The sequence below is a fragment of the Pyrus communis genome, chromosome 14, assembly GCF_963583255.1.
Source record: "Pyrus communis chromosome 14, drPyrComm1.1, whole genome shotgun sequence".
In the NCBI taxonomy this organism is placed as follows: domain Eukaryota; kingdom Viridiplantae; phylum Streptophyta; class Magnoliopsida; order Rosales; family Rosaceae; genus Pyrus; species Pyrus communis.
The window spans coordinates 3,289,179-3,429,801 of NC_084816.1; the positions used below are offsets into that span (position 1 = coordinate 3,289,179).

The 140,623-nt window shown below is 37.2% G+C and overlaps 12 protein-coding genes, 3 long non-coding RNA genes, 2 other non-coding genes and 1 pseudogene across 52 annotated transcripts; 14 read left to right on the forward strand and 4 right to left on the reverse strand.

Annotated features, from left to right (window-relative positions):
* The first annotated feature begins 8,523 nt into the window (after positions 1-8,523).
* LOC137714854 (uncharacterized) lies at positions 8,524-11,734 on the forward strand. 4 transcript variants are annotated; one of them, XR_011065474.1, is made up of 8 exons: positions 8,916-9,030; positions 9,264-9,537; positions 9,641-9,788; positions 9,894-9,945; positions 10,605-10,684; positions 10,907-10,999; positions 11,100-11,206; positions 11,335-11,728. It is a non-coding gene; the product is annotated as an uncharacterized lncRNA (long non-coding RNA). The 4 variants fall into 4 exon arrangements; XR_011065473.1 differs by lacking the exon at positions 8,916-9,030 and adding an exon at positions 8,524-8,790 and having other exon boundaries at positions 10,605-10,999; positions 11,335-11,731; XR_011065475.1 differs by having other exon boundaries at positions 10,602-10,999; positions 11,335-11,734.
* Positions 11,735-13,349: 1,615 nt separating this feature from the next.
* Positions 13,350-24,240, forward strand: LOC137714853 (putative disease resistance protein RGA3). Of its 7 annotated transcripts, XM_068453987.1 has the most exons (14): positions 13,350-13,568; positions 13,655-13,746; positions 14,125-14,311; positions 14,399-15,363; positions 16,587-19,539; positions 19,687-19,812; positions 19,901-19,942; positions 22,267-22,359; positions 22,459-22,604; positions 22,731-22,852; positions 23,125-23,329; positions 23,432-23,488; positions 23,568-23,643; positions 23,842-24,240. In XM_068453987.1, exons 3-6 carry the CDS (start codon positions 14,137-14,139, stop codon positions 19,692-19,694), a joined length of 4,101 nt encoding a protein of 1,366 aa, XP_068310088.1. In that variant the 5' UTR covers positions 13,350-13,568; positions 13,655-13,746; positions 14,125-14,136; the 3' UTR covers positions 19,695-19,812; positions 19,901-19,942; positions 22,267-22,359; positions 22,459-22,604; positions 22,731-22,852; positions 23,125-23,329; positions 23,432-23,488; positions 23,568-23,643; positions 23,842-24,240. The 7 variants fall into 7 exon arrangements, with proteins under 7 accessions (XP_068310088.1, XP_068310081.1, XP_068310085.1 ...); XM_068453980.1 differs by lacking the exon at positions 13,655-13,746 and having other exon boundaries at positions 13,452-13,568; XM_068453984.1 differs by lacking the exons at positions 13,350-13,568; positions 13,655-13,746 and adding an exon at positions 23,006-23,062 and having other exon boundaries at positions 13,782-14,311; positions 23,218-23,329.
* Positions 24,241-28,565: 4,325 nt separating this feature from the next.
* On the forward strand, positions 28,566-30,403 carry LOC137714222 (uncharacterized). Its single transcript, XR_011065417.1, has 6 exons — positions 28,566-28,845; positions 28,951-29,002; positions 29,253-29,332; positions 29,555-29,647; positions 29,748-29,849; positions 29,978-30,403. It is a non-coding gene; the product is annotated as an uncharacterized lncRNA (long non-coding RNA).
* A 3,262-nt stretch (positions 30,404-33,665) lies between these two features.
* LOC137714855 (putative disease resistance protein RGA4) lies at positions 33,666-43,126 on the forward strand. 21 transcript variants are annotated; one of them, XM_068454004.1, is made up of 15 exons: positions 33,666-33,858; positions 33,945-34,045; positions 34,415-34,601; positions 34,689-35,653; positions 36,887-39,653; positions 39,801-39,969; positions 40,222-40,322; positions 40,420-41,045; positions 41,148-41,447; positions 41,592-41,724; positions 41,812-41,968; positions 42,125-42,235; positions 42,335-42,391; positions 42,467-42,542; positions 42,733-43,126. In XM_068454004.1, the coding sequence occupies exons 3-6, from the start codon at positions 34,427-34,429 to the stop codon at positions 39,818-39,820; spliced, it is 3,927 nt and encodes a 1,308-aa protein (XP_068310105.1). In that variant the 5' UTR covers positions 33,666-33,858; positions 33,945-34,045; positions 34,415-34,426; the 3' UTR covers positions 39,821-39,969; positions 40,222-40,322; positions 40,420-41,045; positions 41,148-41,447; positions 41,592-41,724; positions 41,812-41,968; positions 42,125-42,235; positions 42,335-42,391; positions 42,467-42,542; positions 42,733-43,126. The 21 variants fall into 21 exon arrangements, with proteins under 21 accessions (XP_068310105.1, XP_068310096.1, XP_068310090.1 ...); XM_068453995.1 differs by having other exon boundaries at positions 42,467-42,538; XM_068453989.1 differs by having other exon boundaries at positions 40,420-40,777; positions 40,934-41,045; positions 42,335-42,538.
* Positions 43,127-49,327: 6,201 nt separating this feature from the next.
* Positions 49,328-53,400, forward strand: LOC137715759 (probable inactive receptor kinase At5g58300; annotated as a pseudogene).
* Positions 53,401-54,060: 660 nt separating this feature from the next.
* On the forward strand, positions 54,061-54,795 carry LOC137715659 (uncharacterized). The gene has a single exon (XM_068454996.1). The coding sequence runs from the start codon at positions 54,061-54,063 to the stop codon at positions 54,793-54,795; it is 735 nt and encodes a 244-aa protein (XP_068311097.1).
* A 1,260-nt stretch (positions 54,796-56,055) lies between these two features.
* On the forward strand, positions 56,056-59,772 carry LOC137715090 (ubiquitin-conjugating enzyme E2-17 kDa-like). The gene is made up of 5 exons (XM_068454315.1): positions 56,056-56,202; positions 56,419-56,507; positions 57,502-57,629; positions 58,722-58,826; positions 59,318-59,772. The coding sequence occupies exons 2-5, from the start codon at positions 56,438-56,440 to the stop codon at positions 59,459-59,461; spliced, it is 447 nt and encodes a 148-aa protein (XP_068310416.1). The 5' UTR covers positions 56,056-56,202; positions 56,419-56,437; the 3' UTR covers positions 59,462-59,772.
* Positions 59,773-64,272: 4,500 nt separating this feature from the next.
* On the forward strand, positions 64,273-65,801 carry LOC137715962 (pathogenesis-related genes transcriptional activator PTI6-like). The gene has a single exon (XM_068455331.1). It carries the CDS (start codon positions 64,610-64,612, stop codon positions 65,429-65,431), a length of 822 nt encoding a protein of 273 aa, XP_068311432.1. The 5' UTR covers positions 64,273-64,609; the 3' UTR covers positions 65,432-65,801.
* An 11,775-nt stretch (positions 65,802-77,576) lies between these two features.
* LOC137715204 (eukaryotic translation initiation factor 2 subunit beta) lies at positions 77,577-81,453 on the forward strand. Of its 2 annotated transcripts, none has more exons than XM_068454447.1 (10): positions 77,577-77,710; positions 77,916-77,971; positions 78,768-78,876; positions 78,963-79,018; positions 79,100-79,154; positions 79,271-79,365; positions 79,473-79,618; positions 80,153-80,295; positions 80,494-80,579; positions 81,099-81,453. In XM_068454447.1, exons 2-10 carry the CDS (start codon positions 77,924-77,926, stop codon positions 81,174-81,176), a joined length of 816 nt encoding a protein of 271 aa, XP_068310548.1. In that variant the 5' UTR covers positions 77,577-77,710; positions 77,916-77,923; the 3' UTR covers positions 81,177-81,453. The 2 variants fall into 2 exon arrangements, with proteins under 2 accessions (XP_068310548.1, XP_068310549.1); XM_068454448.1 differs by having other exon boundaries at positions 77,583-77,710; positions 77,919-77,971.
* Positions 80,763-80,847, forward strand: LOC137716654 (small nucleolar RNA SNORD34). The gene has a single exon (XR_011065719.1). It is a non-coding gene; the product is annotated as a small nucleolar RNA SNORD34 (small nucleolar RNA).
* Positions 81,454-86,740: 5,287 nt separating the features above from the next.
* Positions 86,741-89,438, reverse strand: LOC137714922 (methylesterase 17-like). The gene is made up of 4 exons (XM_068454083.1): positions 89,151-89,438; positions 88,764-88,904; positions 87,698-87,832; positions 86,741-87,022 (listed from the first exon to the last, which is right to left on the reverse strand). Exons 1-4 carry the CDS (start codon positions 89,436-89,438, stop codon positions 86,741-86,743), a joined length of 846 nt encoding a protein of 281 aa, XP_068310184.1.
* Positions 89,439-92,283: 2,845 nt separating this feature from the next.
* LOC137715367 (protein NETWORKED 4A-like) lies at positions 92,284-97,648 on the forward strand. 5 transcript variants are annotated; one of them, XM_068454668.1, is made up of 5 exons: positions 92,284-92,628; positions 93,531-93,597; positions 94,183-94,328; positions 94,676-94,787; positions 95,532-97,648. In XM_068454668.1, exons 4-5 carry the CDS (start codon positions 94,694-94,696, stop codon positions 97,388-97,390), a joined length of 1,953 nt encoding a protein of 650 aa, XP_068310769.1. In that variant the 5' UTR covers positions 92,284-92,628; positions 93,531-93,597; positions 94,183-94,328; positions 94,676-94,693; the 3' UTR covers positions 97,391-97,648. The 5 variants fall into 5 exon arrangements, with proteins under 5 accessions (XP_068310769.1, XP_068310766.1, XP_068310767.1 ...); XM_068454665.1 differs by having other exon boundaries at positions 94,191-94,328; XM_068454666.1 differs by lacking the exon at positions 94,183-94,328.
* A 508-nt stretch (positions 97,649-98,156) lies between these two features.
* Positions 98,157-98,229, reverse strand: TRNAR-CCU (transfer RNA arginine (anticodon CCU)). The gene has a single exon. It is a non-coding gene; the product is annotated as a tRNA-Arg (tRNA).
* Positions 98,230-99,376: 1,147 nt separating this feature from the next.
* LOC137716480 (uncharacterized) lies at positions 99,377-100,039 on the reverse strand. The gene is made up of 2 exons (XR_011065679.1): positions 99,868-100,039; positions 99,377-99,677 (listed from the first exon to the last, which is right to left on the reverse strand). It is a non-coding gene; the product is annotated as an uncharacterized lncRNA (long non-coding RNA).
* A 1,036-nt stretch (positions 100,040-101,075) lies between these two features.
* On the reverse strand, positions 101,076-106,581 carry LOC137715413 (DEAD-box ATP-dependent RNA helicase 20-like). 2 transcript variants are annotated; one of them, XM_068454740.1, is made up of 14 exons: positions 106,176-106,580; positions 105,899-105,991; positions 105,639-105,803; positions 105,437-105,532; positions 105,257-105,331; positions 104,774-104,935; positions 104,016-104,096; positions 103,445-103,543; positions 103,018-103,113; positions 102,604-102,735; positions 102,394-102,468; positions 102,051-102,140; positions 101,900-101,974; positions 101,076-101,744 (listed from the first exon to the last, which is right to left on the reverse strand). In XM_068454740.1, exons 1-14 carry the CDS (start codon positions 106,482-106,484, stop codon positions 101,568-101,570), a joined length of 1,725 nt encoding a protein of 574 aa, XP_068310841.1. In that variant the 5' UTR covers positions 106,485-106,580; the 3' UTR covers positions 101,076-101,567. The 2 variants fall into 2 exon arrangements, 1 of the variants encoding a protein (XP_068310841.1); XR_011065566.1 differs by lacking the exon at positions 101,076-101,744 and having other exon boundaries at positions 101,916-101,974; positions 102,051-102,177; positions 106,176-106,581.
* Positions 106,582-117,054: 10,473 nt separating this feature from the next.
* On the forward strand, positions 117,055-121,761 carry LOC137715067 (trans-cinnamate 4-monooxygenase). Its single transcript, XM_068454288.1, has 3 exons — positions 117,055-117,929; positions 119,098-119,231; positions 121,007-121,761. Exons 1-3 carry the CDS (start codon positions 117,145-117,147, stop codon positions 121,600-121,602), a joined length of 1,515 nt encoding a protein of 504 aa, XP_068310389.1. The 5' UTR covers positions 117,055-117,144; the 3' UTR covers positions 121,603-121,761.
* A 3,293-nt stretch (positions 121,762-125,054) lies between these two features.
* LOC137716552 (trans-cinnamate 4-monooxygenase-like) lies at positions 125,055-134,159 on the forward strand. Its single transcript, XM_068456007.1, has 4 exons — positions 125,055-125,809; positions 130,773-131,212; positions 132,626-132,759; positions 133,258-134,159. The coding sequence occupies exons 1-4, from the start codon at positions 125,447-125,449 to the stop codon at positions 133,851-133,853; spliced, it is 1,533 nt and encodes a 510-aa protein (XP_068312108.1). The 5' UTR covers positions 125,055-125,446; the 3' UTR covers positions 133,854-134,159.
* A 1,793-nt stretch (positions 134,160-135,952) lies between these two features.
* LOC137715713 (trans-cinnamate 4-monooxygenase-like) lies at positions 135,953-140,174 on the forward strand. Its single transcript, XM_068455054.1, has 3 exons — positions 135,953-137,031; positions 138,866-138,999; positions 139,337-140,174. Exons 1-3 carry the CDS (start codon positions 136,247-136,249, stop codon positions 139,930-139,932), a joined length of 1,515 nt encoding a protein of 504 aa, XP_068311155.1. The 5' UTR covers positions 135,953-136,246; the 3' UTR covers positions 139,933-140,174.
* The last annotated feature ends 449 nt before the right edge of the window (positions 140,175-140,623 follow it).

Sequence of the window (140,623 nt, forward strand, 5' to 3'; positions counted from 1 at the left end):
TCGTGGTTGCTCCCAACTCTCCACAGCTGCAACCTTCTGAGGGTCAACCAAAATACCCTGAGCAGAAATGATGTGCCCCAAAAACGCGACTTGATCTAACCAGAACTGGCACTTGCTAAACTTAGCATACAATTGGTGTTCCCTTAACCTTTTCAACACCAAAGTAAGATGTCGAACATGCTCCGCTTTTGACTTAGAATACACCAGAATATCGTCAATGAAGACAATAACAAATCTATCCAAGTAAGGCTGGAACACCCGGTTCATTAAATCCATAAAAGCTGCTGGTGCATTCGTCAACCCAAACGGCATAACCAGAAACTCGTAATGACCGTAACGAGTCATGAACGCCGTCTTAGGAACATCATCCCTACTAATCTTCAGCTGATAGTACCCAGACCTCAAGTCTATCTTAGAGAATACACAAGCACCTCTCAGCTGATCAAATAAATCATCAATACGAGGCAATGGATAACGGTTTTTAATCGTCACCCGATTCAATTGCCTGTAATCAATACACAGCCTCAAAGTTCCGTCTTTCTTCTTCACAAACAACACTGGAGCGTCCCAAGGCGAAGTACTAGGCTGAATAAACCCCTTATCCACTAATTCCTGCAACTGAACTTTCAATTCCCTTAACTCAACGGGAGTCATACGATAAGGAGTCAAAGAAATAGGATTAGTACCTGGAAGCAACTCAATAGTGAAATCCACGTCTCGATCTGGGGGTAAACCAGGCAAATCCTCGGGAAAAACATCAGGGAAGTGTCTGACCACTCTCACATCCTCAACTCTGCTAGGAACGGCCTCATCTAACACCACATGAGCTAGATACCCCTGACAACCTTTCGACAACAACTTTTTCGCTCGCAAAGCCGAAATAACGCCGTTTCTCACCCCACTCTGCTCACCCACAAAAGTAACCTCAGGTAGTCCAGGACGGTGAAACGTAACTACTTTCCCGTAACAATCGATGTTGGCACGATAGAAATGCAACCAATCCGTGCCCAAAATCACATCAAAATCAACAATATCTAACGGGATAAGGTCAGCTGGCATAACAACACCCTCTACTATCATTGGGCATCCTGGGTACATACAATCTACCACACATCTCTCTCCTCTAGGCATAGCGAACTCTAAATCGTACCCTAGAGGTGTGGGGCGAGGTTGCGTCATTTGAGCAAATGTATGAGAAATAACGGAATGTGTAGCTCCACAATCAATTAAGACTCTAGCAAAATAACCAAGAATGTTTAACGTACCCATAATTAGATCCGGGTTGTTCTGAGCATCCTGCAGGGAAATATTGTGAATACGCCCCTGGCCCTGCTGTCGTCCGCCACGACCTCTGCTCGCCTGAACACCGCGACCTTGAGCTCCACGTCCCTGACCGGGCTGACCCATCTGTCTCGAAGACCCTGCACTACTAGTAGCAATCTCACCATGTTGATACTGTCCTCCTTGGTACCACTGAGAACCACCCGCTGGAGCTGGAGGATACGGCATGTAGCTGCTGGGATACGGGGGATAACTACCCTGTGAATACGGGTCCTGGGGTACTGATACTGTCCCAGAGCATAGGGAACAGCATCACCCTGGTAGTGGTAGGCACCACATCTACCTGCCTGACCATAACTACTCGGACCTTGAATTTGCAGAATCGGTGCAGGTGGTGGCATAAAGGTCTGCTGCGGCTTCTGCTGTTGACCCTGGGGACAATTCACAGCTCTATGTCCCATCTGCCCACATGTATAACAACCACCGCCGCCACGCCTACACTCGCCGAAATGTCGGTTATTACACCTACGGCAAACTGGGGGTCGGCTCCGGCCACCATTACCTTGTCTCTGGCCTCGAGCGCCTCCAGTAAACCTATTTCCTCGTCCTTGTCTAGAGGCACTGAAACCACCACTAGACAAACTCGAACTAGTACCACCCCTTTTAAAGTTCTGAGTCTGGCGAGGCCCAAGCGACGTTTGACCTTTTCCTTTGTCATCTTTCTTTTCATCACTGTCGCTCGACATATTCTCTGAGTCCTCAATCCTCAATAGTATCTCGTAGAAATCCTGGTAGGACTCACAATGAGTAGTAGTCGCCATAGAACGCCATCTCTTCCTAGTGCCTAAGCGGAAACGACGAAGCATCTCCGCCGGATTACTTGCGACGTCCGGATGGTAACGAGACAGATCAGTGAACTTACGATAATACTCGTTAGCCGTCATCTTTCGCTGTTTCAACTCGGTGAATTCCTGTTTCTTACGATCAATATACTCAGCGGGCACAAACCTCCTCTTAAACACATCCTTGAAAACATTCCAATCAGTCCTCTGAGCTGGAGTCAACCTACGAAGTTCCTGCTCCCACCAGGCTGCAGACTCCATCTCCAGAAACCATGAGGTTGTCTCGACCCACCTTTCCATAGGAAGGTTCCCCTGATTATGCAACACACGGAAAGTCTTCTCAATGTGTTCTAGCCACCGTTCTGCGCCTTCATGACCCTCACTACCATTGAACTTATCCAATTTCAGGTTATACATAGTCTCCAGATGAGTCCTCTGGGGAGGGCGCATCACTGACTGAAGGGCTGTAGCAATAACTTCCCCCAACTGAGCAACATCGGGGAAGCTAGACTCAGAAGAACGACGTGGTTCCCGACGAGGTGGCATAATTCTGACAGAAGACATCAACCATTAGAATACTCACAAGGACACAAGACTGCCAAACCTAAGCTCTGATACCAAACTGACACACCCCGACCGAGATCAGGGCGTGCTGGCCGTCACACGAAGGTGACGTAGCCATGTGCACGTGCGGAAGCTAATGAGATTGTAATATAAAAGTACGAATAATTAAAAACTAGCATACAAAGTACTAAAACAAATGCTAGCGTATGTGAGACACAAATCAGAGCAAGTCTACAGCAGTCCAAAAGAAAAGATGCGACAAAAATACACTCGAAGGTGACCCTACAATGGTGAGTGTCTGTCAGAAATGCCGGGACGCCCTCTGGGAAAAACCACCGAACCTGCTAGACCACTAGAACCTGGAGGGGCGCAAAAACAAAAACGTGAGTGGGCAAAAACAAAGCTCTTTGAAAACTCTTTAGCAAAATACATTCTAACCTCTCGCCGTAAAACCTGTATACTTCCCAGAAAATGAACATATATACGTATGTATAGATATGTCAATCATGCTCCAAAAATATGCCACATCGGAATCTCATAATAAAATGTAAGTGCTCAAGCATAACTCATATCAATAACATATAATCTGGCAGCCGGGAGTCACCTAACGTGACCTGTACGGCTGCATATAGAGCTCCATCTCAAACTCAATAACTGAATCTGCACACGAGTCAGAACCACCTAACGTGGTCTGTACGACAGGACTGGGTGTAATATATACGCTCTAGTGCTACGATCACGTGAAGACTGTGCCAATAATCGCGGGTCACCTACGAGTCGGAACCACCTAATGTGGTCTGTACGACAAGACAGTGCACCTACTTGGATCCAAGCTGAGCGTGTGGTGCGGGTGAACATCACGTGAAGGACTCTGCCCTACTCTGGGCGGGAGCACTAACATCGGGGGTGCAGATTATGAGCTCTCTAAGCATCTCAAGCTACTACTGAAATACAAACATGAATACCACTTACCTGGCACTTACCTGTGCGTCCACAGCACCAATTACACATATATAAATGTATGCCGCTACTAATGCATATGATAATGCATAAACGATAATAATAAAGTGCATGGCATAAATCAATTAACCCTTTTTAATCTATTTTCTGGGAATATAGTTGTATATAGGTATATACGGAAAACAAAAGCCCACTCACTGATAAGTGGAAAGGTCGTAGCCCCCCTGCCTCGAGTGTGCACGCTCGTCCTCGGGATACGTATCACCTATATGTGAAATAACTACGAAAACGTTAATTTAAACGCACATAACCAACTTCTCGTAATAACTTCTCATACATTGCTCAAAATGGACAATTGAATATACCAACGTGCTCTACACAACCTCAGGATCACAACCATATTTTTAAAATAATTTTTGGACCTCTCACGCGCCCCCACGCGCCAGAATAGGCACGGACCTACGCGCCCCCACGCGCAGCCACGTGCCATGCACACTGACGCCGTTAGGAATATTCCGTCAGTTTTGACAAATTCCGTTAACGGCGTCAGGAATATTCCGTCAGATTTGACGGAATATTCCGTCACCTTCTCCGGCGAGACTCCGGCGCCGTCGCCGGCGTCGGAAAATTGGGAAATTTTCAAACTTAGTTTTCTCACTCGTTTCTCAACCAATTTTCATGATTCAAACGCCAAAATGAAGCTTAGGACTAGTAGAATCACGATAGACTAGTTTTAAAGCCTAAAAACTACTAGATTATACCTGTCCACAACTTCAAAAACCGGCCAACTTTGAACAGGACGATCCCGACGTCCAAACTCGTCTAACGAAGTGCTCCGAGGCTCCTTGGGACCTCACTAAGACATCTACAAGCTTCAAAATCCTAAAAACACACTAGTTTAAGGTTTGCATGAATAGTGCTTAAATCGGCCATTGTCGAATCGACGTGAAAACGTTAGAATTCTTACCTGAAAATGGTATGGTTGCACTTGTACGAGCTTCACGAGTTCGATGGTGTCCTTAGTTTCTTGATTTGTGAAGGTTTGAGTATACTTGTGTGTGTGTCCATGCGTTGAAGGAAGAAGAAGAAATGGTAGAGGACTCGGGGAGAGAGAGAGAGAAGAGACAGAGGGTGAGGGAATCCCGGGAGAGTGAGATAGGGTGTATGAGTGTGTGTGTGGTCCTACAACACCACACAACACAACACTAAACGTACACGAACGAACTAGGGGTAAAATGGTAATTTCACACATACGTTCTAATAATCCCGGGACGGGATGTCACATCTGGCACAACTCGCTCAATAGTTAATAAGACCATTTCTAACCAAGGGCTGGTCAGATAGCTCGTTTTAGCCATCTGACCCTCTAAGATATTAATATTTTAATGAACAATATAGGGTCATATTTGCCTCCGTCTCCAACCGAGGGCCATAGGGTTCGTTTTAGCCCTGTCACAAAAAAAAACCGTCTCTAATCGAGGGTCATAGGGCCAAACATAATTTATTATTTAAATTTAAAAAATACAACAACTTAAATTCAAATCTAACAACTTAAATTTAAAAACTACAACGGTAACCAGCCCAAAAAACCAAAAAAAAATAGAATTTTTAAGAATTAAAAAAAAAATTAAAAAAAAAAAAAAAAAACCAAAAGGGCCCAAAAAACCAAAAAGAAAAAAATGAATACAACGGCTAGTCAGCTAGCCGTTAGATTCAAATTTTTGTTTAAGCATTCTTGTCGGTTATAACCAACATGATTGCTCTATTTTCTGGCCAGCCCTTTGGCCCTTTCAGATTCCGTGAGGTCCACGAGCCCTCTAGTCTAGCCCTCGGTTAAAGACGGTTTTCAGGCTATATTTGACTCTCTGGCCCTCTAAACCATTCGGTTGGAGATGGCCTAAGCTCTCGCTCTCACTCTCAGTCATGGGCCTTCTGGGACACATAGTTTTGGCATTGCAAAGCAATTACCAGCCAGTGTGTGGCATCTTTGAGAACTGAGCTTGTACATTGATTGCATGCATTCAACTCTCTTCTCTCCCTCTTTGCCTCTCCATCAACACTTTCCATGCTCCATTGTGAGCACTTACCTTCCTTGGATCGAGAAAGTTATAAATCTACATTGTTGTTCAAGTATAGTTGATTTGAAACCTAAATTGATACTTAATTTTTTTTTTTTTTAAAGTGTTAGTAAACGTTTGAAAATTCAAGAATTGAAATGATATCAATTTCTTTAATACTTGCTAATAGTAAGTCAACATGTTATAAAGTAAAAGAAAATTTTACTAGGAGAAGTCATGAATCAAGATAATACATTGTTGTTTTTGTATACTTAATCACAAACCCAAACTGAATTTAACGGGTGTACTCTACCTAATTTTTTTATTATTTCACCATGACCTATATTAAAAATAAAATCTTGTCTGTAACCGGATATGCATCTTCCTTTCTCTATCATTCTCATGACGAGAGAGACACCAAAGAGTGAAATATATCCCGGCCGCGGTTGTATGACATAATTTCTCCTCTATAAATGTTCGTAAGTTTTAAATCACAAATTCTTGCCTAGTCTGATTTAATTAGTAAGAAGGTAAAGCATCTTGTTTCATGTGATGGGCTAAGAATTTATTTTTGGAATTTTTGCACTTGGCATGGGGAGCTGATGGGAGGTGGATTGTCCGCGCTTCCATTTCCATACTCTTCTTATGTCCTCCTGTGATGTGTGGTCGCGGTTAAGCTACATCAATATTTTATATTAATTTTTTATAGAAATAATAAAACAAAAAGTAATAGGAATATAAAATATTGACGTGGCTTAACCGTGACCATACAAACAAAAGGGTATAGGAAGAGTATGAAAATGGGAGGGCAGACAATCCACCTCCATGCTGATGAGCATGCAAATCTAAATGTAATAATGGTAGGCTGAGGGTGGTTGGCAGTAAAATAAAAAAGGTAGAGGTAGTGGTTGGACATGGTTTCCCTCCCTCCAGTCCACAACTCTTCCATCAAAGATTGTACAGTCTGCCTAGCACCCACAGTTCATAAGTTATATTATTCAAGATCCCATGTCTCATTAGCTTCAACTTTCAATTAAATTGGTCACTTCTTGTCTCAGTTTAAGTCATATCATCACCATCAGAATAAGATTAACTGATAATGGCGATTTCACAAAGACGAGAAAACCAAATTACTTCTAATGGGAGAAGGGCACAAAAAAAGCCTAGATTACTAGTTAGGTATTGAGTTTTTACCCCTCAATTTAAGGTCTTGAAGTGTTGTTGTATAAAACTTATAACCGATGTGCTTTTTATCATATACTAACCTTTATGAGGATTCAAGAGAAATTTATAAAGCATTTTCGATTCCTTAATTTTTATGCATAACCAATGAATGAGAACTACATAATAATAACATGGTAGAATAGAAAGAAAAAAACATACTAGTGTAGCTGGAGCCACCTATTCAATTAAAACATATGCAGACGACTACCTACTATTTTTGTGCTCTCGAATTTTTAGGCCCCTGAGGATCGCTTGGCTCACCCTGAATCAAGGTCGGCCTTGGTTTTAAATGAAGGCAAGCAAAGGGTAAGTGGTATAGCGTATTGCCTCCGTGGTTGGATTGTAAAAACACTCACTCCACCTGGTATCAAAACTCTCCCTCCCTATATTTCTATTGTAAAAAAAGAAAAAGAAAAAACAATGAAATAATGAGTCTACATTTGCTACATGCATCATCATTTAACGATAAAATAAAATACATGAATCAATAGTCTAAAATTATAACAAATTCTAATATCAGATTTTCTCCCTCGTTATGCTCATCTTGCTGCTTTTCGCGTAAAAGTGTTAGATGGAGGGTGAATCTTTGGATGGAGGTTCTACAACTAGGATTGAAGATGTTTGGATGCGGATTTTGCCCTTTTGGGCCGGGTCATAGGGTAATCCAACAACTATTTGGACTCGTTTAAGAGCCCCGAGCTAACCGCATTCAGCACAGATTAACGACGTCGTCCTCTACACTGCCAGCTATGCTATAAGAGTCGGAAGTCGGAACTGTACTTTCGTAAGGCTCACTCCATCCCTCTCTCGCCCTTCGCTTCTCTTCTCCCAAGAGCGAACCAGAAGAATCGAAGCACCAAACCTAAACCCTCCCAGAGCGCAACAATGGCAGGCTCAGCCATGTTGTTGGATCCGAAGCCCTTGCCGGAGCCACCGGCATCGATCCCCTCCATAATATCCGACCTCCAGGGCTACACCGAGCAGAGCCAGGCCTCCGACGAGGACGATCTCTACAGCCGCCTCAAGTCCTACCAGCGGGAACTCGAGTTCATCGACATCCAGGAGGAGTACGTCAAGGACGAGCTGAAAAATCTGAAGCGCGAGAAATTTGGGAAGCGGTGGAACCGCCACTTACTCACCACGAGTTATACAAACAGATTGGAATAGATCCCCCACTTGGTGTATTACTCTATGGTCCACCTGGAACCGGTAAAACTATGTTAGTATATAAGTAGTGAAAATTTTTTTTTTTTTAAGTTATTAATTTTTCAACACACATCTCACTATTTATATAGTGACACGTAATGTACCATCTCATGTATTAGTCATTGAGCGTTACTAAACATTAAACTGCCGCCTTCATCAGAGTTGTTGGTTCAGAAGTATGTGGGAGATGTAAGATTTTGATATGTTTTGTGTGTGATCCTACTTCTTACATTCCACAAATACCCTTATCATTTTTGGAATAGCAAATGTCGTGGGTGAATGTAGCAAGGGCACTGTGATATTTTCATGTTTCCTCCCTGTCTGCGGATTTATATTTATTGACTAAATTAGAAACATTGTGAGCACTTATTGTTTATTTATTTGTCAAGGGTTCGCGAATGGTTCGGGATGTTTTCCGTCTTGCCAAGGAGAATGCTCCTGCCATCATCTTTATTGATGAGGTGGATGCTATTGCTACTGCCAGGCTTGATGCTCAAACTGGAGCTGACAGAGAAGTTCAGCGAATCCTGATGGAGCTCCTTAATCAGGTAGGTCTTGAGTTTTGATTTGAAAAAATAAGTAATCCTAATGAACTACTACCTTATATCAACCAGAGCTTGGATGTCTCTTGGCCAGACAAAATCAGTGCTGCTGAGGTGAGATTAATTTCTTTTAGGAGAGAATATGCATATTGTTTTAGTTCTTCTACCAGCGTTAAGTCCTACTGCTATGTTATATGTGTGTTTTTTCTTCTCTGTTTTAACTTAATTTCGGGTTTTGGTTGTTGGGTTTTTGTTGTCAGGCATGTGCTATGTTCTTGAAATACTAAGAATATTTGCTTCAAGCTCTTGGTTAGAACAATTGTGGCGATTGACATATACGTATTCTTTTTAACGGTCAGTATGAGACGCTTTGTGGGGTCAGATTTAGCCGTTTAATGATTGATAACGAGAACCTCAATATGAATAGCTACAAAGTTGAATATGAGTTCTCTTACTGGACTTCACCTGTAGTATTCTGAGTGTAAAGATGTTGAAGCTTTGTGGCGGTCTCAGATCTTCAATCATTTTTTTTTTTTTATAAAAAATTGAGTCTATAGTAACTGTTATAAATGGTTGGGTTTGTACAGATTTCTGCTATATGTCAAGAAGCAGGAATGCATGCAGTTAGGAAGAATCGGTATGTCATACTGCCAAACGACTTTGAGAAGGGTTACCAAACCAATGTGAAGAAGCCTGACACTGACTTTGAATTCTACAAATGATCGGTGCTGGAATCCCATATTATAAATCTGTTGCTCGGGTTGATAAAAGATGCTCTCTTATGTTTAATTTGGTCACAATCACGACGCAAGCCACACCACATCCGGAGATATTGGTTCCTTTGAACAATTGTAGCTCAATGTAGGGATGCCTTTAACAACATTCTGAGTTATTGCGGTGATGATGTGTAATATCGAGCTATGGAATGGTTTTCTTTATTCTTCTCCCTCTTCTTTTGAATCAGTTTGACTCCATCCTACAGTAGTTGGATGGAAGGTAGGCAGCACCTTACCAAACTGCGGCAAATTTGAAAAATCAAATTTCATGGTGTGCAAGGCCACAAGATTATTTGTATTCCAGTTTCATGTTCAAACAACTCCAAATTAAGTCATGTAAGCCTTTCAAAGTTTCAAACCCACACCCCCCATTCTCTTCTAATTGATCAATGTACTGTACTGTTGACTTCTGACTTACTATATATATTGTGTGTTTTCCAGTGGCCTGCAGTGGCGTTTTTCAGGATGCTCAATGGGTGCAAACTGAGTAAAGGTATTGATGCACAAGATATTAATTTTCTCGCTCAACCTTCATTTCTCATGACGTTGTTGTTCGGAAATACCTTTTCAAGCTAGCATGTAATTCATGAATTGGCTTACAACGTTGTTGTTGAGAAATACATTGAAATCGAAGCGAATTTCGTTGCTCAACCATCAGTCGATCACTTTGAGTTACACGTGCCAGATTAGTTCTCATTTTGATTCACATTGTTTTGTTCCAAAACTTTTTAAGTGAAATTTTCTTCTGGCCAGATTGTTGTTTTAAAATTATCGGTTAATGACTTTTTATCCTGTCACAATGGTAGTTGTAGATTTAACACATTTGTTGCTTCAATCTCTTGCAGTTTGCTTATTCCATTGGTTCCTGCACAACGAGGAAATTTGTTTGTTTATATTATCCTAAGACCTGTTTTCAGAATAACGACGTTGATATAATATATAGAACTGTTGTAATTGCTTTCTTATGAAGATTTAGGACTGAGTTTTGAGGCTCCTTGTAATATCTGAATTGTATGCACATTGATTCGAATACTATTGATTTTGTGTCTGTAGTTGATATCGCTCTAGTAACTTGATGAACTATTGAGTACACATATTATTGCTGAAATTACCGAGTGATATTATTGTTCATTTTTGTGTCTTTCCTAGCAGAACATTCAAGATCTTGGGACTTTTTGGGATTCAGTGAGAAAGTAGTTGAAATGCAATCATCGAGAGTGGGATTGTTGTTGGTATGTTCGAATGAGATTTTCATCCCGATGAAAATTGTGGAAGTTTCCTTATCCCTTTGATTCTTGCATAATGAGGAAAGTGGGCAAATGTTATTCCAAGACTTGTTATCTGCTAAAACCATATTCATATAATATGCAAAAAAGTTCTTATTCTTATGAAGATTTTGGACTGACTTTTATGATTACTTGTAATTTTTCAACAGAGATTTAAATTGTATGCAGAGGGATTTGAATTCAGTTGACTTTTGTCTCTGTCATAGATAATCCTCGAATAACTTGATGAACAGAGTGTACCCGCACTAGTGCAGAAATTAGGTAAATGAATCTTCAGTTACAAGCTTTTTACTATCAGTTGAAAAGTTGAAATCTGTTCTATATGTTTTTCTTAAGTTGTTTTGGTGTTATCTTTGTACAGGCAGAATTGGGATTCCGATCAAAACTCATGCGTGGATTGGATCAATATCAATTTTTCAACCTCAATCATGTTTCCTTATCATCAAATCTGAATTTGGATACAAATTGGTAATCTTTTAGCTTGTCGATTACAACTGGATCAATATTCTCTGTTTGATACTCGTCGCCAAATCGAAATGCATCCTTATGAGTTTGCACAGGGATTTGAATTCAGTTGATTTTTTTGTGTTGTGTAGATCTTTGGAAGCTTGGGCTTCCTAGTGTCCTTTGTGCCCTGCATTGTTGTGAAAGGAGAGCGCAAGAAGCAGCCTACTGTTGAATAGAGGGAGAGCTTGAGATTTGAAACTGAAAAACGATTGTACTACCCTAATTGTAACTCTTTCTCTCTCTCTCTTCAGTTACTCTCTAAAAGACTCATGCTCATTTTGAAATGTAATTATAGTAAAAACCGGAGAAACTACTAAAAATGGATGTATCGTACAATGTCCTATGATGCATCTTGAAATAAATAAAATTCGTAAAAGAAAATAAAAAAAGAGTAAACCCGTTCAAATGTGAAGGAATGGGCATGGTGACATTATTTTGTGTGCAAACTAATCTGAGATTTGTATATTTGTCGGACTGCTGGACCGAAAGAAAATAGAAAAACAAAGGCAAAGATGGGATCCACTCGGCACGTTTGACATACAATTCTGTATATGTAATTTTGAACGAAGTTAATATTTCACTATAAATTTATTGATAATATGGTGAGTTTTTAACTACATATAAGCACATGCAATGTTTATTTTTTTTTAATTGATGTGAGATTCATACTCTTAACACTTACTCATGGAACATGAAACCCATTAAACATTTATATGTCAACCAAAACATCAAAGTAACAGTATCCTAAGCCTATCATAAATGCAATGTATTATAACTTGTTACGTCACAATACATGTTTAATTTATATTACCTTGAAATAATATTCGGTTATGTACAAGTCTTTCTCTTTATTCATGATTGTAAATAGAGTCGAAGGGGTATATGCAAATACAGCCTTTTTCTTTTGAAAATGATGACTCACTGTTATTTATTCCCTCCTTATTTCCATGTTATAAATCCTCTCCTTACAAACATAAACAACGCAAAAATGTGAAACCCCACCCCCAAATTTTAATGTAATTTCACATTTTCCCTAATAATATATGAAATTACATTTTAATCCCCTTATCCTCACCCAATCCGGATTCCCTTAAGAGCAGTTCTATCGTGGGTAATAGCCCAATGGATTGGCTCTCAAATAGTGCCAGAAGACCGAACAACTTGGTCCAGCGTGTGCTGGCGATGGAGCCAGAGCGGGCCCGAGGGAAAGGCCTGACAAGAGTTGCCAGCCCGAGAGCCCGAAGGGCATGTGACGCAAGGCTGACGTCTGGGCGACGTCAGCCATCATCTCCTCTGCATTTCTCGAACTCTTCCGAGTACTATTCAATTTGAGGAGGGAGAGAAAGAGAGTTAAACCTTGTCCTTTAGCATGTGGAGGAGGGTCGTCTTGCCGGAATTGTTGAGGCCCAGAAATAGAATCTTGGCCTCCTGCCACAACCCGAGGAAGGCGAGGACACCGTAGAACCAGTAGAACAGAAACATGGCGATGACGGCTGATTTTTCTCCGAGAGCAGATCGATCAACGGAGTTGTGAGGGAAGTAGGAAAAAACCCACAAGGAATCGGAGTGGGAGATGTCGAATTGGAGGGGGTTTTGATTTGTTGTCATCCTCTTTCTCTCCATCTGCATTTCTGGGGAAACAAAAATTGAGACCGATTAGGGGTTTGGTTGCTTTTGGATGTGAAAAGAAGAAGAAAAATTATAGAGCGTTGGCACCATGTGAAAAGAAGAAGGAAAAAAAAAAATGGTTTTGGAGTGGTGTGCTGCACCTTGTGAAAAGAAAAAATAAATATAATGAAAATAATTTTTTTATTACAAATAGAAAATGATATAACGAGACTAATTAAAAATCTTATCTGATGTTACAAATAAAATTATTTTGTATTATTTAAAAATAATAATATTTTATTATTTATTGCCAAAGCTATTCAACTGCAACGGTAGAAATGCAAAAGACAATTGTTGTTCATTAGGTGTATTAAATAGTGAATAACTTAGGAAGGTTTCCAGAAGTTCTCTTAGAGATTTTCTCCATTTCTCCTCCTCTATATGCTTGCCACGTGGCAGGACCACACCCCTCCCTCTCCTTCTCTCTTCTCTAGCCCCTCCCGGAGTCAAATCTCCCTCCCTCTCCTTCAGCTCTCACTCTCCCCCGAACTCACCCACATCTCCCTCGCACTCTCTCCTTCTCCCCGATCTACACACACACCATCTTCACCACTAGTTGGCAGTGACGACGACCCTCGACCTCGACCAAGCACCCAACTCTCCCTCTCTCGTTCCCGACACCGTCGCAGTCACTGTACAAGCTTTTCCGACGAAGGTAAGTCGAAATCACCCTCCGATCTCCTCCCCTCGTAGTCTAGACTTCTTGTTTTTAAGTGGAAAAATGGTTTTGGTGAAGGTTAGGCACGAAAACAGCTCGGGCAAACAGTTTTCAATTTCCGGCGAGCCCCGTGCCCTTCGAGCAGGTTTCCGGCCAGTTCCGGCCGTCCCACGACGTGAGTTAGGAATGAAACTCTTCCCCTCGTCTCACTTGTTATTTTAATGCATAGATCGTACCTTAAGGTTTGATATTGCCCTCAACCGGAGCTAGGAAGGCTCCGGCCTTGTTCCCCGGCTAGAAACGGACCAGGCCCTTGTGTCCGTGTAGAACTGGGCCTTCGGGCCGTTGAGCGTGAGCCACCTCTAAAGTAAATTTATCCTCAATTAGCTTTTTATCTGATAGGAATCTACCCCTGAATTATTGGATGCCCCACCTTATTCACGTTATGAAAAGTTAAACCTACCGACATTGTTGTCCGTCATATCTTCCTCCATTGCAATTGTATTGTATCGAAGAAGAGGGAAACTAAAAACTCTGATTGGCTGAGTTGCAGGGAATTGAAGGAATGGCGGCTGAAGCTGTGCTTACTTTTGCCGCGGAGGGAATACTGAACAAGGTGCTTTCACTTCCTGCTCAAGAATTCAGTCTTGTATGGGGTTTCAAAGCTCAACTCGGAAAGCTGAAAGAGTCATTCACCGACATTGAACGTTTCTTGGTTGATGTTGCCGACAACCCACAAGGTAGTAATATATTTCTGAATTCTCTTATAATCTCACACACGCGTGATACATTTACAAGGTATTTAACTTCTTTTCATTCTCTAACAGGTCGGCCAAAGTCAATAGAGGACTGGGTGAAGAAACTCAAAGACGTAGCTGAGGATGCCGAGGATGTCTTGGATGAATTCGAGTACGAAGTTGCTCGGCGTAAAGTCGAAATCCAAAACCATATCAAGAAAAAGGTTCTTGATTTCATTTCACTCTCCAATCCACTTGCATTTCGTCTTCAAATGGCGCATAAAATTCAGAAGATCAATGCATCCTTGGTGGATCTCGAGAGGAAAGCACCTCTTCTTGGACTAGTTTCCAAGAACAAAGATGCAACCCCTCGAGGAAATAGATGGGACAGACAAACCGACGCATTCATTGGCAGAGATGAAATAACTGTTGGAAGGGCAGGTGTTGTGTCAAAAATAGTTACAACCCTGACCGACGCCAAATACAATCAAGAAAATCTTTCTGTTATGGCCATCGTGGGAATGGGAGGCCTGGGCAAGACAACGTTGGCCAAGTCAATTTACAATGAGGATTCTGTACACAAGTTTTTCGAAACGAGAATATGGGTTTGTGTATCAGATCCTTTTGATGTCAATTTAATTCTACTTCAGATGTTAGAGCAGCTTAAACCGGCAAACGCCCCTTCTTCGAAAGATAACCGGAATGCTCTGCTTAAGTTCCTTAATGAAGAGTTGAAAGATAAAAGATACTTGCTCGTACTTGATGACGTTTGGAACGAAGATTTCAGAAAATGGGAGAATTTGATGGAATGTTTGTCAAAGCTTTATTCTGCTGCAGGATCTAAAATTGTTGTGACTACTCGCAGTGGAAAAGTTGCATCAATCTCTGAAAAATTACTTCCACGACATGATCTGGAAAAACTTTCAGTGGATGAATGTTGGTCCATAATGAAAGATCGAGCTTTCTCCAATAGCAGTGCTCATATAACTCTTGAATTCCAAACAATTGGAAGAGAGATTGCTAAAAATTGCGGTGGTGTTCCATTGGTGGCAAAGGTACGTAATATTATAATGTATTATAACATGGAATTTACACCTATATTTTTACATGTTTTCATTTATAAATTAGGAGAGTATTTGCGTTCAACCCATGGGGTGCACCACCTTATAAAATAGGACAAGGCCTTGTGACATCCGTATTTTGTCCATACAACTCGTCATCATCGTTGAAAAATCATCATTACAAAATTTCATTTCAAATCATAGGTTTTAGCCATTTGATATCATGGATATTTGACCTAGTACCAAAACAAATAGATGACTAAAAGATCTCCCATTTGCTTGATATTTGGTAGCAAACAAACTGATCCGATCTCTTCGAATTTTAGCTATATTATTTGCAAAATGATTTTTTTTCTTTTCTTGGAAACCTCGACGATACGAGGGAAGTTTTATTGATAACGAAAAAAGAAGTTAAACCAAAAGAATATAAACCTTACCCCTCATAAAACAGAAATAACAACAATACATGAAAAAGAAGGGGAGGGACATAAACCTTACCCTTCTAGAAACGAAAGTAAGAAAGATACAAAGAAAGAGGGGGGAGGAGGGGACATGAAACCTAACCCCTCTAAAACCAAACCTAAAGGTCTAAACCTGCAAAATAAGTTGAGCAATACCACAAAGTTGGGAAAAAAAACAAGAAAGTGAGATAAACCTGGATGCCAAGATACACATTAATTTGAAAAGTGGTAGCTAGGTCAACATAGTCCGAAAACAAAACAGCACGAGCCGTCTGTGGAGGAGAATCATTATTTACAAAATGATTGAATTGAGTTCAAATTTTGAAAGTACAATTTGCGTAGATTTGTTTTTTATAGGGTGTAAAAACTTCACCAGAATAATAACGGAAATGATATATACACATCACTTATACATTAGATGATATACAAAAATGTGATATCCCAAGCATTTCTTATTCAAAAATCAGCATTAGCAACTTATTCATTTGAACGAACAAAAACTAGATTAAATTAATTCATTACCGCAGCAGATCAAGAATAAAATGTGTTTTTAACTACTTAATGGGTATTTTGGAAATTTCGTCAAACACCAAAAATAATGGAAACTAATATTGTTTTGCTTACGGCTTAGATTTTGTCCTTTTAGGCAAGGGGATTAAAAATTAAGCAAGCAAAAACTTCTTATTCATGTGAGTCCCTAGCTATTTTCTACATTGTTTGAGGACACCTTTTAAACTCACTAATCCAATCTAACAGGTTTTGGGAGGCATTTTGCACACTAGAAAAAGTATTGAAGAATGGTCATCGTTTAAAAACAGTAGAATATGGCACAACCTATCAAAAGAAGAAGATATAATTATGCCAGTGTTGAAGTTGAGTTTTGACAATTTAGAATCACCATCATTGAAGCAATGTTTTTCATATTGCTCAGTGTTCAAGAAAGATTCTATAATTCAAAAAGATAACTTGATTCAACTTTGGATGGCTCAAGGATTACTCCATCCTTCGCCTGGCGAAAGTAAAGATATGGAGGACATAGGCGATGAATATTTTAATATACTATTGCATAGCTCCTTATTTCAAGGTGCTATAATGAGTGATGATGACATTGTTAGCAAATGCCAAATGCACGATCTTGTGCATGACCTTGCAGAACGTGTATCCAAATCAGAAAGCTTGACGGGAGACTTATGTGGCATAGATAATACAAATGAGATTCGACATGTTGCTCGGGTTTCTACTTCTATGCTAGATAAAATTCCAGAAAGAAGTGCTAAGAAACTGCGGTCAGTGTTTTTCGACGATGGTGAAGTTCCTAGTAACATTCTTCCACGGTTCAAAGCTTTACGTGTCTTAAATTTAAGTAACGCTAAGATTGAAGAATTTCCAGTTTCAATTGGAAGGTTGAAACACTTGAGGTATCTTAACATTTGTAAAACAAGATTCAAAGAACTCCCCAAATCTGCAGGCAAGCTCTATAACCTGCAGACTTTAAGAGCAACAAATTGTGCCCTTGTGGAGTTTCCAAAGGAGCTGCAAAACTTGATCAACCTAAGGCATATTTATTTTGATATGAGTACAAAATTCCCCCAGGGGATAAGTCGGCTAACATGCCTTCGAACATTACCTTACTTTTCGGTGGGTAATGAAATTGGTCGTCAAATTGAAGAGTTGGCTGGCTTGAAACATTTGAAAGGTGAATTAATCATTTGTAACCTGGAGCACGTAAAGAATGGAGAAGAAGCAAAGAAGGCTACGTTAGAGGATAAGAAGGAAATATGTCATTTAAGCTTCAAATGGACAGAAGATAGGTTAAGAACCAACAACAATGAGGAGAGGGATGTATTGGAAGGCTTCCGACCGCATCCTGAGTTGGAGAGCTTACATATTGAAAACTTCATGGGCGATAAGTTTCCATCGTGGATGATACTGCTCAACAACTTGAAGAAGATTCAATTACTTGGATGCGACAAATGTGAAGGAGTCCCACCGCTCGGTCATCTACCCAAACTTATGGAGCTTGAGATTAGGGGAATGGATAACTTGAAATGTGTTGGAGCTGGGTTCTACGGTTATGATCTTGTCCACAATGTAGCCATGACAAGTAAGGAGAAAATTACTCTATTTCCTGCACTAAAAGTGTTATATATTGTGAAGTGCAACAATCTAATTGAATGGATGGAAGCACCAATGATGTCAACACAAAAAGTTGAGGTTTTTCCTTGCCTCGAGAAGTTGGATATCATAGACTGTTCCAAATTGAGAATTGTTCCGAGTCATTTTCCTTCTCTTCAAAAGTTGGTGATAATTTCTAGTGATAGTGGAACGCCAATAGAAAAAATAAGCAGTGGATTAACAACTCTCACTTCCCTCAGAATAGGAGGTATTAAGGAGCTTACTTGTTTTCCAAAAGGGATATTGAAGAACAACAATAATCTCTCATCTTTGGTGATAAGTGGTTGCGATGATTTAACTTATATTGCCTCAGATGTATTTGGTTCTTGCGTCTCTCTTGCGAAATTGGAAATTTGGAATTGTAAAACGTTAAGGCATTTGGCGGATGGGCTAGACATACCTCCTCTCCTTGAGAACTTGAGTATTCGGTGGTGTCCTAGTCTAGAGTTGATTCCAATTACACATGGCATGGCATCTCTACGGGAATTAGTGATCGAGTATTGTGGACGATCGCCAAGCCTAGCGAGTGGGTTAGAGTACTGCACCTCTCTCCAGAAATTGCAATTACAAGGTTGCGATGGTGTAACATCGTTTCCATTTTACACCCTTGCACGTCTTCGCCGTTTGTATATTGATAAATCTGATGGAGCATCAGGCCCACTGAGTGTATGGGCCTCTCTCATGGAATTGATTATATGTACTTGCAATAATCTGACATCAATTGAAATTAAAGGTGGCTTGTCCTCTCTTCAGAAGTTGAGAATCAGATATTGCAAAGAATTATCAAGTCTACCTGCTCTTCCTCCCTCTATTAAGGTATTGTGGATAGAGAAATGCCCAAAGGTGGCATGGTTTGGTGTCCAAAGTAACAGCACTAGTCTACAATCCTTTTCAGATTTGCGCACCTTCACCTCCCTTCGAGAACTGAGGATTCGCAATTGTGAAGGATTGGAAAGTCGGGTGAGCGGGCTGCAGTTTCCACTCTCTCTTGAGTGGCTGGAAATAGAAGGTTTCCCTAATTTAGAGATTCTTCCAAGTTTGGACAACCTCACATCTCTTCGTTATTTGGGGATTAGAAATTGGCGAAAGCTAAAATATCTGCCGACGGGGTTACAACAGCTCTCGCGGTTGGAGGGATTGAGCATCGGTGGGTTCTCGGAGGAGCTCGATTCCTTCCCTGATTTTCAAGTTGGATCATTAATGCAACTGACAAGGTTATACTTGTATGGTTGGCCTAGGCTCAAGTCTCTGCCTCAACAAATTCAACACCTCACTTCTCTAACATCATTGACTGTATATGACTTTGACGGAGTGGAGACTTTGCCAGAATGGTTGGGTAGCCTTGAATCCCTTACATATCTGCATATTGGAGGGTGCAAGAATCTGATGAATTTGCCCAGTGTCCAAGCTATGCAACGCTTCACCAAATTACGAACCCTGTGGATTACAGAATGTCATCCCCTTCTAAAGCAAAGATGCGGTAGGGACAGCGGCAGAGATTGGCCCAAGATTTCTCACATCCCAGAAATCACAAGTAAGTTCTAAAATTCTTAAAATCATATTACAGAGTTCATGTTACATGCTTATCTCTATTCGTCTTTTATTCGTGTCAACTACTACATAAAACTTCAAACTAGTATAACGAAAGTTATTTATCCTTCTCCCTCTTCTTTTAAATCAGTTATTTGACCTTCATACAATCGAAGGCTTCAACCTCCACAAATTTGTATTTGAAAAACCAAATTTCATGGTCTGCAAGGCGGCACTTGTCCGAATGGCTCCAACTTCCACATTGAAATTAATCCATGTAAGCTTTTCTAATCCGCACCTCCTCTTCTCTTCTAAATGCATTCTACTCTTGACTTTTCACTTACTATATATGTTGTGTTTTCCAGTGGCATTTTTCAGGATGCTCAATAGGTGCAAATTAAGTACAGGTACTGATGCACAACATACCAAATCTAAACTGATTTTTTAATCGTATGAACAGTAATTACATTGTAAAATACCTGCATTATCGCAGAGATTAGATAAAAGAATCTTCGGTTGCAATGCTAGATGATATTTTCAAGCTCTGTGTACTATCAGTTGAAAAGTTAAAATTTGTTCTGTACTATATATTTCTGAAGTTTTTTTTTTTGTTATATTTGATCAGGCAGAATTGGGAGTCTGGCAGAAAGTCTTGACCGAACATTTCTAATTTAGACAAACTGGGAAGCACTCATCCCTTTAATTACACTGGATCAATATCCTTTGGCATTTTCATGACACTCTTACTCAACTGGAACGATGTAATGCAGTAGGTGCAAACAGAGCCCAGGTGCTGATGCAAACAGGTCCTTCTTTCATCCATTGCATGCTAGTATGTAACTTCTGAATTGGCTCATAACTTTGTCGAGAAATACATTGAAATCGAAGCGGACTTGGGTGTTCAACCATCAATCGATCACTTTCTACATGGCCAGACTAGTTCTCATTATCATTCACATTGTTTTTCCTCTCTTAAGGAATTGCTTATATGTAGATGCCCAAAGGTAGCATGGTTTGGTGTCCAAAGTAACAGCATTAGTCTACAATCTTTTTCAGATTTGCAGACCTTCACCTCCCTTCGAGAACTGACGATTCGCAATTGTGAAGGACTGGAAAGTTGGGTGAGCAGGCTGCAGTTTCCACTCTCTCTTGAGAGGCTGGCAATAGAAGGTTTCCCTAATTTAGAGATTCTTCCAAGTTTAGACAACCTCAATTCTCTCCTTAAATTAGGCATTATAAAATGGTGAAGCTAAAATATCTGCCGACGGGGTTACAACAGCTCTTGCGGTTGGAGGGATTGAGAATCGGTGGGTTCTGGGAGGAGCTCAATTCCTTCCCTGATTTTCAAGTTGGATCATTAATGCGCCTTACAAGCTTATCCTTGTATGGTTGCCCTAAGCTCAAGTCTTTGCCTCAACAAATGCAACACCTCACTTCTCTAACATTGTTGAGGATTGATTCATCTGTCAGAGTGGAGACTTTGCCAGAATGGTTGGGTAGCCTTGCATCCCTTACACAGCTATGGATTGACGATTGCAAGAATCTGAAGAATTTACCTAGTGTCCAAGCTATGCAACGCCTCACCAAATTACGAGGCCTGAAAATTTATGGATGTCCCCTTCTAAAGCAAAGATGTAGCAGGGACAGCGGCACATATTGGCCCAAGATTTCTCACATTCCAAAAATCAAAAGTACGTTTTAAAATTCTTAAAATTACAGAGATCATGTTACATGTTTATCTATTTTCTTCTTTTATTCGTCTCAACTACTCCATACAAATTTAAACTATCATAACAAAAGTTATTTATTCTTCTCCCACTTCTTTTAAATCAGTTGACTGCATCAGACAGTAGTTGGATGGAAAGCAGGCAGCACCTTACCAAACTACAGCACATGCGTATTGGAAAAACCAAATTTCACGGTGTGCAAGGCCACAAGATTATTTGTATTCCAGTTTCATGTTCAAACAACTCCAAATGGCTCGAACTTTCACATTGAAATCAAGTCATGTAAGCTTTTCAAAGTTTCAAACCCACACCTCCTATTCTCTTCTAATTGATCAATGTATTGTACTGTTGACTTATGACTTACTATATATATTGTGTGTTTTCTAGTGGCATCTATATTTCTTTTGGCCTGCAGTGGCGTTTTTCAGGATGCTCAATGGGTGCAAACTGAGTAAAGGTATTGATGCACAAGATATTAATTTTCTCGCTCAACCTTCATTTCTCATGACGTTGTTATTGAAATCTAAACTGATTTTTTAATCGTATGAACAGTAATTACATTGTAAAATACCTGCATTATCGCAGAGATTAGATAAAAGAATCCTCAGCTGCAATGCTAGATGATATTTTCAAGCTCTGTGTACTATCAGTTGAAAAGTTAAAATTTGTTCTGTACTATATATTTCCTAAGGTTTTTTTTTTTTTTTTTTTTTTTTTTATATTTGATCAGGCAGAATTGGGAGTGATATTATTGTTGGTATGTTCGAATGAGATTAAAATTATGGACTAATGACTTTTCATCCCGATGAAAATTGTAGCACTTTCCTTATTCCTTTGATTCTTGCATAATGAGGAAAGTGGGCAAATTTTTTTCCAAGACTTGTTATATGCTAAAACCATGTTCATATAATATGCAAAAAAGTTGTTATTCTTGTGAAGATTTTGGAGCGAGACTTTTATGATTACTTGGAATTTTTTAACAGATATTTAAATTGTATGCATAGGGACTTGAATTCAGTTGACTTTTGTCTCTGTGTCATTGATAATCCTCGAATAACTTGATGAACAGAGTGTACCCACACTATTGCAGAAATTAGGTAAATGAATCTTCAGTTACAAGTTTTTTACTATTAGTTGAAAAGTTGAAATCTGTTCTTTATGTTTTTCTTAAGTTTTTCGGTGTTATCTTTGTACAGGCAGAATTGGGATTCCGATCATAACTCATGCATGGGTCAATATCAATTTTCAACCTCAATCATGATAATCCCATGCATGGATCAATATCATTTTTCAACCTCAATCATGTTTCCTTATCATCAAATCTGAATTTGGATACAAACTGGTAATCTTTTAGCTTGTCGATTACAACTGGATCAATATTCTTGTTTGATACTTGTCGCTAAATCGAAATGCATCCTTATGAGTTTGCACTGAGATTTGAATTTAGTTGATTTTTTGTGTTGTGTAGATCTTTAGAAGCTTGGACTTCCTAGTGTCCTTTGTGCCCTGCATTGTCGTGAAAGGAGAGTGGAAGGAGCAGCCAACTGTTGAATAGAGGGCGAGCTTGAGATTTGAAACTGAAAAACGATTGTACTACCCTAATCGTAACTCTCTCTCTTCATTTACTCTCCAAAAGACTCATGCTCATTTTGAAATGTAATTATAGTAAAAACCAGAGAAACTACTAAACTTGGACGTAGTACAATGTCTTACGGACTTAGTACTGTCTTTAATGAATGAAAGAAATTCTGGACGCTTTATTGAGGATGAGAGTCTGTAAAATCAGCTCCAGTATATACGGTGCGCTTTTCTCCTTTCTTTTACATTGAACAATCTAAGCACGTATGTTTTCCCTTCTTCAGGTTTTCTCCATTTCATATTCACCATGAACTTATTAGTGATTATGCCATTGATGATAACGGTGTTGTAAGAGTAATTTGTATTGCGAAACAAAGTTTGCTCAGTGCAGCTCCATATTGGATACTTTGGGTCACTCTTCATTATGGTGTTACTCATCATTGTCTCAGTACCTTAATATTTTACTCAAAAGTTCTTCGGGCTGTGAAGGTAACACTATCTCCTTTGAGCCACTTTTTTATGCAATTATAAAAGGATTAACATTTTTATCCTTGACAATTAGTTGTGTTTATGATAAACTGTTTATTGCAGATATGGAGGAAGTAGTCTCTGTTATTTTAAGCAGAAAATTCAAGCTGCCAACAAGAAGTTACCTACTCCTACAAACACGTGCATTCTATACCCCAACTGTCTAGGATAAAATATAACATCTTTCCTTTTTCTACAGCTGTGGTGGAGGACATCGGCATGGGCCTTGCAGCGGCCAAAGTTGCTGGAATGAAGTGTATCGTAACCAAAATCAGGTAACTTACTTTTACTATATGAACAAAAAGAGTGCTTCCATATTTCCCACCTTCTTGGTATCTCAGATTATTCTTCTAATTTGATAGAAAGTTCGTGAGCATGCTTTCTGTGTAATCCTTGCTAGTCATGTATGTCAAATTTTTAGGGCAATCAAATGAGAAACATGTTCACTTCATCTCTTAAAACTCCAATTTCAGGTACACAGCTGAAGAAGACTTTCAAAATGCATATGCAAACTTTGACTTCTTTGGAGATTCGCCGGAGGAGCGATTTTACTTGGGAGCCTGCAGAAGCCTTTTGTCAAGCAGTAGTTTATGAATTAAATTCATTCAAAGCCGGTCCTCCCATCTACAAAACGTTGGTGAAGGGTTACAAAATGTTGGTGAGGAGTCTCATGATCATGAAATTATTGAAGATGATTTCTTAAAGGTTGAAATTTCATGGAGTTTTGCTTAGAGTGGTTGTATGTGATTTTACCTTTGATTGTCGGGGTTTACAGACTTTGTCCCACCCATTGTATGTTTTCTCAAGTAATATAATTTGGGCGTGAGGGCCTAGCCCCCCAGCTTCGACTGGGTTCTAGCCCTCTTTAAATATATATTTTTTTAAATATATGTTTGTGTATTAAAAAAATGCACGTTTTGAGCCTTTGCAGTGTGCACTAAAAGACTTACTACTGGCCTTGACAACACCTTGGCAGGGACGGAGCCACCATAGGCTTACTTGGGGTGGATGCCATGTAAGATTATTTACTTTTTTATGGCATCTAATACTTCTAAGTTGTCTGTGTAAGTTCTTGCAGCAGATGGAAAAGTGTGACCTTTAAATTGTCAAAGGGCCATAAAAGAAAGTAAACTCATCCAAATGATGTATCTTGAAATAAATAAATTTCATAAAAGAAAATAAAAAAGTAAACCCGTTCAAATGTGAAGGAATGGGCATTGTGACATTATTTTGTGTACAAACTAAATCTGAGATTTGTATATTTGTCCGACTATTAGACCGAAAGAAAAAGAAAAACATAGGGCAAAGATGGGATCCGCTCCGTACGTCTGGCTTACAGTTCCGTATATGCAATTTTATAAAAAAGTTGATGTTTCACTATAAATTAATTGGTAATATGATGAGGTTTTAATTACGTATAAGCACATGTAATGATCATTTTTTCTTTTTACTGATGTGGGGTTCATACTCTCAACACTTACTCATGAAACATAAAACCCATTAAACATATATATGTCAACCAAAATATCAAAGTAACAGTATTCTAAACCTATCATAAATGCTATGTGTTATAGCTTGTTACGTGACATTACATGTTTAATTTAAAATACCCTGAAATAATATTCGGTTGTATACATGGCTTTCTCCTTATTCACGATTGTAAATGTGGTCAGGGGGTATATGCAAATGCAATTTTTTTTTCTTTTGGAAATGATGACTCACTGTTATTTATTCCCTCCTTATTTCCATGCTATAAATGCTCTTCTTACAAACATAAACAAAGCAAAAACGTCCTACACTACCTAATTTACGGATCATGTCCTTGATTACTACAAAGATGCTGTGAAGTGCAAACAAAGAGCCTTGATTACTACAAAGATGCTGTGAAGTGTAGGACCTTTTTGCTTTGTTTATGTTTGTAAGGAGAGCATTTATAGCTTAGTTGTCGACTGCACAGGAGTTGGACACCTCAAAACACACCTGCACCCAATGTCTATATGAGATTATCCCATTTAGTCCTGTCTACCCTACGTCTTATGATATTTATGAAACTTGCCATCAGCTTTCTATATACCTTTTCTTCTATATTTTCTCTTGCAATCCTGATGTCTTACTCTTGTGGATTTTTGGCAAGCTATTGCAAACAATATAGTGTAACATACCTGCTTGTCCTGCAGGTTTGCACTGCTAAATGAACTTGAGTGATGAGGTAGACTTGGAAGATTATGTCTCTCGGCCAGACAAAATCAGTGCTGCTGAGGTGAGACATTAATTTCTTTTGGGAGAGAATATGCATGTTCTTTTTAACAGTCAAGGTGTTAGACATATACTTGCTTGTTTAGAAGAATTATGGCATTAAGAATATACATGTTTTATAGGGAATGGATCTGTAAATAATGCCAGCATTGCGTACTAACATCCTCAGATGGGATTGGATTTGGCCTTTTAATGAGACCTCAATATGAATGGCCATGAATTTGAATACGAGTTCTCATATTTGACTTCACCTGTAGTATTCTGTGTCCAAGTGTAAAGATATTGAAGCTTTTTGGTGGTCACAGATCTTTTATCCTTTTTTTCATTACAAAAAATTGAGTCTCTAGTAACTGTTGTAACTTGTTCGGTTTGTACAGATTTCAGCTATATGTCAAGAAGCAGGAATGCATGCAGTTCGGAAGAACCGGCATGTCATGCTCCCAAAGGACCTTGAGAAGGGTTACCAAACCAACGTGAAGAAGCCCGACACTGACTTTGAATTCTACAAATGATCGGTGCTGAAAGCTCATATAATAATTCTGTTGCTTGGGTTGATAAAGAATGTTCTGTAATGTTTAACTTGGTCAAAATCATCACGCAAACCTCATCCGGAAATATTGGTTCCTTTGAACAGACATTCCGAGTTATTGCGGTGATGATGTATATGATATCGAGCCATGGAATGGTTTTGTTTTCTTCTTCGTCTTTCGGATAATGTGGGTGCGTTTTATTTGGAGACTACTTCAGGGAAAACTGTAACAAAGTATGCTGAAATTGGCCTTCCATTCTTACTGTTGGTAGTGATGGCACAGTTTGCAGCGCCTTTTTTAAAATTTTTATTTTTTTTTAATCGAAAAGCTGAAATTCATTGAACTTAAAACAAAGAAATTACAAAGCCTAACAACGGCCCAAGACAGTGGGAGCCCCAATCCAACATTTATAAAGGCCTAAAAGTACAACATACGACAGACGAAAAAAAAACCTCGATCTCCATTAGGGAGAAGCAGCATTAGGGAGAAGAAGCCTGCCGCTGCCGAATCTTGTTCAGCAACGAGCTGAGTGACAGCCATGTACGAACCAAAACGAAGGAGGAGCTGCAAGGAGTTGAGCACAACAAAATTACCCAAAAAAGAAAAAAATTCTACAACAAAAATTAGATCTCAGAGCGTCTTAACGGACTAAATCATTTAAATCTGTGCACCCAACCACCAAACCTATGAGAAGAGAATCAAGTTGACACAACAGGGGTTGGGGAGAGCCAAGGGGATGTGTAAAACACTTACTATGATGGAGGTTGCAGAACACTACGCCCAAATTATGCCGGTAAAGCAAGGGCAGTGGGGAAGAGATCTACATCCCAAATCAAGTCCAAAACTCGAAGATTTGATTTTTGGTAGGGATAAAGGGAAGGTGATGGAGAGGTTGAACATGGAGGTGTCGGGGGATGCAAGGGGAAATGGCGGAAATGGATGTGAGGGAAAAGGGTTGAATAACTGGAATTAGAGTTTAGAGAGTGAGGGAGGGAGGGAGGGAGGGAGGGAGGAGGAGAGTGGGGGTGGGGTGCATAGAACAGAGAACAATATTTGACTAGTGAGTATGGACTTTTACTCAAGAACTCTTCGGATATGAATTACAGAGGTTTGTGTTTCTAATTAAAGCCGTGCATATTATAAATTACCTGTAAAGATCATCTCTGTAAGAAATGAATTAAAACTAATGTCGTTTAGTCAATCTATTATAACAAATGCGTAAAAAGTTCATAATACTTTTATTAATCACGTTCATTTGTTTTTATACAGTTTGATGACTAAAATATCTTAGTTTTTTAATTGATTTTTTCCATAAATGCTATTTATAAAATGATTTATAATATGAAAGATTCTAATCATAAGCACGAAGTTCTATGAATTGATAACTAACAGTTTTGAGTAAGAACTTATACACATCATTTGAATAGCCAAGTATTATTCAAAACAGAAGAGTTAAGAAGTGATGATAAATGTCAAGAAAGCATATCAACGACTCTCAAACCGACAATGCAGTTAAAACAAAAGTCAAATATCCATTAATCTTGACAAAACTAACTAATTAGCTTCTGTTAGATAAAAAGAAAAGGCCCTGGCATAAGCTTTGCACGCCCAAAGCAAAACGCTGGCAACAAAAGACAGGCACCCAGTGCTTACTGGGGCACTTCTTCAAGCAAGTGCCGAACAACCTTAAGAAGGCAAAATGTCTGATATAGTAAGTGTTCAAAAAATGTAGGACAGAAAACAGCTCCTGTGATCCTATCAGAAATGTAGAAAAGTGTTGAAAAAATGAAGAAAACAAATTATAACAAATTCAAAAGTCTAAAATAAGAGAACTCATAATACTACAGGTGAAGTCCAATAAGAAAACAAATTATAACAAATTCAAAAGCTCTTGGTTAGAACAATTATGGCGACTGACATATACATATTCTTTTTAACAGTCGGTATGAGACGCTTTGTGGGGTCGGATTTAGCCGTTTAATGATTGATAACGAGAACCTCAATATGAATGGCTACAAAGTTGAATATGAGTTCTCTTACTGGACTTCACCTGTAGTATTCTGAGTGTAAAGATGTTGAAGCTTTGTGGCGGTCTCAGATCTTCAATCATTTTTTTTTTTTTTTTATAAAAAATTGAGTCTATAGTAACTGTTATAAATGGTTAGGTTTGTACAGATTTCTGCTATATGTCAAGAAGCAGGAATGCATGCGGTTAGGAAGAATCGGTATGTCATACTCCCAAAGGACTTTGAGAAGGGTTACCAAACCAACGTGAAGAAGCCCGACACTGACTTTGAATTCTACAAATGATCGGTGCTGGAAGCTCATATTAGAATTCTGTTGCTCGGGTTGATAAAAGATGCTCTGTTATGTTTAATTTGGTCACAATCACCATGCCACATCCGGAGATATTGGTTCCTTTGAACAATTGTAGCTCAATGTAGGGATGCCTTTTACAACATTCTGAGTTATTGCGGTGATGATGTGTAATATCGAGCTATGGAATGGTTTTCTTTATTCTTCTCCCTCTTCTTTTGAATCAGTTTGACTCTATCCTACAGTAGTTGGAGGGAAGGTAGGCAGCACCTTACCAAACTGCGGCAAATTTGAAAAACCAAATTTCATGGTGTGCAAGGCCACAAGATTATTTGTATTCCAGTTTCATGTTCAAACAACTCCAAATTAAGTCATGTAAGCCTTTCAAAGTTTCAAACCCACACCCCCCATTCTCTTCTCATTGATCAATGTACTGTACTGTTGACTTCTGACTTACTATATATATTGTGTGTTTTCCAGTGGCCTGCAGTGGCGTTTTTCAGGATGCTCAATGGGTGCAAACTGAGTAAAGGTATTGATGCACAAGATATTAATTTTCTCGCTCAACCTTCATTTCTCATGACGTTGTTGTTCCAAAATACCTTTTCAAGCTAGCATGTACTCCTTGTAATATCTGAATTGTATGTGCATTGATTCGAATACTATTGATTTTGTGTTTGTAGTTGATATCGCCCTAGTAACTTGATGAACTATTGAGTACACATATTATTGCTGAAATTACTGAGTGATATTATTGTTGATTTTTGTGTCTTTCCTAGCAGAACATTCAAGATCTTGGGACTTTTTGGAATTCAGTGAGAAAGTAGTTGAAATGCAATCATCGAGAGTGAGATTGTTGTTGGTATGTTCGAATGAGATTTTCATCCCGATGAAAATTGTGGAAATTTCCTTATCCCTTTGATTCTTGCATAATGAGGAAAGTGGACAAATGTTATTCCAAGACTTGTTATCTGCTAAAACCATATGCATATAATATGCAAAAAAGTTCTTATTCTTATGAAGATTTTGGACTGACTTTTATGATTACTTGTAATTTTTTAACAGAGATTTAAATTGTATGCAGAGGGATTTGAATTCAGTTGACTTTTGTCTATGTCATAGATAATCCTCGAATAACTTGATGAACAGAGTGTACCAACACTAGTGCAGAAATTAGGTAAATGAATCTTCAGTTACAAGCTTTTTACTATCTGTTGAAAAGTTGAAATCTGTTCTTTATGTTTTTCTTAAGTTGTTTTGGTGTTATCTTTGTACAGGCAGAATTGGGATTCCGATCAAAACTCATGCGTGGATCAATATCAATTTTTCAACCTCAATCATGTTTCCTTATCATCAAATCTGAATTTGGATACAAATTGGTAATCTTTTAGCTTGTCGATTACAACTGGATCAATATTCTCTGTTTGATACTCGTCGCCAAATCGAAATGCATCCTTATGAGTTTGCACAGGGATTTGAATTCAGTTGATTTTTTTGTGTTGTGTAGATCTTTGGAAGCTTGGGCTTCCTAGTGTCCTTTGTGCCCTGCATTGTTGTGAAAGGAGAGTGCAAGAAGCAACTAACTGTTGAATAGAGGGAGAGCTTGAGATTTGAAACTGAAAAACGATTGTACTACCCTAATTGTAACTCTCTCTCTCTCTCTTCAGTTACTCTCTAAAAGACTCATGCTCATTTTGAAATGTAATTATAGTAAAAACCGGAGAAACTACTAAAAATGGATGTATCGTACAATGTCCTATGATGCATCTTGAAATAAATAAAATTCGTACAAGGAAATAAATAAAATTCGTAAAAGAAAATAAAAAAAAAGTAAACCCGTTCAAATGTGAAGGAATGGGCATAGTGACATTACTTTGTGCAAACTAATATGAGATTTGTATATTTGTCGGACTGCTGGACCGAAAGAAAATAGAAAAACAAAGGCAAAGATGGGATCCACTATGCACGTTCGACATACAGTTCTAGGGCTGGGCACGGGCCGGGTCGGGCCCAATTTTGAAGGGACCGGACCGAACCTAAGTTCAAAGGGAACGGGCCGGGCCGGGTCGGGGATTACATTTTTTAATATAAGAACCGGACATTACCCGGCCCGGTTGGAACGGGCCGGTTCGGGCCGGGTCCACGGGTCCCTTTTTTTTTTTTTTTTTTTTTTGGTTGTTTGAAAGAAAAAAAAAATTGTACAGAACTAAATACAAAGTCCAACATCCAATCTAAATACACGCCTTATAGCAACAATGTTGAAACTAGAAATTATCCACTACAACGTGAAATTACATCCTACACCCACCTTATCAAACATAAGGAGTACAGAATGCTTCCACTCTCAGGATCCACGTAATAAAGCAACAACTACTGCTGTGTCGATCCAACGTTCAAGAACCTACAACATTGCACCCAGAAGACCAATAAGCTGAGATGCAAATCTAAATAGACACTACTCACACCGAAAGACAACCCCACAAGCATTTCACTTGAGATGGCTTATAATAATAATAGATTAGATGGATAGTTAAAAATATAGCAGCCACAATTCTGTCCAAAATATTGGAATTTGGACGAAGAATAACACCTATACGGAAGCTTTCATCATCCACCACCAAAAAGGATAAAGCACAAGGATGAAATGCCAAATGTTACCGAGAATCATAGTATCACATCTAGAAACTCCACAATTAATCAACTTCTATTGGGTTCAGAAACAACTATAAGCTTTATTTTCGATTGAAGAACCACTGCATTGCATACCTAACAAGTTCAAAGCTCCCATCTTTGCTCTATTTTCGATTGAAATTCTTATCATTACACTCCCATTTCTCAAAATCTAACACGTAGATAACTGGAAAAAACAATAAGATCAAAAAATCCATACAAATCAATAAGCTAGTGCTGAGTATCATGAATCACAAGCTTCCCATTAAACAAACAGCTGACAAGGCATTGCATACACAAAATACTCAAAGTTCCCATATTTTTCTCTTTCAATTAAAATTCCTTATCATTACACTTCCATTTCACCAAATCTCACACACAGATGACAAGTAATTCAACGAAATTTGAAAGGGGAAAAATGTCAGTACAAGACGCACCGCAGAAAGAGAGAAACTACTACGAGGGATCAATGGAGGTACCCTGAGACAGCTCGCAGCAATGCCGCGCTTCGACGGAGATGTGGAGGAGAACAATCAAGAAGAAAGACTCTCACAGCAGAGACGGACTTCAGAGTTCAGAGATGGAGAGGTCAAGGTCAGAGACGGAGAGGCGTTGAGGTCGATCGAGAGACAGCAAAGACTCTCACTCACATCTCACTGAATCAGTTAGGTTAGGGTAAAACCAACGGTCATGATTGGAAGGTATGTTTATTTTCAATCTGGGCCGTCCATTTCAATTACAAACGGGCCGGTTCGGGGCCCCGTTTTTCTATAAATCTGGAACCGGCCCGACCCTAGAATGCCATTACCTAGGCCCGCCCCGCCCCGTTTCCCCTATTTAAAAACAGGACCCGCCCCGTACCCGCCCCGACCCGCCTATACCCGCCCCTACCCGCGGGCCCAGGACCCGTTTGCCCAACCCTATACAGTTCTGTATATGTAATTTTGAAAGAAGTTAATATTTCACTATAAATTAATTGATAATATGGTGAGTTTTTAATTACATATAAACACATGCAATGTTTTTTTTTTTTTTACTGATGTCAGATTCATACTCTCAACACTTACTCATGGAACATGAAACCCATTAACCATTTATATGTCAACCAAAACATCAAAGTAACAGTATCCTAAGCCTATCATAAATGCAATGTATTATAACTTGTTACGTGACAATACATATGTAATTTATAATACCTTAAAATAATATTCGGTTATGTACAAGATTTTCTCTTTATTCACGATTGTAAACAGGGTCAAAGGGGTATATGCAAATACAACCTTTTTCTTTTGAAAATGATGACTCACTGTTATTTATTCCCTCCTTATTTCCATGTTATAAATGCTCTCCTTACAAACATAAACAACGCAAAAATGTGAAACCCCACCCCCAAATTTTAATGTAATTTCACATTTTCCCTAATAATATATGAAATTACATTTTAGTCCCCTTATCCTCACGCAATCCGGATTCCCTTTAGAGCAGTTCCACCGTGGGCAATAGCCCGGTGGACTGGCTCTCAAACAGTGCCAGAACCCCGAGCAACTTGGTCCAGCACGTGCTGGCGATGGAGCCTGAGCCGGCCCGAGGGAGAGGTCCGACAGGAGTTGCCAGCCCGAAGGGAATGTGACGCAAGGCTGACATCTGGGCGACGTCAGCCATCATCTCCTCTGCATTTCTCCCAGACGTCAGCCATCATCTCCTCTGCATTTCTCGAACTCTTCCGAGTACTATTCAATTTGAGGAGGGAGAGAAAGAGAGTCAAACCTTGTCCTTTAGCATGTGGAGGAGGGTCGTCTTGCTGGAATTGTCGAGGCCCATAAATATAATCTTGGCCTCCTGCCACAACCCGAGGAAGGTGAGGACGCCGTAGAACCAGTCGAACAGAAACATGGAGACGGCGGCTAATTTTTCTCCGAAAGCAGATCAATCAACGGAGTTGTGAGGGAAGTAGGAAAAAACCCACAAGGAATCGGAGTGGGAGATGTCGAATCGGACGGGGGTTTTGATTTGTTGTCATCCTCTTTCTCTCCATCTGCAATTCCGGGGAAACAAAAATTGAGACCGATTAGGGGTTTGGTTGCTTTTGGATGTGAAAAGAAGAAGAAAAATAATGGAGCGTTGACACTATGTGAAAAGAAGAAGAAAAATAAAAAAAAGGTTTTGGAGTGGTGTGCTGCACCTTGTGAAAAGAAAAAATAAAAATAATGAAACTAATTTTTTATTACAAACAGAAAATGATATAATGAGATTAATTAAAAATCTTATCTGATATTACAAATAAAATTACTTTGTATTATTTAAAAAAAATATTTTATTACCTATTGTCAAAGCTATTCAAGTGCAATAGTAAAGATACAAAAAACAATTACTGTTTATTAGGTGGATTAAATAGTGAATAACGGCTTCCCAGAAGTTCTCTTAGAGATTTTCTCCATTTCTCCTCCTCTCTATGCTTGCCACGTGGCAGCACCACCCCCACTCCTCTCTTCTCTATCCCCTCCCTGAGTCAACTCTCTCTCCCTCTCCTTCAGCTCTCACTCTCCCCCGAACTCACCCACATCTCCCTCGCACTCTCTCCTTCTCCCCGATCTACACACACACCGTCTTCACCACTAGTTGGCAGTGACGACGACCCTCGACCTCGACCAAGCACCCAACTCTCCCTCTCTCGTTCCCGACACCGTCGCAGTCACTGTACAAGCTTTTCCGACGAAGGTAAGTCGAAATCACCCTCCGATCTCCTCCCCTCGTAGTCTAGACTTCTTGTTTTTAAGTGGAAAAATGGTTTTGGTGAAGGTTAGGCACGAAAACAGCTCGGGCAAACAGTTTTCAATTTCCGGCGAGCCCCGTGCCCTTCGAGCAGGTTTCCGGCCAGTTCCGGTCGTCCCACGACGTGAGTTAGGTATGAAACTCTTCCCCTCGTCTCACTTGTCATTTTAATACATAGATCGCACCTTAAGGTTTGGTGTTGCCGTCGACCGGAGCTAGGAAGGCTCCGGCCTTGTTCCCCGGCTAGAAACGGACCAGGCCCTTGTGTCCGTGTAGAACTGGGCCTTCGGGCCGTTGAGCGTGAGCCACGTCTAAAGGAAATCTATCCTCAATTAGCCTTTTATCTGATAGGAATCTACCCCTGAATTATTGGATGCCCCACCTTATTCACGTTATGAAAAGTTAAACCTACCGACATTGTTGTCCGTCATATCTTCCTCCATTGCAATTGTATTGTATCGAAGAAGAGGGAAACTAAAAACTCTGATTAGCTGAGTTGCAGGGAATTGAAGGAATGGCGGCTGAAGCTGTGCTTACTTTTGCTGCGGAGGGAATACTGAACAAGGTGCTTTCACTTCCTGCTCAAGAATTCATTCTTGTATGGGGTTTCAAGGCTCAACTCGGAAAGCTGAAAGAGTCATTCACCGACATTAAACGTTTCTTGGTTGATGTTGCCGACAACCCACAAGGTAGTAATATATTTCTGAATTCTCATATAATCTCACACACGCGTGATAAAATTACAAGGTATTTAACTTCTTTTCATTCTCTAACAGGTCGGCCAAAGTCAATAGAGGACTGGGTGAAGAAACTCAAAGACGTCGCTGAGGATGCCGAGGATGTCTTGGATGAATTCGAGTACGAAGTTGCTCGGCGTAAAGTCGAAATCCAAAACCATATCAAGAAAAAGGTTCTTGATTTCATTTCACTCTCCAATCCACTTGCATTTCGTCTTCAAATGGCGCATAAAATTCAGAAGATCAATGCATCCTTGGTGGATCTCGAGAGGAAAGCACCTCTTCTTGGACTAGTTTCCAAGAACAAAGATGTAACCCCTCGAGGAAATAGATGGGACAGACAAACCGACGCATTCATTGGCAGAGATGAAGTAACTGTTGGAAGGGAAGGTGTTGTGTCAAAAATAGTTACAACCCTGACCGACTCCAAATACAATCAAGAAAATCTTTCGGTTATGGCCATCGTGGGAATGGGAGGCCTCGGCAAGACAACGTTGGCCAAGTCAATTTACAATGAGCATTCTGTACACAAGTTTTTCGAAACGAGAATATGGGTTTGTGTATCAGACCCTTTTGATGTCAATTTAATTCTACTTCAGATGTTAGAGCAGCTTAAACCGGCAAACGCCCCTTCTTCGAAAGATAACCGAAATGCTCTGCTTAAGTTCCTTAAGGAAGAGTTGAAAGATAAAAGATACTTGCTCGTACTTGATGACGTTTGGAACGAAGATTTCAGAGAATGGGAGAATTTGATGGAATGTTTGTCAAAGCTTTATTCTGCTGCAGGATCTAAAATTGTTGTGACTACTCGCAGTGGAAAAGTTGCATCAATCTCTGAAAAATTACTTCCACGACATGATCTGGAAAAACTTACGGTGGATGAATGTTGGTCCATAATGAAAGATCGAGCTTTCTCCAATAGCAGTGCTCATATAACTCTTGAATTCCAAACAATTGGAAGAGAGATTGCTAAAAATTGCGGTGGTGTTCCATTGGTGGCAAAGGTACGTAATATTATAATGTATTATAACATGGAATTTACACCTATATTTTTACATGTTTTCATTTATAATTTAGGAGAGTATTTGCATTCAACCCATGGGGTGCACCACCTTATAAAATAGGACAAGGCCTTGTGACATACGTATTTTGTCCATACAACTCGTCATCATCACTGAAAAATCATCATTACAAAATTTCATTTCAAATCATAGATTTTAGCTATTTGATATCATGGGTATTTTACCTAGTACCAAAACAAATGGATGACTAAAAGATCTCCCATTTGTTTGATATTTGGTAGCAAACAAACTGATCCAATCTCTTCGAATTTTAGCTATATTATTTGCAAAATGATTTTTTTTCTTTTTTTTGGAAACCTCGACGATACAATATGAGGGAAGTTTTATTGATAACGAAAAAAAAAGTTACACCAAAATGACAAACCTTACCCCTCATTAAATAGAAATAACAACAATACACGAAAAAAAAAGAGGAGGGACATAAACCTTACCCTTCTAGAAACGAAAATAAGAAAGATACAAAGAAAAGGGGAGGAGGGGACATGAAACCTAACCCCTCTAAAACCAAACCTAAAAGTCTAAACCTACAAAATAAGTTGAGCAATACCACAAAGTTAGGAAAAAAAAAAAAAAACAAGAAAGTGAGACAAACCTGGATGCCAAGATGCACATTAATTTGAAAAGTGGTAGCTAGGTCAACATAGTCCAAAAACAAAAAAGCACGAGCCGTTTATGGAGGAGAATCATTATTTGCAAAATGATTGAATTGAGTTCAAATTTTGAAAGTACAATTTGCGTAGATTTGTTTTTTATAGGATGTAAAAACTTCACCAGAATAAGTAATGGACATGATATGTACACATCACTTATACGTTAGATGATATACGAAAATGTGATATCCCAAGCATTTCTTATTCAAAAATCAGCATTAGCAACTTATTCATTTGAGCGAACAAAAACTAGATTAAATTAATTTATTACCGCAACAGATCAAGAATAAAATGTGTTTTTAACTACTTAATGGGTATTCTGGAAATTTCGTCAAACACCAAAAATAATGGAAACTAATATCATTTTGCTTGCGGCTTAGATTTTGTCCTTTTAGGCAAGGGGATTAAAAATTAAGCAAGCAAAAACTTCTTATTGATACGAGTCCCTAGCTATTTTCTACATTGTTTGAGTACACCCTTTAAACTCACTAATCCAATCTAACAGGTTTTGGGAGGCATTTTGCACACTAGAAAAAGTATTGAAGAATGGTCATCGTTTAAAAACAGTAGAATATGGCACAACCTATCAAAAGAAGAAGATATAATTATGCAAGTGTTGAAGTTGAGTTTTGACAATTTAGAATCACCATCATTGAAGCAATGTTTTTCATACTGCTCAGTGTTCAAGAAAGATTCTATAATTCAAAAAGATAACTTGATTCAACTTTGGATGGCTCAAGGACTACTCCATCCTTCGCCTGGCGAAAGTAAAGATATAGAGGACATAGGCGATGAATATTTTAATATGCTATTGCATAGCTCCTTATTTCAAGGTGCTATAATGAGTGATGATGACATTGTTAGCAAATGCCAAATGCACGATCTTGTGCATGACCTTGCAGAACGTGTATCCAAATCAGAAAGCTTGACGGGAGACTTATGTGGCATAGATAATACAAATCAGATTCGACATGTTGCTCGGGTTTCTACTTGTATGCTGGATAAAATTCCAGAAAGAAGTGCTAAGAAATTGCGGTCAGTGTTTTTCGACGATGGTGAAGTTCCTAGTAACATTCTTCCACGGTTCAAAGCTTTACGTGTCTTAAATTTAAGTAACGCTAAGATTGAAGAATTTCCAGTTTCAGTTGGAAGGTTGAAACACTTGAGGTATCTTAACATTTCTAAAACAAGATTCAAAGAACTCCCCAAATCTGTAGGTAAGCTCTATAACCTGCAGACTTTAAGAGCAACAAATTGTGTCCTTAACGAGTTTCCAAAAGAGCTGCAAAACTTGATCAACCTGAGGCATATTTATTTTGATCGGGGGATGAAATTTCCACAGGGGATAAGGCGGTTGACTTGCCTTCGAACATTACCTTACTTTTCGGTGGGTAATGAGATTGGTCGTCAAATTGAAGAGTTGGCTGACTTGAAACATTTGAAAGGTGAATTAATTGTTTGTAATTTGGAGCACGTAAAGAATGGAGAAGAAGCAAAGAAAGCTAAGTTGGAGGATAAGACGAAAGTATGCCATTTAAGCTTCAAATGGACAGAAGATAGGTCAATAACCAACAACAATGAACAGGGGGATGTACTGGAAGGCCTCCGACCGCATCCTGGGTTGGAGAGCTTACGTATTGAAAACTTCATGGGCGATAAGTTTCCATCATGGATGATGAGTGGGTCATTATTACTCAACAACTTGAAGAAGATTAAGTTACTTGGATGCGACAAATGTGAAGTAGTCCCACCGCTTGGTCATCTACCTAAACTTACGGTGCTTGAGATTAGCGGAATGGCTAACTTGAAATGTATTGGAGTTGAGTTCTACGGTTATGATCTTGTCCACAATGTAGCCACGACAAGTAAGGAGATAATTACTTTATTTCCTGCACTAAAAGAATTAAAAATTTCTAACTGCAACGATCTAATTGAATGGATGGAATTGGAAGCACCAATGATGTCAACACAAAAAGTTGTGGTTTTTCCTTGCCTCGAGAAGTTGATGATACATGGATGCGACGATTTAACTTGTGTTGCCCTTGGATCTTGCGGCTCTCTTAAGAGTTTGTATATTAAATGGTGTAAAAAGTTGAGGCATTTGGGGGATGGGCTAGATGCACTCCCTCTCCTTGAGAACCTGAATATAACAGGATGCGATAGTCTAGAGTTGATTCCTATTACACAGGGCATGACATCTCTTCGGGAATTACACATTACGTATTGTGAAGGATTGTCAAGCCTACCGAGTGGGTTAAAGTACTGCTCCTCTCTCCAGAACTTGTCTATAAGCAATTGCGGTGGTGTAACATCGTTTCCATTTTACACCCTTGCACGTCTTCGCCGTTTGTTTATTTGGGATTGTAATGGACTATCAGGCCCACTGAGTGTATGGGCCTCTCTCGTGGAATTGATTATAGTTGGTGGTAATAATCTGACATCAATTGAAATTAAAGGCGGCATGTCCTCTCTTCAGCGTTTGAGAATTAGAAATTGCAAAGAATTATCAAGCTTACCTGCTCTTCCACAACAATGTCCTTCTCTTCAGCATTTGTTTATACGGAAATGCCCAAAGGTAGCATCATCATCGTTTGGTGTCCAAAGTAGCAGCATTAGTCTACAATCTTTTTCAGATTTGCGCACCTTCACCTCCCTTCGACAACTGAGGATTGAAGAATGTGAAGGATTGGAAAGTGGGGTGAGCGGGCTGCAATTTCCAATCTCTCTTGAGACGCTGGTATTAAAAGGTTTCCCTAATTTAGAGATTCTTCCAAGTTTAGACAACCTCAATTCTCTCCGTGAATTGGGGATTGTAAATTGGAAAAAGCTAAAATATCTGCCGATGGGGTTACAACAGTTCCCGCCCTTGAAGAAATTGGTAGTCGGTGGGTTCTGGGAGGAGCTCGATTGCTTCCCTGATTTTCAAGTTGGATCATTAATGCACCTTACAAGGTTAGAGTTGACGGGTTGGCCTAAGCTCAAGTCTCTGCCTCAACAAATTCAACACCTCACTTCTCTAATTTCATTGAGAGTATATCACTTTGAGGGAGTGGAGACTTTGCCAGAATGGTTGGGTAGCCTTACATCCCTTACACAGCTATCGATTTCAAATTGCAAGAATCTGACCAACTTACCAAGTGTCCAAGCTATGCAACGCCTCACCAAATTACATTCCCTGTGGATTGGTTACTGTCATCCCCTTCTAAAGCAAAGATGCAGCAGGGATAGCGGCACAGATTGGCCCAAGATTTCTCACATTCCAGAAATCATAAGTACGTTTTAAAATTCTTGAAATGAAATTACAGAGATCATGTTACATGTTTATCTCTTTTCTTCTTTTATTCGTCTCAACTACTACATACAAATTTAAACTAGCATAACAAAAGTTATTTATTCTTCTCCCTCTTCTTTTAAATCAGTTGACGGTCACAGACTGTAGTTGGATGGAAGGTAGGCAGCAACTTACCAAACTACAGCAAATGGAAAAACCAAATTTCACGGTGTGCAAGGCCACAAGATTATTTGTATTCCAGTTTCATGTTCAAACAACTCCAAATGGCTCCAACTTTCGCATTGAAATCAAGTCATGTAAGCTTTTCAAAGTTTCATACCCACACCTTCTATTCTCTTCTAATTGACCAATGTATTGTACTGTTGACTTATGATTACTTGTAATTTTTTAACAGATTTAAATTGTATGCATAGGGACTTGAATTCAGTTGACTTTTGTCTCTGTCATTGATAATCCTCGAATAACTTGATGAACAGAGTGTACCCACACTAATGTTGAAATCTGTTCTTTATGTTTTTCTTAAGTTTTTCGGTGTTATCTTTGTACAGGCAGAATTGGGATTCCGATCAAAACTCATGCATTGATCAATATCATTTTTCGACCTCAATCATGTTTCCTTATCATCAAATCTGAATTTGGATGCAAATTGGTAATATTCTCTGTTTGATACTCGTCACCAAATCGAAATGCATCCTTATGAGTTTGCACAGAGATTTGAATTCAGTTGATTTTTTTGTGTTGTGTAGATCTTTAGAAGCTTGGACTTCCTAGTGTTCTTTGTGCCCTGCATTGTTGTGAAAGGAGAGTGCAAGGGACAGCCAACTGTTGAATAGAGGGCGAGCTTGAGATTCGAAACTGAAAAACGATTGTACTACCCTAATCGTAACTTCATCTCTTCAGTTACTCTCCAAAAGACTCATGCTCATTTTGAAATGTAATTATAGTAAAAACCAGAGAAACTAGTAAACATGGACGTAGCCCAGCTTGCATGTATGGAAGGTTCGTACAATGTCCTATGGACTTGGTACTGTCTTTAATGAATGAAAGAAATTCTGGAGGATTTATTGAGGATGAGAGTCTGTAAAATCAGCTCCAATAAATAAGGTGTGCTTTTCTCCTTTTCTTTTACATTGAACAATCTAAGCACGCATGTTTTCCCTTCTTCAGGTTTTCTCCATTTCATATTCACCATGAACTTATTAGCGATTATGCCATTGATGATAACGGTGTTGTAAGAGTAATTTGTATTGCGAAACAAAGTTTGCTCAGTGCAGGTCCATTTTGGGTACTTTGGGTCACTCTTCATTATGGTGTTACTCATCATTGTCTCAGCACCTTAATATTTTACTCAAGAGTTCTTTGGGCTATGAGGGTAACACTATCTCCTTTGAGCCACTTTTTAATGCAATTATAAAAGGATTAACATTTTTATCCTTGAGAATTAGTCGTGTTTATGATAAACTGTTTATTGCAGATATGAAGGAAGTAGTCTCTTAACAAATTCAACACCTCACTTCTCTAACATATTTGGCGATAGAATCATTTGAGGGAGTGGAGACTTTGCCAGAATGGTTGGGTAGCCTTACATCCCTTACAGTTCTGGATATTGTGAATTGCAAGAATCTGACCAACTTACCTAGTGTCCAAGCTATGCAACGCCTCACCAAATTACATTCCCTGTGGATTAGTCACTGTCATCCCCTTCTAAAGCAAAGATGCAGCAGGGATAGCGGCACAGATTGGCCCAAGATTTCTCACATTCCACAAATCATAAGTACGTTTTAAAATTCTTGAAATGAAATTACAGAGATCATGTTACATGTTTCTCTCTTTTCTTCTTTTATTCATCTCAACTACTACATACAAATTTAAACTAGCATAACAGAAGTTATTTATTCTTCTCCCTCTTTTAAATCAGTTGACACAGAAATCATACAATCGTTGGATTGAAGGTAGGCAGCACCTTACCAAACTACAGCAAATGTGTATTGGAAAAACCAAATTTCACGGTGTGCAAGGCCACAAGATGACAGACTGTAGTTGGATGGAAGGTAGGCAGCACCTTACCAAACTACAGTAACTCTCTCTCTTCAGTTACTCTCTAAAAGACTCATGCTCATTTTGAAATGTAATTATAGTAAAAACCTGAGAAACTGCTAAACATGGACGTAGCCCAGCTTGCATGTATGGAAGGTTCGTACAATGTCCTATGGACTTAGTACTGTCTTTAATGAATGAAAGAAATTCTGGATGCTTTATTGAGGACAAGAGTCTGTAAAATCAGCAGTATACAAGGTGTGCTTTTCTCCTTTTCTTTTACATTGAACAATCTAAGCACGCATGTTTTCCCTTCTTCAGGTTTTCTCCATTTCATATTCACCATGAACTTATTAGCGATTATGCCATTGATGATAACGGTGTTGTAAGAGTAATTTGTTTTCCGAAACAAAGTTTGCTCAGTGCAGGTCCATATTGGGTACTTTGGGTCACTCTTTATTATGGTGTTGCTCACCATTGTCTCAACACCTTAGTAATTTACTGAGAGTTCTTTGGGCTGGGAAGGTAACACTATATCCGTTGAGCCACTTTTTTATGCAATTATAAAGGATTAACATTTTTCTTTGAGAGTTAATCGTGTTTATAATAAACTGTGCATTGCAGATATGGAGGAAGTAGTCTCTGTTATTTTAAGCAGAAAATTCAAGCTGCCAACAAGAAGTTACTCCTACAAACATGTGCATTCCCTACCCCAACTGTCTAGGATAAAATGTAACATCTTTCCTTTTTCTACAGCCGTGGTGGAGGACATCGGCATGGGCCTTGCAGCGGCCGAAGTTGCTGGAATGAAGTGTGTCGTAACCAAAAGTAGGTAACTTACTTTTAATACATGAAAAAAAAGAGTGCTTCCATATTTCTCAGATAATACTTCTAATTTGATAGAAAGTTCATGAGCATGCTTTGTGTGTAATCCTTGCTAGTCATGTATGTCAAATTTTTAGGGCAATCAAATGAGAAACATGTTCACTTCATCTCTTAAAACTCCAATTTCATGTACACAGCTGAAGAAGACTTTCAAAATGCATATGAAAACTTTGACTTCTTTGGAGATTCGCCGGAGGAGCGATTTCACTTGAGAACCTGCGGAAGCCTTTTGTCAAACAGTAGCAGTTTATGAATTAAATTCATTCAAAGCCGGTCCTCCATCTACAAAATGTTGGTGAAGGGTTACAAAATGTTGGTGAGGAGTCTCATGATCATGAAATTATTGAAGACGATTTCTTGAAGGTTGAATTTCATGGAGTTTTGCTTAGAGTGGTTGTATATGATTTTACTTTTGATTGTCGGGGTTTACAGACGCTGCTCCACCCATTGTATGTTTTCTCAAGTAATATAATATGGGCGTGAGGGCCTAGCCCCCCAGCTTCGACTGGGTTCCAGCCCTCTTTAAATATATATATATATATATATATATATATATATATATATATATATATATTTAAAATATATGTTTGTGTATTAAAAAAAAGGCATGTTTTGAGCCTTTGCAGTGTGCACTAAAAACCTTAGGACCAGCCCTGGGCTTACCGGGAAAGGAGGGAGGGGGGTGGGGCGGCGGATGCCATGTAAGATTATTTACCTTTTTATGGGCATGTAATACTTCTAAGTTGTCCGTGTAAGTTCTTGCAGCAGATACAAAAGTGTGACCTTTAAATTGTCAAGAGGCCACAAAAGAAAGTAAACTCATCCAAATGATGATCTTGAAATAAATAAAATTCGTAAAAGAAAATAAAATAGTAAACCCGTTCAAATGTGAAGGAATGGGGCATTGTGACATTATTTTGTGTACAAACTATATCTGAGATTTGTATATTTGTCCAACTACTCTACCGAAAGAAAAAGAAAAACAAAGGGCAAAGATGGGATCCGCTCCGCACGCTTGACATGCAGTTCCATATTTGCAATTTTGAAAAAAGTTGATATTTCATTATAAATTAATTGACAATATGATGAGTTTTTAATTAAGTATAAGCACATGCAATGTTCATTTTTTTTTAACTAATGTGGAATTCATAATCTCAACACTTACTCATGGAACGTGAAACCCATTAAACATATATATGTTAACCAAAACATCAAACTAACAGTATTCTAAACCTATCATAAATGCTATGTGTTATATCTTGTTACGTGACATTACAGTTTAAAATTTAAAATACTCTAAAATAATATTCGGTTGTATACAAGTTTTTCTCCTTATTCACTATTGGAAATGGAGTCAAAGGGGTACATGCAAATACAACATTTTTTTCTTTTGAAAATAATGACTCACCGTTATTTATTCATTCCTTATTTCCATGCTATAAATGCTCTCCTTACAAACATAAACAAAGCAAAAAGGTCCTACACTACCTAATTTATGGATCATGTCCTTGATTACTACAAAGATGCTGTGAAGTGCAAACAAAGAGCCTTGGTTTTTATTTAACTAAAAGGCCCCCTCCATGTGTTAGCCCTTACAAAGCAGAGAGTTTACAAAGAAATCAGACCAAAATGGCATTACAAACTTCAATTAGTAAAACACCATTCCTCTTCGATTTCATGGTTCCTTGCATATTTTCAATGAGTTTAGCCTACCACATATGTAGGAGGACGAGTCGAGTACACTAAATCATGGTCTTTCATGTTAATGATATAAAATTATGTGTAAATTTCTTTATAAATAATGTTGATTTGCATGACATACCGCAATGATAGTAAACCTAATGTTGTGAAAGTTGCTCTTCATGTATGGATTATTTTGACTCAAGTTTTTAGGTGCAACTTCAATGCTACATATCAGTCAATGGTACGAGTGTTTTAATCATTAGATTTAATTTCCATAATTATTTAATTTTTTGTATTTTCAATTTCTTCATTCTCGTATCATTCAATATGCTACTTAAAGAAATCCCAAATGTTTGCCTTGTATTTTTGAAATGTTTTAATTGGGTACTTGCCTTGTATTGTAAGGGTGGATATTCTGTATCAATGTTTGGGGCCACATGCTGGCATCTGGCACAGCTCACTCATTAGTTAGTAAGCTCTCACTCTCAGTCATGGGCCTTCTGGAACTTGTAGTATTGGCAATGCAAAGCAATTGCCTGCCAGTGTGTGGCATCTTTGAGATCTGAGCTTGTACATTGATTGCATGCATTCAACTCTCTCCTCTCCCTCTCTACCTCTCCATCATCACTTTCCATGCTCCACTGTGAACACTTACCATTCTTGAATCGAGAAAGTCATGAATTGAAATGATAATGTTGTTCAAATATAGTTGATTTGATTCTTGAATTGATACTTTTTTTTTTTAATTTTTTTTACGTGTTAGTAAACGTTTGAAAATTCAAGAATTGAAAAGATATCAAGTTCTTCAATACTCGCTAATTGTAAGTCAACATGTCATAAAGTAAAAGACAAATTTACTAGGAGAAGTCATGAATTAAGATGATACATTGTTGTTCATGTATGGTTGATCTCAAACCTGAACTGAATTTGATGGGTGTACCCTACCTAAATTTTTTATTATTTAAATATCAACAAACACAAGAAGTTAGAAATCATAATGATACTAATTTCTTAATTCTCATTCCTAAGTTGAAAGCTTCAAGACATATAACAAAATACTAACATTAATTGTACATGATTAATTTGCTGCTAGATCATGATTAAGATGGGTTGTCTGCCAAGCTGGGAGAATGAGAGACTAAATACAAGCGGACAATTTAAAACAATGTTTAATCTTATGACCAATATTAAACTAAAATTCTTGTGCTTTTTTGTCTATTCTTTTGTGCTTTTAGTACATCATAAAACACCTTTGAATATTCCATGTAACACCAACTTTGACAAACATAATAAATACAAAACAAATTGGGGCCTAAGAGAGAAGAAATTTTTCAGTGTAGCCAAAACACGAATAGAACACTACATGTTATTATGTAAGTGGAGGAAAATTTTATTTTTCAAGTATCATTCCAATTGTATAATGATATAATGTATCACCCTTTATTCCGTTTACATTAAAAAATCTCTGATAAGGAGAAATTTCATGCAGCCTTTTAAGGTGAAATGATTCGTAGAGATGCCCAATCCAACTTCATGTTGACATATTGTTTTCCCTCTTTATTCTTTAATGAATTAGGTTGATAATTTTAGAAGACTGATACCGAAAATTCTTCTTTCATACCCAAACCACATGCATTAATATGTTAAAGTCAATTGAGGAGTGATATAAACACAAAAACAATACTACTGAGACATCATGATCATGAGAAGGGTTCAAACTTCTTATTCATGCATGATTTCTTTTGGGATTATCTAGTAGTTTCAGAGATAACTTGTTTTGGATGTTTAAACCATGCATATGCACTTTAATCATGGTTGTGGAGTACATTCCATTTGAAGTTTTGACTCACCAAAAGTGAAGAAAAAGAAAGGATAAAAATTTTCACCATGACCTATATAAAAAATAAAATCATGTCTGTAACTGGAGATGTATCTCCTTTTTTCTATCATTCTCATGACAAGAGAGATACCAAAGAGTGAAATATATCTCGATCGCCGATTAGATGACAGAATTTATTATCTATAAATGTTCATAAGTTTTTAAGTTCACAAATTCTTGCATAGTCTTATTTAATTAGTGAGAAGGTAAAGCATCTTGTTTCATGTGATGGGCTAAGAATTTATTTTTGGAATTTTTGCACTTGGCATGGGGTGCTGATGAGCATGCAGATGATGGAGCAGATCTAAATGTAATAATGGTAGGTTGAGGGTAGTTGGCAATAAAATAAAAAGGTGGAGGTAGTGGTTGGATCATGGTTTCCCTCCCTCCCTCCAGTCCACAACTCTTCCATCAAAGATGGTACACTCTGCCTAGCACCCCACAGCTCATAAGTTATATTATTGAAGATCCCATGTCTCATTAGCTTCAACCTTCAACTAAATTGGTCACTTCTTGTCTAAATCCAAGTCATATCATCACCATCGGAATAAGATTAACTGATAACCCCCAATGGACTAGATGGGTGGGAAACTTGAAAGTGTTGTAATAGCAGTCACTCAAGTTTGATTTCCAACCAACTTTAACATGCATGATTAGTTTTTAAAATAGATATTTATCTTAATTTAACTACTGCGCGAGTTGAAGGCCGGTTTTTGCAACTTGGATTTTGCTTTTGTTTCTCTCGTGTATAATAACTTCATAGTAGCTCGAGAATACTTGAGTAATATTTGAGAATAGACATAAATATACTAACATTATATATGAAATTTATAGGAAGCTTGACATGATAACTTTTCACACGTTTGTGTTTATGTGGGTTCAAAATTTGAAAACCCTCTTGCAGTCCTCTGCAGCATGAAACCTCTTTTGACCAAAAAGGCACCCGTTCCCACAGGGCAATGATGAACCAAAAGAAGCTGAAGGAGCTTACTCCCACCGCTGCTCTAGCCTACCAATAAGGGAATTTAAAAATTGAATGTTGAAATGGAGAGGCTTTTTGGTATATGCAAAACACCGCCTAGTGTTACTACGTCATTGTAATTATGACATATACAATTATTTATTATTTATATACTCAAAGTGAGAAATAATAACTGTATCGCTTATTCATATTATAATACGCAGAGTAAAACAGTAGATAACAAATGTTACGAATATACAGGTAAGCATTTTTTGTTGAAATGAAACAACAGCTACTTTTTCGGGCACAATTAAATGATTGTTAACCAGAGCATGCACGGAATTGCATCTACTCAAGTTTCGCTACCTAATTGACCAAAAAAAATTGCCCTGCCCAGTCGATGAGGAGGGAGTGTTTCTTCTAGTGAAGGAGAAGATTTCTGGATGTACAAACAAACACCAACGCGTATTACGTCAAGAATTTCTCAAAAGAGTTAAGAAGAAAACAACCAAGAACAATGTGATGGTAACGGCTAGGAAGACTACGAGTTTCGGAACCATAAATTAACGCATTACAAGATATCATATTGTGGTATGAGATTTCAAACATTATTTAAACATGGCAAACATCTCACACATATCCAGTGAGGATTTTAGCTCCATACGTTGGGTTCCAAAAGCACAATAAGTGTTTTATGTAAGAAGCATCATTTATGTGTTTTTTGTAGAAAGCACTGCAGGTGCTTTCCTAAACTCACTTGCCTTTTTAATAAGGATTTATTCAAAAAGTATTGTCATCAAAAGCGTTTTTGTCTTTTAAAAACGCTTCCAAACAAATTATTATTTTAGGTAAAGAACTTTTAAATTTTGGATATGTATAATCACTCACAAACTACACTTACTAAATAAACCCAGTTATTTTAATTCATGAGCATTTGAAGTCAAATGTGTTAGTTTTGAACCAGTATTCTGATTAAACTAATAGTCAAGTTTTTGATAAACAATGAATTATGAATGGTCATGGATCACGATAATAATCAAAAGGATGAGCGAATGAATTGCGATTAATTTGATTAATGATTTGAATACAATTAAAAGAATGAGTTGCAAGGTAATGAGAGGATGGTAAAAAAAAATGAAAAGTTCGTATTATAACTCATAATATTATATTATGGAGTAGACTCAAACAAATAATGAGTGTTTTATAACCTATTAAAAATACTGAACTTTTTATAGGAGAATTAAATATTGAATATGATAGTATAATACGCTCTTTTTACTTTTCTTACATATTTCTTAATTTTTAATTCTCTGATCGAATGAATTTAAAAGAATCAAAGAATAGAAATTAATAGGAGGTGTGAGAGATAAAAAGAGTTGCGTAAATAACATTGTTGTGTGTTTAATAGTTAAGAAGGACTAATTTCATATGTATGTTCAATCCAAAATAATTTTTTTAGGTAAGTAATCCAAATCAAAATACAATTTTTGGGTAAGTTATTCAATCCAAAATACAATGAGAAATAAAACTGCATGTACATTATAATAATCTTTGTTTTTGTATTAGATAGTGAGTCTGAAACCTGAAGAATTTAATTGCTGAGGAAAGCAGCCAAACACAACCAATGAGAAACAAACAAACGAGCTTAACCGCAATACTAGGTACATTATATAATATTGTGTATTGTGCCAAATTAGGTCAAGTCAGTTGGTTAAATGGTTAAGAAATTGTAGTCGTTCTCTCTTACTCGTGTTTGAATATTTTTTTTATAAATTAGAGTATTTTAGAAATTTGTGTACGATAGATGTTTTTATCTGACTCTCGCAAAGATAAAAGTTTTTGTTAGTTTGCGGTCACTTTTTTGACGTTAAACTCTTATGTGTGTGAATTTTGGCACAACGAAAATATCGTTTCTTTGTGATCGAAAGGTTATAAATTCAAATGGTGGGAACATACGTTTTGAAAAATAAAAGTAAAGTTGCATACGATAAATAATTTCTCGATCTTTGCAAATCGAAAAGTCTTATTAGCTTAGGGTCTTCTTGCACTAAGTTCTCATGAATTAGAGTTGTTTAGACTGTTGTTTTTTTTTTTTTTTTTTTCAGAAGAAATTAAAATATTGTGCGTTAAGCCAAAACAAAACGAAAAAGTAATACTTTTGAGCTGGGCTTTGTCTCTCCCGGCAGACTCATTGAGTGAGAGGGGCACACAGCTCACACACACAAAGGGCAGTGCAATCCTCTTCATCTCCCCTTTCCCTCTTCATCTCCCCTTTCCTTTTTCCCTCTTATCGATTCATTTATTCATCTTCTTTCTCTTTCCTTTCTCCCCTCCTTCCATTTTTTTTATAATCAAACCCAAAATTTTTCTTTTCTCATCTCCAAAACCAAACTTTGAACTTTCCCCCTTGCGCAGTTGTCCGGTAAGAAAACCGGAAGCACTTTTTCCTGCTTAAATTCCCACCAAATCTCAAAAGTCTCTGACTTTTTGTGCTTTTTTTGCACCAACATTTCTCCTGAGCAAGTGATAATCTTAGAAGAAATTTCTAATGCCTGGATTGCATCTGAAGCTTTTTACTTCAAGGAAGAAGCTTTACCCTCTGCTATTCAGCTCAGGCAGCTCCTCAGGTCTCACAGCATTCTCCGCTGCAAACTGCAGGTAAAAAAGTGCTTATAGATCTGAACTTGCTATGGCTGCCATTGTGAAAAGCGCTTTTTTCTGCTCTCTCCTTGCATGAATGCCTTACTGCTATTTTTCCACTGAACTTCTGCTCAGCCCATCAATTTCTTTTTTCAGTTTCATCCATTTTTACCGTAATTAAAATGTTGAATTTGGTCAATGTGGTTGCTTTGGACTAACCCCACTTTTCTTGTGACTGTTGGATTAGGTTTTAATTTGGTCAAATAATTTCTTTAGTTTTTCTTCATTTGGTGGTTGAACCACTCTGAGTTATCAATTATCCATAATTATGCTAATTTAGTCATGTTTTGTAATGCAATCAGTTTATAGTAGACAGCAATGCATGTAAAGGTCTTTAATTCTTACCTTTCTCACCCACTTGTGTACAATGTATGTAACTTAGCTTCCAACAGATGCGTACCCGATTTTGATGATACCTTTTTGTACCTTATTTATGGGAAAAGGAAGCAGATTGTTTCTTAATTTGTTCTGCTGAATTTAAATGCAGTCTAGCATTGAGGCAAAGTGAAATGAGCTATATTATTACTACTTTTCGGTGTTTCATGTCGTCCTTGCAAATTGTTTGTTATTTTGCCTTCTTAATGTATGAAATGCTTTGCATTATTGATCCCTAATCTTGATTTGTTCGTTTTCTTGCTGATCAGGAGATTGTGAGCCCTGCAGAGGTTGCATTTTGATTTTTTTCTACTCACTTTCGTAGACTTTGGTTGAAGCAGCTCCCCATGAAGTTCTGTCCCTTTTCAGTTATCCCTTTCCTTTTTGGCATTGCCATTCTTCTTCCTGTGGTTTTTTCTGACCTGACTTCAGATAAGCAAGCTCTTCTTGACTTTGCTGATGCTGTTCCCCATCGCCGCAACTTTAGTTGGAACCCTGCTACCCCAGTGTGCACATCCTGGGTTGGTGTCAATTGCACTCCAAATGGCATCCGGGTTACTTCCCTCCGACTTCCTGGAGTTGGACTTGTGGGCTCTGTCCCACCAAACACCCTTGGTAAGCTAGATGCCCTCCGGATTCTTAGCCTTCGGTCCAATCTCCTCCGTGGTGACCTTCCTTCCGATATTACCTCCCTTCCTGCACTTCAGTACTTATACCTCCAACGTAACAATTTTTCTGGTGACATTCCTACCTCCTTTTCACCTCAACTTAATGTCTTGGATCTGTCATTTAATTCCTTAACAGGAAACATACCACAAACGGTACGTAATTTGACACAACTCACAGGATTGAGCCTCCAGAACAACACCCTTTCTGGACCTATACCTGATCTTAAGCTACCTAAGCTCAAGCGTCTAAATTTAAGTTATAACCATCTTAATGGCTCTATTCCACCATCCCTTCAACATTTCCCCAATTCATCCTTTGTGGGAAATTCACTTTTATGTGGAGGACCTCTTAAAGCTTGCTCCATCGTCCTTCCTCCGCCACCTCCTACTTCCAATCAACCACCACCAGCTCCCCAGAAAAAAAGCTCCAAGAAAAAGCTGAAGTTGGGACACATCATTGCTATTGCAGCTGGAGGGTCTGTTCTGCTGTTGCTGTTAGGCCTAATTATAGTTCTCTGCTGTTTAAAGAAGAAAGACAACGGAGGAACAAGTGTACTGAAGGGGAAGTCTTCTACCGGCGGAAGGAGTGAGAAGCCCAAAGAGGAGTTTGGGAGTGGGGTGCAAGAACCCGAGAAGAACAAACTAGTTTTCTTTGAAGGTTGTTCTTACAATTTTGATCTTGACGATTTGTTGAGGGCTTCAGCTGAAGTGTTAGGAAAGGGAAGTTATGGTACTGCGTATAAGGCCGTCTTAGAGGAGGCAACAACAGTGGTAGTTAAAAGGTTGAAGGAAGTTGTTGTTGGGAAGAGGGATTTTGAACAGCAAATGGAGATTGTGGGAAGGGTTGGACAGCACGCAAATGTTGTTCCACTCCGTGCTTATTATTACTCAAAGGACGAGAAGCTGCTAGTCTATGATTATATCTCAAATGGGAGCTTATCTGCGCGTTTGCATGGTATGCATGTCACTGCTCTCTATTTCTTTCTTTTATATCTCTTTCATAAAAATAAACACACTTTGCCTTACTATCTGTGAGTGAGAACTTAATGTACATATCTAAGAGAAAATGCAGGTAGTTACCATGAAGAGTGTATAATTTCTGCCGATACCCTTAGAAAAACATAATTTTTAAATTAAGATAGAGTTGTCCTGAAATTTAACATTTTGAAGTCTATTAGCTCTTTGTCAACGTAGTTTAGTAGCATATTTGATGATGATGATGTTATATCAGCATTTCAGAGTTATAATTACATGCTTTGCAACTCGGATGCATTTAATCTGCTTGCATCCAATGAGTATATGAATTTTGGTTTGACCTCCGTATGCCTAATGATATTCTAGACCTCATTGGACGAGGCATTGTGATAGCCCACTCTCAACCAGAGTGTTACTGACACTGAAAGTCACATTATTTACAAAGGATGCATATAACTTTTCCTAACTACTTCTATTTCCCTTTTGTTTAATGGTAAAGCATGCTAATCAGTTATGCATAATAAAAGATCAGGTTACCGTCCTACTTTCTGTCTCCATAACCAATACACAAGATTACAAACTCCCGAATTCAGCAACTTCTTTTCATTTAACTGAAGCATGCAAAGCAGCTTGCTACCTTCAATTTTCTTTTCTGTATTGGCAATCACTTTTATTTTGAAAGTCTGTACATGGATCTATTTGGGACAGCCTATTTAGATCACCTTTATAGAGAATTCAGCTGTCTGTTGAAGCACCGTCTGGTGCACCACACTGAATTTTTATTGTATCTGATGGCAGGAAACCGGGGAATTGAAAGACCTTCATTAGACTGGGACTCGAGGATAAAGATTTCCCTTGGCACTGCAAGGGGAATTGCTCATATTCATTCTGTGGGTGGTCCGAAATTCACTCATGGAAATATCAAGTCCACAAATGTCCTTCTCAGCCAAGACCTCGATGGGTGCATCTCTGATGTTGGCCTGACTCCTCTCATGAATGTTCCTGCCACTGCTCGGAGTGCAGGCTATCGCGCTCCAGAAGTGATTGAAACCCGCAAGCACTCTCATAAATCGGATGTGTACAGCTTTGGCGTCGTCCTCCTTGAGATGCTGACTGGAAAAGCTCCACTCCAGTCGCCGGGGCGTGATGATATGGTTGATCTTCCTCGGTGGGTCCAGTCCGTGGTCAGGGAGGAGTGGACCGCAGAGGTATTTGACGTTGAACTGATGAGGTACCAAAACATTGAAGAAGAAATGGTTCAAATGTTGCAAATTGCAATGGCGTGCGTGGCAAAGGTGCCAGATATGCGACCGACCATGGAAGAAGTTGTTAGAATGATTGAAGAAATCCGGCAATCCGACTCAGAGAACCGGCAATCTTCCGAAAGAGAATAAATCAAAGGACTCAACTGTGCAGACTCCTTGACCACTCAAACTTGTTGCTGTTTTCATTTATCTGGTTCTGAGAAATTCATGATTGAACCTTACATTTGCTGTACATGCCTCCTAAGGTTTTCCCAGGAATTATTCAATTACATGCATGGCTTTGTAGAGTGGCAATTTATCAGTCCAACTGTCAAATTTTTTTAAGCAGTTTAGGTGGGTTTTTTTTATTTTTTTTATTTCTTTTCTCGATTTGTTGAAATATGAATTTTAACATAATGCGGCGATCTTTGATAATTCAATAGTTTTTGTCTGATTTTTGTTTTAGGGATGTGATTTCCGCACACCAATGTTTATTTCTAAACTTTAGAATGAATAAATAAAAAAAAAAATCGAGTGACATAAATAAACATGAACGGGCAGAAATCATTTCTTGTATTTTATTTCCTATTCCCATAATCACATTTTAATCACTATATAATTGATGTTGAAAGTACACATCTTCACATTAAGAGAGAATGTGGTTGGAAATGTTGGTCGCTTGGTCTAAAGCTACTCTCACGGAGACGCACTTTTTAGGCCCTTGGAAATAGGAGGCTATATATGTATTTAGGGGTCGCATTTCCGTTGTAGGTCAATTTCTCTCCGAGCCTGTCGATCCCAGTTTCCTATGCATGCTAAATCCGATTTTCCGTATATAGATTGTGGTCCTCCTCAGTTTCAGCTAAGAAAACTACTATGTTCCTCTAAACACATGAAACATCCTTCAAAAGTTCGTCACCTTTATCGTCGATTGCTTTCCTCCGTGATCCGGCTAGGAGGTGCTAGCTAGAGTTCCAACAATGGTAGACGGTCCATCCTTGCCTCCACCTCCTGGCCGCAACCAATCAAAGGCCAGCAGTGCGCGGCATGTTGCCATCTCTGAAACTGCCTCAGCTCCCAGCAAGGTCCGCGATCCGGCCTATCTGGTTCCTGACCTTGACCATGAGCGCCCCAAGCGTCGTGCAGGCTACGCTTGCTGCGCATGGTGCTGCTTGGTCTTCTTCGCCATTGTGATTCTCGCTCTCATTATTGCTTTCATTGCCATGGCCATCTTCCATTCGTATCTGCCAGAAATCTACATCCGAAGATTCAACGCCACCAGCCTCAACTTTACTAAAGACCACAACAAACTTGTCTTGAGGGGAAAGGTACATTTTCTTGTGGAATTCTTTAACAAGAATGATAAAACTGACCTCAAGTATGGTGCCTTCAAGATCAAGGTAGCGTCTGCGCATGTCCCGCTAGGTATCACCGGGTTTCCTGAGTTTGCTCAGGGCCAGAAGAACACGAAGTCGTTGAATGCAACCATTAAGGTCAATAAATTTGGGATTACCAAAGACGATGTAGATCAACTCAAAACCGACATAAAAAATAGGGAGATGACACTGAATTTGGCCATGACCGGAAGCGTTAGCTTCCCCATCGCTGGAATTTTCTTTAACGGCATTCCCATCATTTCAAACTGCGATGCCAAGCAAAGGGAAGTTGATTTTGGAAACAAGGCTAAATGTGATTACAAGATTATCCCCATATAATAAAATCCGCGATGATCTCCATCCGCGTTCTCTATGTTTCGGATAATGCTTTAGATCCCGACTTTTTTCTTGACTCTCTGACATGATCGCGGGATTACCTTAAGACGAGGCGAAAGAGATTTTCAATGGGGTGCAGGACAAATAGCTGCCAGTAGTGTTAGATGAAGGAGAAATGGTTTGAGCCATGATATCGTATGTCGATTGGGTATGTAAGATTTCATTGTTTCTTGTGTATCTGGTGTGATGTTCAATTTTTTTCGTTCTTTTCATGGTGCGTGGATCTTTCGTTAGTGTTGAGAAACTTGTTTACAATCAATAAACTTTTGCTCATTCTTTTTGTTTTGATTTCTTTCCTCGCCTTATGAGTTATGGCCTAAATACGCAGACAGATTACATGTTAACTAATCGATGGTTGGTATTGCCGCTACGTAATGAAATCTTTTTCTTACGTTGAAAGAAGTCCCAAGTTTGAATCTCTTTCTTGGCACAACGGAAATGTTGCTCCTTTGTGACCAAAAGGTTAAGGGTTCAAGTCGTGAAAACAATCTCTTTGCGAAGCAAAGATAAGACTACGTACGATAGATGTTCATTTCCCAACTCATGCAAATTAGGAAATCTTGTTGGCGGCCTTTTACTCTTGTTTCTAAGGATAAAACTTGGATGTACTCAAATTGAATTTGTCCTAACCCAAAACAAGTTTAATTAATCTTCATCAAGTAAGTAAAGTCAGAAAATGTGATAAAAAATATAAGAAATGCACGACATGAGAGATGTGTAAGAAGGATTAACAATTCAACAATAAAAAATTCAATTTTTAAAATAACCATTACAAAAATTAGTGCACGCAACACCGTCGCGTCTATGTCTCGAGTATCAAAATACTTGAATTCCACTCTAAGATATTCGACAGATCTCGATTCCGAATCCCATCCATGCTAACAGGTATCGATGGATTCCGGGTTCGGGCATCGAATTAGGCACCCCGTTGATAAAAATGGAGAGGTAAGAAGATTCCAATCAACCCTGTAGAGTCAAGTTGACTCACTCAATCATGATGCCTTTGATGAGTCCATACAAAGAAAGGTAAGGATCCACACAGAAAGGGACCAGATTGCAAATTAGCAGAGGGTGTGGTGGCGAAACGGTTAAAGTACGTGTGTGAGGGGTGTATTTTGTAATTAGCTATAAGTGGGGGGCATGGACGTGGATCCTAAGTCAAGTTGGAATATAATGATAGAAAATTCTAGAAACAGGTCTTTTTTCTTTCTCATCCTTTTCTCTCTCTCTCTATATAATATATATATATATATATGTATGTCTAAAATACATAATATTTTTCCCCAATTTTTTACCTTCTCAGCTCGTTCAATCTCGGATTTTGTCAAATCCCAATCGCGCAATCTCCTGGTATTTTTACCTTTTCATCCAATTCTCAATTTTTCTTGAATTGTTGTTTCTGCCTTTTGTTTTGTACGATTTTAAGGTGTCCGCTTTGATCTGTGTTTGTGGGAAATTAGGGTTTGGATTTTGGGTGTTGATTTGTGATTGTTTGGCTGGCGATCTGGTTTTGATTAGGGTTTTTTTTCTCTTCTGGGTTTTCATGTTGTGTTTGTGTGATTGCAGTGTGTTTGTAGGTGTTGTCATGGCATCTAAACGCATCTTAAAGGAGCTCAAGGATTTGCAGAAGGACCCGCCTACCTCATGCAGTGCTGGTATTTTGCTCCTTCTCCTTCAACAAATACCTTATCTTTTTGTTAAATTTGGATGCCATATTTAAAATTGTTTTAGAATTATAGATGGTAAGTTCTAATTGCAGGGGATTAGCGGTATTTTTTCAATTGAATTGAACTCGTTGCAGCTCAGAATTTTAGCAAAAAATTGGCAGGAAAAAAGGGGTAGTTTGATCTAGGTCCAAAAATTTGAGCTGTTAGGATTTAGTTCAGTTTCCTATTTTTCTACTTAATTAGTGCATGTTTCTGAATTTATTTAATTTGAATATTAAACATGAAAATCTAACCACTTTCTTAAAAATAGTTATTTATATGCCATCATACATGATACCTACACCATTAGGTTGAATAAGATACGGTTAACCTGTAATGGAGGTAGAATATACGAAAATAAATAAAACTTAGTACACCTATCATCCATGAATACAACATTAATTAGTTAATACAATTAAATTGTGATGGAAGTAGAATAAAAAATTGAGATACGAATTGAGAGTAGGATTGAGAGTGGGAAGAAGGAGAAACAACGTTTTATTCTTATATTCAATCCTAAAATTAAGTAAAAGATCCTATAAATAAGGAATAACATTGATCACAATTTAATAAAAAATAAATAAAAATAAGCTGATGTGGGCAATCAGTGAGTGGACCTAACCCAACAAAGTGGAATGACTTACAAAAGTGAACTTATTTACTGAAAAAAAAAAAAAAAAAACTGAGATTTAACCCTTTGCTTTATCAGTTATTAAAGATGTAGGAAATTTGTGGATGGTCGAATTGGGAATGAAACCATCATCCTTTAATGGTTTAGTTGATGTAAAAAAGTGGTGGTAGGATATTTGCATTGTAGCAAGTTTTGCATCCGTCTTGTATGCTGGCTTATGCATCTTATCTTTCTGGTGTATGCATATATTTTGATCACTTTACTGAACTTGGCATACATTCTTCTTTTGGGGTTCTCTTTCGTGGATTATAGGTCCTGTGGCTGAGGACATGTTCCATTGGCAGGCGACAATTATGGGACCTGCTGATAGCCCATACACAGGTGGTGTTTTTCTAGTTTCAATCCATTTCCCTCCGGATTATCCATTCAAGCCTCCGAAGGTAAAAAAAAAATGAAAAATCGAATCCTTATGTTTCCATACATCTGTAGTTGCCATATTCCTTCATACGATATCATAAATGATTCATCCTCCATACAATGTCATAAATGAAACGTGAGCTTTTGTGAGTCGTATAATGGGTGTAATGGATAACTGCAACAGTGTTTTATTGTTTATTCATACATGCTGGTGATTTTGTTAAAATGTTCTCTCTTCAATTGCTGTGAATGTAACTTAATGTGTATTATCTCTGGAATTGTATTTTATCTTCCAAACGACTATAAGTTGCAGATGCATTGGACATGAGTCATATTTAAGTAGATTGCATTATTGTTGTACCAGGTCATATTGTAATTACATCCAACTTTCTTAGGAAGAAAATAGTTTCTTCTCTGTATGTGTGTGTGAGATAGTGCCTGTTTAAGTAGTGTTGGTAGTCACTGGTAACACATTTAGCTTTTATGGGTGTTAGTGAGAGTGTTATATGATACTAAGTGGAATCTGACTTGGATATTTACCAGCTGATTTACTCTTCAGTCGTTAGGTTGTTTATTCACCAACAGTTTGCCACTGGTGTTTTAATCATTAAGCAATTAATTTGTTCATTTTATTGAAAATACAAACAAAAAATGTAACAAGAATAATAATGAACATCCATAAAAAGATTTGGTTTCTGTATATCACTTCATGCTGTTTGTATTGAATCTATGGACCAAGTACTTCTCTGTAATCGATATTTATCTTATAATGCTCGTATTCAGAGTTATTCCAGATATTCGGGGAGATGCGTTTCTGATTTCAGTAAAGTTGCATGGTGTTTCCGGTGGTCCCACAGTTTTCCATAGATGTAGTTTATCTTAGAATGCTTTTAAAACTATTACAACAAAGAGCTGATTATTGTGAGATGATATTATTGATAGCAGGTGCCCTTTTTAATGTTTTGGCTTCTAAATTGTCTTTGGAAGAATTTTAGCAGCTAACTCAAGTTGTGTGTGTATTCTAATGCTTTTCTCATCTTGTTATTGTTTCATCGTTAATTGAGTACATCTCTTGGTAGTCTAGAATTTGGATTCTAACTCAAGTTACATTTCAGGTTGCATTTAGGACCAAGGTCTTTCACCCAAACATTAATAGCAACGGAAGCATATGTCTTGATATTCTCAAAGAACAATGGAGCCCGGCACTAACCATTTCCAAGGTTTGTGTTTTCTATCCCTCTTATCAGAATTCTTCATGTGTGTGGGACTACAAGAGTTGTGGCTTCTGTCCCCTTATCAAATTAAAAGGAGATGTCCTGTGGCTCCATCCTAATAATCCTACTTCTATTCCAAGTCATGTTGTATCATGTGACTTGCAACTGGTGATGTGAGATGTATGCATCATGTGCGTTTCCATGCTATCCTACTTTTCACTCCATGTTCTGTTGTATTACTTGAGATGGGACGAGTGATAAGGCACAAGCATGTGGCGGTGGCCAAAAAAGGATGGGATGCCATCATTTTATGGGATGGAGTTAAAATATGGAGGAAGTAACATGGTATGCTCAACATAGGATGAGATGTCACCATTTTGTGTGATGGGAGTTACGATGGCTTCCTTTTAATCTGATAACGGCACTAATTTCAGTTCAATAACTTCTTTATTTGATATATAGGTTATTAATGTCTACTAAATGAACTTGTATTTCAGGTGCTGCTGTCCATATGCTCTCTGTTGACAGACCCCAACCCAGACGACCCACTTGTCCCTGAAATTGCACACATGTACAAGACGGACAGGGCAAAGTATGAAGCCACTGCTCGCAGTTGGGCGCAGAAGTACGCGATGGGGTAAGAAGGATGTTTCCGGCATTTGTTAAAAGGCTTGCAAATGCATGAAATCCATCTTGGTTTAAGTACAAACGTTGGAAATATTAAAAATTTATCTATTTTGTGCGACTTAAAGTTGATCAAGGAAACATCGCTCTCATTTTGTGAATATTCATTTGAAGGCATTGGAGATGGAAGGAAAAACCAACTGTAATGTATCGTTTCTAAGATATTTAGTCAATGGTTGGTTTGTTGAAGAAATAATGCTTGTTAAGAGCACAAGTGCTTGGATTGCCTGGTTAAACATATCCAATTGCATATTATGTTTCATTTGAAGGTTCCAAATTGATTTTTGTATTCGGATTGATGAACCTGTCGTGAAAGCGATTACTGGAAGGCCAAAATCACTTCTCGAAGGAACGCGTCGGGAAAGCATTTGTTGAGAGGCCATCACTTCTGGGGAGAAGCACACGAGATTTGCTTTGCAGTATAATTTATGGAAAAGCCTCTCATGAGCTTTTTTCTCCAGAAGTGATTATGTGATTTGGCCCTCCTATAATCACTCCCAAATAGACCAGAATTGTTTGGCAGCATTAATAAGTCGGCTCTCTGTTTGTTTGCCTGGGAAGTGTTTGGTGATATGTCGTTCTTGTTTGTTTGAATAGTTCCATTTGGCAGGGTTACACGATGTGGGTTAGGCGAATTGGTTAGGGTAATGCCTCTACCTATTTAGACCGAGCTCTTCTAATTTTCTATCATTTGAAGTAGTGTGTTACAAGATGTGGGTTATGCTAGTTGGCTAGAGCAATGTCTCTGTCTCTTGTATCAAGTTTGATTTCTTTCCTATGGTTTAAAGCAATAAAGAATATCGCATTGTAAAAAAAAAAAAAAAAAAAAAAAAACAGGTCTTGAGCTATTTTATTATGAAAGGAACGTTGTATATATCTGTGATACAGATTACAGAAATTTCATTTTTCTTTTTGGTTTTGGTGGGAAAAAACTGTCCAACTTATGTTGTCACGATCATTGGTCGCTATAAAGCGCAGAACATGTGAATTGTATGCGAATGAGTCACATCGATTGACGGTTCTGGTTGTGGATGTGGTAATGCAAAGTCTGGCAGCGGATGATGTTCGTTTTGAATTTTCATGTCTAGAGACCACGTGCCCTCATGGGTTCTCCTCCTTCTAAGTTCCAATTTCATTTTTCAAGGTTTACTTTTAATTAGTCCATCCGATACTAAGATCATCTCTAATTTTTGAATTAAAATTTAAGATTTTAACTCAAAAAATTTAGGTTTTAATTTAGAAATAGTTTTTCTGTTCTAATCTTTTTAGGTTAAAATTTTAACTCGTCTGTACCACTTTGGGCCTTCTTGTCCTTCATTGACCGTCTAAGGAGAAATCTTGTTAAAAAGTTTGCCCACATAACAATTAAACTAAAGTGCGTTTTCGGATAATTTGAAAGGGCAAGTAAGGGTAATAGCCTTCACTCGATGTTATGTGAATTTGCCATTTTAGTATAAAGTATGCAAGTCGTAGATTCTTAAAGCCTTGGTAGCATGCAGTACATACTCCTAGATTCTTAATAGTAATAATACAAGGAGTAGGTGCATGATTTAAAAGAAACGTCATTAGAAAATTAGAAATGATTATAACCCTAATACTTTTTTTTTTTTTTTTGGGAGGCACTTTAGCTAAAATGGTATTTGAGATTGGTATAACTCTTTATTTTGATCCTTGAGATTTGAAATCGATAGAAGTTATACATGAGTTTGTCCACCTCAACTATTTTGGTATTTTCATGAAAAATCTCTATTAAACAATGATCAAAATGACAATAATACTCTGTATTTAATAAACAGTTAACCAAAATAATTTGACAAAGGATAAGGACAGTGAAACCCCCCATTAAGATTAAGTGTGTACTTTGAGGGGCAAAATTAAAATATCATTAACTTATCACTTGGTTGACAAGCAACTAAGGTGGTCATTGCAACCTCTATCTGCAGTCCTTTTGTCCCAACCCTAATCATGCATGACTGTTCCCTTTGCTCACGTGCTGACTCATGGAATGGGGTCTATCTTTGCCTTTGCTTCATCCCCAAGCATAAACCAACCCTATCAACTTTTCAAACTTTTTGGGTGGTTTTATTTAATTTAAAACCTATCTCTATGTGTGTAATGCCACAAGGTGTGATAGGTTGAAGAAAAAAGTAGCATTACATAATTCGTAATAGGTTTTGACAAACTTCCTTTCTCAACCTATCTTATTTTGACTCAATCCAACCCTTGCTTAAAATAATCCAAGGGTGTCGTCTTTTTGTGAACACAGCTCAAACTCCTGTATATAATGAGTTTTAATTTTACGTGAAAATCATAATATGACACATATATAAATAAAATTGAGATAATCTTAAGTATCGACATCACGTAATCAGACTTGTGTAACCATTTAATAACAAGCTATCACGTGTTTCGAACTATATCAACTCCTCGGCTAGACCAATTCCAATTATTACGAGTGTAAAGCAAAATAGGGCCAAACAGAACCAATTGCCCTGAAGATTTTCCTTCCATAGACAATGATAATGCAGTGAACACTGAATAGGTTTTTTTTTTTTCAAGTAAAGGTATTAATAAATGGACCGAATTAGGTTTGCAGGGGTCGATGAAAATTAAAACTGGGTCCAACCGAGGAGCTGATGTTTGTCCGTGATGATCATGATATGGGCTGGCATGCACCTATCACCCATGCGTTGAAGAAAAAAAACACCGTTTGAATCTTGTATTAGCACACAATTCAACAGTCTCACAGATGCTGCAAGGCTGTGGACGGTAAAAAGTTAAACAGTTTCCCAATTACTAGGTGGAAAAAGAGTCTAAAGAGAAGCATGCTTTTGGAGACACACTACCAACAAATCAAGCACAGTAATAGGCAGAGAAAAAGAGCTGCGTACTATTTTGACCGCGTGGTCGGTTCCAGGCAGGTAAAACTTAAATTAGTACTGGCTATTAAGATTTTTAGCTGTCTCAGTTGTGTCTTCCTGTATTCATAGTTTTCATTGATATACATTGGATACAATACAAGGCCTATTCTCTCGTTTATTAGAGCTTATTTTGTTATCATAAACTCAATCAACCATGACTAATGAGAGGAGCGGAAATGTCGAGATGAGCGTAGGAAATGAATTATGATGCGCCATGTGAAAAAGTTAAAATATATAACAAGATGTAGGTCTGGAACGTTATTATTTTGGGTTGAGAGTCATGTTTTTATGCAAATCTTTCATAATTGATGAACGAAAAATCATCGTTGTGTTAGTGATTATAGGCCATTCATGCATATAGATTTTACATGACAACACATTACTTGCTTGTAACTATCTATTGTAGCTCGTGTAAATGATTGACGCTAGTATTTGTATACGATTTATATATGTTGCGTATATTTTTGTGAGAAAAGTTATGCATCTCTCATATGAAGATCATGAAAACTGATTGCACGATATAAAATGAACGAATATGATTACGGAATCTTCTGGATTCCCAAGAAAATGATCCAGCAACCCTCATCTGCCGACAATATATACAGATGTTGGCTGAGAAAACTCTACTGTTCTATAGATTAAAATATTAAAAGAGAAGAAAAAAATCAAAGAGGGAGGATTAATTGGAGGAAAAGTTTGGACTCTCTACCGTGCTATAAATTAAAATATTAAAAGAGAAGGAAAAAATCAAAGAGGGAGGATTAATTGGAGGAAAAGTATGGGCAATTTGTGGTGTGCGAGCGCAGTAGTGGGGTGGTTTGTGGAAGAAAAAACAGATGGAAGAGGAAGAGGGCAACTTACTCGTCAACAGAGGCAGCTGGCAGGAGGTTCGTTTCCCGCTTTACACTCCCGACACGACTCACTGACTCACGACTCATGACCCGCTGACATTTCAGAAAAATTTTAATATATCGGGAATAAAGTTTAGGATATCAAGTGCCATAAGAAAATTGGTTGAATCTATCTTTTTTTTCTTTTTTTTTTTTTTAAGTTCCAAACTAATGATATTATTACATTTAATTTATCATTACGTGTTCCGGACACAATGAAAATTCCTTCTCACATACACACCCCCTCACTTCTTGAGACGAGAAATTATACGCATTCCCAAACCAAAGCAAAGATAAATTATATTATGACTCAGTTGTAGTGATTTTGAGACTCATATGTATAAGGAGTTTGTAACTCAATCAGTTAAAAACACTCACTTATGAAATTGAGGTATTGAGTACGACTTCCCACTTGCCCAACATCATATGTAAAAAATGGAATTGTTTTGTAACACTTTACATTCATTTCTTTGAGGGAATTAACTTGGCTCCTCAATGGGAGGAGTTCCTCCTCAATTAATTTGTAGCCGATTTACGAAACTTCAAGTTTATGATCAAAACAATTAGTATTACAAATCACTTTTCATAGAAATGATATTTAAAAAGTAATTTTCATAGAAATGATCTTTAAATTTTCAGAGTGATAGAAAAGACATTGAGCCCTTGCATAATCGCCTGAATTCAAGTCTGCCAATGACTAATCAAACAAAATATATCATTTGACAAAAAAAAAATATTCTGTAAGTTGGTCGCAAAGTAAATTAAAGAGAAACCGGTCAAAATAAAAGAGAAAATGTATCTAGACAAGTATAAAAAGGTATCTACTATCTAGAAAACGTATCCAACTAAAATTAACTTCCACTAAAAATTTATGTAGGACTAATTTTATTTTTGGCAATATTTCCCCATACACATTCTGCACTGATGACTCCATGCACTATATATACACTTTACCCTTCCCATTGTTCTCCGCTTTCCTTCTCTCCCAAACCTGCAAGGGGTTTTAGCAGTAGCACTCTCTGCCAAAAGCTTCCCTACGGCTCCCCTTTGCAGGTCCTCCCTCTTCTCTTTTGCTATTTCTTCTTCCTTCCACTCCATAAAGCTTCTCACTTTTACCCTCCCCCACCCACTTTCCCCGTCTCTCTCTCTGTAAATCTCAACCTTCCACAGATTCAAATCCTCACTCACTTCAGCTCAGTGGTACTAATTTTTCTACACGCTCTCGCCGTCGATTCTTGATGTTGCTTCAGACCAAACCCAAATCGCCGATTTCAGTTCATCTGCCTCAAAATCCATGACAACCTTCCAACCCATCTCGTCCGTACACTCAACGGTCAAATTTTCAGAGCACATAACCACCGTGACAAAACCCATGATCCAGGAACCCGATAACCCGACTCGTATCCCGCCAAAGCTCGTCCGGATCATACTTACGGATGCCGACGCCACCGACTCCTCCAGCGACGACGAAGGCAGAAGCGTGCGCAGAGTCAAACGACATGTTAGACAGATCAGCCTAGAGCACTCCTCGCCTTCCTCTTCCTCTCCTTCATCTTCGTCGTCGGTTTCTTCGGGTCAGTCGAAGCGGGCGAGGAAAGACTCGCGACCCGGATCGAAGTCACCGGAAACGGCCGCGGATCTCCTGAAAAAGTTTAGAGGCGTCCGGCGGAGGCCTTGGGGTCGCTGGGCCGCGGAGATCCGAGACCCGACCCGAAGAAAACGGATCTGGCTCGGGACCTTCGACACGGCGGAGGAAGCCGCCACAGTTTACGACAGAGCTGCCATCTTGCTCAAGGGTCCTGACGCCGTCACCAACTTTTCTAACGCCGTTATAAAGCAGGAAACAGTCGTTGGCGATTTGACGGTCCCAGCTGCGGAGCAGGGATGTGGGTGTGTAACTCCGTCGTCCAGCGGGGCTCTCTCGTCGCCTACTTCGGTCCTCGGTTACGGTGAAACGCCATTTGATGGTTTAAGTTACGGATACGCCGACGCCTCCGAATTTGATTTCGGCTTGCCGTTAAGCTTGCCGGATATCATGTTGTCAAGTAACAGCTTTGCACGCGACGAGTTCGGCGAGTTTGACATAGACGATTTCTTGGCTGACGTCGTATGTTGAATCCAACAGTATTATACATTGACTCCAGTTGAGGCACGTGGATGTTAGAGGAGTATTTTGTAATTTCACTTGCGACTGTGTTGCAAGTTGCAAGTTAAGTGTTAAATGTTGCGAACTTGCGAGTTGCAAGTTGCGAGTGAAGTGGGTTTTGTTACGTGGCACAAGCAGTACTTGGAATACCGAGAATACCCTAGGGAGTGTGAGATACGAGGAGTATGAGTAAAGCCGATTCTAATATATACGGCGATTTTGTGAGAACCCTTTTGTACTTTTCTTTTAATTTTAAATTATTGGTGTTTAATTGTAATTAAACACGGATTATTATAAATTTTTATTTGTATTGTCAATGAGAATAAAAGTCTTTTTCTTATGTCTAAAGTATTTTACATACTGAAAAAATAGAATTGACTCTTAATTAAACTCGAAAAGCGAAAAGTATATCAACCTGCTACCGCCTGTAGTCATAGTTGTCCATATGCAAATGGTAAGATATGTATAGTAAAAGCTAATAACTTAAAAAGTAAAATATATCACTATTTATATAAAAATACGTAATGTACCATCCATATTTCGATTACAATGGAAAAATTTCTCTAAGTTTGGAGTGGGGAAAGAATAAAATTAAAAATCATAAATGAAATATTGCTTTTGATTTCTTGGACATCACGCCTGTCGTTGAAAATAAAAAAGCATAAGAATTATTATTCTTGTAATTATTTTATTTAAGATTTTGATTAATTCGAATATTCATATACCACAAAATAAAATATTCATATAGAGATGGACCAATTAGTCTTTGTCTTAGTGAAGTTTTTCCATATTTAGTTTAATTGACTCACGCAAATGATAACAATGGGACACATCATTATATTTAAATATTCAGTTGTGACTAATCTCGTTGTGCAGTATCATAACTTTATTGTCGTCATTTTTTTTTTTTAAACGATAAATTTTGTTAAATTAGATGTTAAATTGACTATCATCGTTGTTAATGTAAGAGAGACAGTCATCGGTTCATCGCAAACCAAACCAACAGACGTCATTAGGAGTAATACTACCCAATATAAGTAACATTTTAATTTTATTTTTCAACTGTAGCAATGTAAGCGAAATGTAATGTCTTACTAAATGTTCTATCATTGTCGGGAAATTATATTTATAAAGAATATAATATTTTTTGGTGCCAAGATTGCTTGTTTTTTGTGGCTTATTTTCTTATGTGCTATGAAATGGAATGAATTTTCTTCTAAATTCTTTTTTTGGTTTTGGCAGTTGGCTGTCACTATTGTTTGGAAGTCTCAACAGTTAAGACACGTGTTCGAATTCGAGCAGCTTTCATATTTCTGGTCGATTACTTTCGGAATTGAGACATTGCAAATATTAGTCTTGAGTTTGGCTTTTGTTGGATATTCTTCATGGGCTCCATCAAATTACATAAATACCAAATGTAATGCATCATAACGAAATATAATGTCAAATGCACATGAATATGGATTAGAAATATGTGAAAATCGATCCAGACGAATATTAGACATTATATCTTGAGACAAGTTTCCAGTTACAGTGTTCATGGTTGAACGATGCTTGCCTCTCATAGTACAACGATCGCGTCTTTCTAATAATAGCATTTCAAATCACAATGAACCACGATTTTGTTGAACTCTCTTAGACTCACTTAATCTAACATGAACATGTATGAATCAACAAATAAAGTGACTAATGACTTAATGTAATGATCAGGGATGACAATTATACCCGATAACCGCGGATAACCGTCCGAATAGATTGAATTTAGATATGAAAATTCGGGTATATTTTGGGTATGGGGAAAAACCGTGAATATTATTTGGTTATGGTTATAGGGGTTCCCAATCCGTATCCGTTCCCGAATCCAAACCGAATAATATATAATATAATTATTCATAATATTAAGTATTAAAAAATACACACACACACATATGTATATTCATTATTCGCCAAATCCTTTACTTTGAGTGTAAATACAAAAATTGCATTATGTGAGTTGTATTTTGTGGGAAAGTTCATAAGTTTTGATATGAATCAAAATCTATGAGAATTGAATGGTACATATGGAAGATATCAAAGATCAGCTAACATTATCAATGTTTAAATTTAATTTTTATGCTCCACAAGATCCATTCATTAAATCATTTTATACATCAAATTTTCAATGAAGAAATTAATATTTACTAAATTATCATGCGTTAATTAAACGAATATATTTTTTGTATTGACAACCGTTAACCGATAGGAAATCCGTTATCTGGTGGGTATGGTTACGGATAATACCTAATGGTTAGTTTGCAGTTATGTATATGATTCATTTTCGTGGTTATGGGGATATATATAACATTTCTGTTCTCAAACCGAACTGTTGTTATCCCTAATGATGACGCCTTTACATAGATGTAGAAACGACTCTTCATATTAGTTATGTCCTATCTTAAGAAGTCAATAGTTGCATATCTTCAATTGAAAGGCAAAGAAACAAGAGACGCAAGGAGAGATCCAATAGCCACCAACAGACCATTCAATAATTTGGACTTTAGCTATTGTATTATCTATTCATTTATTCACCGCTGCACCATTACCATCACCATCACCATCACCGAAAGAAAAAAAACCGAGTGATGGGAAACGGAGACGAGAGGCTGGACGGCGGCATCCAAGGTAATTAGGCTTGGCGGAGCATCCTCATGACTGTTTTATTTATTTATTTATATTTTTAAATTTTAACAAATAAAATATTATCTATAACAAGATCGTGGGGGAATAAGCTAAACCTCACAATCAGCTAGTAATAATGTAGTTCAAATTCGCCTTTGGCGAGAATCGAACTAAGAATTCTCACTTATAAGTGAAGAAAAATATCACTAGACTGTAAAAATCATTTAAAACAAAATTTAATCATGATCAAGCTATCGGACACATGACAAACTACTAAGAAGGAAGTGAGAATCCACCAAAGTTAGCGGCGGTGAGCAATAATGCGCACTAAAAAATAAGAAGAAAGTAGGTTAGGGTGTGGGCCGTAGGGTCCACATTGAATCGGTGGTTACTCACTAAGGCTAAATTAACAATGAGGATCCTCTTTAGATTCAGTTTGTAAGGATCATCACATCTTAGCCGTTGATCATATATTATACAGCCAGTTTTCGTTAGGTATTATTTGTGTTTAATTTTAAATCAATAAATTAAATATGATTTCTGACCGTATGACGTATAATAAATGACTAGATATGAGAATTCCTAAAATCTTCATAATTTGAATTCAGATGGAATCCAAATCCCTAAATTATAGCCTATTGGAATAGCCTTGGGGTTACACCGATGCATGATGGGATCTCAAATGGACTCGGTACAATTGCATATATGAATAAAGTTGGTTACCGGCGGCTACAAAGATGGAATTGGAACTCCCCCAATTTCAAAGCGGGGAATGGGGAATGGATGATGAGATTTAGGGGCTGTCGGGGAGCAGCAAATAAAGATGGAGTTTTGTATGCTTTAAAAGTGATGCAGAATGACTCAATCTTTATTTAATGTAATAAATATATGTTAGTGGGGTAGATTAAGGGAGTTAATATTAATGAGTTCATTAACTCTAGTAATGATGCACGTATCAGTAATTATTAAGAGAGGTTAGAGTTTTTATAAATTAAGAGTATTTTGTATTCTAGGACGAAGAAGATGATGAATTGAATTGAAAATTGCATGCAGTTTGAGATAGCTTTCTCATTTTTGTTCTTGTTCTATCAACTCGGATATTCCAACGGAATTAACGAGGTATAGACACCCCAACGGTTATTGACCATTCTCGTGCAGAGAATCAACAACGCTCATGTGATAAATTTCTTGGCATTCTTGGTGAATCAACAAGAGGTTTAGGACTTACAAAATTCGGTATTGTCTTTGACAATCAACGAATCTACAAGGAAGAGTTATGCATTTCATGTGTTTTGTTTTAACATCCATTCTCCATTCGAGGATCGATATCCAGATTTATTAATTAACTGATTTGCGATTTGATCGCTGCATCAAAAAGGTAAGGTGATAAATGCAAATGAGACTCTCTCAAAATTACAATTTTTTATGAAATTTTTGTCATTTCACAAGTCAATTTTTATATTAATATTATAAATATTACGTGAAAAATATGAAATGAGAGTTTAATTTTTAAAAGTGTCGTTGGGAATTTCTCAAGGCACAAAAGCAGAGAATGAGTCTCTTGAACAGGGAATGGGTGGGTCCCATTGGTTGGTGACCAAACAGATACGAAAGCAACATAACCTCAAATCTATCCCATCCAGAGCCAGTAAACCACAGCCGCCTCCCACTAATAACAATTAATTATTTTTTTTAATTCAATCTTAATCCCAAATTATATGAGATGTAGGTGCCTTATTATACCAACGGATTTGGTCTTAATTGTTTGTTTTTTTGTTTGATGTGCAGTAAGTCCACTCCACGTGCGATTAAAAAAATTGTGACATAAATATCTACTGGTTCTAGAAATTAATTTATGCATATCATTGTCACAATTCATTACTATTTGCTTCCTAAATACTCTCATCTCTTTCTTTAATGAATTTCTATGTATCCAAACGCCAGCACAGTATACACACCATAACCATGGATCATACATTCGGATTTTTCGATGGTACAAATTTGTAACTAGGTGTAGCCGGTGGTAGATTCAAGATTCGAACATTAGAAGGTTTAGTGTTAAAGATTCAAGTTTTTAGTAAAAGCATCCGTAAGCAAGCCTAGACCGAGGGTTTGTTAGTGAAAGGCTTTCCAACGGTCAAGTTAGTAACTAATACTAAGACTCAAAAAGTAGGCAAGAGAATAAGTATGCAGAGATTGCATTACCAGAAATGATCCCTAAGAGTGTTTAATTTACACCAGTCAAGGAGAGGACCTTTTAGGTTAGTAGAACCCGTATCAAACCAAGAGAATCCTAAAAGATATCTAAGAATATGACACACTTGGAGCGCATGCCAACCCTGAGATTGTAAGGACTCCAAGGTTGTAAGAAACCTGCTAATTTCTTGTTGGACTAGTTTCCCGAATCTTGTGGAACGAGAAGGGTCTATCTCAGCGAAGTCGATGGACTTCGCCCACTAATTCTGGAACAGTATGATGGTGGCATGTTGATCCGTTTAATCAGCTTCGCAGTGGAGGCTATTGAGTCCATGACCGGACTTCTAAAGTCTACGTATTACGATCCTTCTTGCTCCGCCCTGGAAAATGATGATCTCACAATTGCCCCTAACTAGGCATAAAATATGACTTGTTCCCCTTAAGGATGGATAGTTACCCATAAACCACGCTTTTTAGAGTAAGTCATAACACGTACCGTTTTCCTTCTTCAGACGTGTGGCGTCTCAACTTCGTTTCTCATGAATCTTTAGACATTGAAATGTTCTGTCTCCGAGCGCACTACCTTGTGAATCAAGCCTTCAATATCGCAATGAAAGCCCAGTGGCCGTTGCCTTGGGGTTACACTAATGCATGATGGGATCTCAAATGGACTAGGTACAATTGTGAAATATGAAAAGTTGGAATTGGAATCCCCCAATTTAAAGCGGGAAGTGGGAATGGATAATGAGATTAGGGGCTGTTTGGGCAGCGGCAAATAAAGTTGGATTTTTGGTGGGTCCTATTGGTTGGCGACCAAACAGATACGCAAGTAAATCTGGTCCATCCACAGCCAGTAAACCACAGCCGCCTCCCACTAATAACAATTAATTAATTTTTAATTATCTTAATCCCAAATTATATGAGATCTAGGTGCCTCCAATGGATTTGGTCTTTAATTGTTTGTTTTTGCTTGGATGGGCAGTAAGTCCACTCCTCATGCTATTTATAAAACTGGTGACGTAATATCCTATTTCTAGAAATTAATTTCTGCATGTCATTGTCACAATCTTCAGTATCTGATTTCTAAATACTCATCTCTCTTTCTTTGGAGAAATGCTAAGGAAACTCTATCAAAAGTATGATTTTTAATGAATTTTCTGTCACTTCACAGATCAACGTCAATTTTCTTGCCAAATTATAAAACATTGTGCAAAAACATGAGGCATAAGAGAGTGCATGGAGAGTCCCCTAGCATTTCTCCTTCTTCGAATTTTTTATGTACCCAAACGCCGGCAAAACACAATATACACAGCATAACCATGGATCTTACATTCAGATTTTTCAATGGTACAAATTGCACCTAGATGTAGTGTGGTTACAATTGTTAAACCAACAAGAGTTGTAGCTGTTAGATTGCCGATTCATTATTCTCTACTTATATAGATTGGTCACAACTTCGCTAATCTCTCTTCAGCCGTGAAGTCATAAGTTATCTCTGCTGCATTAGCAATAGAGATATATGATGGAATCAAATCGATGATTATATTACCAATTTACCATTAAGTATGAATTATAATATAGTAACTTTGTTCTGGTTCTTAGAAAATTTTTATATATTCATTTTTGGGCCCCATGATTTAGGTTTGTAAAAACGAAAAAAAACTTGCATATACCAAAGTGCATATTGAGCAATTTTTTTCTCTAAATTTGTTGTCACACAAAAAATGTGAAAAATAATAAGTTCAAACCTAAAGGCTAAAGCCAACTCTTTGTATTGCTTCATAATTCAGCTCATCCATGTCGTATTGTTTAGATCAAACCATGCATTAACTAACCCGTGAGAAAAATGACTCTTGGAGTGAAAAAAATCTTGGAATGTTAATGTTATGAAAAACCCTAAATTGATATTTCGACATTTGTACTGTCTACAAAAAAGTGTGACAAGAGACTGAGTCCAGAGTGGTGTTCATAAACACAAAAGCAGCCACAAAATCTAAATCTCAAGGGGTTTTTATCACGATTGGTCTCTGAAATATAACATTCCAATCAAAAGGGTTTGTGAAATAGAAAATTTATCAATTTGATCCTTGAAAATGTATCTCGCAAATCAAATTTGTCATTCCGTTTACTTTCCGTCAATTTAAGTGTTGAAAGTGGTCACGTGAATGCAGGTAACAACTTTCAACATTTCATCTCACTCAAATCTCGTGTTCGAGCAGATTTCACGGCCTATTCATAAGGTCGTAGGAGGAATATTGGAATGGAAATGTACATGGAGGTTTCGGCACTCTCGTCGCTGCGCTCTTCGTCTTGGCTTGCCACTGTGCCATTCGGAAATCCTCTCCCTCCTGTGTTTCTCCCGTCGGTGCACCAATCTGGGGTTTGCCCGTCTTCCATTGGGTTCCTCTTGGTTTTCTCTAATTTGTAGTAAAATTAAAATATGAGATTTTAGTAATTGGGTTGTTTTTAATTTTTTCTACAATTTGGTATTTGGGGTTAATCAATTTAAGATATTTTGTCATTGGGTCATGATCAAATTGATTAAAAGATCGCGGGTAAAATCGAAACCATTGAGGGTGGGGGTCTGTTGACAAAAAGACGGTGCATGAAATCTGTTACATACAAATTCTTCTCCCACGTATTTCATACAAAGAGTATAGAAGACATCCCTTACAAACTACTTCAAGGAGCAATGTATTGTAATAAATCTAGTTGTGATAGGTCATCGTTTCCTATCATGTGAGTGAAATGCAGAAAAATATGGTATGAAACTTGTTACATGCAAATTTGTCTCCCGTATATTTCAGGCATAAAATTCAATGAGAGTGAGAGCAGCTGCAAATATTTTTATAAGTTAAGCACGCGCAAAAACTAGAACAAGGCAGGTAGGATTTCACTCAACATCTCCCAGCTGAAAAGTCAAAACTTAGTCAAGTCGGCACTTGACTGTTCCATACCTTATTTATTTCTAATTTAAAATTGTAGTTTTATTAAATCGGCCATAATATTATGGTTTTGTGATATTATAATTTAAATTTACTTTAACGACTAACAAGTGCTTAGTAGTTAGAGACGAATTCTTTGTCCACATTCCACACATCACGTCCTGAGTTTGATTCTTAGCACTGGTAAATGGCATGGTACTAGCCAGAAAGAGATTGAAATACCTCTATGAGTCTCTTTTCGTTTCCCGAAAATGTGGACTTCTGGGACGGAACCACTAACTGATCGCCTCTTAAGAAGAAAAAAAAAACAAACAAACAAACAAAACCACATTAAACAAGGCACCACCCGCTTTCAACAATACTGTGCCAAACTAGTAGTTTGTAACCTAGTGCCATATATATATTACCATGCATGGTACGTGCAATAGTACTTTACAATTCACTTAGAAGATTTCTTATTTTTTGCATGGAATCAAAGACAATCGAAACAAGAGGTGGAAGGTTCTTCCGAGTTGCAAGCATGTCGTAAAATTTGCAATTGACTTTTCCAAGCTTTTGCTTTTGGTGAAAACAATCTTCAACCCACCACTTCACCTATTTGGTCTAAACAAAGACCGACCGTTGATCAACTCGTTCATGTTCAAACAAAAGAATTGAACGAGGGTTGGAGAGAAATTCCAGTAAGTGCTGGAGGAAAAAGCCAAATCGGGAGGTGAAATATTGATGTTGGAAAAAGCAGAAAAAACAAAAGGGAAAACAAGCAGCATGCTTTCTTTGACCTCGAATCAGTTGAAAGTTCGATATTCAAGGTTCTCAGAACTTTCCCAGTCCATTTTGCATCAAAATAATCGACGCAGCAAGCACCACAGTGTTTGTGTTGTCTTTCTACCAACAGCCGTTCAGGACCTTCAGGTCATATAATTAAAGGGCAATTAGTTATATAAACATATTTTAACATTTTCTTGCATAAATATTTGTGTTTATTACGTCGTTATTAGGGGTGAGCATGTTTACATTAGTCAATCACTCAATCCGATCCAACCCACCAAATCGAAGTGGGTTTGGATTGGGTCGGTTCACTTGTTAATTCAACAAAAGGAATTTTTGCTTGAATATCTTATCCTCAGTTCTTTTTTTAGGCATTATGCGATTTAGAACTTTCACAACCCAACTAAACCGACCCATCCACCTAAGGCTATTTCCATCTCAAGGATCTAAATTCTAAAATTTAACCCGTATTTTCAATTATTCATCTATACTTATGGGGTCAATCATTTTTGTCCTCTAATAGTAAGAGACCTATGATTCCTACCCCTACCTTTATAAATTGTTAAATTTTTGTATTTTGTTGATTTTTGTGGTTAATAATTTTGGAATTAGGTTTTGTACACTCTATCTTGTTTTATCTTTAGGAACATTTTGATGTAAAAAAAATTCAAATTAAAAAAAAAATTATGTTAAAAAATTCTAATTCTAAACAAATGGAGGGATATTTATAGAGTTTTGATGTCCGGTCTGATTTGGATTTATTAATAATATTACTTTGACCATTGTATTAAAATATGAGCCGTTGATATTTTTGTTTACTGTAAAAATTGATTAAATTAGATTTGAGCAATTGGTTTTAAAATTGATTAAACTAACGCAACTGGACGCGCCACACTGGATCAAAACCTAGAGCCCGTGCAAGCCATTGGATGCCAACGACACTTTAATCTGGACCGTAGAAAGTGGCCTTCCATGCGCTTACCCACTCAATCCTCCTCGTTGAGGCTGCTGATTCGTGGGGCCCCCTGTGTCTGTTTGCAACAGGTGAAATGTGGGTCCCACGGCCAAGTTGCAATCTTATCATCTGGGATGGGTACTAAATTACTAATCCCAAGCTCTCATCTCCAAACCCAGAATTCCCACCCAAAAATATGCCTTAGACCAACTCCAATGATGGGCTAAAAACCAAATTACCTCCCAAAATTTCCCCTCAAACCCACTCCAACCCAAGAGGAAAATTGGGGCTAAATGCTAAATGCTAAATGCTAAATGCTAAACCAATGCCAAATTCCCCCCAAAATTTAGCCCAGAAATCAAAGTGGACTCCACCTAATATTTATCGGAATTTAAATTTTTTTAGATTAAAATATTTATAAAATTAATTTACGATAGTCTACATATTTATTTATTTTTTAAATTTAATTTAACAAAAAAAAAAGCCTAAGTTCATTCTTTAATAATCCCGAGCTAAAATTTTAGGCTAGAACGGTTGGAGCAGAAAAGTTGTTTCTGGGCTAAAAGCTAAATTTTCCGGGCTAAAATATTTGACTTTTAGCCCAACCATTGGAGATGGTCTTAGAGAAGTATTGGGTCTAAATTGATTTTTTTTTTTATTAGGAAGACTGATATGAAAAATTTAAGTTTTTTTTAGTTTTAACGAAAAATGACAAATAAAAGTGTAATGAATAATATTAAAAATAAAAATAAAAATAAAAATGTGATTTTTCGTTAAAAGTAAATAGTATCTGAAATGTTTCGTTAAAACTTTTTTTTTTTTTTCTTCCTACTCTCCCTTGGAGACAGCTTAACATGAAATTCATTCTTTGGTATATCTCAGGGACTTTACTATCCCCAAATTTCATGTATCCTTTGGTCTCCTTTCTAATATTTTGGCACGTGTTTATCATCTTAATTCCAAACCAACATTGTTAAAATTTTCATAAAATTAATTATAATTATCAAAAAAATAAATATTTCCGAAAACCACAACATTTAGTGCACAAATTTGGTGTGCCTAGCATTATTCACGAAAAGACGGTGAATTTGGAAATTTCTTAAGGACTGTTGGAGAGAGATTATTGGAGGGCTATATATCGCTTATGAAAAAAAAAAAAAACACTTTATGTACTTCTTCACACAACATATATTTTTTTCGATAAGTGATTTCGGTCCTCCCGTGAGCACTCTGGAGTATGAAACAAACACCTTATCGAGAGGACATTTACGTTGAATACTGTCACTGAGCTACAGTCACACAAAATTACTTGTTTCTTTGTCGACAAATAGAGATGGGGAGTACAAGACCAAATAGTCTTTAACCACATGCCCTAGGACTTCATATGAATTAAAAGGTTACATGAGTTGGTCAAGCCGAGTACCAAAGTGCTCAAGTTCAACTCAAATAATTGGGCCTAGGAAGCCTTTGGGATACCCTGACTTCAGTAAAAAAAAAAAAATTATTTGAGCTCATGCCCCGACCGAATGATATTCTCAAGCTCGAGTTTTGCTTCGATTAGCTCATTCGTGGACCGAACTTAAGCTAATAGTTGGCTCGATTCAACTCATTTAAAAGATGTGCATTCAAGAGAAATTTGTCATCAATTTGAAGTTTTTAAGTAAAAAATTTAAAGAAAACTAACGAAAAGTTCTAAAAAAAACTTTAGTTTTAATGAAAGATGACAAATAAATGTGTAAGTGAATAGTATCAAGAAAGGTAAAAATATTATTTTTCTTTAAAAATGAACGACACCGAAAGTGTTTCGTTAGAACTCCAAAAAATTTAACCATTACACATGAGTTAAAGCTTTAATGAATGAGTTAAAAATTTGAACCAAAGTGGGGGCATCTTGTATTGCCCACTTTATAAGCCGAATACACTAAAGGTTAAGCGCGACTCATTTTGTTAACAAACCTAGTGTTTGTTTGAGCTTGAGAGAAGTAAAGAACCGAAAAACTTACTAATAGAGAAGGTAAGAAATAAGAATCAGATCAATTCATCTTCCTCGTTGATCTGAATTCTAGTTTTCAAGTATTAAATTATAAATTATGTACGGAACTTACACTTGTTTAATTCCATATATGTTGGTGAACCGACAAGGATCCTTTCCGGATCTTTTTCTTCTAATCCATCAAGTTCGGGGATCCAGGTCGTTCAATGACCACAAACAAGGGCTCACTTTAAAAGTTATAATAATTTTAGCCGTAAAAGTTATAATAATTTTAGCCGTTGTATCAAATTTCAACAACCTAAATTCCCGAACTTGATGAATTAGGAAGAAGGAATTCGAAGATAATATCTGTCTGTCGCTCGACAGATCAAAAATAGAAGAGTACAATTTGCTTTAAAAGTCTGAATGATCATGGTAGCCTAGCACGTGTATAGCTTCTGCGTGGCAGCCAAGTCTCAAACACCCAAACGTCAAAACAATAAACAAAAAAATCAAAGGGAACTTGCCACTTGCTAGCCTACTTGTCAACCAAGGCACAAGAAAAACAGAGCCCAAGGCCCAATGGGCCTCTAGCTTTCTAGGTATAAATATCATGTCCAACTCTTTCCCAACTGAGCGAAAAAGCAAACCTATAACGTCACACAGAACAGAGCGAATCGATTAGGCCAACACTCACAGTCGCAGCCACACCCACAGCCGTAGAGGGAAACCAGCTCTCCGTCGCCGCCGTACATGTAAGTAGTTTCTCTCTACAATCGCCGCCGTTTTAGTTTTCTAAGGTTTCAAAGATCCCCAGTTTTTCTTCATTTTATCTCTTGCAAACGCGCCGGGATTTCAATTTGGGATGTATGCTAGGGTTTTTTTTCCTGATTTCTAGGGTTTTTCTTTCTTCTTGAAGTTGTTGGATTGGGTTTGATTTCGTTTCGCATGTTTTTGCAGCAGACATCATGGCGGATGACAATCAGAATGAGGTGAAGGACGAGGTGGTAGCAGATGTAAGTTTCAGATTCTTGCAAATAGCTTTTCTTGCAGTAATATTTGAATTTCCACTCCCCGCCCCAATTTTGTAATACCTGTTAAGTTTGTATTTCAATCTATGTCTTTTCGCTTTCCTTTCCATTAGCGGTATGGTATATAATTTGATTCCTACCTCTTGCGTGTGTTAAGTTCGTTTTGGAATTTGAGATGGATGAATTGTTAATCCAAGGATTCTGATAACAAAAATGCTGTTCTTACCATCTATTTGTACCATCTCTAATAGAAATGGAACTCACGTGTGTTGGTGGGCTGTATCTCTATTTAGAGAGATGGTATAGATAGATGGTAAATGTAGCATTACTCTTCTGATGGTAAATCCGGCTTCAAGACCTTATTATTGAAGCTTGAATAAGCTTATGGCGTTGCGGGAAGTTAGATTAGTTTTACCCTTTTTTCCTTTGAAAGGTTCACCTAGAAATTTTATCAAAGTTTTCCTTTGGTAGCAACTAATTGTAGTATAGTACGTATGCTATCTATTTCCTTAATATAGTAATAGTAGAAGGACAGGTTGGAGTATTATATTAGAAGTCGAAAATGTAATGGTATGATAAATTTTCTGTTGGAGAGAAGCGGCTGTTGATATAATTCACAGCGCCCGTCTTCCACGAAGGGTGCCTTTAGTATAAGAATCCAATGGAAAGGAAAAGGTGCTGTTTCATCTAGAATTTGGTGGTACAGAATGGTAGAACTAATTATTGTGGTCTTCATCCTTTTTTTATTTTATTTTTATTTTTATTTTTTTTTATTTTGCAGATTGCCCCCTTTGATCCTACTAAGAAGAAGAAAAAGAAGAAGGTTGTTATTCAGGATACTACTGATGATTCTGTGGAAAAGTTGGCTGAGAAAGCGGAAAGCTTGACAGGTGGTTCAATTGAACAACCATTTTTTGTTTGCGCTGTATTATTTTACAAGTACAATTGTTGAGACTTGTATGTTTTGTCATTGCAGTTTCTGAGGGGCAGGAGAGTACGTTTGCTGGTTTGAAAAAGAAGAAGAAGAAGCCAGTAAGTTACCAAGATTTTCCATTGTTTACAAGCTGAATCATTTTTCTAGATATTGATTTTTGGTGGTTGCTGTGATTATAGGTTGAGACCAGTATCTTGAATGAAGAGAGTGGCGATGCAGTGGAAGATTTAAATGGTAAGACTTTTAGCTAATAATATTTTATTGGGCTAATAAAATGCCTGCCACCTCTCTGTCTCAAAAAAAAAAAAAAAAAAAAAAAAGATTGAGATTTTATATTTTTGGCCTTTTAGAGCGCACTGGTGAGGAAGAGGAAGGAGAAGGGATTGTTCTAGAGACTCCATCATATCCTTGGGAGGGGAGTGATCGTGACTACACTTATGAAGAGGTGTGTAAATTATATCATCTCCGTTACAGCTTTCTCATAGTACAGTTATAGTTCCTTGACCTTTATACATCTATGCTTTATTAATTTTACCTATGCAATGTATTCAGCTTCTTGACAGGGTGTTTAACATACTTCGCGAAAATAACCCGGATCTGGCTGGAGACAGGCGTAGGACAGTGATGAGGCCTCCACAAGTTCTTCGTGAGGGCACAAAGAAAACTGTTTTTGTGAATTTCATGGATCTATGCAAGACGTAGGTTTCAATTCCCTGAACCAAAACCATTGTTTCTCTATTTTGCTTTGATCTCTTTTGTTCTGTTTATTAAGATTATTGTGTATTAGAATCTCTTTCTGTTGGTTCTTTGAGTTTCTTTTTGTGCATCATTACATGAAGGAATGCTTTCTGTATACTGAAATGCATGCAGATGCTATTAATGTGTAGTTTTTTATTTATGAAAACTTCTGATGCTGTGTAGATATATGTTGCAGTTTATGTACTAATCTGAACATTGGTCTCTGAAACAATTAAGTGGCAAAGGACGGTTTGGCTTCTGTGGTTGCATTCCAACTATCGTTTATGCAACTGCTTTGTGTTACTCATAATTAAATGTTCTCACTGTTTGACACATGTGAAGGTGTTTATATGGACTGCACATAGGTATTTGATGAGCGTAATAGTATAAACATGAAAATCTTACCTACTATTTTACCAATTTATTTCCTAAAGCTACTGGTTGATTTCATCTGCTTTGTTAAATGAATAAACCCTTCTACCTTGAAATTACAGGATGCATAGGCAGCCGGATCATGTCATGGCATTCTTGCTTGCCGAACTGGGAACAAGTGGATCACTTGATGGGCAGCAGAGGTTGGTTGTTAAGGGAAGATTTGCACCAAAGAACTTTGAAGGAATACTGCGGCGATATGTCAGTAAGTACCTTGTTCTGTGGTTTGATTTATTTATTTTTTATTACAATGTTAATGTGGAGTGGTCCGATTGGAAATTATTTTGCAGTCTGCCTTGCTCAGTATGCATGCTTGGCTGTTATGTCTGTCATTTTGTATGTGCTCAGTTGTGTTTCACACATGTAATTATTTTCATTTGTACTCATGCTTCTTTTGTTTCAGATGAATATGTCATTTGCCTTGGGTGCAAAAGTCCAGACACTATACTTTCAAAGGAGAATCGCCTCTTCTTTCTCAGATGCGAGAAGGTAACAGTCATAATTAATTAATTTTTTCTAAAGTTAATTGGCTATTGATTTTTTAATGTTAGTGGTTTTGACAAAGTGGCATCCCCCTGGTTTCTAATTTATAGAAAGTTGTTCTTGTACGACATAAAAAATAAATAAAGAAGGATTTTGGTGTTTATACACCGCTGCGTAATAGCTTGTTGAAGAGGCCTATGATGATTAAAAAAATTGCCTACATTGTCAGATTATTTCATATGATAGAGTAACCTAAATTATTTCTGAGGCCTCACGGAAAAGTTTGATCTGTTTTTAAAGGGGTGGTGGGACTACACCCTTGGGTTTTGGGTGAAGTAATACTTTTCTTCTTCAGGAGATTTTCATTGTTCTCTTAGAATATATAGCTCTAAGTTCAAGTGCCCGTAGTTTCAACGTTGATCATTGGGATGTGCTACTGATCCTTCTGGTTTTAAAATTCTTGACTGGAGTTTATTTTGCCTTGCTTTCAGCTGATCATTTATTTGATTATTCTTTCTGTTGCAGTGTGGTTCTGGACGATCTGTCGCTCCAATTAAAGCTGGTTTTATGGCTCGTGTTGGGAGAAGGAATGCCGGAACATAATCTTAGCCTGTTTCGACTCATTGTTTACTAGCAGTTGTTGAGTTTTGAGTCGCGTGTTTGCTATCTACAACAGTAACAGTTTCTGTGATGTTCGGGTGTTGAGAATTTTTTTGCACTGTTTCAGAGTTATATCTGTGTGTAGTGCTTACTGACCTTTTTAAAATGTAGCTTTTGCTGATGGTGCTTAATTGTTTGCTGTTTAGCAATAACTCGGATGTATGAAAGCTGCTTAAATGTTTGCTGTTTTAGCAATAACTCCGATGCATTATCTGCTCAATTCTTTCTGCTCCATCTTTTGCCTGATTCATCTGCTTTCAACCGCCCCTTCTCCCTTCCACAAGTTTGATTCTGTAGCAGTCGAGCGTGGTAGTCAATTAAGTCCGTCTTAATTTGTTCTTTAAATTACGGAAATCCGGCGGAGAAATGAACGTCTCGTTACATCAAATGTAACGTGCGAACTCGGAGCATGCAAAACAAAGGGGTTCCATTTCTTTCCATGTTGGCATTTTAGCCTCTGGTGGGAAGCAACGAGCTGCTTTACCACCTTAGTTAGGGTGACATTGCCCTCCCTCTGTCGGATACCTTCTAAAACGGCACCTTTTCCTTGAACTTCAAAGTAGACGGGCCCTCTTGCGTCAGATTTTTGAATTTCTTCAACATGGACCGGAGTGAAATTCGAAGGGTCACTCCCAAATGAGGGATGGCGGCATCCCACCATAAGCAGAGAGTGATCCAATTCGCAAGAAATTGTTGATCTGACTAAGAGCTAGTTGGTGGGATGTCACCTGTAAAGGGATATGATTCGGATCGGTTTCTTAATTCGTATTTGCATTTATTTACAGCTGGATTGCGTATTTGGATTAGATCATTATTAAATCTAACTGAAGACATAATGAATCTAACTAAACACATTAAAAAGACTAAAATATCATTAGTAACTTCATTGTTCAATGTGTGTGTATATATATATTATTTATTTATTTATATATTCATCTATTTTTAATTTGAATATTTCATGTTTTATAAAAAGAGAACAGTGTGAGAGTATATTTTGAATGCATAAAAAATTTAACTCAAATTGACTTTCATTCATAATCAAATTAGTCAGATTCATATCATAATTGGAAGCTTCAATTCAAATTTTATTAATTACCTCGGATTCTGATCAAAATTCGATCCACTAACATGTACTTTGTTTTTTCCACAACCACCGGTAGGTCTAGGGATGTCCCTAATGTTGAACTTTGGCGGCTCTTTTGTATCTACATGCGTAAAACTTAGCGGGAGGAAAAGCTTTTCACATGAAGTTGGACATGGCCATGAAGGCCTAGGTTGACATTGATGCAACAAATGGTACGTACATCTTCTTCCGATACACATTTATGCTACTGCTTTGTAACCCATTGTCGAAATAGCTGCATTTTCCAACACTTCCCAGTTAAAGCCATTCATCAACTTACATGACCAATATTCTCTTACCATGTTCGTATCGCCAAACTACAGTCCTTACTTGTCTGTTCAACCGGCTGCTGCTGCTTCTTCTTCCTAAGAGAAAACTTCTGAACGATCGAACCATTTTATAACTATAGAGTTGGGGTTAGAAAATGAACCATAGGCTAAGAGCCAAAAGCATGAATAATGTAAATTGTTGACCAAAATAAAATAAAACAAAGCGTAGACAAAGTGAGGGACAACTATACATCGCTATTTGGAACTAGTTATGTGTTTGAGATGATAAAAACAAGGGTGGCATTGGCTCATATATAGGTCATGGAAATTTCCCTTCTGCTCTTTTTGGTCATCTTATGTTGTTTACTCCTGCTGTCAATATGTGGACTTATTTATAGAAGGCTGGATAATATTATTCTCCTCCAAATTCTTATTTTGCATATTCCACGTTTTGCTAAAATTATATACAAATAACAAATGAGCATTTTGTGATTTATGGGGCTTTTCTGTGTGTGTGTGTATTTATAAGTTTACTGTTCTACATAGCAATATATATACATATGTGTATATATATATATATATATATATATATATATATATATTATTGTCCATGAACATAGAAATTATATTAGTTTCTCTAAATATTGTCGTTTTATTTTTAAGTTTAAAGTTTTATGTAGCATGCATGTGCTACTAAATATGTATTTTACTGGTTCTCAAAAAAGAAAAAAATTATTTTGTTGAGGATGCCTATGAAGACCTATGTCGACATCGTCAGAGATACTTGTCTTGTTTATGAAAGACTAATGAACTGTCTGAGGCTTCATCGTTGATCGATTAATGAAAATTTGATTTGAACCTCATTTTCTATATGTTTTGTTACATAATTAGTTCTCTTATTTTTTACTTAATTAATTACGGTTCTTCATTGTTTTCTTTTCTTGAGATGAACAAATCATTTATACATACATACATACATACATACATACATATATATGGGTGTAAAAGTCCAAACACTACTTTAAAAGCAAAATTTTCTCTTCCTTCTCATTTGCGTCGGGTTTTTTCATATAAATAGGAGGAAGAACTAACTCTGAATCTCGCCTAATATTAAGAAATGAAGTACCACTAAAGTAAACTCTAAATCTCATCAAGTGAGAAATACAATTTGAACGTCACGCACAATAAAGTTTTATGGGTTTTGCTATATGATCATTAATCCCGATTATATTACAAGAATTGAAATAAGTAGAAATGAAAAAGAGTCTTTGAGGCATATGCAGAAGTAATTGTCTGTTGGTCCTTATTGAGATGGCCTGACTCTATCTCCATATGCATGCATGCAAGGGAAAAGCCCCTCACATGAAGTTGGGCGCTATGAAGGCCAAGGTTGAGAGTGATGCAACAAATGGTACGTACATCTTTTGCAACACCTTGATGCCACTGCTTTTGTAATCCACTGTCGAAATAGCTGCATTTTCCAACAGTTCCCAATTAATAATGTTCTTTTACTGTATTATATTGTCACACTGTAAATCCGGAATTGCATGTTTAAGGTATAAATTAATCTGATTTATGGTATAAATAAACATTCTGGTAAGAGAACTTTTCCAACTCTCTTGATATACCGTTGTGTTAATATATAGCTAGGGAAGAGTACCTGTATTATTTTTCTTACATGTGTTGAGAACATGCACAGTGGCATTGTTATGAAACCAGAAGTCTTCTTTGCAGAGGTAGATACATTTAGGCACATCCAAGGCGTGGGCGGAGCAGCCTGAGCTGCAGTATTCTCCGGTCTCATTTGCGGGCACGTCCACGATTCCTGAGAATGTCAGCTGCCCCTTTGGCGAGCAATGAGAAGGTGCCTAATATTAAAAACACCCATCAAACACTTCAAATTTCTTCTTCTAGATTGGTTCATTTAGGTCATAATATATTTTCAATATTCTAGTAATCAGTCGAATTATTTTTGTTCATTTAATTTTAAGTCAAAGTTGCAAAAGTTAAATCACAAGCTCAAAAACAATTAAACCACCCAGAAAGACAGAAAAATGTTGCTCAAAAAATAATTGGTCAAGTCATTGAATTTCCACAATTCGAAAGGTTTTTCCGACTTGAACTGAATTTCATATATATATATATATTCAGTGCCACCTATGTATGTACTGCGAAATATATGATTATATATATATATATTCAGTGCCACCTATGTATGTACTGCGAAATATATGATTATTTGCTAAACATAACATGTTATATTGTCAATTCAGTTTCTAAATTCATCATGTTGGATAAAAATACTTTATTGGTTATTATAAATAGATGTGTTTTTATCTCTACCATTGATATCGGATTTAAGGGTGGCTGACTATGGATTATTGGTAACCAGGGGATTGAAAGAACAAGATTTTTATGTCCGATACATGTAACAAATAAAACTTAGAATGGACACACACTCGCACGAATGTATGTGTGTACGTGGGCTTACTGTTCTGTTAGTGCAATAGTAAGCACTTCTCCAAGCCCAGATTGGACTTAGATTTACATTGTCAGTAGGATCTGTTTTATCTGAAAATTAAACCAAACATATCATCAGTACAAATAATTCACTCTTTGCCTTTTGCATGTATGCAATCTTCACTCTAAATATAAATTATAAACAACTCTTTCACAATTTTCTGTTTCAGATCATATATAAAATAACGATGAAATAGGAGAGAATATCCCCAAAGAAAACCAAACCAACTTAATTCTTCCCCCAATTTCCATCACTTAACAAACCGCGTGCATCTTCTTCTTCCAAAAAATTATTTGGGTTGAGTCTAAGAGAAAATTTATGTACTACTGAAACATTTATAACATGAACGAGTCGTTGATTTATGCATTATAATTAGAGCTGAAAATTGAATCATTGACAAAGAATCAAGTGAATGATGTGAATTGATCATGTCGCCTTCAGTATATGCTGAGGACATATTTAGCAATATTGAAATTGGTCTAACCAAGGATAATAAAACAAAGTGTAAATTCCAGTAGACAAAATAAGACAACTAGCTACTTCGGCACTCTATGTTTGTGTTGATAAAAACAAGAGTGATATCATAGTTGGGCTACAGAAGGATGGACACTATTCGTCTCCTCTATTTTATAATTTCTTGTTCTCACATGTATTTGTCAAGATCTCATATGGAAGGGTCAGCAGGTTTCACTACTAACCACACTAATATTATGCACTAACCTTCATTCATCTTATCACGTACACAATAGCAAGGGTGGGGGTTTTTATAAGTAGAGGACTCGGTGTAATTAGAAGTAGAATCATTCGTTATATATTGTATTTCATTTTGTCAATCTTTCAATGTGAGGTTCTCGTATTCCTTAACACCTGAATTTTTTTTTTGTTTTTATATTCACTCCTATGATTATAACTACTATTAAATCAATGTCAATAAAATTTGTCAATATATATTCATCTCAATTGTCCCATTCTAATTGAAACTTTATGAACTTTCGTTATTTGACTTTTTTTTTTGGACGAAAGCTCATTTCATAAAAAGCCCAAAACAGGCAACAACATATACAAGAGAGGCCGACAAAAAGCCGAACAAAAAGCACAAATTACACAGGATTAGACTATTAGTGATGCCGATTCAAACTAGGAAACATGAAAGTCTACCTAGAAACAGACAAACACTTTCAGCACCCTAATGGTGACCAAAAGAAGGGGAGGTTGATAGAACTTAGCTATCAGACTTCAGCCAAAAAAAAAAAAGCCTACGGAGTGCATGGGAACCCGTCAAGAGAGAGAACCAAGACCAGTGAGGGAGGAGGCGTAGCTGCCCAGGAGAGATTGCACACCCTCGAATCGCCATGCGAGCAGCTTGATTCAGAACGGGGACTCCAGCTCTATTCAATGGAGGAGAATGAGGAGGCAATCGAACGAAGGAGTTACTCTCGATGATAATACGGTTGTAGCGGTTGGCTCTAGCTACTTTGAGACTTCTAAGCACAGGTTCAGCTTCCGCTGCGTCAGACGAAGCACAATAGGAGAAAAAGGAAGCACATTTGATTGATTTCAATGGTTTTACCAATGTGACAACAATTCCAAAATTTTAAGCACATTTGATGGAAGCCAATGCTTTAACCAACAAACCAAAGAGCAAAATGGGGGTGGAGAAAAAAGGGCTATGATCGCTTTGGAGAACAAAAACTTGGGATGGTGGCCATCTCTTGATCATGGCATCTTGCTGCTCAAGCTTTAGAACATGGTCATCCAGGGTCTTGATGTACACTCTTGGCACGCAATCAACAGCATCCTCGTTTCCTTGGAATCGAGCGCCTTTCAACGCCATAACAGGTCCTGGCCTCAGCAGCATTGAAGCTAAAGTTACATCCTAAAACATAAATTCAATGCCAAATAATATTAGAATATGAAAACATCTTTTCTAACCAAATAATATTAGAATATCAATACATCTTTTCTACACTAAATTCATATAAGTTAAAGAGATGATGATTCGAATTAGAATATGAATACATTACTTTGCTAGGTTGTGCTTATATTTACTGTGTTTCTGTCTGGCAAAAAATAAGAGAAAAATCCAACCCTGTGAGACCAGACAAAGTCAGTATATGTGGGCATATACATGAGATGGGCTGTTGTGTCTTGGTGGTTTGGGGACATTGACATTTTGTCTGCCTGCTAGCTAGCTGCAGTTAATAGTGCAGCTATGCATATTTCGTATGGCTAGGCCGTATTGTGCTGGACTGGTTTATATTCAACGGTATTTGCATTGAGTTATAGTACAATAAGGGTTGCTCTAAATTGGGAACAAGATAATGTTTCGCATTGTTTCAACGAGTGACGTTTTATGATCAAAAGCAAAGGTTGAGTTGAATTCAGTTGGATGGTACCAACAAAATCTAGCACTAAGGCCCGTTTTCTTATTGAATTAACGAATCAACTTAACTTGTTAACGACTATTTATTTTTAATTTCAGTAAGTTCCGTGAAAAATTTCGATCTATATATAAGAAGGAAATGTACTGTATAGTACTGGTATTGCTTACCTCTATAGGGCTCATCTGGTACAAGATTTGCTGATGAAAATTTTCCTTTATTATGACACTAGTTGGAGGCTGGTCAACTCCCAACCCATATATGAACTTGTTTACGTTTCCAAATGCCGATAAGTCAGGTTCTCCCTGTCCAGAAATACAGGAAATTGATTAAATATAAATGTCAATGTAGTGGCTTGCTTGAACACCAACGCAACTACTTTTCACAGCAAGAAACCTTTCACTATGTTTGGATAAAAATATTTAGATTACTAAGAAGTTTTAAAATGACGGGATTTTATTTTCTAGAATTTGTGACTTTTCTTGTTTGGTTAGTCTAAAAGAACAATATAATTGAATACATAATTTGTTATTTTTAAACTCTCAAACATAAAAATTGAGAAATGACACTTATTTATATGAAATTTAAACTTGGCAATTAGAGGTCCCAAATTCCAATTTTTATTTTTTTTTATTTTTCATGCGGAAATTGTAAATTTATATCTTTATGTATCCAAACAACATAATTGGGGCATGTAAATTAAATATAAATTATAACTTTTATTTAAATTCCAAATTTATTTTCTTCGTCCAAACATAATGTAACTAGTCAAATCTCCTGATACTTCTACTATTGTTTGACTTCTATACCGATAGGGAACCTTATGATCGAAAGTGCACAACAATTCACCAAAACTTTACCGAAAATTCCATTGAAATATCTTTAAAATCTTCCACATTTATCAGTATTGGACTGAAGTATAAAATTTTTATCGAAATTGCCGATATTGCATAAATATTTCCGAAATTTCAGAGAACTTCAAGAAAAAATATTGCTTCAGCTCCTTTCAAATATCAGCAAGAACCCCATTTAATTAATATATCGAGAGATATTCTGGTAATGTCAAAGGAATTTAATTCATGGCCTATAATATGTAAGTTTGCCTATTCCATGTAAATAAAGGGAAAAGACAAGAAAATTACATAGTATAGCACTTGAACTCCGAAGAACTTTTCTTAAAAGTGAAGAGGATTTTAACAAGAAGAAAAATGGAATGGAAGAAATTAATATTCTTACATCTATGATATCTCGATGGGTGGAAAATCCATGCTCCAACATCGTTGCTGCAACATATATCGCCATGTGTATTTTGCTAGCAAACCTATGCATGGCATCAGTCAGGCTCATACCTCCTGCGCTATGTCCCACAAGTATTACCTACCAAAACAGTGTTAATCCACACAAACTTAATCCATATAACATAATATACAATCTCTTGTAACATTAGTCTCATTAAACCTGCCTAACACTTCTATGTATGCATATATATACGAGAAAAGCTAAGGGCAATCGCGTCTACTCAATTGTTGATGAGGTGGAACTCACACTGACCGGTGACATTGATACCGATTTTGATAGAGTGCGCGACTATCCCTAACAAAACGTATGCATAGAAATACCCACCTTTTCATTTCCTGGCAAACTGGACAAGAAGTCAGTGAGAGGCTGGTTATAGTCTTGGAAAGTGAGGACGGTATTAGGGTCAGATTGATCAACACCAGCACCTTTGAGGTCAAGACATGTGACTTTGTAGCCTGAAGCTTCCATTAGACACCGGATCTTGTACCAGCACCAAGCTCCATGCCCTATACCATGGATCAGAACCAAATGATGATGATGAGGATGAGGATAGTTTGGTAATATTCCACTCATTGTATTCTCCTTCTCTACCATTGGTCTTCCTCCTGACATACTAGCTAGCTTCAAATTTTGTTTTAGTTTCCCTATCTCTCAAGTTTCAATGCCTTGTGTGTATAAATATCTAATCTTTTATTTTGTTATATATTATATGTAAGGCGTGCATATACATGTATGTGCTGTGTGTGTGTATCTAGTTGCATGTGATTAAGTTACGCAGGAACTAGAAGACCAAGTGGGTTGCGTTACCCAGGTAGCTATGGAACAAAAATACCTATATTTGAGAGTTGAGACTGCCTTATGGATAATGTTTCTTAACACAATTGTTGTCCATTATTTTGTCAGTTATCATATGTCTCCTTATTATCTGGCATGCATACGTAGCTAATAGTTACAAGTATTTCCAATAAAAACAATATCTCATGCACAAGCTAACCTTATCCTTTTTCCCCTTTGCTATATTTAAGCAATGAAGATAAAGCTAGAAATAGTAATGCTAAGGATATAACATGTCGTATTATTATTCGAATTTTTACACCATCATTTTAGTTTCTCACATATTATTTTTTATTTTTAACCGTCAGATTAAATATATTACATGAAAAACAATAAATAAGATTAAATAAGAATGTGTAGGAAAGAAAAAGAGGTGTGTCTATTATTTTTCTATTTGAATATCACATATGATATGATGGATACAACTAATATGTAACAAAATAAAGTTATTGACTAACATTTGCACTATGCGGTGCTCAAATATGACACAAAAATGTGACCTCCTTAATATTATAGGACCGAAAAAATATACCTGAGGTGATTTACGTACATTATGATTAATAAGTGATTAACACATTCAATATATTATTTGTTTTTCTTGAATTAACATACCAATAAACGTTAGTGGATTATTTTTCGTTCAACATTTTGTGGATTAAGTTAATTAGTAATATATCTTAATCAAGTTAAGGCACTCATCTGATTAATATTTGGAAATTTTATTGGGACTCAATTTTCTCCCTTTATACTCAATTTATATATATATATATATATATATATATATTTTTTTTTTGACATCCTAAATTTATCTCATATAGAAAATGGTTTTAGAAAATAAAAGAAGAAAATGAAAAAGCGACTTGGCATTGCATCTCCAATTAGGTTGCATGGTGTGTCTCTCTGGGTGCCATCCTTAAAAGAATGGTTGTTACAACTAGCAGAGGAACGGGTGGAGGACTTTGGCATGGTAATGATGGTTATGTGGGGATTGTGGAAGACAAGGGAAGGAATGCTTGGATTTGGGATGTCTCCTTTTCAATCCACAAGCTGCTGTCTTGAATTGGTACAGGGAGTACCGAAGGAAGAATACTACGGTGACATCGCATAAGCTGCTGCCTCTCTCTAGGTGAACTTGAATTCTCTTCTCTCATATTTCTCTCCCCTTCATCCCTCCTTTAATCTAGACCGTTCAAAAGAAATCCAATAGCTTAAAATCGTGTCGTATATTTAATGAACCTTATTTTTTTTTATTGCTTTTGTTCAACAATCCTTCCTTTTATGCACCACTCTTCACACCACCACTTACCCTCTTCCTCTTTCACACGCCAACCGCCATTAAGAGAAATCATCCAATCAAGCGAATTTATTTAATCTCAACCATTAATATTAGTCCGACAATTTGTGAATTAAACCAATTAGATGTTCAAAATCAAAGAGTTTAGATCATTCAATAGAAATGAGTAACGTCCAACATAGCATAATCAGAGCATAAAATCATTTTTGTTAGAGCAACTAGGCTAATAGAAGAGTGGCTTGAAAGCCCTTCGGCGATGTCGGGGTAAAGAGAGGGGGTGTTTCTGTGAAGGGGTGGAGATAGGATTGATCGGAGGTATTTTCTACTAATGACCTGTATTTTCTTCATGCTTTCTAACCATTTTGAATGTGCAACAAAATTGTGATTTCAAAATAAAAAAAATTATAAGTTGACTGTAGAAAGGAAAATTTTGGGTTTGAATAAAATTTTCTTAAAGATTATCATAACACATGACATATCATGTTTTAAAAGTTAATACGCGTGTCATTTACCTACATCTAAGATCCTATTAAAACGTGTCATATGCTTACAGCTGAGATACTTTGTCGTCCTATTTAATATATTTTGTGGGTGGAATGTATTTAGTTTGACTCTAGCGAATGATAAGTTCAATACTAATTTATTATGCTGATCCATTGTGTTATTTGGATTAATCACATAACAATATTTTTTTGGGTGATGCTATTTACACACTTTTTTTTTTTTTAAACCTTTCACAGATTCATTGTTTATTTATATCGATTGATTACCTTCAATTCATATGATCTGACGACCAAAAGTTTTTAAAATGAAATCAAATATAAACATACATAAAAAAGATTATCACCTTAATTCATACATAAAACATTTGTATCAAAAGTGAAATTCCTACACAAAATTTTAGTTTACAATAACGAATGTGGTATGTATTATGAAATTTTTGTTGTTGAAGCAAATGCCTCAAGTAAAGATGGGGATGGAAAACGAGTCCACATCAATATGGACCATAAACTTAATTCTTGATGTAAATGTGGAGGAAATCATATTCTTTTGGCAGTGATTTCATGTGGAAGAAATTGAAAAAGATAGGAGAAATACGTATTATGATAATTCTATGTCAACTAGAAATTTATAAGTTATAACCAACAAAATAAATAAACTAGAAAATTATTAACCAAAAGAATTAATAAAAAATAAAATAATATTAAAATGGACGGCAGATATTGCCCCAACTATGCAGGAAGCTGCGAAGGGTCGCATGTCAAATGTCACATGTCTATGCCTTTGCCTCTTCAAATTTTGTCAATTGAAAGAGTGATGAGATTGACATCCACCTCGAAGGAATTTCTTATTTGATTTTGTTGTCCAGAAATACCAATATTCAAATAAATATCAAATAAAGTTAACAGAAAGGGAGAGAGTACTTATTTACTTTGTTGAATTTTAATCTCAGCTCCATTTGAGAGAGCTGAGAGAAGAAGCAAACAAGATCAAAAGGGAACAAAAAAGTTGTCTTTCTTTCCCATTTGAAACTTGTGGACTGGAGCCTCAAACCCAAATTTTCCCATTTCCCAAACACGAACACACACACTCTCTCTCTCTCTCTCTCTCTCTCTCTCTCCAGCACTGGGATCTGTCTTCTTTCTCTTCAGTCTGCAAGAACAAAGCTCAAAGGTAAGAGCTTTAATGAATTTTCCATTTGGGTGTTTGAATTTGTTCATAAAGATGCCTGCTTTATGTGATTCTGCTGGTTTTGTTAAGTTGTTTGCTTAGATCAGAATTCAGAATTTCTTGAAATTCTTATACATACATCTATACTCTCAATCAAACTAATTTACAGCCACTTACGATTTGGATTACAAGTTCCTACTTTTTCAGAATCAAGAATTATTGCTGAATTTTGATCTTTTACTTATAATTTCTTGTTCTTTTTGCGGTAAATTAAAATGTTTATATTTAATATATATATATATTATATAATTGAGTAATTATTAAATTTCCATCCACCAAATTTACTCCCTTTGGAATGGAAGGTGAGGGATGTGGGGCAGTTAACTGGAGCCTGGAAAGTCTTCATTTCCAACTGATGTACATGTACTGCACTCCCTTTCCGCGGATTCAGATTCAGATTTTTTTCTTTCTTTCTTTCTTTTTTTTTTCCTTATCATTCCGACCAAAAACCAGAAGATTCCTTTTCTTGGTTTTTAAGACAGTTTATGGGCCCATAAAACAGTGTGTCGGCCCAGTTTTCAGTTCTGTAGGCCCAATTGAACTTGGGCCGTGTTGCCCTCTTGGAGTCCAGCTTTGTTGGCATTATTTTGATGGTGTGTAAATGACATGAGTTAGGCTGGTTGGTATTTTCCAGTCTTTTGTCCTCAAGTTTGAATTCTTGTTCGATAGATTAGAGTGATTTAGAATATCGTTTTGTTAGAAAAAATGACATCTATGCTAATCTTTCTATACAATTATCCAGAGAATTGATCGAGCGGAATATTTTCTTTAGACACATGCTTTGATGTGTGACTCCTAGTATTTAGGTGGTGTGTGTAACTTCTGATTCGATTTTTTGACATTAGATGTAAATATTCTTGCGGAAGTATCAACTCGAAGTTTCAACGATATTAGCAAATGGCTAATTCTTTGGTAAGAACTGAAATTCCATCAAACTCCGCCTTTGCTAATTCTCCAGATATCTGTTGTAGTTAGAGAACTGACCGATTTGTAGACAAATGAATTTGAGTTTAATTTTATTGTGTCAAAATCAAACTAAGACGAATGACAGATCAACCCTGCAACAACATTTAGGTTATGGGAAAAACAGGCGTTGTCAACTTAGACATGGTTAGTGGGATAGTGGTACATTAAGGCACATATTGTTAGCATCACGAAGGTTTAATGTTGAATGAAATATTTACATCTTAGAGTCAAGCATCTAGATAGCGATGGTCTTTCACGGATCAGGCATAAGATATCTTGTTTTTATAATTCAGGTTCAGTCCAAAAAGACCATGAAAAGGTTGATACTAATCCTTTATTAGATATTATTAAACATCTAACGCGCTTTAAGAGAACCAAATAAACCCACAAAATTTATTTTCCTCCAAGGACACAACTTTGTTTTTTTTTTCTTTACAAAACCAAGTGTTCAAAATGATGTCAATTTTCTTACAATTTTCCTTCTAGATATTTCTGCTTATGTTTTAAATTTTTCTCTCTTACGCCGGAGAGATTCTTAGGTAGGATTTCCACATCTAACTCTCTCACGAAGGAAAAATATTGAGTACGGTTGCCACAGTAATATCGCACTTAAAACGAGTGAGACACTCCACAGACTCACATCCAAGGGCACCGGGTTGGGAGTAGCTAATTCTTTGGTAAGAACTGAAATTCCATCGAACTCCGCCTTTGCTAATTCTGCAGATATCTGTTGTAGTTAGAGAACTGAACGATTTGTAGACAAATGAATTTGAGTTTAATTTTATTGTGTCAAAGTCAAACTATGACGAATGACAGATCAACCCTGCAACAACATTTAGGTTATGGAAAAAATGAGCATTGTCAACTTAAACATGGTTAGTGGGATAGTGGTACATTAAGGCACATATTGTTAGTATCACGAAGGTTTAACGTTGAATGAAATATTTGCATCTTAGAGTCAAGCATCTAAATAGCAATGGTCTTTCACAGATCAAGCATAAGATATCTTGTTTTTATATTTCAGGTTGAGTCCAATAAGACTATGAAGAGGTTAGAATCAAGAAAGTCTCGTTCGTGGTGGTGGGATAGTCACATCAATCCCAAGAACTCTAAGTGGCTTGCAGATAATCTCGAGGGTGAGCAACAAACACTTCTTTCGGTCTTATTTATAACTTTGTAAGTGTATCCATTTACTTATTTTTGAAATGTCACTTGCAACAAAGGCATAGGAAAGAGATGTCTAATGATGAATTTCCCCAATATTACGCTTCATATCTAGTTTCTCATAGAAAATGAAAAATATTTCGCCTGGTTTAACTTTAAAATAACAGCAATCCGTTTATAAGATTTCATTCAGCTCAACCTAGTTAAATTCGAGCGATGGTATTATAATTGGTTTTGACTTATTTACGAGGAATTCTGGGTTAAGTCAGATTTGTTTTACTATTTTTGGCTAAAGCTGTTTTTTCCTATTTTTCTTCTTATTTGTTGATGCAACAATATGAGTGGAAAGTTTATTGTTGAGAGGAAACATCTTTTTGTTGCGTCCTTTAACGACATTTGTGGCACTTTAAGCTGAGATTTGGGAAAATATCAGTACCAAGGATTTCTTGTTGCACATTCTAAATGAAGGCAAGATTAAAATGGGTAAAGCGGACTGTGGTTGTATAATATTAGCGTTACTTATCCTGAACTAACGGTGTAGGGGTTATTCGACCCCAACTACCCAAACTGGTGGAGGAAGTTGGTTTTCCAAATTATGCATGTTTAAATATCTCTAGAGTTGATTTTTTGGTCAAAGTTCTAAAGTGTTGATTGCTATAGTCAATTATTCACCAAAATGCCTCTCAAGAAAATGACCAAACGATCTTTCTCCTCAGAGATGGATCGAAGCATCAAACGGATGTTGAAGCTGATCGAAGAGGATGGGGATTCATTTGCAAAAAAGGCTGAAATGTATTATCAAAAGAGGCCTGAATTGATTGCTCATGTTGAAGAGTTTTATCGCTTGTACCGGTCCCTGGCCGAACGTTATGATCATGTGACAGGAGAATTGCGGAAGAATGCACCCTCGGATCTCCAATCCCAGAGTTCATGCCTTTCTGACATTGGTTCAGAACTGCCATCTGCATTGCCATCTCCTGATATCCAACCCGGAAAGCTAGGTCGTCGTAAATCTGGCCCTCGTGCTGCTGGCTTTGATTTCTTCCTTGGCCCTGGTGGAAACAGCTCAGATCATTACCAGAAAGAGGGAGATGAATCATTTTCATTAGCCGATTATTCTGAGCCAGAATCTGATGATTCTTCAGTCAACAATTATTCAACTCCCTTGTCAAATGGTCTTGATCAAGGGCAGACGAGAAAGATAATTGAGTTGGAAATTGAGCTTCGTGAAGCGAAGGAGAAGCTCCGGATGCAGCAGGAAGAGAATGTGGACAGTTCATTCACGGGTGCAAAACCTGATCATACCGAAGAATTTCCTGCAAAAATTGCAGAATATGAGCAGGAGCTGACTAGCAGAAATGAAAAATTGCGGGAATCGGAAGAAGAGATTGCCAGGTTGAACATCAAGCTCAAAAGGTACGAGTCTTCGCAACATAGTAATGGTCTTAAGCTTGCACTTGAACCAGAGTCTGCACAACATAATAATGGTCTTAAGCTTGCACTTGAACCAGAGCCTGCACAACATAATAATGGTCTTAAGCTTGCTCTTGAATTTTCAAAACCGAAAGAGACCAAGATACGTGAGGGTGCCAGAGACAGGGAGATAAATGAACCGTCAGAGATTCATAAAAGGGTCGGTAGGTCGGGAGAAGTTCAAGACAGAGATACCAAGATCGAGGCATTGGTGAAAGAGCTTAGAGCCACAAAAGATAGACTTCAACATTCAGAAAAAGAGATTGCAAGTTTGAGACAGCAACTTGAGAGTAATATACCCTCTGAGGAAATCCAACGGTTGCAGGGTCAGCTTGAATCTGCTAAGAAGGATATTTCTATGTGGAAAGCGAAGCTCAACACAGAGAAACGAGAGGTGTCCAAGCTGCAGGAACGAATTTCAAGGTTGAAAAGTAGTTTAACAGACCGGGATAATGAAGTCATGGATTTGAAAATCGCAGTATCTGATGCCGAGGAGAAGATTTTCCCTGAGAAGGCACAGGTTAAGGCTGAAATATCTCGATTGCAATCAGAACGGACACATTTAGAGGAGCAGCTTAAAGATTGGGAATCACGTGGCCGTTTGTTGGAGGATGAAATCAGACAGATGAAAGCTGGAAAAGCAGAAATGGAGGAGAGACTTAAAGGCGAAATCGAGCAGTTGAAGGCAGACATCCTTGAGAGAAGCAACCAAATGGAGAATTTAAACAAGACCCTTGATGCAATGAAAACAGAAAGAGATGAGCTTAGCACCAAAGCCGCTATGCTACAGGCAGAGGTGAGTTCAAGAGACGATCAGATCAATGAGATTAACAAGAATTTGCAGCAAATGCAGACGGAACATCAAGAACTGCTCAACGGGGCTGAAGGGGGGCGAAAACTGGTGGAGGAGCTGACGGAAAGAGCAAAGGAACTCGAGGAGGAGATTCTGAGGCAAAGAGTCGTGATCATGGAAGGAGCAGAAGAAAAACGAGAAGCTATAAGGCAGCTGTGCTTCTCGCTCGAACATTACAGGAACGGATACCATATGCTTCGACAAGCTTGTATGGGAAACAACAAGAGAGTTCCAGTTTTGGCAACTTAAGCTAAATATAAAACATGCGGTCATCGTTTGCATATTACATGTTTTTTCAGTGCCATTTTCTGTAATCTCGGGCCGGAAGTGGCCAGCCGAGTGATGAGCTATAGGCCATGCTCTCTCATGGTTGTATGAATGCGAGGCTTAGGTTGTGTAGTATCAGTATAGATATAGAAACAGAAGGGTCCCGTCAAAGGACCCATTTGAGTCACTAATTTGCCCTCAAAAATGGTGGAGAGGGCAGATATTTGTGTGATAATTTTAGTTCGGTGTTTTGGTTTTGGGGTTGAAATTTGGCACAATTGAAAGTGCGTTTGCAAACTTTTGACACATGATTGCACGTTCACTTGCTCTTTAAAATTTTGGGAAATTTTAGAGAAAGGCCCTTGGACTTTGGATCTTGTTCTACTTTACCCGCTGAACCTTTCATTCCCCACTCCCAAGGGGTTTTTATTTTTTTTTTGATCTTTTGACACATATGCTAACAAAACGTCACATTCACAAGAAAAACTAGTGATCTTGGAATTGAATCTTAGACATTCATCGACTCTTTTTGTATATTGTACAAAATAAATAAAAATAACTGTCAATTTGACGGAATAACATACAATAAGTTGACTCAAATTGAGTGTTTAGTGGACAAACCAGTAAACTTTGTGCTGAAATTTATCTTGTAAACAAAAAAGATTTAGCTAAGTTACTAAAATTTGAACTGTTGAATTTCTTTAGCTATTGGCACTTTGCTTGACCAAAGCATTAGAAAAACAAGTTCCGCGCCAGGAAGGGGTCGAACCTTCGACTTTCTGCTTAGGAAACAGACGCTCTATCCACTGAGCTACAGGCGCTTGTTGTTGATACTAATCCTTTATTAATTATTCTTAAACGTCTAAGCACTAACGAACCCACAGAAGTTTCTTTTCCTCAGAGGACACAATTTTGATTTTTTTTTTCTTTACCAAATCAAGTGTTCAAAATGATGTCATTTTTCTAACGATTTTCTTTCTAGATATTTCTGCTTATGCTCTAAATTTTTCTCTCTTACGCCAGAGAAATTCTTAAGTAAGATTTCCATATCCGACTGTCTCTCACGAAGGAGAAATATTGAGTACAGTTGTCACATTAATAGCGCACTTAAAACGAGTGAGACACTCCACAGACTCACATCCAAGGGCACCAAGTTGGGAGTGGCTCCGACAACCTTACGAAGAATTTATGCTCATGATCGTCCCTTTCGCGTTTTAATAAGCTCAACACATGAAACTCATGAAAGATAGCCCTAGTGCAAAGATTTTGTTTTGACCTCGGCTATCTTATTTAACTCCATATACTTGACATAAGTTATATTTTTTTGAAATTGCTTGAAAAGACAGTGTTATTTGACGATCAAAAGCACTTTGACTAAGCTTAGCAAAAATACTTCAGACAACTTTTGGGTCTCAAAAACACTCTTCGTTGATAATCATTGCTTACCAAGTGCTTTTTTCAGTAAGTACAAAAAGTTTGTTTCTACAAGAATGTCGACATGTTAATAAGAAAATCACTTCTAACAAAAATGTTTACGAATGAAGTGCTTCATTTAGAAACAGTCACATACTTAACCCAAGTACTTGACTCAAATCGATTACGCATGAGATAAGCTGAAAGTAAAAAGTCTCCCATCAAACATTCTAAGTTCTAACAGTTCATCGTAATAATTTCATGAGATACATTTTTTAAATAATTTCATGAGATACATTTTTTAAATAACTGAAAGCGCTTTGAAAAAAAAAAAAAAAAAAAAAAAATTCTAAACACCTTAGTAGTGCTACGTGCTTCTTCAAGATTTGTTTCTTCAAGATTTACTAAGAATTAGTTTCAAAAACATTTTTATCAAAAGCACTTCCTGTTCTATCCAGCCATTTTAAAAGCAGTTTCGAGTCTTATATTCTAGCTGGCTTGAACAATATTTAGAATGTAGAATAATATGACGTCCAAAATGAAAAAATTCATATGCAGCTAGAACAGAAATCACTATAAAATAGCTATCACAACTAAATCTCAAAGAAAGTATTAAATTGGAATTAAAAAAAAAGAATAAAAAAAGAAGAAGAAATTAGTCCTTTGGAAATATTCCAAAACAAGCAAATTATTGAAACAGATGGGAAATTAGGATCTCTCCTCTAATTGGTTGGCTCATTGAACTTGAAACGACGATGAAAATTGCGTTTCCACAGATCCAGCAACATCGTGAAAATTATTGGCCTTCAGCCGCAGCAGGCTTCTCGAAAAATGTCTTCTTTATCCAATCAAACGGCTGTAATTTTTTTTAATTAAAAAAAAACCATTAGATTCATAATATTCTGAAATTTTCTAATTTTTGCTCAATCTACGGATTTACTGGGAAAAAAGGATATAAATAAATATAGGACTTTTTGATAAAAAAAAATAATAAATTGGGGATGAGAGGAATTGAAGTGGGAAGCGAGAGAGAAAGGGGGGCAGACCTGGACGAACCAAAGAGCTCCTGTGCCGGCGGCGACGCCCCACATGGCGGCGGCCTTTACATCGGAGGATTGAGGCACCGGGAGCTTCGAAAAACGCGCAGCGAGTCCACCTGCCATTTTTTGGATCTGAATTCACAAGAAACGCAAAGAGGAGAGCGACTATGACCGCAGCACAGCAAAGCGACTTTGAACAGGCTGCTGCGTTTGAGGTCACCGAGAATATTTTATTAATTAGACTATTTACACGTTACATCCACGTCTTTTTGAAATTCACAAAATAACCCCTAAAGTCACTAAATATTATATATTGGACTCTCAATCCATCTAACTATCAAGTTAACTACTATTTCTTAATGTGTTAATCATAGCGATGAGGTTATTTCGGCATGTTTACTTAACAGAAATATGGTAACCAAGGAATTAGAGAACTTAGAATTAGAGGAACTAAGGAAAGGAAATCAAATAAACTTGCTCTTGGGTTGATCAAATTTTTGATCTTAAGGTTTTTAAATACCAGTTTTAAGGGAAAACTCTGCACTCTTCTAATTACATATTCATAAACACAAAGAAAATGATTTTAATTCTTATTATTTTGCAGGTAAAATGCATTTTAGAGAAGTTAATGCCTTTTCACACTTGCAACGTCCATTTTGGGTACCCTAGCATTTGAACATCAAGTTTCTTAAGCCCGACAAGCTTTAATTGTTCAATCACAAAATGCAAATTGGAAATTACGATGGAAGTGCACGTGTGTCATGGAAGTTGGAAAAAATCCTCTCCGGATCCTTATCCTAGGGATCTCGTGATCTCACCCGTTCATTGTATATCGTGCGGTCAGTTTTTGTTAGTTACTATTCATATTTAATTTTAAATTTTAAATTTTAAAATAATTTCTGACTGCACAATATACAATAAACAGGTGAGATCATGGGATCCCTAGGATCCCTATGAAAACGATCCGGCGTGGAAGTCCTCTCTTTGGAGTTTGGAGAGGGCTTGTATTGCTAGCTGAAGTCGACGTCATTTTGCCTGAAATTGGAGTTTTGTGCGTAACCCTATAATCGGCATTCGTTTCTTAAGGGAGCTATCACTTGTACAATAAACAGTAGACAATACGAAACAACAGATAAACGCCACCGGTAATCAAAAGCACTTTCTGCAAAAGCATTTAGAGTAAGGATGAATCACATTCAACAAAGCACAAGATAGGACCGAAAACGTGAGATTGAATATTTGATTCTGCTACAGACGTCTCAGGTAAACATCATGTTTAAGATATACAATGCAAAACCTATGAGCCAACCCTACAATCTCTAAAATTGTCAAATCGTTCATCCTTGGTACAGATACTGGGTACACTAACAATGTAAAACGACAGAGCTGAAACGCGGACACGTACAAGGAACTACTCGTATTCAACACCTTTGTAGTCCAAGCCTCAAGTAAGAAGCAACATGCCTCTATCATTTTACAGAGGTTGTAAGACAAGCATGCGTAAAGCATCACAGGCATGTTTCCGGCCAACAGAGGCCACAAGGCATGGACGGGCAAAAGGGGAGACTGCGAGGGAACGAAGGAGCAGTAGAGAGAGTCGGGGCACTTCTATTCTAGCTTCCACAAAACTACTTACCAACGTCAATCTTGAATCCCCGAGAGCGAATCTTTGTTTGTTTTTAAAAACCCACCGAAGGTAGACTTCATCAATCGTCCCAAGCACTATCTGCTGCCCCTTCTTTTTTATTGTTCGAATCTGCAAACATGAACCGATACTTGTCCTCAATGTTTACTGATGTTGGTCCCGCTATTGAGCTTTTGGATAAAGCAACCCTAGCTTGCTTTTGAGCAGCTGCTGCTTCTTTTTCTTTCCTTCTTGCAGTCTGATGGTCAATAGCAGAAGCTGTTAAGCTTATAAACATGTGAAACAAAATTTTCTTTCCTTTATACCCAGATTATTTAGCAATGAGAAAGAAATTGTGGGCGCTAGTACGATGCAAAAGCAATGACCGTTGATAGTATATCTCAAAATCAGTACCTTCCCAGTTGCAAAAGCCACAGCATTCCCAGATCCAGCATCTGATATTGCTTTCTTTATATTTGCCACGAGGAACTACAGAATAAAGAGTTATATTCTGATAATGGAAGAGATAGTGAGAAGAAGCAGTAAGAAAAGGTGAACTAGGTACCATATCACGATCCGTGTAAAAGGAAGTAGATTGTCCCATTGATCCTGCTCTTCCCGTCCTTCCAATTCGGTGTACATAATCTTCCATGCTCTATATTGAGGTAGCCATAACTGAAGCTTCAGGTTTGCTATTTCACAACAAAATTACTAGCAACTGAAAAGACCAGGCTATTGAGATGCTATCACATGATAGCAAAAAGACTTGTATCACAAGTTGACGCTATTCAAATACCAAAGGTAAGAATTGCCTAATTTATAGCCAATTCTCAGATAAGTTTCTAAGTTGGGTTAGTGGATTCCAGATATAAATTGACCAAGAGGCCTTCCTTCGCAACCACCTATACCTTTGGAAGATCCAAATTGATAACATGTGCAACTCCTGAGACATCCAAACCGCGAGACGCAACATCAGTGGCAACCTGGACACAAGGTCTCAATCAGATTCATGCTGATTGGTGATGTTAAAGCTGCCTTGTATTCAAGCAGAATCAGACAAAGATGAATAGATATAAAAAAGAAAATATGAATTTATAGAGCACAAGACGGTGATGTACCAAAATACTGGTAGTGCCTTTTCTAAAATCACGTAGAGCAGCCTCTCTTTCAGTTTGTGTACGACCACCATGAAGAGTAACTGCATGCAACCCTTGTGCTGCCAAAGCTTCAGCAACTTCGTCACATCTCGTCTACAAGCAAACACAAATTCAATGTCAAATTTCGCTTTTGTCCAAAAAGAGTTAGTAACGAGAAAATTAAGTCACACCAGATTAAGTGAGTTTGGCCCCTACAAGCAATCCTAAAAAGCATTCTGATAGCATCTTGCACTAAGAAACAGGAAAGGCTTCACATTGAATTTGTACAAAGACTTCACACAATCATGCTCTGAACATATTTCTTCATCAAGCCTTAACCCGAACGCTTTCCATTTTTCAGTACACTATTATAAAATGTACCCTAAAAAAATGTACCTTCCTTTCAACAAACACAATTGTTAAGGGAAAGGGATGGCCAGTTCCTTCAACCCGAGATGCCTCTTCTACGAGCAAAGCCAATAGCTGATCAGTCTACACAGACAAAGCACGGTTACCAAATTAAAATGAGACCAATAACTCTCCCAATAAAAGCAGTGGACACATTAAAAACTACATGGGTAATACAAAAGATGAGCTGTGAAATATGGTTGCCAAAGATGATAAGATCATCGTCAAGCACATAAATACGCAGAGGGAAGTGCCAAATATACATAGAACAACTCTCCACATCATAGGTCTCGCACTAAATTCCTAGAAACCTCATCCCCACAACAAAAGGAAAGAAAAAGTCAAGACAATATCACAGACTGCGGAAAGAAAAAATGTGGAGAAACCAATATTGCTCAAGTCTGGGTGAACCAACCTTCTCACTCTCAGGAACCTTCTCCAAAGTCTGAGTCACATTTGCTGTAGGGCTACTCACTTTTCCCACCTTCACTTGCACTGGTTTAGTCAAGTATTCCTGAAGACAATAAAAGCTAGAATAAGTTTCAACGAAATTGTGCATGACAGTCCTAACTAAACGCAGAGAGAGAGAGAGAGAGAGAGAGAGAGAGAGCATAATGATCTTAATGGTATTTCAATACTAGCTTTTGTATATTAGAATATTACAAAGTACAAATTCATTCCAAACTTGGTATAAAATTATGTTGAATTAAAGGTAGAACGCATTAGTTGCATGAAGTGACCACCAGAACAAGTGCTAATGGCTCATATGTGTGTCAGGAAAGAGATAAGGCCATTCAGACCCCTAAACCATAACAGGAAAAAATAAGTCGTAGAAACATAAGATTGTAAAATGAGAAGGTTGATTATATGGAAGAATCACAGCGACGCCTTTCCATTATTTAGTTACAGAAACTATGAATAATATTATTTAGTTACATAAACTATGATCATGTTCATAAAAGCTCGTACAAGAAGGTAACCTTTACCTGAGCTAATTCTTCGATCTCTTCAGGCATAGTTGCACTAAACAGCAAAGTTTGATGCTTTTCAGAAAGGTTCCGCATCACCTAAAATGGCATCAAAATATGTGATGTATCATTCCAGAGTTAAACAGGGAATCAGATGAGTATGTGTTCTATATATGTACAAGACAATTCATTTCAGTGTTGTGAAATTCTTAACCAATATACATTTTGCTTCTTACAGGAGTCACGCTATTGGTTATACTTTGAAGATGTATTACAAAGTTTATATATATATATATATACACACACACACATTTATATATATATATATATATATATATATATATATAGCACATAAAGTTGTACAAAACCTAAACCTTATTCAAAATGGAACCTAAAAGTGAGATGAAGATCGTGTATGAGTCTAATCCCCCATGACGTCTATATTGCTTCTATAAATTGTAAAACCTCCAGTTTGCTTTTACCAAGCAATATTTTCCCTCTTTCTAATTTCCCCTTTATTGTTGCCCTTTTTTGTTAAATTTTCACTTCATGTTAAGCCTGATATTTGATGTTTTAAAGTGGGGAATAATTAAAGAAAGGAATACACATGGCAGCATTGAAAGGAAGAAAAGGTAGGATGCAAAAACTTTGAGCTCAAGAAATCTAAAAAAGAAAGCCAAAACCAATCCATGGTGAGGATAATTTTTTTTTTTTTTAAGGAAAAATAAATAGAAAGTAAAACACATATTCAGGTCAAAAGTTGATGCAAAACATACCTCTCTTATCTGTGGTTCAAATCCCATGTCAAGCATTCTATCAGCTTCATCTAAAACAACAAACGAAATTCTAGTGATAGAAGTGTTCCCTTGTTGTAAATGATCTATAAATCTTCCAGGAGTAGCAACCACTACATCAACTCCTGCTCGTAGCTCAGACCTCTTTCATTCCATCCAGGTAGAAAGCCACAACAAAACAAGTATTAGCAGAGACTAATAAGAAATAACATATTGCGTACGATGTCATAAAATTGAAAAAACATTCCACTAAAAGCATGCATCAGTGTTACTGAATGAGAAACAAATGTTGATATGAACCTATTACACGACAAGCATTTATTAAAAACCTAGCCCACATCTAGGAATTATCAAAACCAAGAAAAAACAAGAAGTACTAATGAATTTCCAGAGTCACAACACCTACAAGAAGATTGAAAACACTTACTGAAATAGAATGTACCGTTATTCCACCAAATCAATTACCTGCTCAGATATGTTGGTTCCACCCACCACAATTGCAGTTCTGAAGGACTCGAGAGATGCACCAAACGCTTTGACCTGTAAAACCACACTTGTAACTTAGCACTTATGGAAAAGTATTATGAAACAAATTCCAAACTAACTCCTCATAAATGCATTGTGATCTTTTGCAGCTTAGGTCACCTCCTTTTCAATTTGTTGGGCAAGCTCTCTAGTCGGAGCCAATACCAGAGCTAGTGGTCCATCACCACGCTGAACAGGAGGTTGAGCCAAGCAATGCTGTACATCGAAAATAAAAAGTTAAAACATCCGTTAAACCAAAATCTACTTAGCAGGCACATGAAGTCCAGACTACATAAGAATACTAAATAACAGGACCTCGGACCTGTATCATGGGAATGGCGAATGCAGCAGTTTTTCCACTGCCAGTTTCAGCACAACCTAATAAGTCCCTCCCACTGAGAGCAACCGGCATAGCTTGAGCCTGAATGGATGTCGGTGTGGTGTATCCGTGATTGTCGATATCCTTCATGATGCTAGGGTGCAAACACTGAGAATAGGGGAACGACACGTCCGTTAATACACACTAGGCTAATCCAAATTAGAAGTAGAACATCCGATTGATAAAACGCAAAAATGATTCACCATATCTGTAAAAGACTCGATCGGTGCCGGAGCAGGAGCAGAGTCGGAACTAACAGAAACATCCAAATTAAGCCGCAAACAAACCTCTTCAATCTACAGGCATGTAATTTCGTAAATTTCAGCTAATGGTGACGATATAAACAGACGGATGACGTCAATAAACCAGAATTTTGATTGAAATTGTGAAATTAGCTGTAGCAAGAACCCTAAGCAAATGCAAATGCAAATTTCACAAAACTCATAAAAGGCAAAGGAAATAATTGCAGAAGCGCCGAACCATTTCAGGATTCATGCGGAGGACGCGGTCGGAGGGCTTCCACTGAGGGACGACGGAGTCCGGGCGAGCTCTGCTGGCCTGGGAGAGAGCGCCGGAGCTCCAGCGAGAGGAGGCATTGGAGTGAGAGAAGCTGGAGGAGGAAGCACCACCGGACGACGACTTGTCGTTGCTGAAGTGATAGTTGGAGGAGGAGTAGGAGAGCTTGCTCTGATCGTCTAGGGTTCGAGACGAGGCTTCGGCGGCGGTGGTAGTGGTGATTGTCGTGGTGGTTCTTGAGCTCGACCTCAGGTGCGGAGGCACGTACGACATCGTTTTGCGAGAAGTTTTCTCGGGAATCGGAGAGAGTGTTTGATTTTACGGCGACGACGACTGTAAGTGGAGTGAGTGAGCAAATGAAAAAAACGAGGTGCGTGGTAGGCCAATCTTTCTCGCTAACTTGCGCTTCTGTGGGCTGTGGTCCCTTTTGGGTCTTCGCGGTCTTAGATTTTAGTCCATATTATTTATGGACCAGAATAACATTGTCGTTTTGGGTCCTTCTCCCGCAAATTTGGGCCGGCCTACTCAGCCCACATTGGAATTAGGTTTGTTTTTTTTTTTTTTTCCTCCTTGTATCCCAAGTTTGGATTTTGTCTCCAATGAGAGCCACTTCATTGTACATGTTTTTTGAAATAATTTTACCATTAAAGGCCATTAATGGGTACTTGTGGTCCTTGAGGACCAAGATATAGGAGAAGCAAGGCCAACCATTTTCCCATTTGACTTTTTGGTTTTAAGAATATTTGGCTTTTGAGAATGAGTGATTGTCCTTCTTCCACCTTATCGTTTTACCTATTGCAGTCCACTTGATTTATTGACTTGGTTTTATTGTCGGTTTGCGACCCTGATGCCAAAAGAAGCACGTAAATGAATGCCAAAGAGCCATTATTGCACTACTTACTTATGAGCACATCTATATGTAAGTAGCATGAGAGCTCTTAGCGACATTAATACCTCAAGTGCTCATTAGCATCTGTCTCTTTAAGAATATTTGGTTTCAAGAATGAGTGATTGTCCTTTTTCCACCTTATCGTTTAACCTATTGCAATCCACTTGATTTATTGTCGGTTTGCAACCCCGATGCCAAAAGACGCACTTAAACGAAAGTCAAAGAGCCATTATTGCACTACTTACTTATGAGCACATCCATATGCAAGTAGCGTGAGAGCTCTCAGCCACATTAATAGCTCAAGCGCTCATTAGCATCTGTCTCTATAAGGTTGAAATATGAATCATATCAGGCACATTAGGTCTTCTGTTGCAGCAGTATGAAGAATTCAATTTGATTCCAATTTCATATGTATCAAGCTCCTACAGTTGGCCAAAATAAAGAAATTGGTTTTATGAGAGTGATTTCAATAATTTAGTTAATATATTAAACTTAATACAATAAATGATCAACTTTTTTTTTATAGAAAGAAGTGGGAATAACCAATAAAAAAAATATTAGATGAGTCTCACAATTAATAGATAGATTTCACATATTAACTAACACGGATGTAAAAACTGTGTTATGTTTGATTTTTTTTATACATGAATCAAACTCACATAAACCAAACAAAAAGCAACCAAACTTCTATTCACAAAGATATCTCGTGCGATTCTAAAATGTTATTTTTACCATCTATTTGCACTACCATTTGTATCATCTCTATAATAAAAGTGAACCCACATGAATTGATGTGTCCTATTTTTATTTAAGAGATTTTACAAATAAATGATGTAGTGCAGAACTACTCGTTGGAAAGAGATGCTCTCCAGATTTCTTCCATCAAATCCACTCAATCCTTCAATTCGGACCATTGAAATTTGATTCAACGGTTAAAATTATTATAACTTGGGGCTCCATATTTGTAGTCATTTGATTAAATTTCAAAAACCCGGATTTAAAGATTAGATGAATTTAGTGAAATGGATCAGGAGATGACCATTTCCCTACTCGTTCGGCTCACATAGCATGGTAGTACGATATAATCATTCGTATTCTTATTTCCGTGTGCTCCTTTTTATTTTTATTTAGCATATGAGTCCTAGTCATTTAATTGCCTATGAGTGGTGTCGTAAATGATGACGATTGACATAAAGATGGATGTGGACGGTTTTAGTGATTAAAAAATAGTAATAGAGAAATTAAATTTTGAATCAATAATATGGTTTATAATGATTGAATTATTACTTAACGGTTGGTAGTATAACATTTAATTTATAAATTTGGTTTAAAAATTTAATCTTGTTAACATTATTCGTGAAATCAATAAAGAGAAAATGGTTGGGTTGAGGAGGAGGTAGCTTGAGAAGGTGAGTTGCGTGCCATTCGTTGAACATCCGTTTCAACGGTGGTAGGTGAGATGATATGAAAGCCTTGGATGTTAGTATCTTATCTTCTTGTTCGTCCTTCGAAGCTGATTTGTGATGGTTTTGTTTCAATGATTAAATTTAATTAATTGTGTCCTTGTAGGGTGTATCTTTACATAATTACAAAATTATAGTGTCAATCGGTCATATAACTTTTACTTTCTTGGGCGGCATTTTTCTTGTATATATATTTGTAGTATCTTATTAAAATCACAATAATAATAATAATTTTTATTACATATTAAACTGCGATTTGTTGATAAAAAGGATCGACATAAAGAAGTACAAGGATCGCGGACAAGCAAAATCTCCCTTGCTGCTTTCTACCCAATCTTTATCAAGTCTTGCTCACATTAGGAAATGTTCATCCGAAAAAAGCATGTGCATTTGTGTTTTATCCTACTTGAACAATACTTGACTACTTAAAGATGAGTAGAAACTTCTACTTAAAATTTCTCGAAATTATTTGTTGTCAATTTATAGAACTTCGTGTTTATAATCATAACTGTTCATATTCTCAAATCGGGATGTTCGAGATCACCCTATAAAGATTGCCTCTACAAAAAATAAATTAAAACTAAGGTCGTTTAGTCATCAAACTATTTAAAACAAATGAACAGTATTGGTAAAAGCATTAAGAACTGTTTATGTATTTGCTATAATAGATTGACTAAGTCATCAAACTATTTAAAACAAATGAACAGTATTGATAAAAGCATTAGGAACTGTTTATGTATTTGCTATAATAGATTGACTAAACGACCTTAGTTTTAATTTATTTTTGCAAAGATGATCTTTATAGTGTGATTCATAGTATGAACGGTTGTGATCATAAGCACAAAAAATTGTGATTAAAACACTAAGAGTGTTGAGTAGGAGTTCCTACTCATCTTTAAGTAGTCAAGTATTGTTCATCTTACTCCGCTTTTACCAAGAGTAAGTCTCTTCGTGTAATATAATATAAATAAGATCAAGGGACAAATTCTCAACCTTTAGATCTAGTTTAATCCAATGGTCCCTAAGTAAAACTCAAATGTTCTCGGTGACATGGCAATGACATTAAAATGAATAAAAAACTAAGTAATTTTATTTTCACCAAAATTCAGGAGATATGACTTGTTCATTAAAATCCAAAAGTCATGACAAACGCCCTCATCAGACGCTGCTTTGATTTGATTCATACAAGATTTTAAAGCACACAAATAATATCAAGTTATCACTCGATTTCTTGAATCTTTTGTTAAGTAAACAAAATTAAATCCTAAATTATAAGTCTTTCATTCTTAGTATCTTTAGGCGATGAATTAGGTTGTGGTAAAACTTTGATATCTTAAATTTTACCTAGTTCTTAAGTTGTAATTATTACTTGTAAGTAAGAGGTCTTAAGTTTAATTCTCATCAAAGACGAATTTAAACCGCATAATTACTAGTCAATTGTGAAACTAAACTTACTCTTTTCTTTAGTGTAGATAATGTCATTTGTTAAAAAAAAAAAAAAAAATTTGTGATTGTCACTTTTTATTTCTTTTGGTCATAGTGTCCTGAAGACTTGAACCAAATTTGGTGGTTCTGGCAAATCACCAATCACCAAAGCAATGGAGGCCTTCCTCCCTCCCTCACGTTTTGCAGATTTTATTTATTATCCATGCATCTTTTATGCCATTTACTGCTTGAAATTCTCCACATCACTTTTAATTAGGAAAACGGGTCCTCTTCGGATCCTTTCCTCTAAATCTTAGGGATTCACCAATCCGGATCATTGAAATTTGATCCAATGGTTACAAATAGGGGTTCATTTTAAAAGTTATAATAACTTTAGTCATTGGATCAAATTTTAACGGCTTGAATTGATGGATCCCTAGGATTAAGAGGAAGGGATATGGAGAGGATCCCTTTCCTTTAATTAAGACTATTGGATGCTATAAAAATTCAAAAGTTAAAAAGAAGTGTAAGCATATTTGTCAAAATTTGTGTCTATTGATCCTGTCTAATATATGTATAATCACAGATATGAGGACAGAAGAGGCATAGCGCCACTTTTTTTAATAACTTTTGACACACGTTTTTATGGGCCCACTTTGAAATGTATTTTAACGATTAGAACCGTCTATCTAGATTCTAGAATAGTGTTCATAGATCACCCTCGCAACAAAATTAGACAAATCCCAAACCTCTAAGATTTTTATTCGTAGTGAAGAAAATAAACGAATATGGTTCTACAAATAAATGCTAAATCCTTAATCCAAAGGTTATGGTTTCAAATTTGGAAGACTTTTGGTAGACATGATCTTTGAGGAAAGATTTAAAATATTAACAGTTAAAATCGTTAAAATACATATAGAGTGGTCCTCATAAAAAATAAAAAAAAAAGTCAAATATTATGTAAAAAATGTTCTGTCCCCACAAATATAGATAGAAATGCTGAGGAGTCTAAGAGTAAGGTGTGAGCACAATATATATGCACAACGTATGGGAATTGGGTGGTAAAATCTGGTAGGCAGCACATGAATTTTTGGAGGGTGATATGATTAACGGAAGGTACGACCACCTCAAATTGCACTTGTATTGCATTAACCTAACGCCGTCAAATATCTAATTTAACGGCAATCCAATACGACGGCGTCTAAAAGTTTCTAGGAATACTAGAACATATGAAAGCGCGTTGACACGTTTTTTTACTCTCTCAATAAATTATATTTTATCTATTTTGTATGGTAAACTTCCATTTGAAGTCATAGAGAGTCAGGATCCCCACTGGATCATCTTTGTAAGGATACTGGGAATCTATGAATCGTATCCGTTCATCGTATATCATGCGATTATAAATCATTTTAAATATTTTTATTTTAAAAAAATAAACATAAACAGTACTTGACAAAAAATGATCGCACGATGTACGATGAATGGACACGATTCACGGATTCCTAAGATCCTCATCAAAAGGATCCGAAGAGGATCTTTAAGGTGAAACCTACACCAATTACAATTAAAAATTACATGACTGAATTATATGCGAAGATTACAGAGAAATTCAGATTCATTAAATATAATCTAACAAGAAGTTCAAATAAGTTTTATGTCGACGAATGATTTTCCAGCTATGTTCGTATACTCTGCCATACCTTAAAGCGAAAAAACGGGTAGGATCTGTTTGATTTGGCTAAGAGCGTTCGGAATATTTTTTAGGTTATACGAGGGAAGCAAACTGAAGGAAGTTGAGGTTTCATTTAAAACCAACTGAGAATGAGGGAGTGACGCAACTCTTTATAAGTTCATGCAAAGTTTCTTAAATCTGCAATTTAAGATTTGCACTCTAAAAGTGTAGCTTCTACCCCATGCAATTTTTTTTTCCTAATAGAGAGGATAGTTGATTCATTAAAGGCAGAAGCCAAAACAACATCAAAACCAGCAAACCAATTAAATTGGTCGTCAAAATTCAAACTATAGCGGCAAGACGACGAGCAACACTATTAGCTTGCCGACGGATGTAGGTACACAAAGTTCAGTGATCGTGGGTTGCAACTAGCAACGCTTTCGTATCCTCCACTATTTGTCTAATCACAAACAAATTAATGGAAGGGTCCTTAAGGGCACCAACAATCTGAAACGAATACAAGATGATGAGACATTTAGTGTACCATTCATGCATCCAGAACTCATACAAGGTAAAGAATCAACATAGAATTTGGTGGACTGAGTCTTCTTCGAGAAGGATATACAGAATTCAACAATGGAGGACGAACCACTAATACAATTTGGCCTAATTGCTTCTCACACATTTTAAATTCAAGATTCTGGTGGGATCCACTACCGACTTTAAATGATTGGACCAACCTTATTTTCAAAATGATTGAAAACAAATTCAACCTTATTTAAGATGCTAAGAAATTTCAAAAATGAAAATTAATTTTATAGAATTTAATGTGGGTATAGAATTATTAATATATAAATGAGAGATTGTACTTAGGAGACGTGCTAGTAATGGTGATAATAACGACAATGATGATGATGGGTGATGGTTATGGCGGTGGTGATGACAACAGGTGGTGGTAGTCGTGACGGCAATGGTAATGACAACAAGAATATGTAGTGCTCTCGGCGGCCTTTCCTTTGGATCACGCGGCTTCTATAATCTAGAGTGTTTATTTCTTTTATATTCATTTTTTCAAATTCATGCAGATATAAAGGTTGATATTACTAATGAACTCGATTGGAAGTGTTTTAAAATGACTGAAAACGTAGAGAAGATGTTTATGGATTTCAAAAGCACTTGAAGTGCTTCTTAAAAGAAGCACCAAAGCACTTTGAGTGCTTTTCCAAGATTTACTTGCTTTTTTACTAAAAATTGGTTTCAAGAACATTTTCACCAAAATGACAAGTCATTTTAAAAGCATTTCCAAACAAACTCCATATTGAAACCTAAGACATCTGCTTTAAGAAATTAGGGTTTCATGCTCATAGAGCATTTTCCTGCAATTTTATCTCTCTTTCCAAATTTTCAATCCAACTATACTACTGGCGGCACAAATAAACTCTGAGGCAACCACATTCAACTTATAAAATTATAAATTTTGACAATGAAATCTATGCATGTCAGCTTTTAAATTTTAACTTTGGCCTTATTTGGATATACTTTTAAAATGGTTGAAAATGTTTTTAGATAAAATATTTTTGGGTTCCAAAAACACTTTTAAGTATTTTCTACAAAAAACACCAGTTATGTGCTTCTTCTAGGAAGCACTTTAAGTGCTTTTCAAGGATTTACTAGCATTTTTACTAAGGATTGTTTCCAAAAATATTTTTACCAAAAGCACTTTCAGTCGTTTTAAAAGCACATCCAAACTAACTTTTTGTCTAAATTCTAAATTATTTCTCTCATTCAAATATAATGTTAGGATCCGTTTGGTTCACGGAAAGAATTCATGAGAAATTATTTCCCATGCCATTGTAAAAAAAAAAAAGTTGATTATGAAGAGTTATTATGGGTATATCTGGTCTTCCAATATTTAGTGAGGGCAATGTTATCCTAAAACGTTTTGTAATAAATGCTGAACTTGTGCAATAATGCCAATAAATAAAAATGAGGGGAAGCAAACCCTCCATCATTCTTAGATCATCTCCAACCCTTTGACTAAAAGCTAAATATTTTACCCTGGAAAATTTAGCTTTTAGCTCAGAAACAGCTTTTCTGCTCTAACTCTTCTGACCTAAAATTTTAGCCCAGGATTATTAAAGAATGAATTTAGACATTTTTTTTCTTAAATTAATTTTAAAATAAAAAATAAATATATAGACTATCGTAAATTAATTTTATGAACATTTTAATCTAAAAATATTTAAATTCCGATAAATATTGAAAAATCACTAAATTTTCCACAAAACAAGCCTTCAACTTTCACCAAACTTTCAATTCACCAACCGTTCAACACCAAACTTTCAACTTTCACTAACCATTCAACTTTCATCAATCATCATCAATATAAACACATGTCCAATATTAGTTGATAGTTTTCCACCGATTATAAACACCACCACCGTCCAACCCACTGCCGTTGCAGTTTTCTTGAAACTTTGCAATGATTTTATCCCACGTAATTTTTTTATTTGGATTTGTGCCAATTGCACCACCTTCGCTAACAGAAACCCATGACAAGCATAAAAAAACATCTTCCTCTCAGGGTCCAATTACGACCTCTAATATACTCTCTTGCCATGTTGAACAATTTGGAAATGGAAAGAAATGGTAGAAAGATAAATTGGAAGAATTGTTGGAGAAAATGGAGTTTTGTGTGGATGTTTGAACAAATACATAGGTATTTATAGAGTTTCTTGGGTGAATTTTGAGTTAAATAATTTTTTTAATTATTTTAGCCATTTGATTTAAATTTGAGCAGTTAGATTTTTTTTTTTTACCATTAGATTTTATTATATTCGATCTTAGCCGTTGGATTCAATGTATTTTAAAATACCATTTTTTTTAAATTGAATCTGGACCGTTGGTTGGTCCAACGGTCCTTAAATGATGGCCGTCCGATGCGCAAAAGAGCCGTTGGGCTAGGGGAAATGGCCGACAAGGGCCCTAACAGTGGGCCCCACGCTGTTGGGAAACAATTTCAAACCTATCACGTGTGGCGTGTAGGCGTGTGGGTGGGTCGAGATTAGCCCAAGTTCCAGTGAGTCCACGCATTTGGGGGGAGGGGGTGGGATTTGGGGGGTTATTTGGCACAGGTTTAGCATTTGGCGTTTAGCCTAATGTTTTAGCTTGGGTTGGGTGGTGTTTTTTGGGGTGGGGGGAGGGGGGAATAAATAGGGTAATTTGGCTTTTAGACCATGGTTGGAGAGAGTCTTATAGATAAGGCTTTCCCATCTATTTTCCCAACGTTTATTACACCTTTTTTCCCACAAGTCCAACAAACCAAACGCAACCTTACAATTTTGCTCCCATTGAATATGTCAAATTAAAAGATTTAATAAGTTTCTCTATACCATGTCGGATTGTATTCTTTTTCACTTGTAAACTAGAGGCCTTAGGTTTGAATCATGTGGATGACAAGTTTGATACCAAATTAGGTTGTTTATTGTGTGGCTTAGCTAAACTCTCATTTCTTTAGTGTAAAATATATTGTTATACTGTATCAAGGTAGGATAGAGACTTCCCTGATATCTTAGTACTCAGAAGTATATAACGTGATGACGTGAAAACGTCAAAGCACATAAAATTTACTTGCCACTTGCTTACGAGAGAGGTCAATTAATAATTTGCCACCATTTAGGTCTGTATAGTTTACTAACTTGCAATGAAGACAATCACGACGATAGCTTAATTTCGTCAAAGTTTCACAAAATTAACACGTATAAATGTCACACAAGTAAAGATAAGCTTGTCTTTATGGAGCCTAAAATAATCTCAAAAATTCTAGAGGCGATATGTGGATTTTTGCCCAAGAAAGACAAGATTGCCCACAATACATAGGCAGGCTCCTCATATACTCTCACGCGCAGCTTATACTCCTGAAGGTCTCAACAGCTGAATACAACTGTCCACAACTCATCTGCCCTTGTCAAGGAAAAGTCAAATCATTAAAGATAAGGATTAATTACCCAAATCCTATATTTAATACATTCCTAATTGAATATTGACTTCATTCAAGTAAGTATCAAGTGGTTTGGCCAATAGTGGGCCAAGAAATATTGAATGGTGATGTAGGCGGAGGTTTCCGAGGAATACAAAGAACCTCTGGTTTTTTTTTTTTCAGATTTGGCGACGCGCGCACGCAAACGAGCACCGGCCGCAACAACAGGAAACTATGACCAATAGAGTTAGACACTTAGCTAGAGATTACCATCACTCCAGATCCAATTAATGAGGTTCAAGCACAGCAGAATGCACTGAGACAACGGAGCACCTGGAATCATTGAGATGTATAGTCAATACAGATTAATATTTAAGGATAAATATTACCTCTCCCTTCCCCCTTATGACAAAAATGGAATCTGTTATTGACGATTTCATGAGTCATGTCCCTCCCAATTTAAATCAATTAGGGATAATTACTTCATTATTTCAAGATATTATTTCCTATTTAATATCTTGAAAATATTTCTCCATAAAACCTTGGCCAATAAGATGCTGTCATGTATAGGGTAAAACCTAACACTATGACCGGCCATTCCCTTATATATACCCCATATTCTACCAAATTTCGGTAAGTTTTTGCTACCCATAAAAGTCTTAAACACTTTACTCTTCTTAGAAAAATTAACTTAGCATCAGAGATCCATTGGCCTAACCCCCACCTCTGGGTGCATAATGCTTAAGTCCTTGATCAAATATGTTGATTGTTTTGCAAGTGCATTTTTGTTAAGGCTATGGATAGTAAAAATTTGCATTAACAGTCTTGAAGAGTACAATTACATACATGCCTCTCAAGTCTCAACTATTATCTCATACTCGTAAATTTAAATCACGACAATTAAAACTACGTCAAACTTTTTAGTTGAGATCCGGATCCCCTCCTGATCTTAAAAAACTGAGTCTGCTGAGTAAGCGATTGTGGCCGTTGAAATTTGATCAAACGGCTACAATTATTATAACATTTAGAGAACCCCATATTTGTAGCTGTTAGATCTCAAGAGGACCGTTGAAATTTAATCCAATAACTACAATTATTATAATTTTAAAAGAATCTCATATTTGTAGTTGTAGATCTCAAGAGGGGATCCGGATCCTTTTAATTGAAGAAGGCCAAACAAACATTTGGACATCTTTACTCTCCCTCCACCTACCCGCTCTCGTTTACCTACTCCCCAGTCCTCACACGCGCACACACTTTTCTCCAACCCCATCTTCCGTTAAATCTAACGCCGTTAGATTCCGCATCATGCATTTACGTCTTCCACCCACCGCCACCCCACAGACACATGACCACGCAATCCACCTAACGCCCGCGAAACCGTTCCTCTATAAAACGCAAACCCAAAACGCGCAATAAATCAGTTCACTCTCCCACCCCAACTCTCTCTGCATTTCGCTCCGTACACCCACCAAATTTCTCACCACACCAACGCTCCCCCAAAAATGGACCTCCTCCTCCTGGAAAAGACCCTTCTGGGTCTCTTCGTCGCCGTGATCGTTGCCATCGTCATTTCAAAACTCCGCGGCAAGAAATTCAAGCTCCCGCCGGGTCCCATACCCGTACCTGTTTTTGGAAACTGGCTCCAGGTCGGCGACGACCTCAACCACCGTAATCTCACCGACCTCGCCAAGAAATTCGGCGACTGCTTCCTCCTCCGCATGGGGCAGCGCAACCTCGTCGTCGTCTCCTCGCCGGAGCTCGCCAAGGAGGTGCTCCACACCCAGGGAGTTGAATTCGGGTCGAGGACCCGAAACGTCGTCTTTGATATCTTCACCGGTGAAGGCCAGGACATGGTGTTCACCGTCTACGGCGAGCACTGGCGGAAAATGCGGCGGATCATGACCGTCCCCTTCTTCACCAACAAGGTGGTTCAGCAGTACCGCCACGGATGGGAATCTGAGGCGGCGGCGGTCGTTGAGGACGTGAAAAAGCACCCTGAGGCGGCGACCAGTGGGATGGTGCTGCGGAGGCGGCTGCAGCTGATGATGTACAACAACATGTACAGAATCATGTTCGATCGGCGATTCGAAAGCGAGGAGGATCCCCTGTTCGTGAAGCTCAAGGGATTGAACGGGGAGAGGAGCCGATTGGCGCAGAGCTTCGAGTACAACTACGGCGATTTTATCCCGATATTAAGGCCGTTTTTGAGAGGGTATTTGAAGATCTGCAAGGAGGTGAAGGAGAAGAGGATTCAGCTGTTTAAGAGCTATTTCGTTGACGAGAGGAAGTAAGTTAATTCACATCATTTATGATTTTTAATTACTTCCATTTTTGCCTTTTATTTTGGATAGAAGTAATACTAAAAAGATTAAATTTGTAAACTAAATGATGGATCATTAATAAAAATTAGCACATTTATTAAATTTATTAACGCTTAAATAATAAATCAATCATCAACTTTCATGTGTTTTAACTTTCAAAATTTAGTCAATAAATTAAGTCTTCTTAGCATTACCCTTTGGATAGTGTTCTTTATACAATTTTTTTTTACTTCCTACACGTTTTTTTTTCACTATTTACACACTTTTAGTTAATTTTTAGGGAATTTTAATGAAAAGTTTCTAATAATGATCACGAAAAATCATATTTTTAAACTAAAAAGTCAATCAAGATATTATTCACTTTACCATTTGTCTTGTCCTTATTATTAAAATTTAAAGTTTTCAAGTATTTTTCATTAGTTTGCTTAATTTTTATCATTTGATCATCTTCAATTCATTCGATCTAACAGTCGAAATTGAGATCTAATGTCAAAAAAAAAAGTGTGAGTATAGGGAATCTTTATTTTTAATATATGGTTGGCACATATTTAGTTACAGGTCTCACATATAATGGTAAAATTGGCAAAGAGTCGGACAAGCTTGTATCTAATTGATAAGATTTAAGCCGTTGGAGTTAATACCATTACTTGTAGTAATTCACGCTCTGAATTTGTAATTCTACGTTAACAAAGATGACAAAATGAGAGTGTAACTGAAATTACCCAAAATAAATGTTGCTTGATGTATTAAAATAACGTGATTGACAAATTGATCGCGTGAATAATAATATAAAAATTAAAAAAATTGAATATAATTTTTGTAGTTAAAAGTAGTGGATTAATAGTTTACTTAAATGGTGAGGATGTCAACATTCTCTGAATCTCTGATAGTGCTAGCAATGATATTTTTTTTATTTGTTTAATACATGTTTGAATAATTAATCATATTATAACAATATGTCGTTGCTATTTGAAATGCAACGACTAAAATGAGAGCATGAATATCGCTAGTCTGACTCAGTTTTTTCTAATATTCGAGCAGGAAACAATATGTCGTTGCTATTTGAAATGCAACGACTAAAATGAGAGCATGAAAATCGCTAGTCTGACTCAGTTTTTTCTAATATTCGAGCAGGAAACTTTCAAGCACACGGGCTACAACAAACGAGGGGTTGAAGTGCGCCATTGACCACATCCTCGACGCGCAGCAGAAGGGAGAAATCAACGAGGACAATGTTCTCTACATCGTCGAGAACATCAATGTTGCTGGTGAGCAAACCCCACTCTCATAATATTAACTCTGAAACTAAAACGTGGTAAATTTGTTTTTGTTGATAAGAATTATTATTAATACTTTACAAATTTTATTTTACACTTTAAAATTTATGTAATTAGAAAAAAATATACACTTTTGAAGAGTACAATATAAGATGTTTAGGGTGCAAACAACAGTTGTCTTTACTCATTTACCAAGTGTAATGTTGTGAACGGTTCGTCTGAAAATTCTTTTAAAATGGTTGAGAATATTTTTGGTAAAAATATTTTTGAAACTAACGTTAGTAAAACTTTAAGTGTATTCTGAAAAAGTATTTGACGTTCTAAGCACATATATATTATTTCTTCTAAAAAAATACTTAAAATACTTTTGAAATTCACAATTATCTTCATAAAAAAATGTTTTTAATTATTTTAAAAACTATTACAAACGAACATCTATTGGAAATGGAGATGTATTCTCTTCAAATTCTTTCCACTAAATCTTTCTCATCAAACAATTTGAGACCTTGAAATTTGATCAAACGGTTACAGTTATTATAATTTTTAAAATGAATCTTTATTTTCTGCCGTTAAATCAAATTTTAAAAATTCAGATTGTTTGATGAAAACATTGAGGAGAATTAGCTGAAAAGGATTCAGAGAGGATCCTTTCCCGTGATAGAAACCATATTGCGGGCTGCAGATGAGATAAGCTTTCTGTGACGGTTGTTGACGTGAATACATTAATTTGGAAGCTAACTTTTTGTTCCCCACCTTTTTGTTATATATATATATATATATATATATATATATATATATATATATATATATATATATATTATTTTATTTTATATATTTGGGTTTTTTATTAAATATTTTTGGTTTCGTGATGGAGTCACTAAAATATGAAACATTTTGTATGGTTTATTGGCTCCCACGTATGCTATTGCTTGATATGTAGTAGAAGGCCTAGAGGACCCCATGGTGTTACGTTATATTGTTTGCTTACGTATTATCCAGTTGGCATACTAGTTTAGGTCAAATACTTACCGTGTCATATATATCTTCGTGTAAGTATATCCTTGTGTATGGGTCACCAATATATAATCGTGTTTGTGTGGTATAGCACTTTTATAGAAAGAAAAAGAGACAAAAAAAACTCTTTTGAGCTTGTTTGGATATACTTTTAAGATGATCGAAAACGTTTTTGGTGAAAATATTTTTAAAATCAATTTTTAGTAAACATGCAAATAAATTTTGAAAAAAATACTTAAAGTGCTTCCTGGAAGAATCATATAACTGATGCTTCTTGCATAAAACATTTTATGTGTTTTTGAAACCCAAAAATATTTTCTCTAAAAATATTTTTAATTATTTTAAAAACACATCCAAACGAACCATTTGTTGCTTTTAAAGTTGGTAATTGACAAATCTAGGTGGAGTGGTTGGCGTGTTGGTGAACAAGTATGTTGCTTTTGATGTAAATTTGCTAAACCACTTTGATTGGGCATCCTTTTAAACAATTTGTTGTCCTTATCCTTTTTGTAACTTGCATTTTATATGCCACTCGCTTCTTTTTACCAACCCCCATGACATTAACATGCAAACATGACGTGGTATTATTTTATCTGTGACAGTAAACTCGCCGCTCTTTCATGAAATGAAAATTGGTTATATCACGTGGTTGTATTTCAATATCGTATTTTTTCTTTGTAACGAGCTTTGTGCAAATTCAATTAAGGTTGTTTAATTTTAGACTGCTGATGTCACATTTCTATGTTGAACAGCTATTGAAACCACATTGTGGTCGATCGAGTGGGGAATTGCCGAGCTAGTGAACCATCCTGAAATCCAGAAGAAGTTGAGGGATGAACTTGACGCAGTCCTCGGCCGCGGAGTTCAGATCACAGAGCCCGATGTTCAGAAACTTCCCTACCTGCAAGCCGTGATCAAGGAGACTCTACGACTTCGCATGGCAATCCCACTCCTTGTTCCCCACATGAACCTCCAGGACGCCAAGCTCGGCGGGTTTGACATCCCGGCGGAGAGCAAGATTTTGGTGAATGCTTGGTGGTTGGCAAACAACCCTGCCCTGTGGAAGAAACCGGAGGAGTTTAGGCCCGAGAGGTTTTTGGAGGAGGAGTCGAAGGTGGAGGCTAATGGGAACGACTTTAGGTATCTCCCGTTTGGTGTTGGGAGGAGAAGCTGTCCCGGGATTATCCTGGCCCTGCCAATCCTAGGCATCACAATTGGACGTTTAGTCCAGAACTTCGAGCTTCTGCCTCCGCCGGGACAGTCCAAGCTTGACACCTCGGAGAAAGGTGGGCAGTTCAGCCTGCACATCCTGAAGCATTCCACCATTGTGATGAAGTCGAGGGCGTAGATTGGTGCTTGTGGAGAAAGATTTTGAATATATGAGATGATATGTGGGTTGTGAAAATGTAAATTTATCAAGCTTTTTCCTTCTTCTTTGGTTACTTAGATTTATGAACTTGAATTAATGGATGGTTCAAGTAATAAACTTCTTTCTGTTTTTGAATAAGTAGTCATATGTTAATTTTGATGAGTTCCTTTTTTGTTGATAGTCTTATAAATCAACGAGGACAACGTTCTTGTGTGCTCCAAGAGTCACACACGCGTGTTCCGACAGTTATTCCTACAATAATGCAAGCTATAAGCCCCAGTTAATTCTTCCAAAATCGTCAAAAAATATCAAACAATATATCAAAACATTCCCTTGTCTTGGCATTCCTTCGGTTAACTCTTTCAAAATTGTTGAAACTGATGCCTCTGAATTTGGTTACGAAGGTATTCTCAAACAAAGAGTCTCTCCGGATCAACCTGAACAAATTGTTCATTTGCATTTAGGAGTCTGGACTCAGGTCGCAGAGTAACTACAGTACTATCCAAAGTTACAACCCCTGCATCTGCCCAGTCACTAAAACCATCTCCTTATTCGGTCAAAAGTACTACCCATTTTATATTTATAGTAAGTACCCGGTTTCAGTCACTTCAAAAGTTCCCCTCATAATTGCCAGTCCACCAAAAATTCATCTCCTATATCAAACTGAAGATTTTAGTCGCTCTTTGTTCATCAACGAAGGTAGTATTTTTCCTCAAACTAGAGAGAACAAAGAGGAAGTAATTTCCGCCACTTAGGATTATGATCTAGTGCTATTCCTTTTCATTTGTAAGTTAGAGGTTTTAGGACCGATTCTCGTCAAAGATGAATTTGAACCACATTATTGTTAACTCATTGTGAGACTAACTCCCTCCTCTTAGTGTAGATAATATCGATTGTTAAAAAAATAAAAAAAATAAAAAATCCCGTACCTTAGTGTAGATAGTATTACAACGCCAACTGGGAAGAAAAAGATGTAGTCAGCCAAATCACAGTGAAATGGTGGGATAATTTCAAGCACAACAGAATTAAAGAACAAGTCGATACTGAATTCCCAGTAGCTCAGACTACTTCAGAAGCCTCTACTTCTTCCATCTCAATCGATGGAAAAACAAAATCAGAACTCACAAAAATAGCAAGCCGATTAATGCTCCAGGTCAATCAAATTAGCGAAGATGAAGAAGAGATTTCCTCGTAAAATTCATCTACCAATTGAAAAGGCAATTCTCCACCACACAAGTTTTTCTTTTGATACAAGATCGATAGATTTGATTAAAGAATCCAGAAGGAAAACAACAAAACAGTTACAGATCAGCTTCCTCAACCCAAGCACAATTAATTCCAAAAAGAAGGGCAGCGCGCAAGGCGATGAGCAATGTCATTAGCTTGACGGCGAACATGAGTAAAAGATGGCCACATAAGTTAAGATGGGCAGCCTACTATGATATATGACCCATATGATCTTCACGAAGATTACAAAACATAAAAAATACTGCTCTTATTATATGTTAATACTATCACTACTACTAGCACTATCTCTTTTATAAAACGAGATTCACATTTATTAGTGGCTTACCTTTATTAGAGATACGATACAATTAATAATATAAATATGTAGTAAGTGTAACATCACTTGTAAAAAATTAGGATTAATCATTCACAGTCACTATTGATAGGACTAAAAGCACACCACAAAAGTAGCACACAAATGTCCTATTGATTTTCCTTATTAACACTAAGATTTGTCAATTGTAGCATATGAAAATAAAGGTATTTCCTGCAGAATATTGTTTTATCTAACTATTTAAAATGTTACAAAAACTGAGTTGCTGTCCCTACTGACCAGCCACCGAAAAGTAATTATTAGACCAACTTACACTTATCTAAAGTCTACGAAATTTTATATACAAATACTAAACACACAGAGCTACACTCACACAAATTTTTGGGATTTTTGGAGTTGATTTGCTATTTAAATTAAATCGAAAAAAAAAACAGGACATAAACAGATTAAGTAGTTCACAAATTAAGAAAAACGAGTTAGGGGAATTGTTATCCACCACCAAACAATCATACAAACATGTTATGTTTCATTCAAATTCCTTTTATTTCCAGATGAAGATGCTCAAGTTGGCTCAATGTTAGAACTCAACATATTACTCTTTCTTATATAGTATGTTAAGAAAATGACGTTTTCAACTTAGTCCCTAGCGTGCAATTTAAAATGATGTGTTCATCGATCTAACAAGTAGAAATCATTAAGAAAGAAAAGAGTTCGAGTCATCACAAGGCATCGTAAGTACTAGTGTTGTCTTACTTATCCTAGAAATTGGTTCACATGTTAATCGCAATTAACAAGTACTACTCTAGAACATATGTAGGTCCTCATTCGACAAGGGCAGACACATATTCTTAGCATTAGAATCCTAGATATGCTTACTAAGTATTCATCTGTAGAAAACACATAAAGAATTCATCATTGACATAAGTAGTGAACTAATTTTTATCAATTCATAAAAGTAATTCGAATGAGATGTCATAACAAACTTGCAATCATATTTGGAACTTTAAAATAGCCCCTAACTACTAAAAATTTAATTACACATAATTCTCAAATTAAACCAAAAGTAAAACATGGGTTTAAGAAAAAACCAAAAGAATCGAGTGAGGGGTGTTACAAAAAAAAGGAAAAAAAAGAAAAAGAAAAGAAGAATCGAGTGAGGGCTCTTCTTCCTTCCTTCCTGTTGCTGCCTTGCCTTCTTCCTTTTCTCTAAAAATTTTCGTTCCCTTTACATCTTTTTCAATTTTTTATCCTTTTTTGTTGTTCTATTTTTCTCCTATTCCTTTGACCTTGCCGCTGCAACCTGCAGGCATTTTCCCTTTTTAACTTGTTGCCCCATTTTCTTCTCTTTAACTCACTCACTAACAGCCATTTAGTGATAACAATAAGTGAGAGAAAATGGTAAAACAATTGTAACTCTTTAAGTATTCTTTATGCCAATTACTCTCTCTTCTCCTCATCTTTAATTCGATTCCCTTTGATATTTGAATAAGTGTCAATTGGCTTGTTCTTGGCTGCATTAGTTTTGGCCGCTAGATTTATTGGGTTTATTGCTTTCATTGCATGTTAACAATCCGCAAAATGCTCCAGAAAATAGACATCCGTAGCTTTCCAAGCATATAAGGCTCATTTTCTACTTCATTCTGAGCTGTTCGCAACTTGCTTCCACTGCACATGTAATTTTGACGAATTTGTTACTTAAAATCCCACGTGTGCTATTTTTCTTTTTTTTGTTTGACAAATCCTATAAAACACAAAAAACAAAGTAAATCCCACATGTGCTATTTTTCTTTTTTTTTTTGTTTGACAAATCCTATAAAACACAAAAAAACAAAGTAAATAGCTTAAAAATATAAGAAACTAACTGAGAAAAGACAAATGAATTTGATATAAAATATATATAAATATAAGCTTATCAACTATTCATCCAAGGCAAAAGTGAAACAGTAATCGGACAAAGCCATTCATCGTCAGTGCTAACGTATGTTAATGAAAAAGTTAACTATTCTGACAAGCTTCTGTTCATAAGTCGCACACTCCAGTTCCAACTGTCATTCCTGCAATGATGCAAGTTAGTCTATAAATTCCAAATCATATCTTCTAGTTGATTACTCTGCAAACTCAATGGTACAATCTGGACTCTAACCCACCTAACATCCACGAAACCTGAAGCTACCAATAAACCCCTTCACTCTACCACCACTATTCTCAGCATTTTGCTCTGTGCACCCACCAAATTAATCACCACACCAACGCACCACAAAAATGGACCTCTTCCTCCTGGAAAAGACCCTTCTGGGTCTCTTCGTTGCGGTGACAGTCGCCATCGCCATTTCAAAACTCCGCAGCAAGAAATTCAAGCTCCCGCCGGGTCCCATACCCGTACCTGTTTTCGGAAACTGGCTCCAGGTCGGCGACGACCTCAACCACCGTAGTCTCTCCGACCTCGCCAGGAAATTCGGCGACTGCTTCCTCCTCCGCATGGGACAGCGCAACCTCGTCGTCGTCTCCTCGACGGAGCTCGCCAAGGAGGTGCTCCACACCCAGGGAGTCGAATTCGGGTCGAGGACAAGAAACGTCGTCTTTGATATCTTCACCGGTAAAGGCCAGGACTGTTGGTATTTTACAGTTTACTAACTCAATACCAAAATATGTGGGTGATAAATTTACAAACTCTATCACACCTCTTATGCTTTGCACTCTCAAATAAAATTGGACAAAGAAAGAAATAGAGAAAGGAGGGAAGCAACAAGCTTTGGCAAAACACTTGGACTTTGATATATGAAAAAGGTTTACAAACTGTTGGAATAAGAAAGCTTACAAGCTTCTTCACAATTGGAAGTGGGATTCGGATGGGATGATTTACAATGCTTGAGAGCTTGGGTATTTATAGCAAACCAAATGATTAAACTAAGATTATTTATTACCACACAAAACACATTAATTGCACCTAATAATTTTTATTCAACCATACCTAACATTGCCTAACTTTCCATGCCTAACTTTGACATTGATTTTCAACAATAGCAACCTGTTTTGATTTGAATTTCCAACACACCTCCTCAAATCAAAACGCCTTCATTCCTAGCATTTCACGCAGTAGCCGGAATGTTTCAATTGGCAATGGCTTTGTGAAGATGTCTGCCACTTGTTCCTTGGTGTGACAGTAGACAAGTTCAATTGTCTTTTGCTTCACATGGTCCCTTAGAAAATGGAACCTGGTATCAATGTGCTTGCTCCTTCCATGTTGAACAGGATTCTTTGCAAGTTTGATTGCAGACACGTTATCTACGTGAATCACAGTCGATTCCACTTGTGGATGACACAATGACTTCAACAGATTTCTTAACCAAATTGCCTCACACACGGTTGAGGCTACAGCAACATACTCGGCTTCACATGATGACAAAGCAACAATTGATTGCTTCTTTGAAGTCCATGAGAAAGCTGTTGATCCTAGAAAAAACACATAGCCAGTTGTGTTTTTCCTTTCATCTTGGTCACCTCCCCAATCACTATCTGAATAACCAAATAATTTTGCATCTTCACCAAAATTATAAAATAGACCATAGTTTAGAGTACCTCTTATGTACCTCAAAATTCTCTTGGTGGCCAGCCAATGAGACTCCCTTGGTGTTTCCATGTATCGACTCACGAGTCCAACACCATAAACTATATCAGGTCTTGTGATTGTAAGGTACCTTAGGCTTCCAACAAGGCTTTTGTACACTGTTGAGTTTACAAACTCACCCTCTCCTCCTTTGGACAGCTTCAATCCAGTTGCGACTGGGGTATTGACAGTGTTGCACTTGTCCATATTGAACTTCTTCAATATGTCTCTCATGTACCTTTGTTGAGACATGTAGATACCATCACTTTCTTGCTTCACTTCTATGCCAAGAAAGTATGACATTAATCCATTGTCAGTCATCTCGAATTCACTGAACATGGATTGCTTGAACTCATGGAACATTGCCTCATTGTTTCCTGTAAACAATAAATCATCTACATAGAGACAAATAATTAAGAACTCCCCCTTTTCACCATTCTTCATGTAAACTGAATGCTCGTATGGACATTTCTGAAATCCATTTTGGTGAAGGTAGTTGTCGATCCTTGAGTTCCAAGCTCGTGGTGCTTGCTTGAGGTCGTACAAAGCCTTCTTCAAACGATACACCTTATTTTCTTCTCCTTGTACTTGGAAGCCTTCCGGTTGTTCCACGTACACTTCTTCCTCAAGTACTCCATTAAGGAAGGTTGACTTGACATCTAGTTGATAAATTTTCCATTTATGATGTGCGGCAAGAGAGATTAGCAATCTTACCGTGTCAAGTCTCGCAACTGGAGCATAGACTTCATCATAGTCCACTCCATACTTCTGTTTGTAGCCCTTTGCTACAAGCCTTGATTTGTATCGATCCACACTCCCATCTGCAGTGCGTTTGATCTTGTAAACCCACTTGACACCAATAGCCTTCTGATTTGGTGGGAGCTTTGTCAGCTCCCAAGTGTCATTCTTCTCGATGGCATGGATCTCTTCTTCCATGGCTTTCTTCCAACAATCTTCTTCCACAGCTTCATTGAATGAGAAAGGCTCATGGTCTGCATACAAGCAGAAAAGGTTGGTTTCTTCTTCTTCTTCTTGTCCATAAATCTCTGTGAGACTCCTTAACCTCACTGGAGTTGAGGAGCTGCTTTCCTCACTAGATGTAGGACCACTCCTTGCAATTCTGTGCACTGGAGTTGTTGTGATTGTTTGAGCAGGCTGTTGCTCAATCGGTGGTACAACTTCTGGTTCTTCAAAATCAGTGGAGACGATCTTCTCTTTACTGACTTCTTTGTTGTTCCACGTCTATGTCTCTTCCTCACTGAAGATGACATCTCTACTAACCACTAGTTTGCCAGTTAGTGGGTTGTAGAGCTTGTATGCCTTGGACTCTTCATTATAGCCCACAAACACACACTTCTCACCTCTATCATCAAGTTTCCTCCTCTTGGCTTCTGGAACTTGAGCATATGCAACACACCCAAAAATTCTTAGGTGTGTAACATTCGGCTTGTATCCACTCCAAGCCTCTTGTGGTGTCATCCTCTTGACACTCTTTGTTGGACATCGATTTAACAAATAAATCGAACAAGCTACAGCTTCTGCCCATAACTCTTTTGGCAAATTCTTCTCCTTAAGCATGGACCTTGTCATGTCAAGGATGGTTCGATTCTTTCTTTCGGCTATCCCATTTTGCTGTGGGGTATAGGCAGCAGTAAGTTGATGCCTAATTCCTTGCTCCTTGCAGTATGCTTGGAAAGCATTGGAGGTGTACTCTCTACCTCTATCTGATCTCACAGCCACAAGCTTGTGGTTACTTTCTGCCTCTGTGAGTGCCTTGAACTCCTTGAAAATTTTTAGGGCAGCTGACTTCTCCTTGAGAAAATAGACCCAAGTCTTTCTACTGAAATCATCAATGAAGGTAATAAAATACCTATTACCTCCATAAGACATGGGATCCAATGGACCACATATATCTGTGTGCACCAACTGCAGTGGTGCCTTTGCTCTCCATGTATCACCAACAGGGAACGATAGTCGTGCTTGCTTGCCAAGCACACAACCTTCACATACTTGGCGTGTGGCTTCAATCTGGGGTAGACCACGAACCATTCCTCCACTTGACAGCAACTTTAGGCCATTGAAATTAAGATGGCCAAATCGAAGATGCCATTTCCATGACTCATCTTCCATTACACCGATGTTGCAGCTTCCAATCTTTGTGTTCAAATTCAACGGAAACATCCGGTTCTTTGACATTCGAACACGTGCAATAAGCTTTCTCCTTGCATTCCTGAGAGTGAGAAGCATGTTCTCCATATGTATAATGTACCCTTTCTGGAGCAGTTGACCAATGCTCAGAATGTTGCTCTTCATACCTGGTATGTAGTAGGTATCGGAGATGTATTCTTCTCTTCCATCCTTCTGGATGATCTTGATCTTCCCTTTGCCTTCAACTGGCAACTTTGAGGAGTCACCAAGACTTACAGATCCATAGGCCCCTTTTTTGAGTTCGGCAAAAAACTCCTTCTTTCCACACATGTGATTGCTTGCACCAGAGTCCAAATACCAAACATCTTGTTGGCTACTGGAATCATGGTGTGCTAGTAAGACTGTAAGTTCTTCATCAGTATTTCCACTTGATTCTGCCATGTTGACATGCTCACCATTTTTATGTGAACATTCATTGGCATAATGTCCATATTGCTTACAGTTGTGACACTGGATATGCGCCTTTCCTCGAGTAGATCTCCACTCCTGAGACTGACCTTGATTTTGTGCATAGCCTCGACCTCTTCCTCGGGCTCGTCCTCGGCTACGGTTGGATGAGCTCCCACGACGTGAGTTCCACTGCCCACGACCTTTATTTGGTTTGTCAATATTCAACTTTGACTCCAAAGCTTGCTCTAGCGTTGTGGGGCTTGCATTCTTCTGAATGCGTTGCTTGTGAACTAGGAGGGATCCTAGTAGCTCTTCTGCGCTCATCACCTCCAAATCCTTGGATTCCTCAATGGCAGTCACCACATGCTCAAACTTAGATGTGAGTGACCGGAGTATCTTCTCCACAACTCGTACTTCATCGAGTCTCTCGCCATTTCTCCTCATCTGATTTACTATCACAATGAGCCTTGAGTGATAGTCGGAGATGCTCTCCCCTTCATTCATATGAGCAGTTTCAAAATCTGCTCGAAGTGATTGTAACCTCACTTTCTTGACTCGATCTACTCCTTTGTAGATTGTACTGAGTGTATCCCATACTTGCTTGCTCGTTGTTGCTTCTGCAACTTTCTCGAACGTTGAATCTTCCAAACCCTGGTATAGAAGATACAGCGCCTTTTGGTCCTTCTTTCGTAAGTCCTTGACGAAAGACCTTGAGAGTGTTCCTTTGATCCGCAGTATATACGGCTTCTTGCTCGGCAGTGGGTACAACATACCCACTACTGACAACTTCCCATAGCTCCTGTGATCCAAACAATGCTTTGAATTGGATGCACCATCTTTCATAATTTTCTTTCTTCAATGTGGGAACTTGGAGTTGCACTAAGTTGGACGCCATAACTGCTGCACCTGCCAGAATGGTATTCTGGCTCTGATACCAATTGTTGGTATTTTACAGTTTACTAACTCAATACCAAAATATGTGGGTGATAAGTTTACAAACTCTATCACACCTCTTATGCTTTGTACTCTCAAATAAAATTGGACAAAGAAAGAAATAGAGAAAGGAGGGAAGCAACAAGCTTTGGCAAAACACTTGGACTTTGATATATGAAAAAGGTTTACAAACTGTTGGAATAAGAAAGCTTACAAGCTTCTTCACAATTGGAAGTGGGATTCGGATGGGATGATTTACAATGCTTGAGAGCTTGGGTATTTATAGCAAACCAAATGATTAAACTAAGATTATTTATTACCACACAAAACACATTAATTGCACCTAATAATTTTTATTCAACCATACCTAACATTGCCTAACTTTCCATGCCTAACTTTGACATTGATTTTCAACAATAGCAACCTGTTTTGATTTGAATTTCCAACAAGGACATGGTGTTCACCGTCTACGGCGAGCACTGGCGGAAAATGCGACGGATCATGACGGTCCCTTTCTTCACCAACAAGGTCGTCCAGCAGTACCGCCAAGGATGGGAATCGGAGGCGGCGGCGGTCGTCGAGGACGTGAAAAAGCACCCTGAGGCGGCGACCAATGGCATGGTGCTGCGGAGGCGGCTGCAGCTGATGATGTACAACAACGTATACAGAATCATGTTCGATCGGCGATTCGAGAGTGAGGAGGATCCCCTGTTCGTGAAGCTCAAGGGATCGAACGGGGACAGGAGCCGATTGGCGCAGAGCTTCGATTACAACTACGCCGATTTTATCCCCATTTTAAGGCCCTTTTTGAGAGGATATTTGAAGATCTGCAAGGAAGTGAAGAAGAAGAGGATTCAGCTGTTTAAGGACTATTTCATTGACGAGAGGAAGTAAGTTAATCATTTTATTTAAGAAAACTAATGATAAAAATTTGAAAATTTTGAGTTTAATCAAAATAATAAAAAATTATTATAAGTGAATAGTATATGAAGTGACTTTTTAGAGTAAGAATGTTATTTTTGTTAAAAATAAATAGTATCAGAAGTGTTTCATTAAAACTCATTTTTATTTATGAGTTCCTTTTTATTCAAAATGATCTTGAATTGTCATAATTTTTTTACTACGTTTTCTGAAATTGTCCATTGTTAATTATTTTGTCTTTTATGTGAAACATCTATGTTAAAGTGTGTCTATTTTTTAAATCAACTCATCCCCTTAAATTGACATTTTCTTTAATTTAACGAAATTTTTTCACAAAATGATCAAAATAATTGATGATGAATAATTTCAAAGATCATTTTATTAATTTTAAATCTTAAATACCAAAGTAAAAAATTATGACATTTTTATAAATTATTTTAACCAAAAATCCTTCTAATTTTTAATTACTTTCATTTGTTGCCTTTTATTTTTATGGAGAAATGACAGGGTGATATTTTTTATATCATATTTAATTTAAGTAGGAATTTTATCATCAATTGTAACAATATGTTGTTTACAAATATGTTTAAAAAGATGATTTTTGCCTTGTGTTTGTGGCATGGCAATTATTAAGGTTTATCGTTTGACTTTTAAGTCTTATACACTTACACACTCTAGTGTGATCCTTGTTCTAAAAATTTCAATTTAATGCCACCTAGTGACTAAGCGGCTAACTACTATTCTGATTAATCTTTTGGTGTTTGAAAATTAAAAAAGACACTAGACCGTCGATACCCGTCTAGGCATTCACCTATATCACGATTCTTACTCAGACATAAAATAGATAACTTTCATATTACATTTCATTTTTTTTTATAATAAATTGAAGGAGACTTGTTGAATACTTAGATAAGTACACATTACATGCTTTTAATCATATGTTCTAATACTTTATAATCTATGTATCATTCTATTTTGCAATTTATGTATCCCAAAATAATTATGTACTTTTTAAGTATAAACAAACACTTATATATACGATATATACTAAATTTGTTTAAATCCGCCTAATCCACCTAGGCCCTAAAGTATCGTCTGACTATAGCCAAATGTCTTTTAGAACCTTGAGTGTGATTTTGAAGTGTGACAACTAAAATGAAGGTGGAAAAGGGAAATGTTAAGGAAATTCTTTCAAAAATATGACTTTTTATGGACTTTCTGCAACCCCATATGTTTTGCACAATTCTCGTGCTAATATTATAAAAATTGTGCAAAAAACATGAGGCGATAGAGAGTCCATGAAAATCCCACTTTAAAAAAGTTTTCTTAGTATTTCTCGAGGGTAATGGTTAGCCAAACTCAACTTTCTAATTTTGGAGCAGGAAACTTTCAGGCACACAGGCAACAACAAACGAAGTGTTGAAGTGCGCCATTGACCACATGCTCGACGGGCAGCAGAAGGGAGAAATCAACGACGACAATATTTACCACATCCTTGACAATATCAATGTCGCTGGTGAGTACCCTCCACTTTCATAAGGGTAATGTTATGGAGATTAAATTTGTAAACTAAACGATGTGGCAGTAATATGAATGAGCACGTTTATCAACGTTTAAGTAATAAACCAATTATCAACTCTCATATCCTTTAGTTTTCAAAATTTAGTCTCCCTAGTATTATCTCTTTGATAATGTTAACTTTGAAAATTAAAACTGGGTTAATCTATTTTTACTGATTTACCATCTTTTTGTTATGGATCTATTTGATGACAGAAATGGTAATTTAATTTCACCTGATATTTTAAATTTTATGAACAAATCAGTTCTTCTTACCAACCCCATGACATTAACATGCAAATATGACAATAACAGTAAACCCGTCAATAATCCTAAAATGTAAACTGATCACGTGATTGTATTTCAATATCCTAGTTTTTGTTTTATGAGCTCTGTGCAAATTCAATTAAGGTTGTATAATTTTAGGCTGCTAATGTCACATTTCTCTGTTGAGCAGCTATTGAAACCACTCTGTGGTCGATGGAGTGGGGAATTGCCGAGCTAGTGAACCACCCCGAAATCCAAAGGAAATTGAGGGAGGAACTCGACGCAGTCCTCGGCCGCGGAGTTCAGATCACAGAGCCCGACATTCAAAAACTTCCCTACCTGCAAGCCGTGATCAAGGAGACTCTCCGACTTCGCATGGCAATCCCACTCCTTCTTCCCCACATGAACCTCCAGGACGCCAAGCTCGGCGGGTTTGACATCCCAGCGGAGAGCAAGATTTTGGTGAATGCTTGGTGGTTGGCAAACAACCCTGCCTTGTGGAAGAAACCGGAGGAGTTTAGGCCTGAGAGGTTTTTGGAGGAGGAGTCGAAGGTGGAGGGTAACGGGAACGATTTCAGGTATCTCCCGTTTGGTGTTGGGAGGAGAAGCTGTCCCGGGATTATCCTGGCCCTGCCAATCCTGGCGATTACAATTGGACGTTTAGTCCAGAACTTGGAGCTTCTGCCTCCGCTGGGACAGTCCAAGATCGACACCTCGGAGAAACGTGGGCAGTTCAGCCTGCACATCCTGAAGCACTCCACCATTGTGATGAAGCCGAGGGCGTAGATTAATGATTTCTTTTTTCTTCTCCTTTGGTTATTTAGATTTATGAACTTAGAATTAAGGGATGGTTTGATAAGCCAAGTGATAAGTCCGTGTCAGATCAGTTTGTATTTTGCCGGTTCCGCGCTTCTGCACCACTATAGTTCGAGTTAAGTTCGAACTCTCCAGCAGACAACCGCTGGCTACTCTTAGTTCATTAAGTATTGTGTAAATTTGAAGTATTTTGTAATCAGAGATTACTCTTTTCTGTAACAACCTCACCACTTGTAACTCTGAATAATCAACGTGAAGCGTCACTCGTAATTATTGAGTCGAGCTTATGCAAACATTCATTCTACACGTTGCGGGGCGTTAATATGTTTAGAACACAAAATCTGATGTGTTTACCACTTTGTTTTCCTTAAGAAATTGGTTGAAAATATGTTCAGCACACAAATCAAATCATTTCTGACTGATGGCGCGGGGAGTATATTAATACCAATTTTCGAAATTTTTTAGCTCATCTTAGAATTCATCACCGTTTTACTTGCCCTCATCACCTAGAACAAAATGGACTCCTTTACCCACATCCTTTCGGGATGCAGCCTTTCACACAGCAAAATATCTTATAAATGGATGTCGATTGCTAAGCCTCCTCAATATCTTATAAATCAAAGTGAAATGGTGGGATAATTTCAAGCATGACAGAATTATGGAACAAGTCGATACTGAATTCCCGGTAGCTCAGCCTTTCCAATTTAAAAGGCAATTCTCCACCACACAAGTTAAGATGTGCATACTACCGAGATTCCCAAAACTCATATGATCTTGAAGAAGATTAAAAAATAAAAATATGTTATTCTTACCATATATTTGTACTATTATGTGATAAGTGTAGTATCACTATTAAATAATTAAGATTAATCATTCACGTTTGCTATTCATCAAAGACAAAAGTCAAACAATAAGCGTACCATTCATCTGTAGTGTCATCGTATGCTAAAGAGAAAATTAATTATTTAGACAAACCTCCATCTATGCTACAAAAGTCATACACACGGGTTCCAACATTCATTCCTACAATAATGCAAGCTATAAGCCCAATCTATAAATTTCAACTCATATTTATCTTCGTATCATTTAGGGTTTTTATCACAAATGTTTTATGAAATTGACTCACCTATCAAGATGGTTTCTGAAATTGAAAATCAATCAATGTAGTCTTTGAAAATAGGTGTCGCAAATCAATGTGGTCATTCCATCACCAATTTGTCAAAATATCTATTATATTTTGACGACACATAACTACCCCATAAGTCTAACTAAATGGGTTCAGAAGGGGTTATTATTGGCGATTCAGAGGGGTTATCATGATATCATTATTGAGAGTGATGTGCTCCAGATTGTCTCGACATTACGCAACGGTCTTCCCAATGGTTCCGTGATCGGTAACATTGTGGAAGATTCCCAGGCGTTGTTGTCTACCATCATTGGAGCTACTATTGCCCATACCTATCGGCAGAATAACGAAGCTGCTCACCGCATAGCTAGATATGCTTTTCTAGCTTGGCCAACTGTTCGTGGTTCGAGGAACTTCTGAACATTATCTCTGATATTCTTATATCTGATTGTAATGTCTGAATTTTAGCTTCTTTTTTAGGCCGTAGCCTTAGGTACTTTTAGGGCTTTTAGCTTTCCTTTTTTTACTAAACTTTCTATCTATGAACTAATATCGTTGCCTACAAAAAAAACAAAAAATCCAAGAAGAAGGGCAGCACGTGAGGCGATGAGCAATGTAATTGGCTTGATGGCGAACATGAGTAAAAGATGGCCACAAAAGTTTAGACGGGGCAGCCTACTAAGATGCCTAAGACCCATATGATTTTGACGAAGATTACAAAAAATAAAAAATACCACTTTTATCATATGTTTATACTACCATTAGATTATCTCTCTAAGAAAATGAGACTCATGTTTGTTAACGGCTTACCTTTATTACAGAGACGGTACAAATAATAGTACAAATGTATGGTAAATGTAATATTACTCTTAAATAATTAAGATCAATCATTCACGATCACTATTCACAAAAGTCAAACCGTAATCGGACAAAACCATTCATCGTCAGTGCCCTCGTATGCTAAAGAAAATTTGACAAGCTGATGTTCAGACGTCACACTCCAGTTCCAACACTCATTCCTGCAATAATGCAAGTCAAAAGCCGCAGTCTATAAATTCCAAATCATATCTTCTAGTTGATTACTCTGCAAACTCAATGGTACAATCTGGACTCTAACCCACCTAATATCCACGAAACCTGAAGCTACCAATAAACCACTTCACTCTACCACCACTATTCTCAGCATTTCGCTCTGTGCACTCACCAAATTACTCACCACACCAACGCACCCACAAAAATGGACCTCTTCCTCCTGGAAAAGGCCCTTCTGGGTCTCTTCCTCGCGGTGATCGTCGCCATCGCCATTTCAAAACTCCTCGGCAAGAAATTCAAGCTCCCGCCGGGTCCCATACCTGTACCTGTTTTCGGAAACTGGCTCCAGGTGGGCGACGACCTCAACCACCGTAATCTCACAGACCTCGCCAAGAAATTCGGCGACTGCTTCCTCCTCCGCATGGGGCAGCGCAACCTCATCGTCGTCTCGTCGCCGGAGCTCGCCAAGGAGGTGCTCCACACCCAGGCAGTCGAATTCGGGTCGAGGACCAGAAACGTCGTTGTTGATATCTTCAACGGTAAAGGCCAGGACATGGTGTTCTGCGTCTACGGCGTGCACTGGCGGAATATGCGGCGGATCATGACCGTCCCCTTCTTCACCAACAGGGTTGTCCAGCAGTACCGCTACGGATGGGAATCGGAGGCGGCTGCGGTCGTCGAGGATGTGAAAAAGCACCCTGAGGCGGCGACCAGTGGAATGGTGCTGCGGAGGCGGCTGCAGCTGATGATGTACAACAACGTATACAAAATCCTGTTCGATCGGCGATTCGAGAGCGAGGAGGATCCCCTGTTCGTTAAGCTCAAGGGATCGAACGGGGACAGGAGCCGATTGACGCAGAGCTTCGATTACAACTACGGCGATTTTATCCCGATATTAAGGCCGTTTTTGAGAGGGTATTTGAAGATCTGCAAGGAAGTGAAGGCGAAGAGGATTCAGCTGTTTAAGAACTATTTCATTGACGAGAGGAAGTAAGTTCATTCATTTTATTTATTAGTTGGCTTTTTATTCAAAATATTCTTCGGATTGATAATTCTTTACTTCTATCTCTGGGATTTAAAATTGATCGTGATCTTTAGAATTGTCCACAGTGAATTATTTAGTCTTTATGTTAGAAATCTTCATTGAATTGAAGTTTTTTCTTTTAGATCAACCTCTCCTTGAAATTGCAGTGTCTTCAATTTAACTAATTTTTATTTTATTTTATAAAATGACAAAAATAATTAACGATGTACAATCTTAATAACTATTTCTATTGCTATTAAATTTCATGAGCTAAATTGAATAGTTATTTCAATCTTAGTGACAATTTTAACTAAAAATTTAGATGAAATTTTATTATTTTTATTTTTATAGGAAAATGACGGAGTTGTATTTTTTATGGACGAGGATTTTCTTTCCTCACTTGTTTTCCTCTTCCCTCCCTTACCTATTATAGTTTTTTTTTTCTTCGTTCTCTCTATTCTCTCAACAAAGATGAAAAAAAAAAAAAAAAAAAAAAGAAATCTTGAACATTCAAACAGGATAAGATGGGAGAGGAGGAAAAAAAAGGAGAGAATTTTTGCCCATTTTATTTAAAAATAGGAATCTAATTATCAATTGTCACAATACGTTGCCTACAAATATATGTCTAAAAAGATGATTTCGCCTTGTGTTAGTGGCATGACAATTATTAAGGTTTATCGTTTGACATTTTAGGGGGTGTATTCAATCGAGGATTTGAGAGATTTTAATGAATTTATAAATCCATGAATTTTTATGGAGTTTAATTGATTTGTAGAGATTTTGGAGGGTGTATTCAATTGAGATTTTGAGGGATTTGAATTCTTTTAATTAATCTAGGGGTATTCAATTAGGATTTTAAGTGATTTTTTGAAATTCAATGTGTATCAATTAGGATTTTAAGATAGTTTATTAAAATCTTAAAAAATTCGGGTGTATTCAATTAGAATTTTAAAGAAGTTTATACCATTCAAGGTGTATTAAATTAGAATTAGAATTTAAAGAATTTGGAAAAGTTGAGGAATTAGAGGGAGAATTGGAGAGATTTTAAAGTGTATTTTAAGCATCCATAAATCTTACATCTCCCCATGAGATTTCGAGGGAATTGAATCAAAATTTTACTTGAAATTTCTACAAATCAATTAAACTCCATAAAAATCCATAGATTTATAAATCCATTAAAAATATCTTAAATTCCCAATTGAATACACCCCCTTCGTATAAAATTTTGATTTAATTCCCTCGAAATCTCATAGGGAGATGTGAGATTTGTGGATGCTTAAAATACACTACGTAATCTCTCAAATTTCCTTTAATTCCTTAACTTTCACAAATTCTTTAAAATCAATTTCTAATTGAATATATCTAGAATGTTATAAACTTCTTTAAAATCATAATTGAATACACTTGGATTTCTAAGGATTTTAATAAACTATCTTAAAATTCTAATTGAATACATCTTAAATCTCAGAGAATCATTTAAAATCCTGATTGAATATCCCTAGATTCATTAAAAGAATTAAAATCCCTCAAAATCCCAATTATATAAGTCTTATACACTTATACACTTATACACTAGTGTGTTTGCAATTTGAAGTTCGACGACTCAAATGAGAGTGTAAAAGAGAAATGCTAAGGAAACTCTCAAAAGTATGATTCTTTATAGACTATCTGCTATGATTCTTTATAGACTATCTGCTAACTCATAATTTTGGCACAACTCTCATACCAACATTATAAAACATTGTGTAAAAAACATGACACTACGAATAGTGTAACTCAACTTTTCTAATTTTGAAGCAGGAAACTTTCAAGCACACGGGCAACAACAAACGAAGGATTGAAGTGCGCCATTGACCACATCCTCGAGGCACAGCAGAAGGGAGAAATCAACGAGACTAACATTTACCACGTCGTTGACAACATCAATGCCGCTGGTGAGTAGACCCCACTCTCGTAATATCAAGAGAGTTTTAATGAAACATTATTGATATTATTCATTTTTAACGAAAATGATAATTTTACTCTAAAAAGTCACTTATGATATTATTCACTTACAACATATTTTTGTCATTTTGATTAAAACTCAAAGTTTTCAAGTTTTTTTCATTAATTTTCCTTAATATTAACTCTGAAAATAAAAACACTATTGATGACCGAAATGATAAATTTAATTTCACCTGATATTTGAAAAATTTTGTAATGAGCTTTGTGCATATTCAATTAAGGTTGTTTAATTTTTGGTCGCTAATGTCACGTTTCGCTGTTGAGCAGCTATTGAAAGCACTTTGTTGTCTATCGAGTGGGGGATCGCCGAGCTAGTGAACCACCCCGACAGCCAGAAGAAGTTGAGGGAAGAACTCGATACTGTCCTCGGCCGTGGAGTACAAATCACAGAGCCCGACATTCAGAAACTTCCCTACCTGCAAGCCGTGATCAAGGAGACTCTCCGCCTTCGCATGACAATTCCACTCCTTCTTCCCCACATGAACCTTAAGGACGCCAAGCTCAGTGGGTTTGACATCCCGGCGGGGAGCAAGATTTTGGTGAATGCTTGGTGGTTGGCGAACAACCCTGCCATGTGGAAGAAGCCGGAGGAGTTTAGGCCCGAGAGGTTTTTGGAGGAGGAGTCGAAGGTGGAGGCTAACGGGAACGACTTCAGGTATCTCCCGTTTGGTGTTGGGAGGAGAAGCTGTCCCGGTATTATCCTGGCCCTGCCAATCCTATGCATTACAATTGGACGTTTAGTTCAGAACTTCGAGCTTCTACCTCCGCCGGGACAGTCCAAGCTCGACACCTCGGAGAAATGCGGGCAGTTCAGCTTGCACATCCTGAAGCATTCCACCATTGTGATGAAGCCGACGGCATAGATTTATGAACTTTGAATTAATGTACAGTCTTGGTAAGCCAAGTGATAAGTTCACTTCAGATCAGTTTGTATTTCACCGTTGCCGCTCTTCTCCGTCACTTAATAGTTCAACTTCAGTCAATCCTTCTTTATCTACAACTCCCTCACAACCTTTGGCTACTCTCAGTTGATTAAGGGCGGGTGATATTATTGTGTTTTGAAAAAAAACTGTTTCTTTTGTGCTGTGAGAATAAGTAGTTGTGAAATAAAGCAGTAAATGTTTTAGTAAACTTTTTTGTAAAAGTACTTTTGAAAAAGAAAAAAAAACAGTTTAATAATGTCTGATAAACTTTTATGAAATGATCAAAATTAAGCTTATCTATCATTTTTTTTTTCTTCGTTTCCTTTGGTGCATCTCTATCATATTTCTTTTTCTCCATTCCCAAACCCAAGATTAATTCTATCTTTTACATTTTTTTCCTTTTCTCTTTTCTTTTACTTTTCTAGAACACTCTCCCTCTATAATCATCTCCATTTTTTTCTCCTTCCCGTCCAACTACCTCTGTCTCTCTCTCTTCACTTTTTCTCTCATCACCAAATTCCATTATTTTCGCCACTTTCTCCCTCATCATCAAATTCCATTTTTTCTCATTCATTCTCAGAAAAAAGCTTCTGGATTTGTCATATGGGTTTTCGAAGCTGATTTCGTACAG

Coding starts and splice junctions, on each gene's coding strand:
- LOC137715713 (XM_068455054.1), top strand. CDS start 136,247: ATGGACCTCTTCCTCCTGGAAAAGGCCCTTCTGGGTCTCTTCCTCGCG. Junction 137,032..138,865: donor TATTTCATTGACGAGAGGAA/GTAAGTTCATTC, acceptor ATTTTGAAGCAG/GAAACTTTCAAGCACACGGG. Junction 139,000..139,336: donor TGACAACATCAATGCCGCTG/GTGAGTAGACCC, acceptor GCTGTTGAGCAG/CTATTGAAAGCACTTTGTTG.
- LOC137715413 (XM_068454740.1), bottom strand. CDS start 106,484: ATGTCGTACGTGCCTCCGCACCTGAGGTCGAGCTCAAGAACCACCACG. Junction 105,804..105,898: donor TCGAGTCTTTTACAGATATG/GTGAATCATTTT, acceptor CCCTATTCTCAG/TGTTTGCACCCTAGCATCAT. Junction 101,975..102,050: donor TTTACACGGATCGTGATATG/GTACCTAGTTCA, acceptor TTTATTCTGTAG/TTCCTCGTGGCAAATATAAA.
- LOC137715367 (XM_068454665.1), top strand. Junction 94,329..94,675: donor TGGGAGTAGCTAATTCTTTG/GTAAGAACTGAA, acceptor TTTATATTTCAG/GTTGAGTCCAATAAGACTAT. Junction 94,788..95,531: donor GCTTGCAGATAATCTCGAGG/GTGAGCAACAAA, acceptor CTTTCTCCTCAG/AGATGGATCGAAGCATCAAA.
- LOC137715659 (XM_068454996.1), top strand. CDS start 54,061: ATGGTAGACGGTCCATCCTTGCCTCCACCTCCTGGCCGCAACCAATCA.
- LOC137715962 (XM_068455331.1), top strand. CDS start 64,610: ATGACAACCTTCCAACCCATCTCGTCCGTACACTCAACGGTCAAATTT.
- LOC137714853 (XM_068453987.1), top strand. CDS start 14,137: ATGGCGGCTGAAGCTGTGCTTACTTTTGCCGCGGAGGGAATACTGAAC. Junction 14,312..14,398: donor TGTTGCCGACAACCCACAAG/GTAGTAATATAT, acceptor ATTCTCTAACAG/GTCGGCCAAAGTCAATAGAG. Junction 15,364..16,586: donor GTGTTCCATTGGTGGCAAAG/GTACGTAATATT, acceptor CCAATCTAACAG/GTTTTGGGAGGCATTTTGCA.
- LOC137715067 (XM_068454288.1), top strand. CDS start 117,145: ATGGACCTCCTCCTCCTGGAAAAGACCCTTCTGGGTCTCTTCGTCGCC. Junction 117,930..119,097: donor TATTTCGTTGACGAGAGGAA/GTAAGTTAATTC, acceptor ATATTCGAGCAG/GAAACTTTCAAGCACACGGG. Junction 119,232..121,006: donor CGAGAACATCAATGTTGCTG/GTGAGCAAACCC, acceptor TATGTTGAACAG/CTATTGAAACCACATTGTGG.
- LOC137715090 (XM_068454315.1), top strand. CDS start 56,438: ATGGCATCTAAACGCATCTTAAAGGAGCTCAAGGATTTGCAGAAGGAC. Junction 56,508..57,501: donor GCCTACCTCATGCAGTGCTG/GTATTTTGCTCC, acceptor CGTGGATTATAG/GTCCTGTGGCTGAGGACATG. Junction 57,630..58,721: donor ATCCATTCAAGCCTCCGAAG/GTAAAAAAAAAA, acceptor GTTACATTTCAG/GTTGCATTTAGGACCAAGGT.
- LOC137714855 (XM_068453991.1), top strand. CDS start 34,427: ATGGCGGCTGAAGCTGTGCTTACTTTTGCTGCGGAGGGAATACTGAAC. Junction 34,602..34,688: donor TGTTGCCGACAACCCACAAG/GTAGTAATATAT, acceptor ATTCTCTAACAG/GTCGGCCAAAGTCAATAGAG. Junction 39,654..39,800: donor TCACATTCCAGAAATCATAA/GTACGTTTTAAA, acceptor CTTTTAAATCAG/TTGACGGTCACAGACTGTAG.
- LOC137716552 (XM_068456007.1), top strand. CDS start 125,447: ATGGACCTCTTCCTCCTGGAAAAGACCCTTCTGGGTCTCTTCGTTGCG. Junction 125,810..130,772: donor AGGACTGTTGGTATTTTACA/GTTTACTAACTC, acceptor ATTTCCAACAAG/GACATGGTGTTCACCGTCTA. Junction 132,760..133,257: donor TGACAATATCAATGTCGCTG/GTGAGTACCCTC, acceptor TCTGTTGAGCAG/CTATTGAAACCACTCTGTGG.
- LOC137714922 (XM_068454083.1), bottom strand. CDS start 89,438: ATGTCAGGAGGAAGACCAATGGTAGAGAAGGAGAATACAATGAGTGGA. Junction 87,833..88,763: donor CCCATCGAGATATCATAGAT/GTAAGAATATTA, acceptor ATTTCTGGACAG/GGAGAACCTGACTTATCGGC. Junction 87,023..87,697: donor ACCAGATGAGCCCTATAGAG/GTAAGCAATACC, acceptor TTTATGTTTTAG/GATGTAACTTTAGCTTCAAT.
- LOC137715204 (XM_068454447.1), top strand. CDS start 77,924: ATGGCGGATGACAATCAGAATGAGGTGAAGGACGAGGTGGTAGCAGAT. Junction 79,155..79,270: donor TGCAGTGGAAGATTTAAATG/GTAAGACTTTTA, acceptor TTGGCCTTTTAG/AGCGCACTGGTGAGGAAGAG. Junction 79,366..79,472: donor GTGACTACACTTATGAAGAG/GTGTGTAAATTA, acceptor CAATGTATTCAG/CTTCTTGACAGGGTGTTTAA.